We start from the raw sequence: 138853 nt of genomic DNA on the forward strand, positions 1-138853 counted from the left end.
CAACAGGTCTTCTGAATATCATGCTTCACCCCTTTGTGGTGATCATTGGTTTCCAAATTATACTAGCAATTGGTCTGGTTCTACTGATTTGCTGGATCCAGCGACTGATGCGGTGGCTGCAATGGACTGAAGATCAGTCCCAGTACCACAGAGTAAGGATTTGATGGGGACACTAGCTCAGCACAAGCGCCCCATCAACAGAGAGACTTGTCACCTATCAGCTTTGTGTTCTTGGGGAAATAGGGCACAGTACCCAGCCTGTCTAACTCATGAATGACCTTCCCCACTCCACCCCCCAGCCTCTGCTTAAACCAAAACCAATCAGAAGAAAGACTTACAAAAAGCAATGAAAAGGCAGTGGGAGACACACCTTAACCCAGGGGTGAGCAAACTTTTTGGCCCGAGGGCCACATCTGGGTGGGGAAATTGCATGCAGGGCCATGAATGTAGGGCTGGGGCAGGGGGTTTGGATGTGGAAGGGGGTGCGGTGTGCAGGAAGAGGCTGTGATGTGCAGGAAGGGTCTCAGGGCAAGGGGTTGGGGCTCAGGAGGAGTGCGGGGTATATGAGGGGGCTAAGGGCAGGGGGTTGGGGGCAGGGGGTTGGGGTGCAGGGATAGGGTGTAGAGTGCAGGACAGGGCTCAGGGCAGGGGGCTAGGGGATCAAGGCAGGGGGTTGGGGTTCAGAAATAAGGGTAAAGGGTGCAGCAGGGGGCTCAGGGCAGGGGTTTGGGCTGCAGGTTCCAGCCCAGCACTGCTTACCTTGAGTGGCTCCGGGGTGGCAGCAGTGTGCAGCGGGGCTAAGGCAGGCTCCCTGCCTGCCCTAGCCCCATGCCACTCCCAGAAGCAGCTGGAATCATGCCCCTGCGGCCCCTGGGGGTGGGGGTGCAGAGGGCTCCACGTGCTGCCTTCACCTGCGGGTACCTCCCCCAAAGCTCCCATTGGCCACAGTTCCCCATTCCCAGCCAATGGGAGGTGCAGGGGGCGATGCCTGCAGGCGAGGGCGGTGCGCTGAGCCCTCTGCTTCCCGGGGCTGCAGGGATGTGGTGCTGGCCACTTCTGGGAGCGGTGCGGGGCCAGGGCAGGCAGGCAGCCTACCTTAGCCTTGCGGCGCCACAGGGGTGGCAATCCCTGTAGTCCACAGGATTATTTTGCTATTATATCCTACTAATCCAGCCAGCAGTATCAATTAATATGTTTCTTTTCTTAAATTAATCCATTTTATTCTTATATTTTATCAGTATGAATTCCTTGGAATTTAGGATGTGTTGAGGCATGTGTTTCCTAATAATAAATTTTGCTGAAATGCTGAAATGGAAGAAGCCTACTGGCCTGTAAGATCCGGTAAGATCTGCTATATAGCAAAAAGTATAATCAGTTATAACTATGTCAGCATAAAATGTGGCAGCCTTTGGCACAGATAAGAATGGTCCCTGAACTTTGGGAAACCAAAGGGAAGAACTTTTATCCACATCACATCACAGGTTTATCTGACTTCTGCAACCGGTTGGTAACTGCAGAGTACACCACAAATTGGAGGTCATCAAGAGAGACGAGGTTGGCAGTTTTGGAATGAGATAATCCTTATTAATATATTTAGAAAGTAAATGTCATAATCCACTAATCTATAGAAGAAGGGTTACCCATACATTTATTAGGGTATAGAAATAAGATTTGGGTATAGTAGGTTGGGCCTGAATTACATAGGTCAGGATCCTATAAAATACCCAGTAAGAGTGATTCAATAGTCAGTCTTTAGGGTTAGCTTTAGGGATCAAGGCAGGGGGTTGGGGTTCAGAAGTAAGGGTAAGGGGTGCAGCAGGGGGCTCAGGGCAGGGGTTTGGGCTGCAGGTTCCGGCCCGGCACTGCTTACCTTGAGTGGCTCCGGGGTGGCAGCAGTGTGCAGCGGGGCTAAGGCAGGCTCCCTGCCTGCCCTAGCCCCATGCCACTCCCAGAAGCAGCTGGAATCATGCCCCTGCGGCCCCTGGGGGAGGGGGTGCAGAGGGCTCCAGGTGCTGCCTTCACCTGCGGGTACCTCCCCCAAAGCTCCCATTGGCCACAGTTCCCCATTCCCAGCCAATGGGAGGTGCAGGGGGCGATGCCTGCAGGCGAGGGCGGTGCGCTGAGCCCTCTGCTTCCCCTCCTCCCCCCCCCCCCCCCCGGGGCTGCAGGGATGTGGTGCTGGCCACTTCTGGGAGCGGTGCGGGGCCAGGGCAGGCAGGCAGCCTGCCTTAGCCTTGCGGCGCCACAGGGGTGGCAATCCCTGTAGTCCACAGGATTATTTTGCTATCTATTATATCCTACTAATCCAGCCAGCAGTATCAATTAATATGTTTCTTTTCTTAAATTAATCCATTTTATTCTTATATTTTATCAGTATGAATTCCTTGGAATTTAGGATGTGTTGAGGCATGTGTTTCCTAATAATAAATTTTGCTGAAATGCTGAAATGGAAGAAGCCTACTGGCCTGTAAGATCCGGTAAGATCTGCTATATAGCAAAAAGTATAATCAGTTATAACTATGTCAGCATAAAATGTGGCAGCCTTTGGCACAGATAAGAATGGTCCCTGAACTTTGGGGAACCAAAGGGAGGAACTTTTATCCACATCACATCACAGGTTTATCTGACTTCTGCAACCGGTTGGTAACTGCAGAGTATACCACAACTTGGAGGTCATCAAGAGAGCCGAGGTTGGCAGTTTTGGAATGAGATAATCCTTATTAATATATTTAGAAAGTAAATGTCATAATTCACTAACCTATAGAAGAAGGGTACCCATAAATTTCTTAGGGTACGGAAATAAGATTTGGGTATAGTAGGTTGGGCCTGAATTACATAGGTCAGGATCCTATAAAATACCCTGTAAGAGCGATTCAATAGTCAGTCTTTAGGGTTAGCTTTAGGGATAAATTTTACCCTTCTAAGTTCTAAGCTCTATCTATCTATTCTATCTTCTATCAGCTCAGCTTATGCAGTATAGTATAACTACTCAACATTCCTAATCATTGAGGAAGCCAGCACCATTGCGTAATTGGGCATGCCAGGAGTGAGGCTGGTCCTTCATCTCCTATTACCGGGTCCTCAGGAAGGGTGTGAGTATGTTAGGTTAAGGTACTTATAACAGAGATGGTACCACCAGGAGTTTTGGAATTCTTTTTCTGTTTTGCAGTTATAAGTTTCATTGCATTTCTTATTTTTATGTTAATTTCAATAAAGGTTTTATCAATTTGGTATTGTCCTCAGAGTACGTGTTCTTGCCAAACACCCCAAGAATCCTCTCCCGATATAGAACTCTCTGAGTTCTTAAACTCTGTAGTCTGAATTGGATAAGAACCTATAAATCTTCTGGTTCGATGCAATCAGTGGCGAGCCATAACAACTAACCCATCAAATTCAGGTCAACATCCCACAGGCCGGATCCAAAGCCCTGATGGGCTGGATCTGGCCCGCGTGCTGTAGTTTGCCCATCCCTGCCTTAACCCCTGGGACAAGGGTGACAGGATTAAGGAAACTCCCCTAGCCTCATTTGCATCGAAGATGGAACAAGGAGGCATCTTCATTAGCATACAGAATGGAGAATGGAGATTCCAAGACAAGAACCGCACGGAACTCTGGGACCAGAAAAGCGGGGAAGCACTGCATGATGGGGGAATCTCTGCTCCAGATGTTAATAAACCCATGCCTGCACACACCCAGCTCAGTAGTTATCAGACCAATTCTAGTAATAAATCCTTTATTGGTATCCAAAATAGTGAAGCTCCCAAATTGCATTGTGAGCTCCCTCCAAGGAACACCACCCATAGCCAGGAATGATCAGTTCCTATTGTCTACAAAACAACTTTGGTATACTCCCTTGAGCCATCAGTTTACACATAAACAAATCTAGTGTTCTCCCTTGAGCCATTATTCTTTCCCTACAAAACCCCCTGTCCATGCTCAAGTAAGGGTATGTCTACACTACGAAATTAGGTCGAATTTATAGAAATCAGTTTTTTAGAAATCGTTTTTATATATTCGAGTGTGTGTGTCCCCACCGAAAATGCTCTAAGTGCATTAAGTGCATTAACTCGGCGGAGTGCTTCCACAGTACTGAGGCAAGCGTCGACTTCCGGAGTGTTGCACTGTGGGTAGCTATCCCACAGTTCCTGCAGTCTCCGCTGCCCATTGGAATTCTGGGTTGAGATCCCAATGCCTGATGGGACTAAAACATTGTCGCGGGTGGTTCTGGGTACATATCATCAGGCCCCCGTTCCCTCCCTCCCTCCGTGAAAGCAGCAGCAGACAATCATTTCGCGCCTTTTTTCTTGAGTTACCTGTGCAGACGCCATACCACGGCAAGCATGGAGCCCGCTCAGCTCATTGTCACCGTATGTCTCCTGGGTGCTGGCAGACGTGGTACTGCATTGCTAAACAGCAGCAGCAACCCATTGCCTTGTGGCAGCAGACAGTACAGTAGGACTGGTAGCCATCATCGTCATGTCCGAGGTGCTCCTGGTCACGTCGGCCAGGAGCGCCTGGGCAGACATGGGTGCAGGGACTACATTAGAAGTGACTTGACCAGGTCATTCTCTTTAGTCTTGCAGTCAGTCCTATTGAACCATCTTATGGTAAGCAGGCAGGCGATATGGATTGCGAGCAGTCCTATTGTACCATCTTCTGCCGGGCAGGCAAGAGATGAGGATGGCTAGCAGTCCTATTGTACCATCTTCTGCCAAGCAGCCATGAGATGTGGATGGCTTGCAGTCCTTCTGCACAGTCTGCCGCCAGCCAAAGATGTAAAAGATAGATGGAGTGGATCAAAACAAGAAATAGACCAGATTTGTTTTGTACTCATTTGCTTCCCCCCGCCCCCCATCTAGGGGACTCATTCCTCTAGGTCACACTGCAGTCACTCACAGAGAAGGTGCAGCGAGGTAAATCTAGCCATGAATCAATCAGAGGCCAGACCAACCTGCTTGTTCCAATAAGAACAATTACTTAGGTACACCAATGCTTATTGGAACCCTCCGTGAAGTCCTGCCTGAAATACTCCTTGATATAAAGCCACCCCCTTTGTTGATTTTAATTCCCTGTAAGCCAACCCTGTAAGCCATGTCATCAGTCACCCCTCCCTCAGTCAGAGCAACGGCAGACAATCGTTCCGAGCCTTTTTTCTGTGCGGACGCCATATCAAGGCAATCATGGAGGCCACTCAGCTCAGTTTGGCAATTAGGAGCACAATAAACACCACACGCATTATCCAGCAGTATATGCAGCACCAGAACCTGGCAGAGCGATACCGGGCGAGGAGGCAACGTCAGCGCGGTCACGTGAGTGATCAGGACATGGACACAGATTTCTCTCAAACCATGGGCCCTGCCAATGCATGCATCATGGTGCTAATGGGGCAAGTTCATGGGGTGGAACGCCGACTCTGGGCTCGGGAAACAAGCACAGACTGGTGGGACCACATAGTGTTGCAGGTCTGGGACGATTCCCAGTGGCTGTGAAACTTTCGCATGCATAAGGGCACTTTCATGGAACTTTGTGACTTGCTTTCCCCTGCCCTGAAGCACATGAATACCAAGATAAGAGCAGCCCTCACAGTTGAGAAGCGAGTGGCAATAGCCCTGTGGAAGCTTGCAACGCCAGACAGCTACCAGTCAGTCGGGAATCAATTTGGAGTGGGCAAATCTACTGTGGGGGCTGCTGTGATGCAAGTAGCCAACGCAATCAAAGATCTGCTGATATCAAGGGTAGTGACCCTGGGAAATGTGCAGGTCATAGTGGATGGCTTTGCTGCAATGGGATTCCCTAACTGTGGTGCGGCCATAGATAGAACCCATATCCCTATCTTGGCACCAGAGCACCAAGCCGGCGAGTACATAAACCGCAAGGGGTACTTTTCAACAGTGCTGCAAGCTCTGGTGGATCACAAGGGACATTTCACCAACATCAACGTGGGATGGCCGGGAAAGGTACATGACGCTTGCATCTTCAAGTACTCTGGTCTGTTTCAAAAGCTGCAGGAAGGGACTTTATTCCCAGACCAGAAAATAACCGTTGGGGATGTTGAAATGCCTATAGTTATCTTTGGGGACCCAGCCTACCCCTTAATGCCATGGCTCATGAAGCCATACACAGGCAGCCTGGACAGTAGTCAGGAGCTGTTCAACTACAGGCTGAGCAAGTGCAGAATGTGCATTTGGACGTTTAAAGGTGCGCTGACGCAGTTTACTGACTCACTTAGACCTCAGCGAAACCAATATTCCCAGTGTTATTACTGCTTGCTGTGCGCTCCACAATATCTGTGAGAGTAAGGGGAAGATGTTTATGGAGGGGTGGGAGGTTGAGGCAAATCGCCTGGCCGCTGGTTACGCGCAGCCAGACACAGTTAGAAGAGCACAGGAGGGCACAGTACGCATCAGAGAAGCTTTGAAAACCAGTTTCATGACTGGACAGGCTACGGTGTGAAAGTTCTGTTTGTTTCTCCTTAATGAAACCACCCGCCCCTTGGTTCACTCTACTTCCCTGTAAGCTAACCACCCTCCCCTCCTCCCTTCAATCACCGCTTGCAGAGGCAATAAAGTCATTGTTGCTTCACATTCATGCATTCTTTATTCATTCATCACATAAATAGGGGGATGACTACCAAGGTAGCCCAGGAGGGGTGGTGGAGGAGGGAAGGACAAGGCCACACAGCACTTTAAAATTTTACAACTTTAAAATTTATTGAATGCCAGCCTTCTGGTTTTTGGGCACTCCTCTGTGGTGGAGTGGCTGGTTGGCCGGAGGCCCCACAACGGCGTTCTTGGGCGTCTGGGTGAGGAGGCTATGGAACTTGGGGAGGAGGGTGGTTGGTTACACAGGGGCTGTAGCGGCAGTCTGTGCTCCAGCTGCCTTTGCTGCAGCTCAACCATACACTGGAGCATATTGGTTTGATCCTCCAGCAGCCTCAGCATTGAATCCTGCCTCCTCTAATCACGCTGCCACCACCTTTCAGCTTCAGCCCTCTCTTCAGCCCGCCACTTACTCTCTTCAGCCCGCCACCTCTCCTCCCGGTCATTTTGTGCTTTCCTGCACTCTGACATTGTCTGTCTCCATGCAGTTATCTGTGCTCTGTCAGTGTGGGAGGACAGCATGAGCTCAGAGAACATTTCATCATGAGTGCGTTTTTTTTTTCTTTCTAATCTTCACTAGCCTCTGGGAAGGAGAAGATCCTGTGATCATTGAAACACATGCAGCTGGTGGAGAAAAAAAAAGGGACAGCGGTATTTAAAAAGACACATTTTATAAAACAATGGCTACACTCTTTCAGGGTAAACCTTGCTGTTAACATTACATACATAGCACATGTGCTTTCGTTACAAGGTCGCATTTTGCCTCCCCCCACCGCATGGCTACCCCCTCAAACCTTCCCTCTCCCCATGACTAACAGCGGGGAACATTTCTGTTCAGCCACAGGCAAACAGCCCAGCAGGAACGGGCACCTCTGAGTGTCCCTTGAAGAAAAGCACCCTATTTCAACCAGGTGACCATGAATGATATCTCACTCTCCTGAGGATAACACAGAGAGATAAAGAACGGATGTTGTTTGAACGCCAGCAAACATACACTGCAATGCTTTGTTCTACAGTGATTCCCGAGTACGTGCTACTGGCCTGGAGTGGTAAAGTGTCCTAGCATGGAGGATGCAATAAGGCTGCCCTCCCCAGAAACCTTTTGCAAAGGCTCTGGGAGTACATCCAGGAGAGCCGCGAATGCCAGGGCAAATTAATCCTTTCACATGCTTGCTTTTAAACCATGTATAGTATTTTAAAAGGTACACTCACCGGAGGTCCCTTCTCCGCCTGCCGGGTCCAGGAGGCAGCCTTGGGTGGGTTCTGGGGGTACTGGCTCCAGGTCCAGGGTGTGAAACAGTTCCTGGCTGTTGGGAAAACCGGTTTCTCCGCTTGCTTGCTGTGAGCTATCTACAACCTCATCATCATCATCATCTTCTTCGTCCCCAAAACCTGCTTCCGTGTTGCCTCCATCTCCATTGAAGGAGTCAAACAACACGGCTGGGGTAGTGGTGGCTGAACCTCCTAAAATGGCATGTAGCTCATCATAGAAGCGGCATGTTTGGGGCTCTGACCCGGAGCGGCCGTTCGCCTCTCTGGTTTTCTGGTAGGCTTGCCTCAGCTTCTTAAGTTTCACGCGGCACTGCTTCGGGTCCCTGTTATGGCCTCTGTCCTTCATGCCCTGGGAGATTTTGACAAAGGTTTTGGCATTTCGAAAACTGAAACAGAGTTCTGATAGCACGGATTCCTCTCCCCAAGCAGCGATCAGATCCTGTATCTCCCGTTCGGTCCATGCTGGAGCTCTTTTGCGATTCTGGGACTCCATCATGGTCACCTCTGCTGATGAGCTCTGGATGGTCACCTGCAGCTTGCCACGCTGGCCAAACAGGAAATGAGATTCAAAAGTTCGCGGTTCTTTTCCTGTCTACCTGGCCAGTGCATCTGAGTTGAGAGTGCTGTCCAGAGAGGTCACAATGGAGCACTCTGGGATAGCTCCCAGAGGCCAATACCATCGAATTGTGTCCACAGTACCCCAAATTCAACCCGGCAAGGCCACTTTAAGCGCTAATCCACTTGTCAGGGGTGGAGTAAGGAAATCGATTTTAAGAGCCCTTTAAGTTGAAATAAAGGGCTTCATCGTGTGGATGGGTGCAGGTTTACATCGATTTAACGCTGCTAAATTCAACCTAAAGTCCTAGTGTAAACCAGGGCTTAGTGTTCTGATGCCTGGATCCAAAATCTGCATAATTTCCACTGGGACTTGATCTTCTCCTGACTGATCATGCTCTGCCTGTCTCCAGCACTCTGGACTCTCAGCTACCACCACCACCTGGGACCCCCGATTGGTTCAAGCTTCACGGAGTGGTGAGAACCCAGCTCTCTCTCTAGGTATAGCCTTCTGGCCCTGACTTACGTGATCAGTTATAGTTTTCTAAACCTGACTTTTATAATCAAATTTAAGTTAGATTTAATATTATAACTCTTTTGTTTGTTTGGCTCCCCTATGGTTACTACCTGGCAATAAATAACTGTCATGATTAAGCTGGTTGCTTCTCCCTCTCTCTCTCTCTCTCTCTTCCCTCCCCTCGCTTCCCCCCCATGGGTGTTTTTTGGCTTCCCCATTCACTCTGCAGCAACCCGCCTTGTATCTAAGCTAAAGATCCCTGTGGGGTTTGCTCATCAAGTGGGTTACTACCAGAACAATTGTAAGGTGAAAGTGGGGATAGGGACATGCTGAACCTGGGACATACGAGGGTGGCGATTGAAAGTGCTGCTCGACCCAGCCTGCTCAGGTTGTTGGATCATATTAAAGAAGTTCTGTATTAAAATCACAAATGAGTTTGATTCCCCAGAGTTTAAATTCCAGGGTATTACTAATTAAGAGGTCTCTTGGTTTTTGGTACTGTTTCTCTCCCTCTATGTGTGAAACTTGCAAGCTGCTAATTGTGTTAGTACATTCTAAGACAGAGTCTATTCTCAAAGCAATTCAGAGAGAGAGACTCAAAGCAATACTCTAACAACAGAAACAGCACCCAGAGACTCCCCACCCTTTTGTTGTATTAACAATTGTGATTAAAATAGAGATAGAGGATGGATGTGGATGGATGCTTGGTGTGGATAATAACTGAATGATCAGGGAGGTGCCAGCCTAAGAATCCAGTGTCCATCGGCTGAAGAAGGCGTCAAGTGGAAATAACCAGAGGACCCCCCCGGAGGGCAGACTGGAATCCACCCAACAGCCTCAAGAATGGGAGAACCAAAGAACAAGATAACATCTTGGAGCCGTCAGGAATGTGCTATCTGCTGATTGATTCAGCAACAGCATGATGAAGCAATTCCCATAGACTGGCATAGGAAGAAATTCCTATAAAAATAGACTCTAAAAAGTGAGAACTTTGGGGTCTGATTCTGCAAACCAACTTCCAGGAGCATCAGACGAGCATCTGACAAGGCCCTGCTCCCTCCTCATGTCCAGGCCACCTGGCCAGTGGCTTGGCATGAGCAACTCTAAGGCTGGTAACTATGATAACAACCTTGCAGAACCTGTGTGTGTGTGTGTGTGTGTGTGTGTTTGTATGAATGAATGTGTGAATAAATATGAGATTGAATGGAATGTTATAACTATAACTAACTGCTTACTATGATTCTTTCTGTATTCACAGTAAATGTGGTATTTTGCCTTTTTCCCTTTAATAAGATCCTGCTGGTTTTTATTTTATTGGTATAACATTTTGGTGGAGAAATGCGAAAGGGGGAATATTGGTAAAAAACCTCAGTTATTGTAAATATTGGTGTGCACACCGCCAGCTCTAGTGAGCTAGGCATTTCTATTAGGTTAACCAGACCTGCTGGCCCCTGAGAAGTTAGCAAGGGACCTGCTGGCCTCAGAGAAGGTAGCAGGAAAAACAGATTAAACCAGACCTGCTGGCCTCCGAGAAGGTAGCAGGGGACCTGCTGGCCTCCGAGAAGGTAGCAGGGGACCTGCTGGCCTCCGAGAAGGTAGCAGGGAAAACAGATTAAACTAGACCTGCTGGCCTCCAGGAAGGTAGCAGGGGACCTGCTGGCCTCCGAGAAGGTAGCAGGGAAGAACAGGTTAACCGGACCTGCTGGCCTCCGAGAAGGTAGCAGGGAGAAATAGGTTAACCAGACCTGCTGGCCTCCGAGAAGGTAGCAGGGAGAAATAGGTTAACTGGACCTGCTGGCCTCTGGGAAGGTAGCAGGGGACCTGCTGGCCTCCGGGAAGGTAGCAGGGGAAAAACGCATAGATTAAGCTATGATTTCAGAATCTAGGCTGTGTCACTTGCTAAGTAATACCAGCAGTGACAAAGAGTTTGAAATATCCATGTTAAGATGTTTAAAAGAAAACAGGGTAAGCCAGTACCAGAGGGAGGAATGGAGTCAGAAGGAACTCCAACCTCACCTTTTGTTAAAGAAATTACACCTTTTAAACAAATCCTTCAAAAATTTGGGCACAGTCCTTAGACTAAACAAGCCCTAGCTGATGTCTGCACTATTTCGGACCTAGAGGATAGATTGGCTCAGTATATCCTCTTATATAAACCTTCTAGTGCTGCCAAAAGAGATGCAGCAGCAATTTGGTTGTTGTGAGAGGCATGTAAGGATTCTTCCCTCCGCTTGTCTTCATGTAAAGAGGAAAAGGCACAAACGGAAAAGGGAGCAGACAATTGGAAGGTGCTGGCTACAAATACCCAAAGCCAGCTGAAAATAGTGAAAGAGGCACTCCAGAAATACAAAAAGAGTGAAAAAGTTAACTCTGCAGAGGCTGGAGGGAGGCAGGTAAAGGGGGAGAAGGTCCTATGTACGGCACCCTCAGGCATAATTACAAAGTGATTAAGTGATGAAGTGAGCTGTAGCTCACGAAAGCTCATGCTCAAATAAATTGGTTAGTCTCTAAGGTGCCACAAGTCCTCCTTTTCTTTTTTTAAAGAGAAAAGAGAGTAAAAAAAAAAAGTTAACTCTGCAGAGGCTGGAGGGAATTAAGCAGTTAAACTTTGTATTTCACCCAAACAACTTTTAACCGAAAATGTTAAAAAGGAAAAGTGTTAGAGAAAGAGCATTCTTGGTTTCTTTGCAGCCATTCTGAAAGAAAAATGGGCCCTTTTCCAAAGGAATGTCTGTAAATTAGCCAGGCAAAAATAAACTATCTGATTAAAATCATTTGACTGGACAATTTAGTCAAATTTGATAAAAGAACATAAGAGGGTTCTATTGGAACTTAACTGCCTCAAATGTATAAAGGGAATGCAAGATGTAAAAAACAGAGCAGTGTGGAAGGGATGTTAAGGAAAAGAAAACGTGTATGTATCTGTCTGTGTGTGTGTAAATATGTAAAGTTCTAAGGACCAGTTAGTTTTGTTTTTGTTTTAAATAATGCCACTAAAAATCCATTTGACTCTTTAATTCAAAGTTGCAAAACTGACAGACCTTTTTGCTAGACACAGGTAATTAGTGTTGTTTGGCTTTGGGATTTGGCATTTAACCCTTAAAAGGTAACTCAATGCTTTACAAAATTTAAAATGTTTTTAAGTTGTGGCTGCAGCAGGGCAGTCAAAATCAGGAGAATATAAAAAAAATTTTTTGGATTCTTTTTGTTTGTTTGTTTTTTGTTTGTTTGTTTTTGTAACAAAATAGCAGATGAGAGTTGTAGTAAAAAAAAAAATTAAAAAAAGACAGTGCCTCTCTGAAGCAACAGCAGGGGTGAGGTGCACAAAACAAAAAGACAGGTTTCAGAGGAACAGCCGTGTTAGTCTGTATTCGCAAAAAGAAAAGGAGTACTTGTGGCACCTTAGAGACTGTGCCACAAGTACTCCTTTTCTTAAAACAAAAAGAAGCAATGTTAGAAACACTGAGTGTTAAAATGGCTCTGAGTAATCAGACTGTCACTTTGATAAAGGTACATGAAAACTCTGTAAGCAAAAAAAGAAATAGTGACACCTTATGTAAAAATGGATCTGGATAATGTTATAGAAGTTAAACTATGGAAGGAATGTGCATTTGTCCCAGAACATGTGCAGGGTATATTGTAGAAGGGGCAAAAGAAATGCAAACATACCATTCTACTTCATTAAAATGCTATTAGGGCTCCAAAGGGAGCCACAATAGGTTGGGTTTTCTTTTTCAGATTGCTGTGTGTTTTGGAAGCAGAAGTTAAAAGTAATCAAAACTCTGGTGAAAGTTGATTGTGTCCCTTTTAAGATAGACTCTCTGAGCTGCTGATGGCTTTAAATCCAAAAGCAGGAAGTTTCTGTGAAAATGCAAATTACCTAAATGATGAAGGAAAGAACTAGCAGCACAAAGGAGCTGCAGATAAAGGACATACCTGGTCAGCAAACAAATTGTCTAAATAAAAGGCATGGGATAACAAGATAATTTTAATAAATTTAATGATAATAAGTATCCCTGTAACAACGTATAGTGTGTATGATTTTTGGAAAAATCCTTTAAGGTCGTATGGTAATGATGCTTCTCAGTTATTACCTGTAAATAAAACTTAAAGCTTAACACAGCAGGAAAAACATTATAAACTTGGTCTGCTGTATAAGAAGGAAAACTCAGGGATTTAATGACTAAACAGTGGGATAATTTCCCCATAACCCTTAAAAGATAAAAGCCATTGAAACCTGGCCTGCCTATAGAACAAAAACAGGAAAATGTGGGGGCAATTTCTCTGTTTTGCCTGCAATCAGCAAGGGTATTTGTAAAAGAAATATTTTAAGCAATAATCTGCCACCCCAAAAGGGGTAGAAACATGTTCTTTTTGTCTTTCAGAAAATCAGGAAAAGCTGATGCCAGCTGAAAAGCAACCCAATACCATGAATCTACTGTCACAATAGAAATTGTGTTCTGTGTTCTGTGTTCTATGTTTGTTTTGTCTTGTTGCTAGCACTGTTGTGTGTTTAAAAAAAAAATACTGAAGACCTGCAGGAACTTAAAAATAAATTAAGCTTTCTGTCCCAGCTACAGGACAGCCTGATACAAAAACAAGTACATGCCAATGTAGACTTGGTCCAAATTGGTCTGGGTAACCTAAAAGGCCGATGGAATCTTTAGTAATGGCTTAATACTACCACATGGCTTATCCATAAGAAAAAAAAAATATAAGAAATAGGAAACTACACAGCCATAGCTATGGGATGCACTGAAATGCAGATACTTGCACTAGCTACTTTGGAACACAAAATGTTCTGGGTCATATTGGGAAATATTAAGGGTTTGATGCATTTGTTAAAAAAGAAAGGGATCATTGTTTGACACTTATCAATATGAATGGATGCAATATGTTTCCAGTATTGTAAACCAGACTTGTTAATGGGAGAAATTGTTGTCAAAATTGCACACCAACAGTCCCTGGAGGCAAAGGTATTGAAGGTTAACCCACTCCCCATATTACACATGGGATCCTTTTGGCTACCCTGGACCTTGAGCCAGTGGGCTGGGGAGGGAGGGAAGCTATTGGACACTAGAGGTTGTACCGAATGGACTCCTCAAAAGTGGGTGTGCCTCACCTTGCCTGTTGCCCCAGAACCTTGTAGTAAAGATACATCACTAGGATCATGGCATGAATTGGAATCACAAACTCAAATTGCCTCACAGTACTTTCTCTTGAATAGGCTACATAGAAAGTGACACTGACGATTATAAATCTTAGTGTCAAAAGGGGGATTATGTTGGATCATATTAAAGAAGTTCTGTATTAAAATCACAAATGAGTTTGATTCCCCAGAGTTTAAATTCCAGGGTATTACTAATTAAGAGGTCTCTTGGTTTTTGGTATTGTTTCTCTCCCTCTATGCGTGAAACTTGCAAGCTGCTAATTGTGTTAGTACATTCTAAGACAGAGGTGCCACAAGTACTCCTTTTCTATTCTCAAAGCAATTCACAGAGAAAGAGACTCAAAGCAATACTCTAACAACAGAAACAGCACCCAGAGACTTTCATGCCCTTTTGTTGTATTAACAATTGTGATTAAAATAGAGATAGAGGATGGATGTGGATGGATGCTTGGTGTGGATAATAACTGAATGATCAGGGAGATGCCAGCCTAAGAATCCAGTGTCCATCTGCTGAAGAAGGCGTCAAGTGGAAATAACCAGAGGACCCCCCGGAGGGCAGACTGGAATCCACCCAACAGCCTCAAGAATGGGAGAACCAAAGAACAAGATAACATCTTGGAGCCGTCAGGAATGTGCTATCTGCTGATTGATTCAGCAACAGCATGAGGAAGCAATTCCCATAGACTGGCATAGGAAGAAATTCCTATAAAAATAGACTCTAAAAAGTGAGAACTTTGGGGTCTGATTCTGCAAACCAACTTCCAGGAGCATCAGATGAGCATCTGACAAGGCCCTGCTCCCTCCTCATGTCCAGGCCACCTGGCCAGTGGCTTGGCATGAGCAACTCTAAGGCTGGTAACTATGATAACAACCTTGCAGAACCTGTGTGTGTGTGTGTGTGTGTATGTTTGTATGAATGAATGTGTGAATAAATATGAGATTGAATGGAATGTTATAACTATAACTAACTGCTTACTATGATTCTTTCTGTATTCACAGTAAATGTGGTATTTTGCCTTTTTCCCTTTAATAAGATCCTGCTGTTTTTTATTTTATTGGTATAACAAGGTGTACTCTGTTCCAGTGCGGTGCCCATGGCGTATGAGGGTGACACCTTGGAGGTGCTGCAAGACCCCAGCCCTGGGGAACCTAGGTCCTGCAGGATAGCTCCATTGAGAGGGAACTTGCAGCAGGGAGAAGTAGAGCTCCGTATGAGAACACAAGTGACACAGGCAGTAGATTGACAGAATTACAGAACCCGCCCCAGAAGAGTAAGCCTAATAAATGAGCGTACCCCAAAGTAACGGGCAAATCTGGTAACAGTTGCTCCGAAAGCAGGCATCCCACACCCTGCCCACTTTGTGTTTGTTTCTCTGCAGCATCTCATCCTGCTCTCGTCACTGCAGGGCCCAGGTGCAGTGGCCAGGTGCTCTCACCCCGGAGGTGCCTGCAAACCCTGGGCACCTTGTGGTCATACATTACTGACCTCAGGTCTGGGGTGGGGGGTCTCTCTTGCCCCTCCCCAGTGGAGCAGTGTCTGGGGCTGGATTAGTGTCCCCAGCACTCTGGGTTTGTATCCAGGGGCTGGTCGCAGCAGTGGGCCTGGTTCCAGGACGGGGGCAGTTTGGGACGGGCCTTAGTCCCCACGGCAAGTGCTGAGCAGGAGCTGAGGCAGTTCTGGCATCTGCCCAGACAAGCTTTACCTTAGTGAGCAGAGTTTCCCCTCTGGCCGGGCCACTCGCTGCCCAAGGCCACCTCTGGCAGAGTGGGAGCATGCCTGCGCTGCTGATGTGCAACACGTTACCAACATGACATGCGTGTGCACCCCATGTGATGATGCATGCTGCAGACACAGCTGGCCGGAAGGGAGTCGCTCATTCCCCAGCCCAGCTCGCCCACTTCTGTTCTCAAGTCAGGCTCTGGCCATTGGAGCTCTGGCAGCACTGTCCTCTCCCCTCCGTGGGGCCAGCCATAGCCGGTAACGTGACCTCACATACGTGTGTGCATGCAGGACTCCAGTGCACTAGAGCAGAGGGTCTGGTTGCCGGGTTGCCCCATCACCCCTGTCCCTGTCCCCCGCCGGGAAGCAGGACCCCATGGGGACAGCAGATCACTAACCTCACCAGCAGGGGGGATTGCAATCTACATGTCACCTGCCAGCATGGGGCAGAGAGGGTGCGAGGGGGGCCAAGGTGGCAGTGCAGTTTCAGAGCAGAGAGGGCACCAGGGCGCTGGTGTCATGTCGGGGCAGAGAGGGTGCTTGTGGGGGGTCGGTGCAGTGTCAGGGCAAAGGGAGGCTGGGGGGACTGAAGGCAACAGCACAGTGTCAGGGCAGAGGGGAGGCAGTGCAATGTCAGGGTGGGGCGGGGGGGATGGTGCAGTGTCAGGGCAGAAGGACGCTGGGGGGACACAAGGCAGTAGTGCAGTGTCAGGGCAGGGGGGGAAGTGGTGCAGTGGGAGGCCGGGGGGACCCAGGGTGGCAGTTCAGTGTTAGGGCGGGGGGGGGGGGCTGAGGGGCAGGGGGGCAGTTCAGTGTTATAGCAGAGGGGGGAGATGAGGGGCCGCGGGGGGCAGTGCAGTGTCAGGGCAGAGGGGGGGCTGAGGGGCCGCGGGGAGCAGTGCAATGTCAGGGCAGAGGGGGGGCTGAGGGGCCGCAGGGGGCAGTGCAGTGTCAGGGCGGGGGTGGGGGGGGCAGGGGGTCAGGACAGCGGTGCAGTGTCAGGACAGAGATGCACAGTGGTAGTTGCTGAGCGCTGCGCTCCACTTTCTCCCTTTGTTGAGCCGGGAAGAGTGAGATCCCCCAGCACAAAGCTGGACTGAGCCAAGATAATGCCTGTGCCCAGGGCTCCGGCTGGCCTGTGTGCCCGTCACTCAGGGCAACATCCTTCTATCTGACTGGAAAGCACTGGCTGCCCTGTGCCCTGCCCTAGGAGTGCCCCTTGGCTGTGAGGAGACCCCTGGCAGAGCCTGGCTGCTGGGCAGGCCTGGGCCCCTGGCCAGAGGGGTGTGGGGCTGGTAAGAGGTATGGGGTGCCGTTCGCTGAGTGATGTGTGCCTATATAATCCAGGCAGGCCCTTGGGCTGCGCACCCAGGCAGTGACCCCCACCCTAGAGTACAGCCACATGGAGCACCGTTGACAAGTGAGTTTTACTAGAGTCCATCACAATTCATAAATGACAGGTAGGCGGGCGCTCTGGGCCCGGCTGGGCCTGCCCCTCACCACACAGCTGGGAAGAGCTGGCCGTCTGCGTGTTCGCTGCCAGCGGCATCTCCGTTCCAGAGGCAGAGCTGGGCTGCTCAGTTTCCGGGCTGCGCTGCTGGGATCGCTGGTGGCACTGAGGTTCCCCTGGGCTGTCTGCTGGGGGGCTGCTGGGCAGCCTGCGTCGGTGGCCGTCTGGGAGGAGTGGGAAGAAGGACTTGCCCGTTTCCGCAGGCCCGGACTCTGCTCCTTTGCTTCTGAGAATCCGAAGAGCCAGGCTAGCGGGTCAGCGCTGCCGGTGAGCCCCTGGAGGTTGTGCTGCTGGTTGAACTGGGCTGTGATGTCCTGCAGTGACGCTGCATTGCCCTGCACCTTCTCAGGGCTGGGGAGTGCGACCCCGCTCTGGGCCACTTTCCCCTGTGCCCTCTGGAGTTTGTGAGGCTTGTTCTGGCTGCCCTGGCAAGGACATGGGAGCCCGCTGGACAGCGAGGATGGCTGGGCCAGCTGGCTAATGGACTGGACATACTCATCCAGCCCAGCCAGGGGCTCCTCGGCCTGCGCGTGGCTCCCTCCCACAAACAGCATCTCTCCTGTCTCACTGATTGTAGGCAGGTGGGTCACGGAGATCAGCCGCCTGGATCTCATGCTGCAAAGACAGAGAGAGAGAATGAGGCACTGGGCTGGCCACTGTCAGAATACCCCAGCCCCACCCCTTCTGTCACATCTGTTAATCTTTCCTCACTTCCCCCAGTGTAAATGCAGAATCTTTCCACTTACTCCGGATTTACCCTGCTGCCCTGAGAGCAGGGTCAGACCCAGTGACTGTGCATACCATGATCTGAAAAGACTCTTACATCCAGGAGATCCAGAGATTCCCAAGGCCAGAAGGGACCCTTGCGATGATCTAGTCTGACCTCCTGTGGAACACATGCTGGAGACCTGCCCCCCAATAATTCCTAGAGCAGAGTTTGTATGTAGAGAAACGTCCAGTCCTGATTTAAAAATTTTCAGAGATAGAGAATCCCCAATGTAGCTGGCTTACCCAGCCGCGCCAATGAACAGACAGCCCCACAGCTGGTCTTGCGTGCGTCTGGATCCCAAAGTGCCAGCTGCCAGGTTGGCGCGCACCATCATGAAATGCTCTGGTAATCCCAGATCCAGGCAACACACTGTCCCATCTAGTGACTGGGACACAGATACTCAATGAACCTGCTGCAGCCATGGATAGTGGATCTGGGAATTTCAGCTCAGCCAGCAGAGGCTTCTGCTTTCAGACTCAGGATGCCACTTTCAATGAGCTACCCAGGAGGCTGCCACCCCCGTGGGGGCAGAGGAAACTAGCTGCGTGAAAAACAACTAAGGCAATAAATTCTCAGCCACAGTTGGAGCCAGATGCCTGTTCGCGCAGCCAGGTTTGTACAAACACACAGCACAGCCAGAAGAAGCTCAGCATCCAGGACAAGGCTGGAGCAGGTGAGCAAACAATTTGCTTTTCAGTCTGATGCACAGTAGTGAAGTTGTTTGAATGCAAAGCGCCCATTCACCCAGACTGACAGGGAAGGGTTAACTTGGGGCCTGCCTTCCCTGTCCAGCTAATCTGGTTCTTTTCCCCATTCCACAAAGGTGATACTCCTGCCACTCAGCCACCTTTACACAAAGCACAGGGAGCAAAGAATCCTTAGCCCTGTCAAACTGGGGGAGTCCTTCTGTAACCCAGCTGGAGCCCAAGACAGCTTTGCCTCCTCAGTTGCGGCTGACAAAGGCGGGGGCGGGACCCAAAGCAATCTAGGCTTTGGCAAAGCTGATGCCCTTTCAGACTGGACGGTCCGGATCCCTGACTGTCCAGGCCAGTTAGCACTGAAGTAGACGGGCTTGTTCCCATGCCGCAAAATGGTGTTGGTTTGCCTATAGATTTGCACCTGGAGCCAGACAGGCTAGGTGGCTATTGTCTTTTTGATTCAAACTCCACAATGCCTGGGTTTTCAATCCGGCCTGGCTCGACGCAGCTTGGCCTTTACTCCTCAGCCAGCTGAGCTGTTAGGATACAAAGCAGTACAGTACTGAACACTAATCCCTCATTTTGCTACCACTGAGAAACCGCATCGTGTTACCTTGTGCGTGTGAGAAGTTGCTGTTTTCCTACGAAATGAGATCACAGTCTTTTAGCTGTGGAATGAAGTCCTTGAAACTGCCTCTGTTTGCTGTGAGGGACTGAGAGCTTTCTTTCCAACCCTGTGTTTGCTCGCACCCCACTATATAGCCTGGAGTAGTGTTTTAAATCACGGCCAGGATGTTGCTCAACAGCCCTGCTCCCTGTGCTTGAATTTATACCTTCCTGCCAGGGGCTATAACTCACTGCCAGCAAGTGCCTAAAATAGAAGCCGCAGTGAACAAGGCGAACTCAGGAAGGCAGAGGGGCATGGTGTCCTCATAGGAAAAACACAGGCTAGCAGAAGGAGGGGCCTGGGTAACTTCTGTGACCTTTCAGCAAATGTTTATCTTTCAGATTAATGTCCCAGCAGATTCAATTATTGTTGATTGAAGGAGTCTTCACTTTGCGCTATTCTGTGGGGAGAGCTCCGGCAGTTTACTGCTCTTGGGCACAGCCAGTCCTGAGGCTTTGAGGTTTTTTAAGTGCGCTATGGAAAAACCCCAGCTCCCACTGGATATCTGTTTTTGCAGGGACCCAAGAGGTGACTAAAATAATCATGGCAGCATTGAAAGGACTCTGCCCCAGAGCATGTTGGGGGGTTGAAATCTGCCCAGTTGTTGGAAAAAGATCCCCAAATCTCTCAAGGTTTAAGGGAATGGGCCAATGAACAAAATGAAATCCTGACAGCTGGGAACGCAGGAATGACCTGCCGTTGTGCAGTGCTGTCACAGGACCAGGCTCCGTACACCAGTCAGCTCTGGGGCGGGCGAGGGGAGGTGAAGCTTCAGGGAAGGCGAATGGCATCAAGTTTCGGAGCCTTTCTGCAGTTTCAGAGTTACAAACACAAACAGGAAAATCTCCTTTTTAATGTAAAGGTGATGTCAAATCCCCAGCTGGCGTCAATCAGTCGTAGTCAAAAAGACAGATCCCCAGTTGGTGTGAATGGGCATCGCTCCTTTGGAGTCCATGGGCCGGATCCCCAGCTGGAGTAAATGGGCATCGCTCCATTGGAGTCAATTGTCTGGATCCCCACTAGTGTCAATGGGCAACGCTCCGATGGGGATGTCACAGGGCTGCATAGCCAGCCCAGCGCTCACAGCCCCACTGTCCCCGTGCTTCATCAACAATAAACCTGGCTGGGTGCCTTCATCCCTTCACGGATCTTGTGGTCATTGGGCAGTTTGTTCAAGGTCTGCCGTGCCAGCTGGCTGGGCTGGGCTGGGGCGACACACAGAGGGAACACACACATGCAGCCAAACATCTATCAACGTCTAACCACAATAGCCAAGCAGGGGCAGGTTCCCAGATGAGGCAGCCTTTCCCCAGAATAGGGCCACAGGAGGCAGCATGTGCCTGGCGCAGAGCCTGGCTCAGGGATCCATTCCAAGCTCTGTGACTGCCCTGCTGAGCAGCCTTGGGCCAGTCACTGGCAGTGCCATGCCTGCACTTCGCCCTCTATAGGAAGGGGCTAATGGAGCCTGAGGGATCAGAACTGGAGCTGCCAAAATCCTTGCCCAAGGAGAGTGCTGGAGCCCCGCCTGCTCCAGGCCCCCCTCCTCAGGCATGGGCCCAGCTCAGGCCTGCGAGGCAGTGGAGCAGCACAGGGGGGGGGGGGGCCCAGAGCAGCCTGGGGCTAGATGCATGTCTCCTTGGAGTGGCATCTCCAGCAGGGACGGGAGCCTGCCAGCTGCTCTCAGCTCAGTGCAGCACTGGGGCTGGCTGGCGCTGGATGCCATGGGGCCCATCCCACTTGGATCTGGGTGTGGCCGTGGGTGTGCTGCACCAGGAGCCGAGTGCAGAATTGTCAGAGGTAGCAAAGGAGGCTGCATCTGGCAGTGCAATCTGCGTAGCATTGAGCAGGTGGCCAGAGGAGTTCCTGATCCGCTGGGCCTGGTGAAGGCAGCTGGGGCTCCTGTGACCTGCTTGCACCAGGGCCGCGTGCACTCTGGGCCCTAGGGCATAGCCAGGTTGGGATGCAGACAGGGAACTGGGAGGCTCCTGGCTTCTCCCTACAGATCACTCCCTGTGTGCCGCCAGTCAGCCCGGCTATACGTGACTTTGGCTGCGTGGAGCTGTTCTCCGGGCGGACCTTGCCCCCGGTCATGCCGCTCCATCCCAGCCAAGCACATGAGGAGCTGCAGGTGGAGCGGTGGGGGGATCCCTTCCTCTGCGGAGCCACTGCCATGCTGCACAGCACGTAGGGAGGTGTGAGCAGCTGGCCGGCCCTCCCGCTTCCCCTCTGCGAGGCTATTCTTGTCTCCTCTGGCAGTACCCTAGGGAGAGGGCAAGCTGCTCATTGAGGGGTTGCTAAATATATCCTGGGGCCTGTGCCGGCCTGTCCTCCTGCAGATGGAGGGTGAGAATGAGAGAATCTGCCTCCCCTGCCCTAAGCCCTGGGAGGTGGAAGTGGCTGCTGGTGCATATGGGTGAATGCCATGGCCAGGGGAGCGGGGCATACTCGGGCACGGATGAGCAGGAACTGTGCTTCCAGAGTGCAGGCTGCCACTGCCTGAGCACCGATCCTGCCATGCTCATCGGGCACAGAGCATGGAGCCCAGGTCTGCTCTCATGCATGCAGGGCCCAGCTCTGTTCTCTCCCCACTGAACCCGCTTCTTCTCTAGCTCCCAACAGCGCCCACTCCACTGGCAATCCAGGGAGTTACCCGGGCTCCTGGCCACGTAACTGTGACCCAGCTCAGCCCTTGTGAGCCTGCGTCTCCAGGGCCCTGCGCTATGGGCAGCCCTGGGCACGAGCATAGCATGAAATGCTCCTGCCTCATGCCCGTCTACCCTGCTGTCAATGGTGTGCAAGGCATAGGGCAATGGAGACCTCCTGACTCTCCCTGGACGCATACAGCCCCTGGCAATTGCTGAGCAGGGTTGGGCCTTGGATGGGAGACTCCTACAGGAAAGGCCCCAACGCAGCAGGGAGACTCCACGAGGGTTAGTGCCCAGCACGCTGCTTGTGGGTGCTGTGCTGAGGGAGGGGCTGCGCTTCCCAAAGATAGGAGCTGGTGATGAGCACCTGTGGTCATCAAAGCTCTCCCGGCAGTCGGCAGGGGCATTACCCCCCATGCCCCAACTCCATTCCAACACAGCCCCTGACTGAAATTCCCACTGCAGTTTCAACTGGGTATGTTATTCTTCACTTCTTGCCCTAAGCTATGTTCCACCCCAGAGGTGGCTGCATCCCACTCCCTGCCTTGTGCATCTGTATAAGGGCTGCCTGGGCCACACAGGGAGTTCTTCAGGAATGGCTGTTCTGAATAGCTCCACCTGTCGATAGGCCCTTGGGTCCTGTGGGAGCAGGGCGCTCCCCTGGAGGGGGAGATAGCACATCCGAGGGTCAGGGCTGCAAAGAAGAGGCTTGTGGAGAAGGGAGGCCCCTGCAGCCGAGTTCTCGCTGAGTCAGTTGGGCAGCGGGGTGGGAACGTCATGGGGTGAACCCTTCTAACCCGCCCACTCACTGTTCTGTCGTCTGTTCCAGGTGTGGATCTGCAGCGTGAGGAGCTGAAAGGACCTGGGAGAGGTGGGACGATGAGGCCATGGACTGAGCCTGACATCAGTAAGCAATGCCCGAGGCTGGGGGTGAGGCTGGGGGCCCTGCCTGGCAGCTCCAGACAGTGCCCAGGGCCCGCTGGATGAGGGGGCTAGGCTAGCGCTGACCCAGAGACCCTGGCTGCATGGGCTGGCCCATATGCCTGCTTCTGTGTAACTCCTCTGAATGATCTGGAGAGAGGACAAGGCTCTCCACAGCCCCGCTCAGCCTGGGCAGTCCTGCAGTGCTGGGCAGGACGTGCTTGGCTGATCACACTCCTGCTGTCCCTGAGCACAGGACGGGTGTGGCTGCCCGTGGGAGGCAGCTAAGGCTGGGGCCCATTGTCACTTGGCTGCGTGCTAAGGAGCAGTCAGGGCCATGGGAGTTGCAGCTGGTGTGGACAGGGTGACGCACTGCCCAGCACCACGGGCTGCCTGTGAGCTGGTGCTGGCTGCCAAGGTAACAGTGGGTAGGGCCCAGAGCTGTGAGGAAGGAACTGCCCATCCCAGGTGGCAGCCCATAATCACAGGCCCCAACGGAACGTGGTCATGTCCCCCCTCTTCTGTGAGCAGCTCTGTAGTGCCCGGTGGGACAGTCGCCCATGTGAGGCCCCCTGCACGGAGACGTATGAACTGGGATGTGGGGCCAGCCGGGGCTGTTGATGGGAGCGTGTGTGGGGCTGGTGAGATGTCCCCGGCATGTGGAGGCTCCAAGGCTGTCTCTTGGCTCTGCCCCCTGCAGCGCGGTCTCGCTGAAACACAGCCCAGCCTGGCTAGCGCTAGCTCACGCTGATGCTGGCAGAAAGTGTGGACACGGCCCTCTGCCAGCCGACGAGCCCAGCCAATGAGCCCAATGGTGCACATTCAGGCCGCGTGGTGGTTAGATTATTCTTTGTCCAATTAACTGTGATGTGTAGCGTTGTTATTATGGGTGCCACGTGTGCCTTAATGGGTGGTTGTTTTTTAAGTAAATGTGAGTAGGGTCTTTCCATGATTGGAGGACCATTTAACTGTAACACTGTTATGTTGCCCACTAAAATCGTTCTGTTCACCCATACTTTAATCGTGAGCACCTCTAATGGTCCTGGTGTGAATGGTGTGTGAACCAGGTTCACAAAAAGGATTAAAATCCACATTTGGCTCCATAGGGGTTGTTACCTTAATCATGCAGTTACAATCCTCATTGGTTATATTAACCCAGGCTTGTATTGTAGTTTGTGCGAAAGGCCCATACGAGGTATTGTTACACATTGCTTTTTCAGTTAAACTATTGTAGCTCCCCCGTGCATGTGTTGTCCCTGAACCCCCAAAAGTGTATAAATATCCCCCAAAGCAACATCTTGCCCTTAGCAGGTTCCTGGCAGGACTCCCTTAGGATCAGGTCGTGTACGAGGAATCTTTACCGGGGTGCAACATGATTATTGGCAGGTATATACTTCTAGTTCATGTTTAATACCTGTAATAATTAAACAGATTAAGAAAACAATTTTATCTGTGACACATGAACCCATTTGAGTTTGCTGTTGGTTTGTTTTTTTTTTTTTTAATACGGTACACTAGTGGGCTAAGACAGTCAATGATGGAATAAAGACCTCTCCACTTAAAATCCAGGGCATGAGCCTTTTCCCCTCGCTTTAAATACATTACCTGGTCACCAACTTTCCATAGCTCAGAGTCAGTGGCTTTTTGCTTATACAGTTTGTATTCTTTTCCTCAATGGCTTGGTTTACCCGTATGGAGTGGAAATCTATCAACTTCATGAAAAAACTCGTAAGTCTCTAAGGTGCCACAAGTACTCCTTTTCTTCCTGTATTGTAAGGTAGTTTTGTTTTCTTGCAATTGTTTGAGCCACTGGAAGTAGTTATGCTGTGTCACAGTAGGTTATTCCTCAGAATCTCTAGTTAGGCATTCAGGATCAATTATTAACCACACTGGCTGCCAAAACAAAATTTGTTATGACTGTATTTTTCTTTCCAGCCTGTCACCACTGCAGAAAGCAGCCAGGATCAAGGGCAGCTTATCAGGCCAGTTTTTAACCGGTGTGGTCTACCACTTTTCTCAATGTCTCTTTAATGGTACGATTTTTTTTTTTCACCTGTCCTGAGGGTTGGGGTCAGTATGGGATATGAAACTTTTGTTTAATTCCCAGAGCATGCATTATTCTGGTAAAGATTTCCCCCACAAATGCACCCCCATTGTCTACATCTATAACCTTGGGGGTCCCCAAACCTGCAGACCAGTTCTATATCCTTTTCAGCAGCTGCTTTCCACTCATTTCTTTGCCAGTCATACATCCAATTCTGTATTCCTTTCACAGAAAATCACTATCAGCATAGATATACACAGGTCTGGGGGGAGCCTTCATACTGTTTTAAAACTTGGTATATAGTGTTAAGTTCAGCATGCTGAGTTGATCCGCAGGCCAAATGTCCCTGAATAACCTCCTTTTCTAGGTTAATAGCAGCATTTTAATCCATCTCTTCCCTTCAGTTACCATTGAACTCCCATTAGTAAACCAAATGTTTTTCCTGGCCTACAGTATCCAATTCCTCAAGAGGTGGTGCTTACACTAAAGCAATCCCCTGTTTCAGAGTGATTTCTGGGCACTCATGTTTATTTCCTTTTTCAATTAAAGCATGCGTCCGCATAACTGGTTTGGACACGGTTTCAGTAGTGACCTCTCTGTTAACTAGAATGAGGGTCCACTGAGTATTAGAAACCTTACCTTCCATCAGTTTGCCTGATAAAATGTATTTAAGGGGAGTGTGTGTCCTTTGAATAGTAATGTATGCTGTGCCTGTGAGTGGTTCAAAGGATTGTACTGCCCAGACAGCTGCTAGGCATTCGTGTTCACAGGGATTAAAATTTAATTCTGTGCCTTGCAGTTTCCTTGATTCATAGGCTACTGATACCTGTTTTCTTCCTTCATTATTTTGCAGTAGAGTAGCTGCTAGTACTGAGGTCATAAGCAGCCAGACAGATTACACTTTCCCGCTGAGTCAAGGCCATTTGTTAAGCTGGAGCTGTGACTGCTTTTTGCTTTAAAGTACTTAAGGTAGAATCCTGTGTTGGCCCCCATTCCCACTGAGTCTTTTTCTTTAACATTTTTCATAAAGGAAGCATAATCTCAGCATACTTGTAAATTTGTGGCCACAGGAAATTGAATCCACCCAACAAGACTTGTAAGGAGCGTACAGCTGTGGGGGCTGGCATTTCTAGCAGTGCCTTTTCGCTGATCTACTTGTCTGGCCTCTCTCCTGATTACTAGACCTGCGTACACTTAGCTGGGCTTGGAGGCTGGAAGTAGATTAAGATTTGCCAATTACAGATTTATTTATTTTAATAACCAAAGTTTTTACATACTGTTTTTTCCCTTGTTAATTTTATTTTGTGCTTAAAATTCGTGTTCATTTTTTCCCTAATGCAATATGCTTTTTAATATATATATATATATATATATATATATATATATATATATATATATATATAAACACACAAACAATACACAACAATGCTAGCAACAAGACAAACAAAATTTTTGTTGCGACAGTAGATCCATAGTATTCTGACAGGTTTCAGAGGAACAGCCGTGTTAGTCTGTATTCGCAAAAAGAAAAGGAGTACTTGTGGCACCTTAGAGACTAACCAATTTATTTGAGCATGAGCTTTCGTGAGCTACAGCTCACTTCATCGGATGCATACCGTGGAAACTGCAGCAGACTTTATATATACACAGAGAATATGAAACAATACCTCCTCCCACCCCACTGTCCTGCTGGTAATAGCTTATCTAAAGTGATCATCAGGTGGGCCATTTCCAGCACAAATCCAGGTTTTCTCACCCTCCACCCCCCCACACAAATTCACTCTCCTGCTGGTGCTAGCCCATCCAAAGTGACAACTCTTTACATAATCAAGTCGGGCTATTTCCTGCACAAATCCAGGTTCTCTCACATCCCCCCCACCCCCATACACACACAAATTCACTCTCCTGCTGGTAATAGTATTCTGAGTTGCTCCTCAGATGGTACCATTTTTTTCTGAAGTTCTGAAAGACAAGAAAAACATTTTTCTACCTCCTTGTGGTGGGGGGGATTATAGCTTAAAATGCTTTTTTTTTTTTTTAAACAAATTTCCTTGCTGATTGCAGGCAAAACAGAGGAATTACCCCCATACTTTTCCTGTGGTTTTGTTCTATCTGTAGACCATGTTTCAATGGCTTCTACCTTTTAAGGGAAAGGAGTACTTGTGGCACCTTAGAGACTAACCAATTTATTTGAGCATGAGCTTTCGTGAGCTACACGAAAGCTCATGCTCAAATAAATTGGTTAGTCTCTAAGGTGCCACAAGTACTCCTTTTCTTTTTGCGAATACAGACTAACACGGCTGTTCCTCTGAAACCTACCTTTTAAGGGGTTAGGGTGAATTATTCCACTGTGCAGTTATGAAGTGATATACCTCAGTTTTCCTTTTTATACAGCAGACCAGGTTTGTAATAGTTTTTCTGCTGTGCTAAGCTTTAAGTTTATTTACACGTAATAGCTGAGAAGCATTATTACTATATGCCTTTTTTTGGTGCTCAGAGTTTATGTATTTTTATTAAAGTGACAATGACAGTCTGATTACTTAGAGCCACCTTAAGGCTCAGTGTTTCTAATCTTGATTCTTTGTGCACCTTACCCCTGCTGTTGCTCCAGAGGGCACTCACTATCTTTTTCCCTTTTTTTTTTTAATTTTTACTGCAGCTCTTGGCTGTCCCTTATTACAATCATGACTTTGGTCCTTATTTAAAAACATATTAAAAACTTCATAAAGCATTCAGTGGAAAATACAGTGGGGAGATTTATATACACACAGAACATGAAACAATGGGCGTTACCATACACACTGTAAGGAGAGTGATCAGGTAAGGTGAGCTATTACCAGCAGGAGAGGGGGGGGGGGGGGGAGAGGGACCTTTTGTAGTGATAATCAAGGTGGGCCATTTCCAACACAAATCCAGAATACAGACTAACACGGCTGTTACTCTGAAACCAGCACAAATCCAGGTTTTCTGTCCCCCCACCCCACTCTCCTGCTGGTAATAGCTTATGTAATAAGATAAGGGTGTGCCTTGCACCTGGAGTGTGCCTTGCACCTGGAAAAGAATAGGAGGACTTGTGGCACCTTAGAGACTAACCAATTTATTTGAGCATAAGCTTTCGCTGTAGCTCACAAAAGCTTATGCTCAAATAAATTGGTTAGTCTCTAAGGTGCCACAAGTCCTCCTTTTCTTTTTGCGAATATAGACTAACACAGATGTTACTCTGAAACCTGGAAAAGAATGTGAACCAGTCACTCCTCGATCTGCACAAACTGGCAACTGACAAGAATGACCCTCATTTGTGTGACTTCATTGAAGATAAGGCACACCCTTATCTTATTAGATAAGCTATTACCAGCAGGAGAGTGGGGTGGGGGAGAGAAAACCTTTTGAAGTGATAAACATCCATTTTTTCATGGTCTGTGTGTATAAAGACAGGTTTCAGAGGAACAGCCGTGTTAGTCTGTATTCGCAAAAAGAAAAGGAGTACTTGTGGCACCTTAGAGACTAACCAATTTACAAGCTGTCAGCATAGTCTGTGTGGTATGTAGATTGTAATTGGTTATTAATTGGTTAATTGGTTAGTCTCTAAGGTGCCACAAGTACTCCTTTTCTTTGTGTGTATAAAAACATCCTTACTGCATTTTCCACTTTTATGCATCCAATGAAGTGAGCTGTAGCTCACAAAAGCTTATGCTCAAATAAACTGGTTAGTCTCTAAGGTGCCACAAGTACTCCTTTTCTTTTTGCGAATACAGACTAACACGGCTGCTACTCTGAAACGTGTGAGGAACAGTAAGGGGGGAGAGGGGAATAAACATGGGGAAATAGTTTTACTTTGTGTAATGACACATCAACTCCCAGTCTTTATTCAAGTCTAATGTAATGGTGTCCAATTTGCAAATTAATTCCAATTCAGCAGTCTTTGTTGGAGTCTGTTTTTGAAGTTTTTTTGTTGAAGAATTGCCACTTTTAGGTCTGTAATCGAGAGACCAGAGAGATTGAAGTGTTCTCCTACTGGTTTTTGAATGTTATAATTCTTGACATCCGATTTGTGTCCATTTATTCTTTTACGTAGAGACTGTCCAGTCTGGCCAATGTATAAAGCATTGTGGTACCTTAAGGGTTAAATGCTAAATACCAAAGCCAAACGCTAATTATTTGTGTCTGGCAAAAAGTGCCTGTCAGTTTTGCCACTTTGAATGAAAGATTCAAATGGATTTTTAGTGGCATTATTTAAAAACAAAACAAAACCAATTCATGTTAAACTACAAAATAGGGTTTTACAAACCAGGAGTGTTTGTTTAGGTTCTTAATTTTTTTTTAACATTCACTGCACGGCTTTAATTATTTTACACAGCTGTACATAGATTACATTCCCTTTTATACATTTGGGCTCAGTTAAATTCCAGTAGAAAACCCTAATGTTCTTTAAGAAATTTGATTAAATTGTTCATAGTCAACTGATTTAAATCAGATTGTTTCTTTGCCTCTAACATTTTTAGAACATTCAACTGTTTAATTCCCTCCAGCCTCTGCAGAGTTAACTTTTTTCCCCCTTAAATCACTTACTTATCTTGCAAAATGACACCTTCCTCAGCTCAGATGTCACCATTTCAAGTATTGTCCCAGAGATTTGAATTTGAACTGTGTTGTGTCTCCAGCATTCTTAACAGCCTCATTAACACTCACCGGTGTTGTCTTTGGTCAATGGAGACTCAGAGTTCAGAGGTGCTTTCCCATGAGTTCACCTCCCAGGTGGGGGGCAAGAAGGCACCTTGCTCGTTCCTCCAGCTGCTCACTGTTCACTCTGGCCACTGCTGTTCGTTGTGCCACTGTTCACTCCATCACTCTGTTACCCATGGCCCTGCGCCATCACCTTCTGCTGCCACCTGCCAATGTAACCTCTGCAAGTTGGTCTCTTGAGGTTCCACCCAGCTCTCAGTGATTTCAGCTGAGCTCTCAGTGCGGGAACCTCACTGCTCATGCAGATTGGGCTGTCTCTTCCACAGAAACACTGTCCCTCAGCACATCTAAGCACGAAGACCTGATTATCAGTGATTTCAGCTGTAGTGGTCACTTAACAAAACAAAAGACGATCTATGGAGCCTAATCAGCTCTGTCTTTAAACAGTGGAGAGGGGCAGGACAAATAATACTTGTCACTCAGGCAGACCATTAAGCAAAACACCTGTCCCCACCCTCTCTCTTGGTGCCCTCAATCAGCACAGGCTAAGTACAGTTCTACTACCCTTTACTCATAGCACTGGTCTACACTATGTGGTTAGGTCGAATGTAGCCGCGTTAGGTAGATTTTAAAATGAATGCGTCTACACGACCAACCCCGTTCCATCGACCTAAAGGGCTCTTAAAATTGACTTCTGTACTCCTCCATGGCAAGGAGAGTAGCACTAAAATTGACCTTGCTGGGTCAAATTTGGGATAGTGCAGACACAATTCAATGGTATTGGCCTCCGGGAGCTATCCCAGATTGCTCCAATGTGACCGCTCTGGACAGCACTTTCAATTCTGATGCACTAGCCAGGTACACAGGAAAAGCCCCGGAGAAATTTTGAATTTTGTTTCCTGTTTGGTCAGCGTGGCGAGCTCAGCAGCACAGATGACCATGCTGAATTGCAGAATCGCAAACGAGCTCCAGCATGGTCCCAAAGGGAGACACTGGATCTGATTGCTGTATGGGGAGAAGAATCTGTGCAGGCCGAACTCTGATCAAAAAGAAGAAATGCTAATATATATGCCAAAATCACACAGGGCATGGTGGAGAGAGGCTACAACAGGGACACACAGCAGTGCCGCATGAAAGTCAAGGAGCTCAGGCAAGCCTACCAAAAGATAAAGGAGGCAAATGGTCGCTCTGAGTCAGAGCCCCATACATGCTGCTTCTATAATCAGCTGCATGGCATTCTGGGGGGAGGACCCTGCCACTACCCCACCACTGTCCATGGACACCTGCAAGCGGGGAGTCTCACGCAACGGAGAGGAGGATTTTGTGGATGAGGAAGAGGAGGAGGAGGAGGAGAAGTATGAGTAGCAGGCAATCAGTGAATCCATTCTCCTCAGCAGCCAGGACGTTTTCATCACCCTGGAGCCAATACCCTCCCAAGGCGGGATCACCGACCCTGAAGCCAGAGAAGGCAGCTCTGGTGAGTGCACATTTGTAACTACAGTACAGGGTTTTAAAGCAATAGTGTTAATGTTTGATTTGCCCTGAAGAATTGGGATGCATTCGTGGCCAGTACAGCTACTGGAAATGTCTGTTAACATGTCTGGGAATGGAGCGGGAATCCTCCAGGGACATCTCCATGAAGATCTCCTGGAGGTACTATGAAAGTCTTTGCAGAAGGTTTCTGGTGAGGGTTGCCTTATTTCATCCTTTACCACGCCAAGCCAGTAGCAAGTAGTCTGGAATCATTGCAGCACAAAGCATGTCAGCGAATGGTCCTGGGTTTTGGTCACATTCAAGCAACATTCGGTCTGTATCTTTCTGTGTTACCCTCAAGAGAGTGATATCATTCATGGTCACCTGGTTGAAATAAGGGAATTTTTGTAAGGGAACAGTAAAAGGACCCCGTTCATGCTGGGTTGTTTGTGCTTGGCTAAAAGGGATCATCCCGGAGAATAGCCACGTGGCAGGGGGAGGGATGAAGGGATCATCCCAGAGAATAGCCACACGTTGGGGTAGGGGGAGGTGTGTGCTGCACATCCACTTGAAAACCACAGCCCCTCCTTTTAAATGTGAAACCCAACCGGCATTGCTTACTATGGGAAAGATGGCGCTGCAGTTTGAAACCATTCCCACATGTTATGAAAGCGTAAGAAGCCAACCCCATGTACCAAAAGGCTTACCATAATCCAACTAATGCCCTTATGGTTTTCTGGGTTCCTGGGGCGGGTGATGGGGTTGGAAGGGGAGGGTCTGCATGCTCCCGGGCAGGGGTCTGGGTGGACCACCTTAGCAATGCCAGGGCCCTTTGGGAAGAACAGACACTTGCCCTCTCCCTCTGAAGGATGGGCCCTTAGTGGAAGAGCAGCTCAGTCCTGGGCCCTGGCTGCTTTGCGCTGCTGGACTGCCCTGACAAGGCAGCTCTGGACTGCCCTGTCACAGGGGTGCCAGGGAGCACAGGGCTCAGCAAGGGGGCCTGTGATGGGTGGGGCAGCAGGTGGCAGGGCAGGACAAGGTCACAGAACGGCATAACTGAGAGCAGCCTTGAGGGTGAGGCTGCTCTCAGTTATGCTGGGCTAGTTTCGCCTTGCAGCGGGCCCAGGATCAGGGAGCAGAAGGGAGGCACGGAGTCAGCTGTAGAGTGATCCCGAGAGTCTAAGAGGAGGGGCTGGTGTCATGCAGGTGGAGGAGGCTGGCTCCCCTCAGACATGCATGGCCCCTGTGCTGACAGTTGGGCTCCCCCCGGGCCTTGCCCACCAGATGAGGCTGCTGGTGCAGGGAGCACATGCTGGCTGGAGACGTGCAAGGGTCCAACCTAGGGGGGCCTTGGCTGCCCCCCATCCCTGCTATCCCCCACAGGGCTGGGCCTCAGGCGGAGGCCACAGCTGCACAGGCGAGCAATCCCCAGGGACAGCAGCAGCGCTGGCCAGGTGCAGTCAGACGCGCTGGGCACCAGGCCATGGCTCTCCCCCGCCGTACTCCTGCTGCAGCCAGTGGAGGGTCCAGGCCGCTGGACCACTCCCCGCACAGAAACAGGCCTTGCCCATCACCGCTAGGTTCCCACGAGGAGCTGAGCTAGGCAGACGGATTACACATGACGTCTTCACCTGCTGCCAAGTCCCAGGAGGGGTTTAGTGGCTTCATGGGAGAGATCTTTGCTCTGGAGAGAACAAATGCAGAAGTCATGATTGTTCCATTGTGTCATGAACAGGCAGAGCCGGGATCCAACTGCCAAGGGAGGACAGGTCCCCTGACAAGAAAGCTGCAGCCTGTCCCCTTTAGTTACAGAGAAAAGCTGAGCTCTGTTTAAACGCACTAACAGGTCTGCCTGTGCTGCCCAGGGACACAAGTGCCAGCTCAGTCGCACACGTGGGGAACACGCACGCATGCTGATCCAGATAGACATACGCACATACACGGCAAGGGATAAGTGTGCAAACCACACCGAGGGAGCACACACTCACACGTACACAGAGAGTACATGCATATACACACACAGAGGGAGTACCCTTGTGTGTACACACAGACACAGGAGCACCGCACGCACGCACACACACAGAGTACCGCATGCACATGTACACACACACGAGCACTGCATGTGCGTGAGTGCTCACGCACACACACAGCGGAGTACCACACACACAGAATCATAGAATCATAGAATATCAGGGTTGGAAGGGACCCCAGAAGGTCATCTAGTCCAACCCCCTGCTCGAAGCAGGACCAATTCCCAGTTAAATCATCCCAGCCAGGGCTTTGTCAAGCCTGACCTTAAAAACCTCTAAGGAAGGAGATTCTACCACCTCCCTAGGTAACGCGTTCCAGTGTTTCACCACCCTCTTAGTGAAAAAGTTTTTCCTAATATCCAATCTAAACCTCCCCCACTGCAACTTGAGACCATTACTCCTCGTTCTGTCATCTGCTACCATTGAGAACAGTCTAGATCCATCCTCTTTGGAACCCCCTTTCAGGTAGTTGAAAGCAGCTATCAAATCCCCCCTCATTCTTCTCTTCTGCAGGCTAAACAATCCCAGCTCCCTCAGCCTCTCCTCATAAGTCATGTGTTCTAGACCCCTAATCATTTTTGTTGCCCTTCGCTGGACTCTCTCCAATTTATCCACATCCTTCTTGTAGTGTGGGGCCCAAAACTGGACACAGTACTCCAGATGAGGCCTCACCAATGTCGAATAGAGGGGGACGATCACGTCCCTCGATCTGCTCGCTATGCCCCTACTTATACATCCCAAAATGCCATTGGCCTCCTTGGCAACAAGGGCACACTGCTGACTCATAACAAGCTTCTCGTCCACAGAGGGAGTACACATGCATACAGACAGACACAGAGGGAGTACACCTGTACACACACACGCAGAGGATTACCGGGCACACACACACACATGCACACGCAGAAGAGTAAGCCCCACGCACACGCACACACACCCCCACAGAGTACTGCACAAATGCACACACACACACAGAGGAATACCACAAGAGTACACACACACACAGGAGTACCACACATGCGTGCGCACACACACACACACACAGAGGAGTACCGCACATGTACATGTGGGAACTAGGAGTGCGGGGGGTGCTACAGTACCCCCAGGTTTTACGGGGGACTCTGCTTCTGGCCCCCAATGCAGGGTCCTGGCTGTTGGCCCCGTACCTGGGGCTCCGCTCCCGGCCCCATGCCCGGGATCCCAGCTGCTGCCCCACGCCCCCGAGATCCCAGCTGCTGGCCCCGCCTCCACCCCCAGACTTGGCCCCCTTACCCCTGTCCAGGACCCGCCCTCCCCTAGACACGGCCCTTCTCCAGGGGGTTGGGGGTAGGGAGAGCGGACAGAGGTAAGAAGGCTGGCTTTCAGCACCCCCATTAGTAAAAGTGTTCCAGCACCACTGTTTGAAACGTAACCCTGCCCTCCCCCTGGCCCGGGGCTCCCAGCTGCTGCTGCAACAGCCCTAGCCCCGGGCCTTTAAAGTTAAAGGGGCCTGGGGATTTAAAGGCTCCGCCTCTTTCAGTAGAGGCCACGCCTCTTCCGGTTGAGGCCTTCCCCCTCCTCAGGACTCCCTAGTACTGTTAAATCCTTTAAGTTACTTTCACCCCTGCCTTAGCCATCTCTTTTCCAAGCTGAAAAGTCCCAGTCTCGTCATATGGAAGCCGTTCCATCCCCCTAATCATTTTTGTTGCCCTTTTCTGAACCTTTTCCCATTCCAATATATCTTTTTTGAGATGGGATGTCCACATCTGCACGCAGTATTCAAGGTGTGGGCGTACCATGGATTTATATAGAGGCAACATGATATTTTCTGTCCTATTACCTATCCCTTTCTTAATTAGTCCCAGCATTGTGTTTGCTTTTTTGACTGCTGCTGCACATTGAGCAGACGTTTTCAGAGAACTATCCACAATGACTCCAAGATCTCTTTCTTGAGTGGTAACAGCTAATTTAGACCCCATCATTTTATATGTATAGTTGGGATTATGTTTTTCAATGTGCATTACTTTGGATTTATCAACATTAAATTTCATCTGCCATTTTGTTGCCCAGTCGCCCAGTTTTGAGAGATCCTTTTGTAGCTCTTCACAGTCTGCCGGGTCTTAACTATCTTTAGTAATTTTGTATCATCTGCAAATTTTGCCACCTCACTGTTTACCCCTTTTTCCAGATCATTTATGAATATGTCGAATAGGACTGGTCCCAGAACAGACCCCTGAGAGACACCACTATTTACCGTTCTCCATTCTGCAAACTGACCATTTATACCTATCCATTGTTTCCTATCTTTTAACCAGTTACCAATCCATAAGATCACCTTCCCTCTTATCCCATGGTAGCTTACTTTGCGTAAGAGCCTCTGGTGAGGGACCTTGTGAAAGGTTTTACTGAAAATCTAAGTACATTATGTCCACTGGATCCCCTTGGTCCACATGCTTGTTGACCCCCTCAAAGAATTCTAGTAAATTGGTGAGGCATGATTTCCCTTTATTAACACCATGTTGACTCTTCCTCAACAAATTATGTTCATCTATACGTCTGACAATATTGTTTTTTATTATAGTTTCAACCAATTTGTCCGGTACTGAAGTCAGGCTTACAGGCCTGTAATTGCCGGGATCACCTCTGGACAGGGCCGGATAAACTTTTTGTGGGCCCAGCGCCAAACATATTTGTGGGCCTTCATGGGGCAAGGTGCAGGGGGGCGGGATGGTCAGTCTCCAGAGTGAGGGCAGGCTGTGGGCAATGAGGCATGGCACGGCAGGAGCTGCCCCGCTCTGCACAGCCCAGCAGGAGGGCACTGTTTATGAACCTGTAGCTGCCAGACGCACACTGGCCTGCCCAGCCCTGTGCTGCCAGCATCCCCCATCCCCTTCAGGGAGGGCCCGCACCACACTGGCCCCTTGCCCAGTGCCCCACCCTTATGCCCAGCGCCCCCTCGCCCAGAGACCTCCACCACAGATCTCTATGCCCAGCCCCCACCCCTTCCCGCTGGCCTCCCACCACAACTGCACAGCACCCTGCACACCACACCGCTCGCCCAGTGCCCCCCACCCATAGACCTGCCCACCACCTTCCTCACAGTCCCACCATCACAGCTGCACAGTACCCCATATTCCTGAGGGAATTCTGCACCAAAAATTAAAATTCTGCCCACGATATTTTAAAATTCTGCAAATTTTATTTGTCAATAAATAGATGTGGAGGCTCCAACATGGAAGTGGGGAGCACAGGCCACTGGCTGCATGGAGGTGGGAGATTACCCTGCAACCTCCCCCCACCCCACCCTGGGACAGGGATTCGGCAGTGAGGCTGCACCTGACCCTGACAGTGCAAGGGCCAGGCCTGCCCCAGAAACACCCTGGGGCCCTGCCCCCCGTGCCAGGCGCACCAGGTGTGGGTGAGCAGGCTCAGCCCGGCAGCAGGATCCAAGTGTGGAGGGACTTAGTGTGGGGGGATCCAGGTGGGGGTAAGAGAGTTCTCTGTGGGGCAGTCTGGGTGCGGGTGGCTCAGTGGGGGATCTGGATGCACAGAAGCTCATTGCGGGGTTCCAGGTGCAGGGGCAATGGGACTCTGTAGGGGATCCAGGTGAAGCTGTTTGGGACTCAGTGGCAGGGTCTAGGTGCAGGGGAGGTGGGGCTCATTTGGGTGGGGGTCCAGGTGCAGGTGGTTGGGGCTCAGTGGGGAGGGTATCTGGGGAGGCTCATTGGGGTGGTACAGATGCCGTGGAGGTGGGGCTGGTCAGGGTGAGGGTTCGATGGGCCTGCTTAACAGAGGAGCCCCAGCTTTTGCCAAGGGGATGCCGCATGCTGGGCTCCCGCTTCCCTCATTCTCTTCTCTTCCCCATCCCTTCCCTTCCCCACCATTCCATCTCACCCCCTTCCTTCCCCCCGCCTCTTCCCCCGCTTCCCTCATCCCTTTCTCTTCCCCATCCCACGCCCCTTCTCCACCGCTCCATCTCCTCCCCAGGCTGGGGCAGAACGGAGTGGGAAGAGATGGGGTGGGGCGGAGTAGGGGTGGGGGAAGCTTTTCTGGCACGCTCAGCCAGCTGGGGGATCAGGCTGGCCGGGGCCCCTTCTGACTCTGGGCCCAGTCCCGTAGTGCCAGTGGCACCATGGTAAACCCGGTACTGCCTCTGGAGCCCTTTTTAAAAATTGGCATCACATCAGCTATCCTCCAGTCATCTGACACACAAGCTGATTTAAACAATAGGTTACAGACTTCCGTTAGGTTTCAGAGTAGCAGCCGTGTTAGTCTGTATTCGCAAAAAGAAAAGGAGGACTTGTGGCACCTTAGAGACTAACCAATTTATTTAAGCATAAGCTTTCGTGAGCTACAGCTTATGCTCAAATAACTTGGTTCGTCTCTCAAATAAATTGGTTAGTCTCTAAGGTGCCACAGGTCCTCCTTTTCTTTTTGAGACTTCCGTTAGTGGCTCTGCAATTTCACATTTGAGTGTCTTCAGAACTCTTGGGTGACTGCGATCTGGCCCTAGTGACTTATTGCTCTTTAACTGCCTGCCCATTGCAGAGCCCGGGCTCACTCTGGGCAGGCACACACTCTGTGCTCTCCCTTAGACAGACATGACATGGCTTCGGTCTGAGCTAAAGTCTGGTCCCACTAAAGGGCTGTGGCTGCTGCTGTGTGTGGAATCACGCGCCCTGGGGAGCAGGCTGCGGGCGCTGGGTCTGACACCGCCAGGAAACCATGCGTGCCCCAGCTGAGTTCCCGCTGGTCGGTGCTGGGTGAGGGGAAAGGCTCTGCCCCCGCCCCGGGCTGCCCCTCTCTCAGTCCCACGCATCACATGGGACGGAGGATTGGGGCGGGGCAGGAGGCGGCGAAGGGCCGGGCCGGAGGCGGCGGGCGCTGCTGAGTTCCGCGGGATGGAGGCGGCTGGCGGGGCCCGACCCCGGGTGCTGGTGGTGGGCGCGGGGCTGGCGGGGCTCGGCGCTGCGCAGCGGCTCTCCAGCTCCCGAGCCTTCCCCCACCTGCGCCTGCTGGAGTCCACGGGCCGGGCCGGGGGCCGCGTCTGCTCCCAGCCATTCGGTACCCGCCGGGCCCCGCGGGGAGCTGGGCCCCGACCCACCCGGCGGCTGTGCCGGGGTGTGGCTTCCTGGGGCAGGGCACTGGCGAGCTGGGCCAGACGCGGGGACAGCAGGCTGGTGTGGCAGGCTCTGGGACAGCGCCCCTCTGCGTCCAGCTGCCTCTTGCTCTGCGGCCCAGCATGTGTCAGTGGGTGGGTGAGGGGATTCCCCCGGGGCTCTTTGACACAGAAACCTGGCTCTGCCTTTGAGTGGCCTGTGGGTGAACGATCCCCTCCTGGAAACGTGCACCCTGATCATGACTAGTGAGAACAACCACTCTGGGTGCTTCTTAACCCTCCCCCCTCCCTGTTAGAGACCAGGATGAGACCTCTTGTGGGGGCAGTGTCCCTGCGCCTGGCTGTGTGTGTGTGCGCCAGGCTCTGGGGCAGCATCTCTGGGGTACAGGGGTGGGGTTCTCTGCTGGGGGGGGGGAGTAGCAGGCTGGGTGTGTCTGTGCCAGGCTGGGGGGTGGCATCCCTGGGACAGGGAGTTGGGGAGCTGTGCCAGGCGGGGGGGCAGCAGGCTGGGTGAGTCTGTGCCAGGCTGGGGGGTGGCATCCCTGGGACAGGGAGTTGGGGAGCTGTGCCAGGCGGGGGGGCAGCAGGCGGGGGGGCAGCAGGCTGGGTGAGTCCGTGCCAGTGCTGTGTAATGTTTCCCCTGCCTCCTAGGGAGTGAAGTGGTGGAGATGGGCGCACACTGGATCCATGGACCCTCCAAGGAGAACCCTGTCTTCAAGCTGGCGTCCGACTACGGGCTGCTGGACGAGGAAGCCATGTCCGAAGAGAACCAGCAGATTGAGGTGGGGGGCCACCCCTTCCTGCCCACGGTTTTCTACTCCAACGCGGGACGAGTCCTGACCCCAGAGCTGGGGGAGGGGGTGAGGAACCTGTTCTCCACCCTGCTGGACCAGACGCGTGAGTTCCTGCACGTGCCGCAGGTCTCCGTGCCCAGTGTGGGCGAGTATCTGCGGAAGGAGATCGCCCAGCAGGTGAAGGAGTGGACGGACGATGACGAAACCAAGTGGCTGAAGCTGGCCGTCCTTAACACGTACTTCAAGCTGGAGTGCTGCGTGTGTGGGACCCACAGCATGGATCACGTGGCGCTGGGGCCCTTTGGGGAGTATGCCATGCTCCCCGGCCTGGACTGCACCTTCCCTGGGTGAGTAGGGCAAGCTGGGGCTGGTTGCGCTTTCTCAGTGCTTGCAGGGTTTGAGAGTGACCTGGCGCAGCGTCCGCCCATCATAAGTAGAGTCCCGTGGAGTGGGAAAATCCAGCTCCCCCTTCCAGGCTCTGCAAACAACCCAGCCTCTGCTTTTAAAAATGGCCCTTCAGAGCAAAGAACTGGCTCCTAGCCCGCAGTGCAGGGAGCCTGCACAGTCCCAGCTGGCCCCGCCTGAGCCTGGAGCTGGAAAGGTGAAGGTGGGCGGGGCTTTCTCCCATGGAAGGCAGTGGGAAAGGCTCTTGCAGGTGTTGCATTGGGCCCAGCATAACAGGAGCTGTGTCCCTTGTTTAGGAGGAGCTGAGAGCTCTTTTCCGAGCCCTTAAAATGGGGAATGCAGGCAGGGGAGTGTTTCCACAGTGCTGTGTTTGCAGACAGCTGGGAGCAAGGCCCTGACTGCTCAAGAAGCAGTGACCTTGTTGCAGTGTTGTTTGTGTCGTTGTCCCAGAGGGCAGCGCGGGGTGCGGTTTGCTGAGCCGAGGGCTTAGTGCCGCTCAGCAGGTACGGGTGACCTCTCGCTTGTCCAGGGTGGGCTCGTGTTATCCTGCATTGCCAGATGCTTAGCTTGTCCCCTATGTCTGTGCAAAGTGATAATAACGCTACCAGCTCACTGGGCGGCAGGGTGCAGAGCCCCAGGTGCCCGCAGCTCTTGTGGTGGTGCCGTTTTGGGGCACACTGCCCGTAAAAAGAGAGACCCCCACCCTCCACCTTCCTAGGAAGTTGAGTCTCCTGCTGGCGTGCGTGTGCCCATCTGTGTGTGTGTCTCCCTCACCCCTCTCCAGGTATTTCTCTGGTCTGCCCTGCACAGAGGGAGCCCAGCAGTCATACAGTTGCCCATGTGCTGGGGCACCCCAGTAGTCCAGGGCAACTCCAGCAGCAAGGGAGGCAGTGAGGGGGTGTCAGGCTCCCCAAGGGGAGCCAGGCCCGTGGCAGAGAGGGGGTGAATTAAAGCCCACTCTGCTGCCCCTCTCTCCTAAGCCTGGTCTGGGGCACTGGGGCTGCTCTGGGCCTTTCCCTGTGGGGAGGCAGCTGAATTTGCGTGTGGGTCTGTCTGAGCTTGGGGAGGAGGCCAGTGGCCCCCCAGCGAGGCCCAGGCTGATGCGCTGATGCTGGGCACTTCCTCTCCCGCAGCGGCTATGGAGGCCTGCCAGACTGCATGCTGACCTCGCTGCCCAAGGAGAGCGTGGTGTTCCACAAGCCAGTGACAGCAGTTCGCTGGGGTGGCTCCTACCGGGAGGAGAGCCAAGAGGGGCGGACGTTCCCAGTCCAGGTGGAGTGCGAGGACGGCGAGAGGTTCCTGGCAGATCACGTCATCGTCACAGTGCCTCTAGGTGAACCGCCTTGCGCCCCCCCCTTGCTCCCGAGCGCCTCACTCCCAGCTGTTCCCACCGTGGCCCCTCTCTGGTGAATCAGACACTGCCCCGTGGGCTGGCTTGGCCGGGCCCTGCCCTGCCAGGACTCGCTGGCCTGTCTGCTGCCCGCGGGAAGGGCAGCTCCCAGCTGTCTGACACCCCAGCTGTGGCATTGTCCGTCCTCCCAGACCGAGCCCCGGTGAAACCCTATTGTGGGGTGTTATGCCAGGGAGGAAGGAGCTCTGGTAATAACCCAGCCTCCCCTCCCCCACCAAGGGGTTCTGTGCAAGAGAAACCAAATTTCAGTGCATTGTAAAACAAGAGCACGAGACGGCTTTGATCAGTCCGACAGACCCCATTCCCCTCGCTCACCTGTCCCCTGGGATGCGCTTTGCTAGATCTCCTGGCCCCAGGGAGTCTTCAGGGCAGAGAAGACCCAAACCTCCAGTGTCAAAACCCAGGAGGAGAAAGACCCTTGGGTAGCATCTCTGTACCTCCTGAAGAAGCTGAGGGGCCCATGCCCAGCTGCGCAGAGAGTACAAGCTGGGCAGTGCGGCATTCCAGCACCCACGCCCGGAGGGGGTGGCAGGATAAATGGGGGCAGCCCTTGTGCACCCTGTGGGACTGAAGGAAAGGTCTTCCAGCTGGTCAGACTTGGGAGGCTTCCCATGGGGAGGGCTCGCCAGGAAGGGCACCCAGATCTCTGCCCTGATGCTGGGCGAACCCAATCAGTAATGCAGCAGCTGGTTCCTGCAGGGGGCGGACGTGGGAGCTCCACTGCATCCCCCAGTTCAGAGAACCAGTGTGCAGGGCCCCTGAGGACAGAGACGCGGCTGCACATCTCACCAAGGGCTCTGGAGACAGCCTCACCTTTGGAGGCCCCTTGATGGATTGTCCATCTTGGCCCAGTGGTTCCTACCATCCAGGCCTGCCCTTTCCCAGATGATCGCAGACACCAGCACTGAGTCGCAGTGGCCACAGCAAGGGCTTGTGCCCTGGACAATGAGGCGCCTGCAGATTCAGCGCCTGGGCACGTGTTGTGTCTGCTGCTTCAGCACCAGGGTGGATTTGATTTAAATCAAATTGATTTAAATCATGATTTAAATCACTAGTTAGGAAGACTCGGATTTAATCATGGATTTCTACATAAAAGTGCATTCTTGTTGGTTGTTACCAACCTGAAGATCCTGCATGTTCAGACATCTTCCTTTCATCATCTTCAGCGCAGATTCTCCTGAGAACGAACACTTCTCGTGATGTTTCATTGGGGCAACCAGGCCTTGCATTTCTTTGTTTGCATTTTGCACGCATGCCTGTTTTACCCACAGGTAGAGGAACTTCATTAAAATATTCCCAAACTGGGTCTCTTTTACGGCCTGCTGCCAGTATAGGTTTTCCCTTCTTGTGGGAGAATGGTATGGTAGATCTCAAATCAATGAAGGCTACACTCAGAAAGACCTCGAGACTTCTGGAATATACTGCTCAAACAGTTTCACTTTTGTTTCTGTTGCCTGTCCCTCCCTTCTCACATTTATCTCCAGACTTCATCTCCTTGTCCAGATCTATTCTGCCCCCAACAATCTTCTATTCATTGAACTTTTAGAAACTTTGCACTTTTAGAGAGAGGTAAGGGATTGACTCTGTGTACACAAATTTGCGGAGGAACAATAGGGTTGCGGTCTGTTATTTCTCACCTCTATTTATTTATTTAAAAATATTTTTGCTGTTAACAAGCATGTTATCTCTGGAGAGACAAATCCAGTTTGAGAACTGCAAAACTAAGCATCTCTGATGGTATCTTCTAGACTGAACCCTGAGTCCCATTGGGTAGATAGAAAGATTAACCTAAATAATCTATACAGAAGCCCCTGGAACCCCATAAGATTGGATCCCTAATCCATGAACTATTGAAACTCATTTACAAAATTTTTCTTAATCATTACATGAATATATTGTCTCATACTATAGAATTAGAATTTATAATCCTTATTCCATGACGAGATGTCTTTGAGCTATAATGTATCTTAATTAAAACTATTTTTAGATAGTTTTTTTCCTCAAAAAGCATTTTATCAAAAAAATCCAATTTAAATAAAATCCATTAAAAATTGATTTTTTCTAAAAAAAAATCACTGATTTTTATCCACCCTGTTCAGCACCCACCAAACATGTGGCTCTGGGCTTTGCCAGCCACGCCCACCCTCGCCAGCTCTGTCCTGCTGCAGCAGGAGCACTGAGAGCCCCGCAGGAGCAGCTGAGCAGCGCAGGGATGGAGTTCTCCCAGCCAACGGCCCAGGACCAGAACTGACCCCCAGGAGCAATTGGATGGGTGTGGAGCTTGGCCAGGTCCCTCTGCCCTGACCTGGTCTCCTTGCAGCAACCGTACGCTCAGGCTGTGGATGAGGCCGAGACCTTGGTGCCGAGACCTTGGTGCCGAGACCTTGGCATCCATGCCATGCTCAGTTATACAGAGGCCTGGGTGGTTAATGACGAAGGACCCCGGGCTATCGCAGCATGTATCCAGAGCAGAGAAGTGGCCATGGCCGCTTCAAACAATGCTTGTGGCTTTTATAAAGAGCCAAGACTTAGAGCGTGCTGGGATGGCTGGTAAGGCTGCCAGGAGCAGTGTATGGGTCAATCTGCTCTCTGTAGCAGAGACCAAGGAGAGGGGCCAGCTCCCCTTTTGCAGTCTGTCTCAGTGTGCCGGTGCCCAGGTGAGGTGGAGCCCATCCAACAAGGGGCTTGGAGGCAGCTCTGTGAAGGGCACCATGAGGGGCAGGATCGCTGGCTGTGGCTGCTGCAGCAGTGCCAGGGACAGCAGCAGATTAACTTTCTCAGACCAAGCCCAGGAATTGACCCCGCTGCCAAGCTGGGTGTGATCTGAGCGAGGACAGATGGCTGTCAACCAGGATGTGCCAGTTCACCACATACTAGGGGAACTGAAACCCCGGTGGGCTTGGGAAGGTCAGGGGGTGGAGCACATGCTGCTCAGCGAGGGAGAGAGACAATGAGATGTCAGCCGTGCTGAGTGGCCCTTGGCAAGGGTGTGGAGCAGCTGCGTGAGAGCTGAGGGGACCTGCCGAGGAAGAGCAAGGGTGGTGGCCATGTTTGCTGCTCTGGGAGGAGTGCAGGAGGCTGGGATGTTTGGGTCCTGCCCACCCTGGCAGGGCCTCCAGGCAGTGCCTGCTGGCTGGTTAAGGGGAAAGCCTTGGTACTCGGAGCTGTTTAAAAGTGCTGTTTGTCGCCCGTTTCAGCCCAGCACTATAGAAGGAAGCTCTCCACACCCCAGCTGAGTGTGTGAAGGGCTGAGAATGCCCCATCCACATCTCAGCTAGCCAAGGAGTGCTCCCCCAAACCGAACACCCCTGCTATCTCTGCAGCAAAGAACCCCTTCCCTTAAAACTCTTTCTGCTTCTACCTGTCCTACAGGAGCAAAACATGGCCCAAGCCCATTGTCTCCCCGCTGGCAGGGCCCCGGATTGATGGCTTCCTGCCCCGCCCCCAGCCAAGCAGGGGCAGGACTAACTGCAGTCAGTCTGGGGATTAAATCTAGCCTGTCTGGCGTGGTCCTGCTCTCTCCCCTGGGTCAGATCCCTTCTCCAGCATTCAGGAGGCAGCAAAAACTTTTTGTCATTGTTCGGTTCTTGAAAAGAAGTCATCCAGGAGACTTGCAATGTCCAGTTCAGAGGTAGAGTTCTTATGAATGTGCAGAAATGCCAAGTGATTTAGACATTCTTGGCCCATTGTTGTTCGCAAATAATTTTTCAGTCTGCACGGGAAACTGAATGATCGCTCAGCGGTGCAGGTTGTAGTCGGAATTGCGTAGCACAATTTCAGGAGAGTTGTAACTTTTGACATGTCACTCAAGCCTTCATTTTGTTTCAGAAATTGCTTCACTTTGCTCACCGAATTAAGCTGGCAATTTCTCGATCTGCAAATATCACTCAACATTTCTAAATGAAGGGAGAGCCTCTCCGTGTTAATGTCACCATGGAAAGCTTCACTTATTGGGACACTGTCCCATTTCAAGCCATTTACTGCATCAGTTATATGCTTCTCCAATTTTACTGGGAATGTAAAGCTTTCCATTGAAAACCCCTGTTCAATGACAGCTTTGCAAGCATAAATGATCCTGACATATATTTGATGAAAATACTGTTTGGGGTCACTGAAAGTGTGAGGAAGGCTTCCTTGGTCAAGCCATCTTGGTGGCTTGTGTTTTCTCAGGAATGTGGGATCATCTAAATAAAGATTTCTTGCCTTCTCTCCTGTTGTTTCCCAGAAGTGACTGTATGATGAGTTGGTGCTCATCCCACTTGCACCTCTTGCAACAGGCCAACTTTCTTCATAACGCTTGCCAATGACATGTTTAGGTTTTGAATTTTTGCATTAACGTTTTCTACAGAACCCATGCATTTCACAAGAACTGTTAGTGTGAGGTGCGTTGAAAAAGATAGAAGTTGCTTCAAGAATCCACTGCATTTTGAGCCAAATTCATCTGAAGAGTGACTAAATTCATCCAGGCAGTTGATCATGGCCTCGTAGTTGTTGAACAGTGATTTAACGCTGCTGATCATTAGTGTCCATCTTGTTGGGCACAATGGTCGTAAAGAAGGCTCCTCTTCTCTCTGAATGCTGCGATATGCTTTGGTGACTCCCTGAAGGCATTGATGAGATCTTTCACCATTGAAAACATATCACGACATTCTGGATGCAGGGCATCCGGCGTAGCAGGGTTAAGGGAATGTGCAGCACAATGCACAAATTCCGCTCTTGATCCTTCACTGTGGCTTGGACCCCAGTAAATTTGCCAGACACATTACTGGCTCCATGGTAACACTGCCCCCGGCAATTGGAAAAGGGCAAATCACACCTGAGAAGCATATCTTCCACAATTTTGAAAAGAGAAGCAGCATCCATTGCGTCGGTTTGGTAAAACCCAATAAACACCTCATAAATCTCCCAGTCTTCGCTAGAAAAGAACCTTAAAGAAGAACTTACTCGTTCTTTTCTTGACAACTCAGCAGTCTCATCCATTACAATGGCGTAAACTTAAAAGCCTTTATCTTTTGCACAGTTTCTCTTAGCACCATCATTGCCATCATTTTGCTTATTTCGTTAATAACCTCATGTGACAGTCACTTGTATTTTGTGTGACTAGGCCACTGTCCCAGTTCCTCTGAATCTGTGCTGCGAAGCAACAAGGGCTGCATCAAATTTGAACCACTCTCATTAGGTCCACGTAATGCTATGCCTTGTTGAGGTAGGTACTGAACACTGTAAACAAATTTGTAGTTTATTCCTAGCTGCTTGTGATTCTTTTCTGTAACTGCTGACATTAGTGCAGAAACATTTACCTGTGATTGCAGAGCAGCCTGCTTCATTACTGCTTCCTTGTGAGAGGAGGATTTTTTGTGTGCTGTAAAACCAATCTTGAAAATAAACGTTGGTTCAGCCTTCAGACACAATATTAAGATCTTCTTTTCAGAACCTTTTTTTCTCTGTCTCATTTTTTATTGTACTCCAAGCACGTAAATCTTGATAGCCAAGATTGCTGAAAACTCCTGTTCTTATCTTGTCGTTTTGCCATCACTTGATGAATGACCCTTTTTTTCTTTTTCTCTGGGTAACTTTTATTAAGAATTTATCCATTGTTGATCATTATTACTGGTCTTACAAATCGAGAATTTGTTGCAGGCATAAAATGAAGCTACACACGCCGGGGCCACAAGATTGCGAGGGCCAATTAAAAGTGGAAAGTCAGCAGCAGCACTCGCCTGCTTCAATATGTTATATTTTGTGGTACGCTTACACAACCACTTATATACTTTATTTTAAGGAGTATAAAATAATCAAGGATTGGGCTAAACACTATCATCCCCCAAGACCGCCGAAGTTGCCTGTTTTTTCCCTCAGGCAGCCAAACAGTATCCGGACGCCTTTCAAATGAAGCCGGATCAGGGCCTTATTGGTAAGAGATGCAACAGTGCGGAGTGGGTGAATTCACGACACAGACTTTCAACCTTCTGCTTAGACAATGACGAAAATGACACCAGTCTGCAACACAGTCCCGCGTCATTGTCATCTTTGTGTTTGCAGACTGTTTGAAGCCTGCACGTTGCAAAAGCACCTTGATAATTTAGCCTGCTTTCACGACGCAGGGTTGCGCTACCTTAAGAAATAAGGTTAAGCGTGCCCTTCAAGTTGATGCTCAGTGGACAACTGTGAACAGAGATATTGTTCACGTCAAAATGTATGTAAAATATAAGCCCAAACATTGTTGGAGCTGGGCCCACATTCTTGAATAGTGGTGGAGCGCAGGCACCATGGGCCCATATAACTCACCGCCTATGTTCGTAGGGTTCCTTAAAGAGCATCATGAGACCTTTATTGACCCTCCGCTGCCACCCCGGAAAGCAGACGCCATTAGAAAGCTGGGCTTCGGGACGAACAACAAGATCTTCCTGGAGTTTGAGCAGCCGTTCTGGCCACCGGACTGCCAGCTGATCAAGGTTGTCTGGGAGGACGAGTCTCCTCTGATAGAGGCTGGGACTGACCTGCAGGCCGGCTGGTTCAGAAAACTTCCCTGCTTCGTAGTCCTCCAGCCACCGGAACAGTATGTGGGGGCCTGGGTTGGGGCATGGTAACTGGCGTCTGGGGGTGCTCTGGGTTAGAACAGATGGTACATTTCAGCTTATAAGAATGCCACACACCAGCCCCACTCTTCCCTGTCAGCATTGTGGCCTTTTCTCACTGGAGCCATCCAGCAAAGTCTACCCACTCAGCCCCTTGAGAACTGTCAGTACCCAGCTAAGTGGGCAGGATGCCAGGGGCCAAATACTGGGCAATGAATGTTACTGACCGGGCCTTGTAGAATTGATTCATCCATTCCAGTTTATGTAAAACCCTTGGTTCTTGCCCTTGTAGCAGCACAGAGAATTTTCTGAGTGTGGCCCAAGTGTAGCTGTTGCAGTGTTGCTTTCCTGAGTCTGCTGACAGGCAGCTCCAGTGCTGCTCAGAGCTCTGCCAAGCAGCAGAGTGCATCTGTAACCCTAAGAGCCCCTAACGCCCACTGGCATAGGTTACACTGTCTCCCATCAGACCTTCCAACTCACTCCACCCACCCCTCCGTTATCACAGTATTAATTCAAAGGGTTCTGTCACCCCTAAAAGCGTGAAAGCAGCTCTCTTGCCACCCTGAGTGTGCCCTGCTCCCAACAGAGTTCTGGCTCACAGCCATCCTTAAGTGTGCCAGTCTCTCTTCACTCAGCATATTTCCCCTGCTCCCAGCAGAGTCCAGGCCCACAGCTATTTCTTACCTGTACCAGTGACTCACCGCTCCTGGGAGTTTTGGGCCACAGCACCTGCCAGCAGTGCCTCAGTTTCCCTGCTGGTTGAAGCGCTGGCCTGCAGCTTTTCCACCATTCCCAGCAGTCGTCTTTGCTCTCAGCGGAGTTGTGTCCCCCAGCTATTTACGTAGCTGTACCAGTGTCCCCCCCCATGCCTAGAAGATCCTCGCTCTGGAATGAAGCTGCTCACCTGTCTTTTCTTAGGTATGGGCACGTCCTCTGTGGCTTTATTGCTGGGAAGGAATCTGAGTACATGGAGACCCTCAGTGACGCTGAAGTTCTTACGGCCTTAACAGATGTAATCCGTAGACTAGCAGGTAACCCCCCTACTGGCCCACATGTGAACTCTTCGGTCCATTGGCCTGAGCTTTCAAAGGGACTAGTGATGTTGGGGCCTTGCTGCCTGGGGCCTCAGTTTGACTTGCCTTAAAGGGACCTGCTTTTCAGCAAGTGCTGGGCACCCTCCCTCTGGAAATCAGGCCTCTCCCTGGTGCCTCCAGCTGAGGCCCCCCAAAGCACTAGCCTCTTTTGAAAATGGAGGCCATGAACCAGAAGCCGAGCGCTCCACGCCACCAGAGCCCCACCGTAGGAAGCGAGCCACCCACCATGTGGAGGAAGAGGTTGCCTGGGGCGATGGCGGCCGTTGAGATTCCAGCTTTGCTGCGTTAGTTGAAGTGTGAGGCCCCGCGTTGGTTCGCAGAGCTGACTGCGGAGGTAGGTGCCTGTAGGGTGTGGAACAGTGAGCTGGGCTCTTCAGCCGTGTCCCGGTTTGTAAATGATGCGTAAGCAGCTGGCATTATCCCCCTCCTCATCTGCTAGCACACTCTGGGTGGGATCCCAAATTACCCATGGCCCCTTGTTGTTCACTCTGAAGCCCTGTTATAATCCTGAACTGGAGCTAATGTGACTCACCTGGTCTGGTTGCTAGGGTGAGTTGCAGATCAGCTCGGCATGTCTGTGCAGGGTCCTAGCACCTGATGCTCTATGAATGCAGCTTGTGCTCTGAGATACAGGCCCCCTTGCCGGGTGTTCAGCTGCTGTGTTTGTGGTTCAGGGAACCCTCACCTCGCCCCACCGAAGAAGGTGCTGCGATCTCAGTGGCACAGCGCTCCGTATACCAGAGGCTCCTACAGTTACGTGGCCGTCGGCAGTTCAGGAAACGACATTGACGCACTGGCTCAACCCCTTCCCGAGGATGCAGCTGACCCCTGGGTAATGGGTTTGTTTTCATACCTGAGTACGGTAGCAAAGGAGTGCAGTGTTCCTTCTGCATGGCCTGTGGGGTGAACAACCGCAGTTGCCGTGCGGGGCTGGAGATGGGAATTAGCTGTCTTTGTTTGATTGTGACCGTCCTTTCTGATGTTTTCCCCCACCGTCTCTTGCTGCTCCCTCTGTTCTGACTGGTCAGGGCCCAGCTGCTGCATTGTCTCCCTCTGCTGCGGTTTGGAGCATTTCTCCCTGGTTGGCTGGCATAGCATGGGGCATTGCAACAGGCTTTGCCGCCCTGGAGAAATCTCCCCCCTTGCACTAGTGCAGCCGGAGCTCTGGTAGGGCTAATGTGGGGATGGATGACACACCAGATGCTGGCATTTGTCAACTGTGAGCAGGGCTAGATGTGCTGATTGGGCAAAAATGCCCAATCCCTGCTGCAGCACAGCATGAGAATAGTGGCTGCAGCATTGGCGCATGTGCCAAGGAAAATGGGAAGGGCAGCTTGGCATTGAAATACCCAGGGAATCCACTGCTTAACAAAGCCCCATTCATCAAGAGCTAAACTAGGATGTGGGCTCTGGGCCTCCCCCAGCCATAATGAACCTACAGGGCATGGGTATATTGCAGCAAAGCCCATGTGGACGGTTCAACAAAATGCCATAGGCACCATGACCCTGGGCAGGTCACTGGGACATTTGCTGTACCCAGCGTGGGAAGTGCCATGGGAGGTGTGGTATATGTAGTGCTGTGCACGTACAAAGCTGTGGCTGCAGTGGGGATCACCCTGGTAGTCCCCCTCCCTGGTTCTGTGTGCGTGACACGTCCTGTGGGAAGCTGGATGATGATCCCTGAAAGGGGCACGCAGCCACCTTTCCGCGTGAGTCTAAGAACAGCGTGATTAACCTTGCGAGTGCTGTTCTGTGCTCACGCCTGCTTCTGCCCTTCCCATTGCAGCCGCTGCAGGTTCTCTTTGCCGGAGAAGCCACGCACCGGACTTTCTACTCCACCACGCATGGGGCCCTTTTGTCAGGCTGGCGGGAGGCCGACCGTCTGCTCAGCCTGTATGACACGTCTGAATCCCACCAGCACAAGCCTCAGCTCTGATGCCGCTCGCTTCTCCCTGCTGCCGGGATGCGGAGGTCTCTGGTTTCCAGCTCATTCCTCAACCTCCAATTCCTTCTGTCCCCTGCTGTTGCCAAGGGAAAGGGGTTAGTTTGTGTCTAGCTGGCGTGCCCGCTCTTTGTGGCTTGTCTCTCTGATCTCCCTGCGATCAGACTAAAGGCTGGGTGGCTGTAGGCTTGACCCCAGCGCTGGGAGCTGCAGCACCCCCACGGATGAGGGTGACTAGGGAACTGAAATGCCACCTAACTATGCAATGGTGTGCTGTCAGTAGAAACAAGTAAATCTCTATCGTTAGGGCTTTGCGGTTGCAGCTTGTCTTCTTTGTCTGCTCCTGAGAGGAACATGGTAGCCAGGATGCTCCTGAGACAGGTGGCGTAAATGTGTGACTCACATGCCAGGCCACAAACCCCGGTCGCTCCTGAAACAGGTGGTGTAAACGTGTGACCCAAGCCCCGAACACTCCTGAGACAGCCGCTGTAAAGTTGTGACCCACAAGCCAGGTCACAAACCCCGAACACTCCTGAGACAGGCGGTGTAAATGTGTGACGCACAAGCCCCGGTGAAAGCAATGGGCAGAGTTCCGTTCTCTCCAGTGAGCCTTGACTTTAGCTCTGACCACATGTGACATTCTCACCGCTAGGGTGGGAGTCAGCCCATGGAAAAGGCCTGGTGGCCCCGTATCCAGTATGGGCCTGTGCCCAAGGTGTGGGGAAGATAGAACTGGGTGTTGTGCCCCTCAGCCTGCTCCATGGACACCAGCAGCAAGTCCAGGTAATACAGTCTGAGGGAAACCTAGGGGCAGCCACCTCTCTTGGGCCATAGCATGAGTTCTCCATTGTCTAGGACAGGGGTGACCAACCTGAGCCTGAGAAGGAGCCAGAATTTACCAATGAACATTACCGAAGAGCCACAGTAATACATCAGCAGCCCCCCATCCACTACCCCGCTTTAGCCCCCAGCACCTCCCACCCACTGGCAGCCCCACCAATCAGCACCTCCCCCTCCCTCCCCACTCCTTCCGCCCACCACAATCAGCTGTTTCACAGTGTGCAGGAGGCTCTGGTGGGGAGGAGCGAGGGCATGGCGGTCTCAGGGAAAGGGGTGGAGTGGTGGTAGGACCCGGGACAGAGCAGGGGGTTGAGCATTGAGCACCCCACAGCACACTGGAAAGATAGCATCTGTAGCTCCAGCCTCAGAGTCGGCGTCTTTGCAAGGAGCCGCATATTAACCTCTGAAGAGCCGCATGCGGCTCCGCAGCCACAGGTTGGCCACCCCCGGTCTAGGAGTTCGTTCACCCTGTCCCTGTGACTGTGCAGACAGGAGGGAGAGGAGCACTGGGCTCTTGTTGCTGGTGCCCAAAGGCCTGGAACATGCTGCTCCTGTTCAAAGCAGAGCAGTTCCTGGGGCCGAGCATCCCCTCCCTTTGCCAGCAGGAGATACCCCACGAATCTTACACACGTCCTGGAGTGTGAAAGAATAATTTGGCCTGAGCTTATCTGCTCCCTGGAAAGGGTTAGTGCCAGGTTAAACTTCCTCCAAACTCAGCTGGGCTGTTATCCACTCAAGCTGCCCAGATTTAAGCCACGTACAAGGCAGAAGCCATGGAGATGAGCTGCGGGAGCCAGGACAACAGCAGCTGAGGCTGTGGTGTACTCAGGCAGTGCTGCAGGGGTGGGAACAGCAGGGCCAATGATGATGCTAAGGTTATGGCATGGAGTGAAGGGTGGAGTTAGTAGGGGCAGACATGCAGCTGTGGGTGGAGACTCTTCTCACCCAGGAGAGCTGGTGTCCAGTGGCTTCAGTTTCCTTATCAGAAGAGGCATGGAAAGGGCAGTTTCTGCTTGTAGCCATTGGGACCCCCACAGCAACGTGACTGTGCAACGGGGGACTAGGAACACAAACACACACACACACCCAGCACTCTGCTGAGCTAGAGGAGTCAGCCCAGCCCTTGGAAGAGACAGGTGGATTTAGCACCAAAGCCCAAGGAGTTGTTGACAAGAATGGCAACGTAGGAGGCATAGGTGGTGGGGGCAGAACTGAACTACAGGAGGGGGTAGGGGCTCATTTTCTATCCTCCCAGGCTGCTGGCCTGAAGATCCTAGAGCACTGAGAGATAGCAGGGAAAGGAGGAGATTGTAGGCGTGAGGAGCGGGGAAGAGAATCCATTGGGACAATCTAGGACAAAAGGAGGGAGGCCCGCCCTGGACACTTGGCAAAAGGAAGGAGGGAGGATCTGAAATCAGCATGGGGTGGTGGTAAGGAAAGGAGCAGACAGCCTTGATGTGGGGTACTGTCCTGTCTACAATGACACTGGGAACAATTCCATTTCACAGCCATCACCCTGCTCTTGAGCCAGAAACCCTAATGCCCTTCTGTTCCCCTCCCAAAGCACCATCTGCTGGTCACACTGAACTGCCAGCTGCTGTGCAACGTCCCAAGCAGGACAGACTCGTTGGAGGATTTGCTACAGGAAGCTGCCCAGGCAGTAAATCACTGCAGAGGAGTGTCCCATCTACCGTGCTATCAGGACCAAGGTTCAGCCTGCTACGAAGACAGCCTCTGCAGCCAGCAGCCAAGCTGCTGTGAAGTGAAACTGCACCTGTTGGGGCTGGAACACAACAGACCCAGTGGGGCTGTCGCCTGTAACTTAGAAATGAGCTCAAGCAATGCCCCCCACACTCAGAGATAAAGGAGGGGGGAATGAGGTGTCAACAGCACCCCTTAGCCTTCTCCCAGCAGCCTTGGCACCACACAGAGTTGCATGTTTCAGGCAAGTACTCTGAGCCCCAGCCCTTATTCTTAGAAAACTAATACATTGCCATTCTGTCAGTTGAATAAAGTGCCACCCTCCCCTCCTTCTGCCCAACGGGAAGATAGAGACTTCTTAGACCAGAGGTTCTCACCCTGCGGGTGCAGAATGTATTCTGGGGAGCACAAGAAGCTTTAGGGGAAAAAACCCACACTTTACACATTCAGAGCTGGGCAGTCACAGAGCGGTGGCTGCTATGCGGCACTCAGAGTTGGGGGCTGTAAACTAGTACGGACACAAAGAAGGGAGGTGTGACCAAATAAGTTTGAGAACCATTTACACCGCTAATTTCAGACCTATAGCACAAGTTCAGATCTGACATGCACTTAAACCCCCGTAGACCAAGTCTGGTTAGATCTGAACACATGAAGCCCAGTGCTGTTCCCCGCTAAGCGAGTGCAAACTCTAAGAAACCTACTGTAATGAAGTGGTGAGTCACATTTCGACCCTGTGGCAATTCCCTGTCATGTGAGAGTCTATGTATTTTTTCTGGCTGGAGGAATCTTACCACATACCTCTGTACGTTCCCCTGCGTACATGGCATTGGCCACATTGAAGGAGGTCTGCATGCTGGTTATTTCATTCTTTTCACACTTCTAGCAAAAGGACAAATGTTGCCTAAAGGCAATTATTTTACTCAGCATTTCAGGAAGTGAGCAGCAAAAATGATGATAGAGGCAGCCCCAACTTCTCCAACTAAGGCTATACAATGGTTTCTGTTTCACACCGCTTCCAGTCACTCAGGGGTCTGCAAACCTCATGCAGTTTGGGCTCCTGCTATTCACACTGCTTTCTGGCAGAAGACAGTATTAAAAAAGGTTTCAGCTGCCTTGAAGTATTAGAGCCGTGGGAGAGGGAATACAGTCACCATTATTAAAAATACCTGGCCTAATGTGTTCAACAACTCTGTAGCTCAACTGGGTAGGGTGGGGGGTTGGAAGGTGAATTTTGGTAAAGCAATATCTTCTGTGGGGGAGAAGCACCAATCCAGCAAAAAGTGGATTTGATTCTGAAAACTGTAAGCTATGCAGTCAGCACAGCGTGCTCTGTTAGCGTACAAAGCACAAGAAGGCAGGACACGTGTGCAGGGGGGAGAGAGGGGATATGGCCCCTTGGGAAGGAAAGTTTCTGTGGGTGAGGGGAGAGAGTAAAGCCCCATGGTTACGGCCAGGGTCGCTGTCCTGGTGATTTGGGGATATCAGCGTGAAGGCTGGTAGAACTGGGAGCTTAGTAGCAGGAGAGAAGAGCAGGAACTCAGCAGCTTTGACCCTGGCTCTTTATTCAAAGCATCAGATGCAGCAGTATGCAGGATGTCATCTTCAAGGGGGATAGTGACACAGGTGCTCCTGGGGACGACATGGAGCCCATCTGTATCCCTGGGTGCCTGGCACACCGGGGTCTGGGACTTGCCCTCCAGATGCCGTGGCGCTGGACAGCTCTAGTACCAGTTGGTGCATGCGATCTGGTATCGCACGTCATCCAGCAGCACGGGCGTTTCCTCAGCTGGCTTGGGGGATATTGTTTCAGACGGAGTGGGGGGAGCGGCCTTGGCAGGGGGGCTTGGGCCTGGCACAGGTGGTGATGCCATGGCAGGGGGCGCCACGGGGGGAGCGGCCCTGGGAGGGGGGCTTAGGCCTGGCCCAGGGGGCGCTACCCCGGCGAGGGGAGCTGCAGGGGCTGCTGTCCCAGCGGGGGGGGATGTCCCCGGCAGGCCAGGGGCCGAGTCCGTGCTCCTTGTGCCGCACCCGGGCTGCCTCTCACGCTGCGGCTCTGCCATCGCTGCCTGGGGAGAGAGACAGAGAGAGAGTGTGCCGCGGGAGCAGCGGTCCGGACCCTGCCTTGCCCCGCTACCACCCCCGGCGCCAGCCCACCCGCAGTACTGGCCCCGGTTCCAGCCCGCCCGGCCCTGGCCGCCGGAACCGGCTGCCCTCGCCCTGCCCACCGGAAACAGCCCGTCCCCCGGTACCAGCCCGCCCGGCCCCTCCAGGTCACGGAACTGCAGCGCCCGCGCCGCCGTCTCACCTTCGGCCGCTTCCGGCAACACACGCGCAGCCACCATTGCCCCGCCCCCCGACAAAGCCCCGCCCTAATAGCGTATGCGCGCCAACCCCCCCCCACACACATACAAAGCCCCGCCCCTAACATCTGCGTCACATAGCCGGGCCCCCAATGGGGTCACACCACAGCGCGGGCCCCCAGCGTTCGGGCAGGGGCGGGGCAAGATGCGCCTATGACGGGGCGCTGATCTGGTCGTGACGTCTTGGCTCCTCCCGTTACTCCCGGCCCGGCTGAGCGGTCTGGGGGCGGGCTCTGTGAGCGGCCGGAACCGGAAGCTGGCTGGAGGGGGGGGTTGCGGCCTGCGCGCTCCGGGTCGCTCCCAGTGGCGGCTGGTGGGTTCCGGCGGCGGGATGCGGCTGGCGGCGGGCGCGCTGCGGGCCTGGCGGGAGCGCTTCGATTTCGGCGGCCGGGACGTGGCCGCCTGGTTCCCCGGGCACATGGCCAAAGGTGCGGGGCTGGGCTCCGGCGCTCTGCCCCGGGGGGCCCCGGGCCGGCTCAGGGATTTGCCACAGGAACCGTGTCATCTGCCGGCTTATTGTGACGTGGGGCTCGCTTGTTCTCCCAGCGCCCGGCGGGGGGTGGGGGAGCCGCCTCTGTGCCCGCTGCGGAGCCTGCCGCGCCCCGCCTCCGCAGCGTACGCGGGAGCCCGTCCCAGCCCCGAGCAGCGGGTTTGAGTCGTGGGGGGGGGAGACCCGATGTGATCGGTCCGCGGGGGGGTCTCGTCGCTCTCCAGGGACTAAACGTGCCCGCGGGGCGGGGCGGGGCGGGGCTTGCCGGGCTGCGGGGGGACCAGACTTGCTGCATTTCAAAGGCGGTAGCCGTGTCCTTCCCGGCTCTCGCGATATTTGGGGTCCCGCTGGAAGTCCCGGCTCCTGCAGGCGCCTTATTATGGCCAGGCAGGCTCAGGCCAGGCCTGCGGGGCATCTGCCCGGGGCCTGGCCCGAGCTGCGGGCAGCACTGGCGGGGCTGAGCCAGTCCCTTCCCCTGGCGGCCAGGCTTGGTGGGCACAGCTGACCTGGCTCCACTTCGGCAGGCCTGCGGCGGATGAAGGAGAGGCTGCGCAAGGTGGACTGCCTTATCGAGGTGCACGATGCCCGAATATCCTTCAGTGGCTGGAGCAGGTGGCCTGGCTGCAGCCCTGCCCCCTGGGCAGCACCTTGTGTAGCCCCTGGGCTGCAATGTCCTCCCAAAGCCGGTCCCCATTGCACTGCACTGCAATGTCCTCACTTCGGTCCCCACTGTCTCCCTCCCTGAAATATTTGTTCAATATCTTCATTAATGACCTGGAGGATGGCATGGACTGCACCCTCAGCAAGTTTGCAGATGACACTAAACTGGGAGGAGTAGTAGATATGCTGGAAGGTAGGGATAGGGTACAGAGGGACCTAGACAGATTAGAGGATTGGGCCAAAAGAAATCTGATGCAGTTCAACAAGGACAAGTGCAGAGTCCTGCACTTAGGACGGGAGAATCCCGTGCACCCATGCTGGGACTGAACAGCTCGGCAGCAGTTCTGCAGAAAAGGACCTAGGGATTACAGTGGACAAGAAGCTGGATATGAGTCAACAGTGTGCCCTCGTTGCCAAGAAGGCTAATGGCATTTTGGGCTGTATAAGTAGGAGTATTGCCAGCAGATCAAGGGATGTGATCATTCCCCTCTATTCAGCATTGGTGAGGCCTCATCTGGAGTACTGTGTCCAGTTTTGGGCCCCACACAAGAAGGATGTGGAAAAATTGGAAAGAGTCCAGCGGAGAGCAACAAAAATGATTAGGGGGCTGGAGCACATGACTTATGAGGAGAGGCTGAGGGAACTGGGATTGTTTAGTCTGCAGAAGAGAAGAATGAGGGGGGATTTGATAGCTGCTTCTAACTACCTGAAAGGGAGGGGGTTCCAAAGAGGATGGATCTAGACTTCTCTGTCTTACCAGATGACAGAATGAGGCATAATGGTCTCAAGTTGCAGTGGGGGAGGTTTAGGTTGGATATTAGGAAAAACTTTTTCAGTAGGAGGGTGGCGAAGCACTGGAATGGGTTACCTAGGGAGGTGGTGGAATCTCCTTCCTGTGAGGTTTTTTAGGTCAGGCTTGACAAAGCCCTGGCTGGGATGATTTGGTTGGGGCTTGGTCCTGCTTCGAGCAGGGGTTTGGACTAGATGACCTCCTGAGGTCCCTTCCAACCCTGATAGTCTATGATTCTTGCAGTGGCACGGTGTGCTGACAGGGCTGCAGGAGCCTGCCTTGTGAGTTTGAGAGGTGAGAGTTTGTTTCCGATGGGGCAGAGTTCTGCAGGCTGGGCCCTTTCCCGTCACTGTGGGTATCTCAGTTGTTTGGCTTTCTTAACGGTGGCACATCCCATTCTCGGGCCGGAACCCAGCCTTCCAGGAAGCCCTGGGAATCAGACCTCATCTGCTTGTACTGAACAAAATGGACCTGGCTGATCTGACTCACAAAGCAGTAAGAACCGAGTTTAAAGTCTTTCTCCTCCCACTCTTCACAACCATCCTCCCGTTTAATTCACTGATGCAACTTCTTGTAATCTAAAGTAAATGTTTGGGCTGAGGCCAGGTCTACATTGCAATCGTACAGTGGTATAACTATGTGGCTCAGGCATGAAAAATCCACACCCTGAGCAACACAGTCATACAGACCTAACCCCCTTTGCACACAGCTCTATGTCGATAGGAGGGCTTCTCCCGTTGGTTTAGCTAGTGCGCCTCACAGCGGTGGGTTAGTTATGCCGGTGGGAGAAGCTCCCCTGTTTGCATAGTAGCGTCTTCACTAAAGCGCTGCAGCGTTTTAAGTATAGACCTGCCCTGATGGTACTAACCACATGGCACCTCCGAGCAGGGCAGCAGGTTTTCTGGAGTTATCATAGGCAATGCCCATCAGTTACAAGGAGCCTTGTGCAGTTGTATTTCCTGTTATCACAGGAGAATTGGGGTTTCTATTGAGAGCGTGGTCCGGTCAAGCTGCTGGCAGGGGAGGCCCTGGCACCAGTCCACGGGTCCATGGATCCGTTGTATAAATGCAGATGGAATCTATAGGCCAAATGTGTTAACAGAACCCAACGTTAAACAGTGTTAAACAAGGTTCAGAGTTTGGTATACAGAGGCCTCAGCTTAGTGCCATGGCAAATACACCATGAAACATTCTTTTAATAAAGATCCAGAAGAAAAGAAAAAATAGTTGAAGTGTTTGAAATTGGGAGGTATTAAGTATGGCTTTCAGTTCATCAACATCAACGTGTCAAACAGGCCACGTCTTTACAGGGCCTGAGCCAGCTGCAGCTCTTTACAGAGACCGTCCAGCTAGGGGCCCCCAGCCACACAGTGGGTGCAGTGTGGGAGATAGGTTCCCCATGGGCGTCTCCTTCACCCAGCTGGCAGTAATCCCCACTGGTGGTACCTGGCTGTTCAGTGACCTGTGTGGGGCATCCTTGCTGCTGGCTTGATCTGCCACTAGCTCCATGTTTGAACCATCCCTTTGCACACTGTCTTCTCGGCAGTCTAGCAGTGAGGCTAAGGCCAGAGAGCTGCCCTCCGGGCCAGGGTAGCAGCACCATGGGGCTGGGGTCCTTGTGTGGCAGAGGCAGTGGAATTGTCATTGTTGTCATATACCCCTTGTCCTCACTTGGCTGAACGATCCTGGATTCAGCCTGCAGTCTCCATTGTAGATAGCATGGCCATGTAACGCTCCCTGGTCCTCACCGCATCCCTGTGAGCTATGGTGTGTTGGCTGAGTGTTGTCATCCCCATTCTACTGATAGAGAAAGGGAGGCATAGAGCAGGGGGGGCACCCACAGGAGCCTGTCTGCTTTTCTGAGCTGGCCAGCATTCATGGTTTCCAGACAGGTAGTGGGGAGCTGAACAGATGTTTGTGTTTTAGCATTGTGTCTTCTCTGCAAATGGTAACTCAGAGCAGATGGCTACAGCACACTTCACCCCAGTTAGCTCCAGCCTGAGCAACCTCACCGTCATTTTGCCCTGTGTGACTGGGGGAAGTGGTCACCGTGGGCCACTGCATTCTCTAACATGGAAATCTCTCTCATTTCTTGCTAGAGAATTCTGACGCGCTTGGAGCAGGAAGGGCTCAAAAACATCCTCTTCACAAACTGCGTGAAAGATGAAAATGTCAAGAAGGTAACAGCCCCTGTCTCTTCTAACAGCAATTCCTTTCGGTGTGTGTCCGCTCTACAATGTGACTGCTTGGAGCTGAGGGCAAGCTGCGCTGCGCTCAGCTGTTCAGCGCCCCGGGCGCCTCAGTGAGATCAGGTCCCATTAGTGACTGCCCTACGTTTTTACTACAGGATTCCGCTTTAGCTGATGCCACCTCGGAATTGTTGGCTTCAGATCTAAGAGCCCAGCTTGAATCTCTCAGCCCAGGGGAGTTTGTGGTGCTGGCAATTAGAAAGAGCATCTCTTTACTCGTACATTGAGTGCACCTTCCCCTGGGCTTGCTGAGAGACCACTAGGCAGCACTGCCTGCTGGCATCAGTACAGCGTGCTTTTCTGAGCAGTGCCCTAGTGGTGGGCATGGCCGTTGCAGTACATGCAGAAGTAGGATCTGAGCACTCGTACCAGGGACATCGGGGTCAAGGTTTGATTCTTTTAAATGTTGTTAAAATGACACTAATGCTCATGCAGCCACATCTGTGGCCAAACGCTTCTCTCAGACCTGCAGGGGAGTCCTCAGCTCCCATATTCTGCCCTGCCAGTGGAAGATCTGTGCATGCAGAAGGAGCTCGGTATCAGTTGGCATCCACCCTTTGGAGGGCAGAGGAGAGTCTGCCTTTTATGTGGAACAAAACCACCCAAGTGTGAACATCCCCTGCTTTGCATGCATTAAAGCTGTGCATTAGTTGTTCTCTGAACACACCTGGAAGTGAAAGCTGGCTAGGAAGGGCTCACCCCACTGTGTCTCTGTCCATCCTGTTAGCACCTTCATTTGGAAGCAGTTGCCACTTAAATTTGTGTTAAAGTACAGGCTAGCTGCAGAGAAGTCCCTGGATTTCCCACTAGCTGGTGAGTTGCAGCAGGAGACATGCCTGTCCTGCCAGTGAATTCTGCCTGGCTTCTCATATCAGCACTGTGCTAGCTAGGGAGTCTAACGGCAGGTTACTACCCTCTCAGGACAAAGCCACCAGTGCTTTGCTTAACATCTGTCTTTGTATTGCCTTGCAGGTCATCCCTCTCATCACGGATCTGGTCAGCAGCAGCCAGCGCTACCAGAGAGCTGAGGTCAGCTAACAGGCCAGAGTGAGAATGGGGCAAGTGTGCGAGTGAGACCCCCACACTGCTGCCCAGTTCCCCACATGGGCAAAGGGCTTGTCCAGCTGAACACACCACCTGCATGCACATTAGACGTGTAGATGGCACCTGAAGAGGTCCTGGTTCTCAGTGCTGAGCGCCCTCCGTCCCCACGGGAGCCAGCGGGAGTTACAGTGCTCTGATGGCTGCAGGGCCCCCAGCATACACTCAGCTCCTGGGGCTCAGTCTTGCTCCTAGTTACGCGAGAGTCAGTGCTGAGCAGCTGACTCCAGTGGAGTGAATCTGGTTTTCCACGGTCTGAGTGGGAGAAGAGTCTGGCTTCTCTCTTCAGATGGAAACATTCCACTGGTGGCCTGGGCTTCCAGCTGGTCTCTCCGAGGCTGCGCTGAAGCCAGGAGTGTAATGAACTGTGCGAGCCTCCATTCCCTGGCATGTCTGGTTTATGACTTTCCTGGTTTCCATGCAGATCCAAATTAATCTGCCTTGACACTTCCATACTCGTGTTGTTAGCTCTGCCCTGCCTGGTGTGTGGAGGGGGCCGGCTGAACGGGACGGGGAGCCTGGTGTGGTGCCAGCTGGCAGATCTGGGGCCTGGCTGGGTGGGACGGGGAGCCTGGCGCGGTGCTGCCTGGCATTGCTGCCGAGGGAGGGGGCGTCTCATCCATCTCCGTTTCTGTTGTTCCAGAACGTGGAGTACTGCATCATGGTGATTGGGGTGCCCAATGTGGGGAAATCCTCCCTTATCAACTCCATGCGCAGGCTGCATCTCAGAAAGGGTACTTCCTTGTGTGCCTTTCCATTGCGCCCCTCGGTTCGGGGGGAGAACACCCCCTGCCTGTGGGTCACAAATCCCTGGAGGGCTGGGGGCTTTGAGGTGGCCTTAGGGCGGGTTCATCAGACCTCCTAGTGGTTCAACCCTCTCCTGCAGGGAACTGGCTCTCCCAGCTGCTGAACTGGCCCTGCAGGCTGCATCTTTTCCCTGGCTGTTCAGTGACCCAAGCTGAGCAGGGCTGGGCTCAGCCAGTGTTTAGCTGGGAGGCCCCGGAGGCAGCAGGGGGAGCTGGGCCCTTGTTCCCCTCTCTGCAGCTGCTCTGCCGTTGCTGTGAAGTTCGATGAGGGATGCAGAGGGGCTGGCAGAGCTCCCTTAGGAGCAGCAAGAGAGAAACCAGGGAGTTCTCTGGGGAACAGGTGCTGGCTGAACGGGGCCTCAGTCCCATGAGGCACACCAATCAGGGGGATGGCTGGGAGACCTCTTGGGTATGCACAGGGCCCACCCCTGCACCGTGAGGCCAGTGGCAAAGCTCCGTCACTGCCCTGGGAGCAGGCCAGGCCAGAGTGAGCCTTCCTTCTCCAGCTGACTGGGCCTCTCCTTTTCCTGAAGGGAAAGCGTCCCCCGTGGGTGGCGAGCCGGGGATCACCAAGGCCGTGCTTACCAGAATCCAGGTACTATCCTTGGGAGCTGTGCCCCTGAGCATGGCCGGCCGGGGCGCTGTACTGGCCATGGGCAGAGGTGTGTGCGCTTGCATTGTGTAGCTAGTGTGTGCACAGTGCGAGGGGCTGCGTGAGGCCAGTAGCCATTCAGTTGAAATGGTCAGAAGGTGGCCGGGTTAAGAGACCCCTGGGACAACACAACGTTGGTAGCTTTCAAAGTAACCGTGGGGCACTGCCTGGTTGTGTTCTCCGGGCAAGGCCTCCCGGTCGCTCCATAGTGCTAGAGTATGGGGCTGGGTCCCAGGGACTGCTTGGCCAGGTCCCCAGGGCTGTAATGAAGTGCATGCCAGGATCTGTAGTCTCTGCAAACTGCACTGCTGGTAAAGGTCACCTTTAAAGGAAGTGACCCTAGGTTCGGGCCCCCTCTTAACTGGCTCTAGAAGACCTGCTGGCATCAGGAGGGAGGCGATGTTTATGCAGACTGTCTGACGATTGGGGCCCTTCCTGCAGCCCCAGGGGTGTTGGGGGAGAGCACTCTAAGGATTCAGCATCCCACCCATTTGGATAAGGGCTGGGAGCTCCGAACCCACCTCCATTCATCCCCCCCAGCAGAGCCAAAGCGCCAGGACCCCACACCTGGTGCGGAACCCTCCTGGGCCTCTTTGCCTGCCAGGACAGGTCCTGGACAGTGCCAGCCCAGTGTGGTTCTTTGCGGGTGACCCGGGTAGGAGGGGGCTGGGCTCTGCCCTGCTTTGTGCTTTGCTTTGGCCCTTGGGCTGCTGGCAGGTTGCTGGAGGGACCCTCTGGGGCGGAGCTGGGGTGCCTGGTTATCATGGGCCATTTCCAGTGCCAGTGTTTGTGCTCCACAGAGTCTCTTCCCTGGGCTGGTGGAGCACAGAGTCGTCGTGCCGTTCCCAAGCCAGCTGGTGGGGGGAGTCGGCTTGGAAGTGCCAATGTCCCCTCCGTTCGTGCCGGTGCTGTTCAGAGTGCTGCTTTGGACTCTGCTCTCCGACCCGTATGGCCTCATAACACGCCTGCTTCCGCCTGTCTAGGTCTCCGAGAGGCCCCTTATGTACCTGCTGGACACGCCTGGAGTGCTGGCTCCGAGAATAGAGAGCGTGGAGACGGGCATGAAGCTGGCCCTGTGCGGTGAGAAGGGCTTTGGAGCTGCAGCTGCTTCTGGCCAGGGCCTGTCCTGACTCGGCTGGGGCTGAGAGAGGAATCCCCGGAACTCATGATCGCGGGCACGGTGTGGGGGAGGGAGGCACGCTCCACCCAGGCAGCAGGGAGCTGTGGAGGCAGCGCGGGCCCTCACTTGGGACATGTTGTTGTTGTTGTTGGGTGCTTGGGCCAGAGCCACTGCCTGTCCCCTACCCTGAGGAGCCCAGCTCGGGACAGGCTGCTGCTCCCAGCTGTCTGGAGGAGGGAGCATCACCCAGCGCATGTGCTCCAGCCCAGCTGTCTGCCCTGGCCCTCTCCCCCGCCTGGCCATACTGACTGTGAGCTGCAGCTGGTGAACATCCAGATCAGCTGCTGGGGCTCTCGCCCGGGGCTTGAGGGGGGCACTGTGGGCTCTAGAGCTCAGTAGGAATGGCCCATCTCCCCACCCTGGGGAGTTCTTACTAGGCCAGTGGCTGCCTCCATACTGTGCCTGGCGCTGTGGGCTGGAGCCTGGCTGTGCCCAGGGTGGCCCCGCGGGAGCAGCGCCTTGGAGGTGCCCTGTGCACACAGTCTCGGGTTGGCCAAGCCGGCCCCTGAGCCCTGGAGCCCTGTGGGAGAGGGGTCAAGGCACAGCTCCCAGGCCAGTGCAGAGGGGCTGTCTCTTGGCCTCTGCCCTGCATGGATGGCACTCAGGCTTTGCTCTGTCTCTTATAGGGGCCATCCGGGACCACCTGGTGGGCGAGGACATCATGGCCGACTACCTGCTGTACACTCTGAACAAGCAGCAGCAGTTCAGGTGAGCACTTCCTGAGCACCTGGCTGCTGTGGGGTCATGGGGTGGAGCTGGCTGGGCTCATGCATTGAGACCCTGGTTGTGGGGGCTGGCTCCTGCCCATGTCTCCCCAGTGCCACCTCTCAGCTCTTGCTTGGAGTCTGCTCTTGTGCACACCGTTGGCAGGGAAGCTCCTGCAGCGGGGGCACTCCTTGCCAGAGCGGGGGGTCTGTCCGCTCCTGATGTGAGCCTGGCTGGCGGTGCCCCCGCACTGAGCTGCCAGGAGGGGCTGTAGGAGATGGAGTGGTGCCCAGAACGTGTCATATGCAGAGTGTCACGCTGCATGACTTTGAGGGCCAACCTCAGGGCAGACTGCCAAAAGCAGGACGACACCCCAGGCTGGTAATATGGTCTCTAATTAGATTGCACCAACCCAGTAACAAGTGTGAACTGAAGAACTAGAACAACCTTACTGTGGAGTCACAGACAGTCCCCTTGGGCTCTCCGGTCTGTCTTGCCACCCAGGCAAGCTGGACTTCATGAAGGCTGGTTGCTCTACATCAAATATCACACAAGATTTGGGTTGCTGCTAGTCCCGTTTGTACCTCAGATCTCACGCCAAAGACAACACTTGTAGCCAAGCCTATGGTAAACTAACAAATGATGCATTAATTAGGAAAAGAAATGCTAGAGCTCTTAGAAGGTTAAAGCAGGCAACCGTATAGACACACATGATGTGTGCCTATGGTTTTTAAAGGTGACAGAGCTGTAGTGATCTGTCAGCACAGAATGTTTAACCCAGGTTGACCCTGCGGATCTCTGCTTCTGTTTTGTGGCTCCGGTCCTGGGAGAGTCAAATGAGATGCACGTTTTTCTCGTTCGCTATTTTTATTTCCTTTGTGGCCTCTTTATGGGTGTGGAAGGGACAATCAACAAAGTCTTTGTATTGTGATGTTCCACAATGGCTCATTTAGTTTTGATAGCCCTGCCTTCTGGGCAGGAGATATCCCTCCTGCAAGGCTCACCATTCCAGAGCGCAAACAGTTTACGGTTACAAAGCAAAAGCTTATTTATCTTAGATCATGTAATAAAGATATTACAAGTGTGATTGATATGAGCAGCAACTTTCAGACATTTCATAAAAGTCTAAGTTCAGTACCCACCTTAGCCGTACTGACGCACAGAGGAAACAGACCTTGTTTCCAGCAGTGAATTTGTCTGTGCTTGGCTGAGGCCTAAAGCCTTGGCAAGAGCTGGTACCTGTTGAACAAAATGCAGCTCTTGTCCCAGAATCAGCTGAAGCTCTGCTGTACTTTGCTGGTGCCTTCAGTGCTCTCTTCTGGCCGCTGGGAGGCCCAGCGCTCATGGTGTGAAAGGGACAGCCAGCCTCCTTGACAGCGGATCTGCAGGGACTTCTGGGTGGCTTTGCCAGTGAAGGCTCCTGCCTAGAAAGGGCAGGTATCAGCCCTGCTGCCCCACGCCAGAGCAGCAAGGTGTTCACTGCCTGAGGCCCGAGTAGCCAGCCAGCGCTGGCAGCCGCCCTTGTAGAGTGGCAGCTGGGGACACCGCACAGGTAGGAATGTGCAGAAATCCCTGCGGTCTCTAGGAGGTGGTGATAGAGCTGCTCGGGTGACTGATGGGGCCGAAAGGAGCCCGGAGGGACATGGGGCCTGTCTTCTATGCGGCTGGCTGGTCAGCCGGGGCATGGAGGGTGCTGGCCGTACCCCAGAGCAGGCACTGCATGCATTGCAGCCACACCATCCCTCTGCACGCTCCAGAGCACCCTGAGCGCTGTGGCCCCTGGGTGAGGTGCTCTGCACAAGGAAAGCTGCCCTTTGCCCTGACCTGGCTGGTGCTTCTGCCCCTGCCCTTTGGTGCTAACCCGCTCTCGCTGCCCTGGCACAGCTACGTGGAGCGCTATGGGCTGGGGGAGCCCAGTGATGACATCGAGAGCGTGCTCAAGCGGGTGGCACTGAACCTGGGCAAGAAGCACAAAGTGAAGGTGCTCACAGGGACAGGTGAGTGCCCCTGCAGGCCTGGGACCCCGTGGGGGGACGGGTGAGAGCCAGCTGGGGGTGGGGTGGGATGGACAGTTGTGTGCCCCCCCATGCTGGGCAGAGAGCCTGGCGGGAGGTGGCTGAGTGCTGTGCCCATGCCACCTGGAGATTCCAAGGGGGGAGGGGGGGACAAGGGAGCCCCCTAGCTGGGTGGGTGGGGGAGAGAAGGGGAATGCCCCACCCACTGCTGGCTGGAGGTGCTGGGGGAGTGCCCCAGCCTGAAGGTGCGCGGGGTGGGGTAGGAGGGCCCCAGCTGCTGCCGACTACAGATCCTCTGTTCAGCGTGATCGCCTCAAGAGGTGTGGCCAGGGCGTGGGACTGGCACGAGGATGGGCAGTGGGGGCTGGCAGGAGTTGCCCGTTGGGGCGATGGAGTCTGGTGACTGTGGGTGGGGAGAGGGAAGATCTCTGAGCCCTGGTGTGTTGTGGGGGAGCCTCTTGTGTCCTTTGCATGGAGCCAGGGCCGTGCAGTGCCCAGGGACCAGCCAGAGCTAGCTCCTTTCCCTCCCCTCCCTCTTGGCCTGCTTTTGGGGCAGTGTCTGTACAGTCTGGACCCCATCGAGGGGCTGGGCCATGAGCTACAGCCTTTGCCTTCTCTTGCAGGGGACGTGAACGTGATTGCGCCCGACTATCCTGCAGCCGCCTATGAGCTCCTGCGCACCTTCCGCAAGGGGGAGCTGGGCCAGGTGCTGTTGGACTGAGCCCTGCCCAGCCCCCACGCCTGGCTCGGGCTCAGCGGGAGGATGGACCCACCTGCCAGTGCAGGGCACTCGGAGACCTGCCAGTGGGTTCAGCCATTGCCTTGTCCCCTTAGTGCTGCCCACCGAGGGCTGAGAGTGCCTGGCCTCAGGGCGAGCCGCCATCCTCTTGGCCAGGTTGATCATGGCATGGGGGTGGCTCACAGGCAAAGCGGGATGTGGCCGTGCCCAGGCTGTTTCCCTCCTCCTGCCCCATGCACATGCAGCTCTGGGGTTGGTGTGACCAGGAGAGCAGCCCTCATGTGGGTCTGTGTTTGGCTTCCCAGCCAGGGCCCCTGTCATTGCTTGGGTGGGCTCTGTCTGCCCGTCATCCCCAGAGATGACGTGCTATGAACAGACCCTAGCCCATGGACTCCCCCATCCTCTGTCGGGGGCAGGGAGGTCTTGGGGCAGTTCAGGGCCCTGCCTTTCCCCGGCATAGGTTCATGTTCCTTTGGGCTGTTGCCCCCGTGGGCAGAGCCAGCCTCTGTGTTTCCTGGAAGAACAGATCACCAGGGACCCTTTAAAGAGACATGCTCCTGCTGTGTCCAGGCAAATCCTCGTCTGCTCTGTCACTGCCGCAGTACTGGCAGCCCACTGCTCTCCAGTGCCAGCAAGCCCCAGGTGCTGGGCCTGGTCCCTGAGGGCAGGTACAGCGTGTGGTGGCAGCTTAGTTTAAAATAAAAACTGGGGCACATGTAATGAAATCCAAGCCCTCTGCTGCTGGGATTTATTGGCCATTAAATTCAGTTCCACCTTGTCACCACATTGGTATTTATTAACACACCACTGCGTTGCTGGCATTCTCAGAGGCTGGCACTGGGGGCAAGCATGTGAGCTGGATGTTTGTGCTGCAGTGATCTGTGGGGGGAGCTAAGTGTTGTGATGTAAATTGTCTTCAGGTTTCAGATACAACCCGAGGGGCAGCAGCAGCACCCCTCTCTCAAAGCGAGGCGCTCAGGCTCTCTGCACACTCAGGCAGTGTCGCTGTGTCGGTCACACTCAGGGCAGCTCTCCCCTCAGAGCGAGGCGCTCAGGCTCTCTGCACACTCAGGCAGCTTTGCCGTATCAGTCATACTCAGGGCAGCTCCCCCCCCGCCCCCCCCTCGCAGAGCAATGGGCTCAGGCTATGTCTTACATTCAGGTCACACTTCCATGGTTCTTTTTGCAGGCCCCAGTGGGAGTGATGGAAGCCGAGATTGTGAACATGGTTCTGATGTAAGTGGTGGATCTTGCAATGGCAGGGCTCGTACCTCTCTGCAGACATAGGACAGCTGTTCTCTGGCAGAGGCAGAGAGTGAGTTCCCTGCAGAGCCCCTGAGGGCCCTGCTGTAGTGGGCAGTGGTCTGTCCAAGAGTAGTGTCATTTGCCCCTGTATTTGGGTGGGCAAAGCAAGGACTGAGGGGACAGTGCAGCACCTCTCATGCTGCCCCACAGGAGCTGGCTGCTTTCTCTGTGCAGTTGCCACTAGGCCCCTTGGGGAATGAAGTAGCTGGGCCCAGCTGAGCTGCCTCCATGTGGGGCTGAGTCTGCCAGGGCAGGGTATCACACAGGCGTCCTCCTTGCAGACCAGACTCTGCTTGATCACCGCGTCCGTCAACCTCCCTGAGGTAGGGATCCCTACCAGGAGAGAGCTCCTAAATCCAACAGCTACCCTAATTCCAAGGGCTGGAAGCAGTGACTGGACAAACTCCGGCTGGAAATAAGGGTACACGCTTTTAACAGTGAGGCCAATTAACGCCTGGAATAGCTGACCAGGCACTTGGGGGATTTTCCATCACATGAAGTCTTCCCACCAGCAGACTCTCCTCCTAGACTTTATTTCCATGTCACTGTGAATACACGTATAAAACCATTACAAACACGGAACATTAAAAACAGGTGAGTGCAAGTACACGTGGCCTCCTGCTTGCTGGGCGAGCTGGCATCAGGCCTGGGAAAGGGGCTGGGGCAGGGTTCTGCATGAGGAGGAGGGGGTGTCATAACTACCCTGTTCACATGCACATACAGCGAGCAGGGGCCTGTCTACACACACTGCCCAAAGCCCAGCCTGCCACACAGGGTGTGGAGGGATCCCCACCAGTCCTAGGGCACTGAGGAACAGCTCAATGCCAATCTACCACCTGCACCCTGCCTCTGGCTGCTGGTGGGTTAAGTGGGAGTGGGGGGGAGTTTGGTCCAAAATGTAGAGGGCATTTTTTTAATAAAAGCTCAGAACCCCTGTGAGCCCAAGTGCAGTGATTCCATGAACAGCCCCCTCCCTGTACTCTTCAGGGGCCAGAGCCTGCACGTCTGGGCCAGTGTCAGGCAGCAAACCCCACTGCTTGTGGGGAGGCCAAGCTGTTTGCTGGTGAGCCTGGTGGGTGGAAAGCATGGAGCCTCCTCCCCCAGCCTGTGTAGAGCAGGGGGATCTGCACCCCTCCAGGCCGGAGCCCCCTGGATGTTGGGAAGAGCACTCTCCCCCCACCGCCTGTGGAAAAGCTGCAAGGACTGAGACTATATTAACTCCTGGCTGTGTTGGGAAAGGCCCCCTGGCTGCTAGCTAAGGCTGGAGCCAGAGCAGGGCCGGTGACTGGAACTGGCTTCCAACCAATCTGGATCCCCACATGGATCTGCCTGTTTCCTGTCCTCTTTGCCCCCCAGTGGAACTGGGGGCAGTTTCCTCCCCTCCCATTTGCACTTCCCCCATCAGCTCCTCGGTCACCTGAGCCCAGTTTCTCCCTCGGCCAGTGCCCAGAGCTCCCTGGCAAACTTGCTGCTGGTACCAGAGGAGTTTCCTGCTGCAGCAGCTTCCCAAACCTACCAGTGGGACATCAGGCAGCACAGCCGCTGGCCAAGGCCCATGAGCCTCACCCCTAACCCGCCACCGTGGGACACGTGACTGCACTGAGGGCTCTGCCATTTATAGCGCAGAACAGGCTGGGAACCATGGTTGCTGCAGCAGCCAGTAGGGTTGAGCTCTGGCCTGTTGGAGACCTACCACCCAGGTCTGCCGGTGCCACCGGCTTTCCTGTGGGGACTGGCCCTCGAGGAGGAAATGGACACTTTACCAGTGGCTAGACAGCGTGGGAATACGGGACACAGGACTCCTGGTCCTGCTCCTGCTCTTGGAGGGGAGTGTCATCTCATGGTGAGGGACAGGTTAGCCAAAATGCCTATATTTGGCACAGTCACTCTGCCAGGCAGTGTGGCTGAGTTTGGGTTGGCCATGCCAGAGGGTGGGGTGTTAGTCCCACCTTGCTTGAAGTGACCTTGTGCAATCTTCCCATAGTAAGAGGAGGTAGGGTTAATACCTGACTGCCCCTTGGGCCTGGAGTGCAAGGTAGTGGGGGGGAGGGGGCTAGGAGCTGGGGAGTGCACGGCAGTGACTGCAGGCAGGAGAAAGGAGCACTGAGCTCATGGGCTCCCCCTCCCCCCGCCTGATTGCTCTGCCACCCGCCTTCTGGGCTTCCAACACTGTGGTGTTCTCAAGCTCGAGGGGCCTGCAAAATCAGGGCATTTAGAGCGGGAACTCGTTCTGGGGCCAGTTTCTGACCGATCAGCAGTTCAAACGCCAACGGACCGATTTTCCCGGAACGCCTCTAACATGCCAGTGCTGCGCTGTGATTAGGTGCGGAGGATTTGGGGCTGAGGCACTGTGGTCGTCACGCAAAACCAAGAGACTGACCTTCTGGTGTAGGTGCGAACCTGAGCCCACCCTTCCCCATGCTGGCCCTGTGCTGTAACGGGCACCCGCTCCACGGCCCTAGCCAAAGCAGCCGGAATGTTTCCTGGCTGGGACGTGGCGCGGCTGGGTCGGGAACGCAGCACGGCTCTGTGTGGCTGTGCAGCCCGGTCAGGGCAACCCTGCAGGCTGAGCGGCTCCCACGGCGGGGCGATGGCCGGTAGTGCTGTTCGGGCCTTCCCCCCGAGCAGCCTGGCTCGACGGGCCTCGTTTGGACAGAGTTCGCGGAAGCCAGTCCGTCCTGCGGGGGGGGGGGGGGGCGTTGCTGAGGTCCGTGGTGGTCAGACCCCCTCAGCCAATGTCCGGCAGTCTGGGGGAATCCTGTGAGGGGCGAGGAGACGGCAGCTGGGCAAGGAGGGTCCTTGGGTGTGAAGGAGCCAGGGCACTCGTCTCTGGTTTGGGAGCGGCTGGCTCTAATCGTTGCCTCCAGCTGTGGAATCAATGGGCACCATCCTCACCAGCCTGAGCCAGTGCCAGCGGCTGGGGTTCAAAGCAGGGGGAGGTTGGATCCCGCTTCACACCCATCTCCGGCCCCCCACATGCTCGGACAGGCTGGCCCAGAGTCCCAGATCCCCCCCTCCCCCCCAGGAGATCCTGCTCCACATTGGTACCGGCATAGGAGTGGAGCTGCTTCCCTCACCACGCAGCTTCACCCCAGCCGGCCTTCACCGCAGCCCCCAGGGGACACACAAGGCCGCTCCAGCCTCCCTTCCATGTCTCGGCAGGAGAGCGGGGCCCCGAGGCAGGGGGCTGGCAGCAGCTCCTTGGGGCTGGGACACATGGCCCTACTCCGGTTTGTGGGCCCAGGCTCTGCCCCTCATGCTCTGCCTTAGCCTGTGGGCCCAAGCCCCGCTCTTCGTGGCACAGGCTAGCAGGGCCGGTGCTTTGGGAAATGTCCATGTCGATCAGCATGAGTAGGGCCGTCACAAGCAGCAGCGATGGCAGTGCCTGGCAACCTCACGCCACCCACAGCTGCTGCTCTAGGTTCCCCTGCTGCACCACCTGCCCTCACCACAGCCAAGGGCAAAGCCGCAGCGGGATCAGGCCTGGGGCACTGCCCCAGCCGTCTCACTGGCAGCTGCTCCGGCTCCAGCCCGCTGGGCAGCGCAGGCTGCTCCGGCCCCGCAGCAGGCGGGAGAGCCGCTTGGCCTACAGGGGGCTGGGGCAGACGCAGCTGGACGGGGCTGGTGCTGCCGAGCCCCAGCAGGGTGGTGCTGCTCTGCAGGCTCCGACACGGGGAGGGTCGGTCGGGCGCCACAGGCCCTTACAGGGGAAGGAGCTGGAAGAAGCCAGTCGCCAGACAGAAGGAGATGGCAAGGTGCGCCATGTCCTGGGCCCCGGCAGCCGAGGTCCACGAGCGGTAGCTGTACACGCCGCTGCCCGTCCTGTTGCCTTCCTGGAACTCGGAGCCATCATCTGGACCAAGCTCCCCAGAGATCCTCATCCTCCTGTGGGCCGCTCCTGCTGCCGCGCCCGCTGCCGCGCCCGCCGCCGCCGCTGCCGCCACCCGCAGCCCTGCTCCCGAGGAGCCGTAGCGAGGGGCAGCCTTGGCCCGGCTGCGGGCCATGCCCCTGCCACGGGCCGCCCCCCGGGCCCCGCCCCGCCCGCCCTTGCAGGTGACGCTGTCGCAGAAGGCGGCGGCCAGCAGGAGGAGCGTCCAGCAGGTGGCGGTGCGTCTTTTCATCCCAGCGCTACCCCCAGCACCTGGAACAAGAGGGACCAAAAGGCACGTCAGCGCCAGGCTCCGGACGGGGCCATCAGCACGAGTGGTGCCGTCCCCCGGGGCGGGGAGGGCCAGGTGTGGTGCCAGCGGTCAGGCTGGGCTGCAGGGGACCCATGCCCCTGCCTCGGCCCCTGACTGGAGCTGGGTGCTAATGGCAGAGCCCCGCCTCTACTGGTGCGGCCGGGCCAAATCTGAGCGCAGCTGCGCCCCTGTGCACCGGGTCTCAGTGCCACTCAAATTTGGAGCGGCCGGGCAGGTAACCCAGGGCCCTGCCTTAGCAACAGTCTGGCCATGCCCGGCGTGCTGCCCTGAGTGTTACCCTCCCAGCAGGGATCGGCTGCTGGGCTCTGCCTGGGGCTGGCTGACGTGGGGGGCCCACGGGGACTGGATCCCAGCAAGCACAGGAACGGCTGCCCCTGAAAGCCAGCCCGGCCAGCCCCAAACTGAACTCTGATTCTGAAATCCCTCCCCCTGCCCCGCTGCTCCTCCTGGCCATGATCTACTGCCTCCCACCACCAAGGGGGATGTGGGCAGGCTCTGGGGAATGAGTGGGGTACAGGGGCTGGAGTGGGGTTCGGGGCCTCAGGGAATGTGGAGGGTGCCGGGGACTGGAGTGGGATTGGGGGGCTCAGGGAATGTGGGGGTGCAAGGGGCTGGAGTGGAGTTGGGGGGCTCAGTAACATGGGGGGCTGAGGGCTGCAGGGGTTTGGAGGGCAGGAGAAAACAGTAACCATCACACACTGTTTCACTCAGCCCGGCCAGTCCATCTCCCTGTACCAGAGGGCCCATTTCCCATGTTCCCCTCCTAGGCACAGCACCCTCAGGGGCTGGGCTGGGGGAGCAGCAGGCAGGGCCTTGCCCTTTGGCTTTGCGAGAGCTCAGGTTTGCCGTGTGTGGCTGGGCTGCGTGCCCTGCTGGCATTGCAGGACGTGGCGAGGCCCTGACAGGGATCCAGTGCAGAAGAGGCCAGGGCCTGGCTGGGAAGCCAGCCGTGGGTACATGGTGCCCAATCCTCAGGCTGGCAGCAGAGAAGCATGAAGGCAGCGATTTGTCAGACCCTCTGCTGCCGAAGGAGCCGATCCAGAGAGATGGGCACCACCTTGTGCCCTGAGCGCCTATGGCGCAGTCCTGCCAGGCACAGGGCTCCCTCTGTAGTAGCTAATGGGTACGCTCCCACCTGGCCCTTCACATGGGCACTCAGAGCTGCTGGCCCTGCCAGCGGGTTGGCCCCAGGACTCTAGACACAAATCAGTGGTTGTACAAGGCCAGGAATGAAAGGAGGACACCATCAGCTCTTAGCACCCCAAACCCCTGGGAGCCACACTGCTGAAGAATACGAGGCAGCTGGGCTTGGGTGCCATGGGGGCCCCCGGGTACAGCTGGGCTGGGAGCTGCAAGGCAGGGAATGGATGCCCAGGCCTGTAGCCCTGCATATGTGGGCCAAGCTGCACCGCGGCCCTTCATGGAGCCCCCCAGCAGAGACAGTTTGGAGCTGGCTGCCGAACATTGGCAATGGAGTGAGGGGTGGGGGAGGGGGGAACTGTGCCAAGGAGAAGCCCCTTGAGGATGAGGGGAAAGGGTTGCCTGCCAGGAAGGGGGAGTCAGGCTCAGAAGGGGTGCCTGGCTTCTGGAAGGGGTGAGAGATGGAATAGCAGCATCCCCCACCGCCAGGCTGGGAGTCAGCAATGCCCCGCAGCTGCTGCTCCCCCCTCCCCTGTATCCATGCCAGGCAGCAGAGCTGTGCCCATGCTGATCCCAGCCGCGCCCTCCGCTGAGCGTCAGGCTGCACACAGCACAGGCATTAGCATGCTCGTTTCTAAGCGACGAGAAATAGATTCAGCTCCAGCAGAGCAGCAAACCCCTCCCTCATAGCCAAGGCCTTGGCTTCCCTTGGCACCAGCCCCCCAGGCCGGGCAGGTGAGAGGCCAGGATGCCCATCCAGGCTTCCTGAGGGCTGCAAAACCCCCACCCCATCAGCCAGAGACCCCAGCGCCTCTGTGCAGCTGCTCCGAGGGGGAAATCTGCTCTGTGGCCCTGAGCACCTCAACTCCTGCCTTGTCCCCGCTGGCTCCAGGCGGCCAGCCTGCACAGCCCGCATGGGACCAGTTCTCTGCCAGATGGTCCCGTTAACGCTGCACGCACCACGCTAGTCTTGGCACTACAGAGCCCCCTTCCCTGCTGGTCTCCCCAGGCCAGCAAGCTGTGGGCATCCCTGTAAGCTCTGCAGCCAGGGCAGAGTCCTCTGCTGGGGCGGGACTGTTCCTGCAGTGCCCCATGCTGGACGCAGCAGCACCTGGCTGGGGCAGGTTGTTCCTCTTGGTTTGGTTTTGCCCGGATGAGAAGAGTCAGTCCCAGTAAGTGGTTACAGTAGCCTCCTAGCCTGAGCCATGCAGGGCCAGCATGCCCACGTCCGCCCCCACACCCCGAGCACGCAGGAGCCCCCTACACCAAGGGGATCCCATCAGCAGTGAGAGCAGTAATGGCTCAGGTTGACTTCAAATAGCCCCCCTCGCCCCAGGATGGGCCAGGGTCTTGCTGGTGACCCCACAGCTCACCCAGCTGCCTCCAAACATGCCAAGCTGCCACTGTTTATAGGCAGGGAGCCAGGAATAGGGGCGGGGAGGGGGCAGGGTTGTGAGGCGGGGTGGGGACAGGGGGTTGAGTGAGGAGCTGGGAGCAAGGGCAGGGTTGTGGGGAGGGGGCTCGGGGGCAGGGTTGTGGGGCAGGGAAGGGACTCGGGGGCAGGCTAGTGGGGCGGGCAGGAGGCTGGGAGCAGGGAGAGGACGGGGCAGAGGCAGGGTTGAGGTGGGGAGGGGATGGGGGCAGGGAGGCCCTGGGAGGCAGGGACAGGGTTGTGGGGCTGGCGCTCTGCAGAGGGGATGGGCCCGGGCCCGGACACCTCACCTCCCGCTGGCCGCAGGGGGTCAGGTCGCCCCAGAGCCACCTGAGCGGAGTCAATCTGCACTCGCTGCCCGCTCCCCCAGCACAGGTAGCCCAGGGCATGGCCCCACCGCACCCGCAGCCACCAGCATCGCGGCAGGGCCAGCCCCGCTCCCCCACCGCATGACCAAGAGGGATACGGACCCCGCCATCCTCTGCAAACACACACACACACACACCCTGCCATGCTTGGCACACACCCCCACACCACCTTCCTCTGCACAAACACTCACACACACACTCCACCGTCCTCTGCATACCCACACACCCTGCCATCCTCTGCACACACCCACACAGACACACACTGCTTCCTCTGCACACACACCCCACCATTCTCTGCCCACACACCCCATACACTGCACCATCCTCTGCCCACACACACACACACTCCACCATCCTCTATGCGCACATCCACATGCATGCCACCATCCTCTGCACCCACACCCCCACACCCTGCCATCCTCTGCACACACACCACTATCCTCTGCGTGCACACACACCCCCACACACCACCGTCCTCCGTGCATGTGCCATTCTCTGTGCACACCCAAAAACACCCACACACACTGCACCATCCTCTGCACACACACACAAACTGCCATCCTCTGCACACACACCCCACACAGACACACCCCCACCATCCTCTAGACACACACACACGCTCCCCACCATCCTCTGTGCGCACACACACATCACCATCCTCTGCGCACACACATAGAGAACCCACCATCCTCTGCACACACATACCATCCTCTACACACACACAACCTGCCATCCTCTCTCTCGCACACATACCATCCTCTCTGCACAAACATACAAGCACACACATACAACCATCTGCACACACACACCCCACCATCCTGTCTCACACACACACACAGAACCCGCCATCCTCTGCACACACGCACACACACCGCCATCCTCTCTCACACACACACACACACACATCACCATCCTCTGCACGCACACAGAGAACCCGCCATCCTCTGCACACCCCGGTGCCCACCCCCACCTTCCTCTGCGCGCACACACACACCCCATCCTCTCCGCACAAACGTACAAACACAGTACCCACACACACACACACATACCATCCTCTCCGCACAAACGTACAAACACAGTACACACACACACACACACACACACCATCCTCTCCGCACAAACGTACAAACACAGTACACACACCCACACCCACACACACCATCCTCTGCGCGCGCGCACACACACACAAAGACAGACAGACAGACGGGCACACACACACACACACACAGCTATTGTCCCACGCTGCCTACCGGGCAGGGAGAGGCCAGCCCCGCGGCCGAGGCTCCAGATCCCCCTGGGCTCCGCGCTGCCGATGGGCGCTGCGGGCACGAGGGACCCCCCTGTCCTGGGCTCGGCTCCCGGGTCCCCGGTGCAGAGGCGGCGGCGCTGGCAGCTCCGGTCTCTCCTGCTCCGCCCAGGACTTCTCCCCGCCCAGCGCTACGGGCGGAGCAGGGCGGAGGGAGAGCCGTGTGGTTGGCTGTGGGCGGGGGTTGTGGTGTTCAACGGTGCTGTGTTGGGGGGGGGGGGGTTGCAGTGTGGCACCGGTGCTCTGTTTACGGGGATGCGGTGTGGCATGAGCGCTCTATGTGGGAGGGGTCGTGGTGTGGCACGGGTGCTCTGTGGGGTGGGTTGTGGTGTGGCACGGGTGCTCTGTGGGGTGGGTTGTGGTGTGGCACGGGTGGTCGGGGGACTGTGGTGTGGCACGAAGGCTCTGTGGGGGGGGTTGCGGTGTGGCACGGGTGCTCTATGTGGGGGGGGCTGCAGTGTGGCACGGGTGCTCTGGGGATGTTTGACACGGGTGCTCTGGGGGGAATTGTGGTGTGGCACGGGTGCTTTGTGTGTTGGGTTGCGGTGTGGCACAGTTGCTCTGTGGGGAGGGGTTGCGGTGTGGCACGGGTGCTCTATGTGGGGGGGTTGCGGTGTGGCACGGGTGCTCTATGTGGGGGGGTTGCGGTGTGGTACGGGTGCTCTATGTGGGGTGGGTTGCGGTGTGGCACGGGTGCTCTATGTGGGGGGGGTTGCGGTGTGGTACGGGTGCTCTATGTGGGGTGGGTTGCGGTGTGGCACGGGTGCTCTGTGGGGTGGGTTGTGGTGTGGCACGGGTGCTCTGTGGGGTGGGTTGTGGTGTGGCACAGGTGGTCGGGGGACTGTGGTGTGGCACGAAGGCTCTGTGTGGGGGGTTGCGGTGTGGCACGGGTGCTCTATGTGGGGGGGGCTGCGGTGTGGCACGGGTGCTCTATGTGGGGGGGGCTGCGGTGTGGCATGGGTGCTCTGGGGATGTTTGACACGGGTGCTCTGGGGGGAATTGTGGTGTGGCACGGGTGCTTTGTGTGTTGGGTTGCTGTGTGGCACAGTTGCTCTGTGGGGAGGGGTTGCGGTGCGGCACGGGTGCTCTATGTGGGGGGGCTGCGGTGTGGCACGGGTGCTCTATGTGGGGGGGCTCCGGAGTGGCACGGGTGCTCTGTGTGGGGGGGCTGCGGTGTGGCACGGGTGCTCTATGTGGGGGGGTTGCGGTGTGGCACGGGTGCTCTATGTGGGGGGGGTTGCGGTGTGGCACAGGTGCTCTGTGGGGTGGGTTGTGGTGTGGCACAGGTGGTCGGGGGACTGTGGTGTGGCACGAAGGCTCTGTGTGGCACGTTGCGGTGTGGCACGGGTGCTCTATGTGGGGGGGGCTGCGGTGTGGCACGGGTGCTCTGGGGATGTTTGACACGGGTGCTCTGGGGGGAATTGTGGTGTGGCACGGGTGCTTTGTGTGTTGGGTTGCGGTGTGGCACAGTTGCTCTGTGGGGAGGGGTTGCGGTGTGGCATGGGTGCTCTATGTGGGGGGGCTGCGGTGTGGCACGGGTGCTCTATGTGGGGGGGCTGCGGAGTGGCACGGGTGCTCTATGTGGGGGGGTTGCGGTGTGGCACGGGTGCTCTATGTGGGGGGGTTGCGGTGTGGTACGGGTGCTCTATGTGGGGTGGGTTGCGGTGTGGCACGGGTGCTCTGTGGGGTGGGTTGTGGTGTGGCACGGGTGCTCTGTGGGGTGGGTTGTGGTGTGGCACAGGTGGTCGGGGGACTGTGGTGTGGCACGAAGGCTCTGTGTGGGGGGTTGTGGTGTGGCACGGGTGCTCTATGTGGGGGGGCTGCGGTGTGGCACGGGTGCTCTATGTGGGGGGGGCTGCGGTGTGGCATGGGTGCTCTGGGGATGTTTGACACGGGTGCTCTGGGGGGAATTGTGGTGTGGCACGGGTGCTTTGTGTGTTGGGTTGCTGTGTGGCACAGTTGCTCTGTGGGGAGGGGTTGCGGTGTGGCACGGGTGCTCTATGTGGGGGGGCTGCGGTGTGGCACGGGTGCTCTATGTGGGGGGGCTGCGGAGTGGCACGGGTGCTCTGTCTGGGGGGGCTGCGGTGTGGCACGGGTGCTCTATGTGGGGGGGTTGCGGTGTGGCACGGGTGCTCTATGTGGGGGGGGTTGCGGTGTGGCACGGGTGCTCTGTGGGGTGGGTTGTGGTGTGGCACGGGTGCTCTGTGGGGTGGGTTGTGGTGTGGCACAGGTGGTCGGGGGACTGTGGTGTGGCACGAAGGCTCTGTGTGGCACGTTGCGGTGTGGCACGGGTGCTCTATGTGGGGGGGGCTGCGGTGTGGCACGGGTGCTCTGGGAATGTTTGACACGGGTGCTCTGGGGGGAATTGTGGTGTGGCACGGGTGCTTTGTGTGTTGGGTTGCGGTGTGGCACAGTTGCTCTGTGGGGAGGGGTTGCGGTGTGGCACGGGTGCTCTATGTGGGGGGGCTGCGGTGTGGCACGGGTGCTCTGTGTGGGGGGGCTGCGGTGTGGCACGGGTGCTCTGTGCAGCGGGGATTGTGGTGTGGCACAGGTGATCTGTGTGGGGCGGTTGCAGTGCGGCATGGTTGCTCTGTGTGGGGGGTTGCGGTGTGGCACAGTTGCTCTATATGGGGGTTGTAGTGTGGCATGGGTGCTGTGTGTGTGTGTGTTGGTGCGGTGGGCTCTTATTTTTAGTGACACCCTCATCGTTCCCACGGGATCTTTTTGCCAAGTCCCCACCCACCCCTCCCCCTCTCAGTGCCGCAGACAATGATGAAGATTGGCATCTATATCTGGGGCACGGCTGGATTATACCGCACTATGTGATGGCGGGACTCAGTGTATTTTCAGGGCAATGTATGTGAAGCGGTTGGGATTAGAGGGGGCAGAGAGCTGGGGGGCCCTTTTGGGGGGGAGGAACGGATGGGGGGAGGTGCAGGGGTGAGTGGGGATAGGGCCAGGGAGGGGACATGCAGGCAGGTTGGCAGGGGATTGGTGGGGAGACAGGGCATGCTTCTTTGTCTTCCTCCTGCTACTGCTGGGAGTCCCCCTCCCCCACTATGTTGATGGGGGGCTAGAGGGGGGCTCAGGAATGGTGCAAAGGGGGTTGCAGCTGGGACCTAGCATGTCCTGTGTGCCCAGGCTGGGCTCTTGTGTCTGCTCTGAGACTGGGGCTTGCAGCAGCAAAGCTATCTTAGAGGGACAGCCAGCACACCATGCTGGGCACAGAGAGACCCAGAGCACGATCTCTTGGGCCTGCGGGGAGGAATTTGCTCTCTTTATTCTTGTGTGCATGGGTGCTTGTGTGTGTGGGTGCACCCATGCATGTGCACAAATGTGTGTGGGTGCTTGCGTGCAGGGGTGGGTGGGTACATCTATGTGTGTGTGCAGGTGTGGGAGGGTACCCGTATGTAGGTGTGGGGGGAGTGCATGTGTGCACATATATGCATGCCTGTGTTTGGGGACACATATGCCGGGCTGTGCATATGTCTGCACAGAGGGGGTGGAGATGTTATTTATAGAATCACAGAAGAGATGGAACATTCCTCCACCCAGCCGCAGGGGTTAGCACAGATTGTTCCAGTGACAGATGCATTCTCCAGCGCTTTGTCCACCCCCGAGGAATGGGCTTCCACCACTCCTGTTGTCTCTCATCCGCTCACTCCTAGGAATTATCTCCAGCTGTTTGCAGAGGGCTTGGTTATGCGGCTGCCTTGCCTTTGTTTTCTAGGTACTGCAGGGTTATGCCTGTAAGGACTCTGCTGCCTGTAATGCTGCGGGCAGCATCTCATGAGCGTGAGTACCAACCTCAGGGCAGACTGTTAGGAAGTAGGGCACACCCCCAAACTGGTTGTGAGTTCTATACTTAGATTTCACCAACCAGCTATCAAACGTAAACTGCTCAAACGCTATAACAGCCTAACCATGGAATCACAGACAGTCCCCTCACTGCTCCGATTTGTCTTGCCAACCAGATGAGCCTGCCTTTGATAGATGGTCCCTTACATGAAGAATCACAGCAATATTCAGGTTACTTCCAGTCCCAAGGGACCAGCCATTTACCCCAGGTCAATTGCACCTTAGATCTCACACAAAAGGCAACGCTTGTAGCCAATCCCATGAGTCACTCCTGTGCTAGGTTCCAGCCAATCCACAAGCCAGGAACTGTGATTTCCGGGGCAGGTATATAAGCCCCACAGAAGCAACAGCAATTCAGTCTGCTCAGTGAGAGTTCAGGGCTTGGAACTCTCTCCTGCCTGATGGTGGCAAGACTCCCCAGGCCTCAGCTTGCCCTAGCCTTGCTCTTGTTGCTGCCCTGCTCCCAGTCTTCCAGCCTCACTCTGACCATCATGGACTCCTAATTCCAGCTCTGACCGCTAGGCCTGGCCATCTCCATCCCAGTTTCTGACACACATCTCTGTACAAGGCAGGCTACTGGCCCAACATTTGTAGGCTTGTGGGCATCTGATCTTTGCACATGAGCATTTGATTAGCTGAAGGATTGATTCAGGAGCACATGGTACTTCACACATGTAACTCTAGTGCACTCGTGGCCAAGATGGAGTCCGCTCTGCCGGCAGTTCCGGCCAAGAAAAGACGCCCACGGGAATGCAGCAGAGAAACTCCCTTCCACCCCGTCCAGGGCACCAGTTCCAAGCCCCCTGGAGTAAACACACACACACACACACACCGCCTGGAATAGTACAATGAATATAGGAAAGGGAAATATTTACAGAGGAATGAATGGATAAAAATGGGGGGAAAGATAGGCGGAGTGGTAAAACAGCATTACACCCAAGAAGAGGACCCGCCCGTGCAGTGCTACCACAATACAGAGCGGTAGTCACTGAGCAGAGCATCTACACTCAGAGTTCAGGAATCCTGGGCAGAGTTCCAGTTTGGCAGAGTCTTGGCTGCTCCTGGTTGTCTTTGGCATCAGTAAACTTTCCCCAGCAAACCCCTCTGGTGCCCTCTTCTGCCGCTCCCTGCAAACCCACACAGAGCGACAACTTCTTTGTGTACCTAGCTACAGCCTCCCTCCTTACTGTAACGCAAAGGCACAAGCCCCAGTACTCACGGCCCCAACAGCAATACTGGGTGTGACTCTGGAGCTGTGCTGCTGTACTGCTTCAGTGTAGACTCCATCTATGCCAACAGGAGGCATTCTCCAATGACTGTAATTAATCCACCTCACCAAGAACCCGCCAGCTAGGTTGACAGAAGAATTCTTCCACGGACCTAACACTGTCTGCACCTGGGGTTAGGTAGGCTTAATTACACCCCTCAAGGGGTGTAGCTGGGTCAACCTATCTTTTTTAGTGTAGACCTCAGAAATGCCAAACACCAGGAATAAGATATGGGATGTTCATCAAATTCTTCAGATGCTTGTTCCGCAGACAAGATTTGCATGTGGAAGAGCTTCCCATTTTGCTGGTTGGCTCCAGGGAACCCCACAGGTTGACAAACAAAGAGTAGCATTTTGCTTTCTGCTGTAGAGTGGACCATTGACCAGTTGTGTCCTGTGAATAAAGTAAGTGCCAGAGAGAGGGAGTCAAGAACTCTACATCAAATAAACTAGTTAAGGAATGGGAGGTAGTGTTTAAGGAATAGCTTCCCATGAGACCCAGAAACCTTCCAGAGGTCACACTTCCTGATACCTCAGCAAATCCAAACAAACTAGCTTTTACTTCAAATTCAGATCTATATATTGGTCCACTGTTGGGATCAGCTAGACCCCCTCTCTATATGTGATTGACCTGTCTTGTTCCTTCAGCAGAATGTCTCTTGTTCTGCTGCAAGCATTGAAAGATGAGCAATTAATGGTACTATATAATCAAAGAATGTACAGGCTATGTCCTTTTAATTTAGAAACGGTATGAAAGAGGTCTCCTTTTCAAATGACTGTTGTATTATAGAAGTGATAAGAATTGCTATGGCACCAGAAGGAGAAAGAATATTGAAAGAGATAAGCACTTAATCAGTGTGTAACTCTGGAATATTAAAAGAAATGGGTAAGTAGGGGGAAATTCCATCTAATAGTAGGGGTTAATAGAGAAAGATAATCCTTAAAATGAAGAAAACAAAAAACCTTGCAAGAAAAGGTGAGATGTGTGCTATCCAACAGTGCCATCTACCTGATACTGATGGAAGCATCAGAGAAACTGAGCTGAAATCTAAGAACTCTGACAGCAAGGGTCCAATAGAAAAAAAGAGAGTCACCACTCAACCCTGTAAACACCCCGAGTATAAAAACTGAAGTCATGGGGTGGGAGCTCCCAGGTGATCCAACCCACAAATAATCTGCAGAACCTAAAAGTGGTACTGGACACTTGGCTTAGTAGGGAGGGACCACCAGTGCTACAATTGGGTTAAGACTAGAGCATCTGATCCTTCACTCCCTGGAAGCATGAGAACCTTTTAAGATACTGCATTCCTGGTGAGCTAATAAACAACTAAGTGTTGTGATGGCTGCTTCAAGACTTCTCTGGCCCCTGCTGGAGTCCTTGTAGAAAGCTGACATAAAAACGCAAAGGAAGAGCATTGCCTGGAATAGAAGGGGAGGGGGTCTAGACCTCCCAGCACTGCCTAGGGACATCACTGATTGGGAGGCAGGACTCCTGGGTTCCATTGCTGGTTTTCCTATCGACCTGTTGTACTTTGGGCAAGTTGCTCCCCCTCTCTATCTGTGGAACCAACAAAACGTGGTCCTCCAGCAGTTAGAAGGGCCGGGAGGGGACAGTACCCATTCAGGACCCATCAGGTGAGATAAGAAGGCCTGCCCATGGCCGGCCACCCACCCCCTCTCCTGAGCCGACCTACACCCCTGATCCTCCCCTGAATTTACCCACAGCCCATCATCCCTGCTCTCCTGAACCCACCCACAGCCCCTGCTTCTCCCCGGTCTCTGAACCCACCCAGGGGCAGGGGGCGGAGCTATGCGACGAAGGTCTTGGGGGCGGGGCTGTGCTTATGAAGGCGCTGGGGGCGGGGGCGGGGCTATGCGATATAGGCGCTGGGGGCGGGGTCCGGCTCCCGTGGCTCAGCTCCGCCATGGCTCTCTTGGTCCGCGCGCTGCTCTGTCCGGCCCGGGCCCCAGCCCGCCTGCTGCTGCGAGCCCCGGCTCGGCTCTGCTCGGCGGGTGAGCGGCGGCTGGTGTCCCGGGGCCGGGGGTACAGTGGGGGCCGGTTGTGGGCTGGGGTGTCCCGGGACTGAGGTGTCCCGGGGTATAGTGGGGGGCTGGGGTGCAGGGGCTAGGGTGTCCCCGGGTATAGTGGGGGGCTGGGGTGTCCCGGGGTATAGTGGGGGGCTGGGGTGCAGGGGCTAGGGTGTCCCGGGGTATAGTGGGGGGCTGGGGTGTCCCGGGGTATAGTGGGGGGCTGGGGCTGCGGGACAGGGGTGATTCAGTTCCCTGCAGGGTGCTCGGCACACCCGCTGTGGAGCCTGCTGCCCCTGCCCGGCTGGCTCCTCGGGCGATCGCTCCCCTCTCTGGCTAGTATTGCTGGGCCTTGATGTGCTTTGTCTGTGTGTGCTCCCCCACCTTCTCAGGAGAGGGTTCTGCCCCATGGAGCTGGCTCCCTGCACTGCCCCGTCCCTCTCTGTCCGCCTGATCCTGCGGCCTGGGGATTCTGTAGGGCAGTGGGGAGGGCTGTGCCATGCTTTGAGATTGCTGTCTGGAAGTTCATGCAGGGGCCTAAGGCCCAGCCAGCATGACCAGCTCTGGAGGAGGAGTTGTTGTTGCCCAAAAGCAGAGGGCAAAGTTCTCCTGAGTTGAGCTCTGCCTATCCAAACAAATACGGTTCCCCCAGCAGCTCCTGTCTCACTCTCTTGCTGCTTGCTGCCCACCCCTGGAGTTGCCGCCCAGGAGCTCAGGGCTGCATTGCACTGTGGGCAGCAGTAATGCCAGAGCTGTGCCCGGTGCCCTGTCTCCCGTTCAAGCTGGCTGGGGAGCCGTCAGTCCTGGTGACTTCCAAGGCACTCTTTGCACCCACCCTGCTTTGTGGGCATGGGGCACTCATGACAGCACCTCGCAGCGGTCAGTGCCTCAGCCTGGTTCTAGGGGCTTGCCTGAGGACTGGCCAGGGGCCACCTGGTCATACCCTCTTCCCTTGCCCTGTGCAGACAGTTCCTGCGGCTGACGTGGATGTGTCAAGAGCCATGCCAGCAGGGCTCAGGGTGACGGGAGCCCGTCTGCGAGACCTCCACATTCAGTTCTTTCTCAGTTAATTCGGGGCTTGTGAAAGGGGCCGGATGTGCTGCCCTGGAGAAGGAAAACCTGTATCCAAGGTCAGGTTTAGAGTGGGCAGCAGCGCAAGCCTTCCCCATGCTGCCCCACAGTGTGCCTCAGGCCTGCTGAGAGGCAAGGTCAGTCTCCAGGCGTGCTGGTAAGGGGACATTGGGATGCTGCTGGTGCTAGGAGCTGGGTTGCCACTCGTGTGGGAAATTGAATGGCCGTTGGGAGCTACCCCCAGCTGGCTTCCTACTAGCCATTATTTTGTACCAGGTTCTTTTCTGACACCAGCCTTGTAAAATTTACCAGTGGGCCTAGGCCCAAATCTCTTCACCCATCATTGCTATGGTGAGGATGATGGAAAAATAAGGGTCTGTTTTAATTGCAGACCAAAAGACTGACCTCTCACAGGCTGGGTTCTGCCAGGCTGCTCTGACATAGTCGTGGGAATGTTAATTTCAGTTTTGCAGCACTAACTCTAGCTCAGTGTGGTCAGAGCCTTTTACAGATTCCTCCTGCTTGGTACTGTTGGTTCTCTGGGCATTAGTTGAATGCTCCGGAGAACAATTCGTGTTGCTTTTTTTAACACCTCTGAATGACACAAGTTTTATCTTTCACTTGCCAGTGTAGACAAAGCCTTAATGTCATATGTGAAATTATTCACTCTTCAGGAGGAGAAGTGAGGCTTCAGGAGAGATTTACACACAGCACAGGGAGTGGCTTGGCAGATTGGAATAAGGGCAGGGGGTGAGAAATGGAACTAAAATAGTTGTGGGAGGAACACACTGTGCATCCAAGTTGGCATTACTGACCAGGGGAGAGGGCTGATGCAATAGGAGCTGATACACAGGGCCTTGCATAAAAATATTGCTCGCATGGTCTCAATGAACTTTTTTTTTTTAATGTTAAGAAAAGAAATTAGAGCCAAATTCACTTGATTGCAGGTCTGCTGAGGAGTGTTAGTGAGTGGGTTAGAGTGAAGAGACTTGCTATATTTAGCTTGTGTATATATATCTGGCAATTCTAGGTATTGTAGCTGCTGGATAATCTATTCACACAGCCTCTAGTATGCCTGGGTTGCTTTTCTTCACGTGTGTGTGTGGAAAGTCCTGTGGATTGGTTGCCCCAAGGAGGAGGGAGAAAAATTATTGTTCTTAACCTCGGAGGATAGGACAAGAAGCAATGGGCTTTAAATTGCAGCAAGGGAGGTTTAGGCTGGACATTAGGAAAAACTTCCTAACTGTCAGGGTGGTTAAGCACTGGAATAAATTGCCTAGAGAGGTTGTGGAATCTCCATCATTGGGGATTTTTAAGAGCAGGTTAGACAAACACCTGTCAGGGCTGGTCTAGATCAGTGGTTCTCAAAGCAGATCCGCTGCTTGTTCAGGGAAAGCCCCTGGCGGGCCAGACCGGTTTGTTGACCTGCCGTGTCCGCAGGTTTGGCCGATCGTGGCTCCCACAGGCCGCGGTTCGCTGCTCCAGGCCAATGGGGGCTGCGATCGGCCGAACCTGCGGATGCGGCAGGTCAACAAACCGGTCCGGCACGCCAGGGGCTTTCCCTGAACAAGCGGCGGACCGTCTTTGAAAACCACTGGTCTAGATAATACTTAGCGCTGTGGCTCCTTCCAGTCCTATGATTCTATGAATGAGTGTCTGAAGTGTGGGTGCATGTTTGATTGCCTCCCATACCTTTCATACAGGAAATGATTAATATGTGTTTTGGTTTTTTTTGTGTGTAACATTCTTTCAAATCCGACCAATGAAGCAGGATTCAGGCATTGTGCTTTCTCAGTGGAAGGTTCGTGCTAAGCACCATATTGGAGTTGATGCTCCTGGTGTATTTGAGGGGAGCTGTAGCCTGAGCTGGGTTGGAAGCTGGATCTGGTTATCCTAGAATATGAGGGTTGGAAGAGACCTCAGGAGGTCATCTAGTCCAACCCTCTGCTCAAAGCAGAACCAATCCCCAACTAAATCATTCTTTATTAAATTATGCTTTCCTTTAAACTTGGGGGTGGAATCCTTGTGATTTCTCCATGTATTCTTCTCCCCTTTTTTGGTTACTCAAAGTAGATGCTAGCCATCCTAATGCTTTTGGGCAATAAAACTTATTTAGCCTAATGACAGGTTTCAGAGTAACAGCCGTGTTAGTCTGTATTCGCAAAAAGAAAAGGAGTACTTGTGGCACCTTAGAGACTAACCAATTTATTTGAGCATGAGCTTTCATGAGCTACAGCTCACTTCATCGGATGCATACCGTGGAAACTGCAGCAGACTTTATATACACACAGAGAATATGAAACAATACCTCCTCCCACCCCACTGTCCTGCTGGTAATAGCTTATCTAAAGTGATCATCAGGTTGGGCCATTTCCAGCACAAATCCAGGTTTTCTCACCCTCCACCCCCCCACACAAATTCACTCTCCTGCTGGTGATAGCCCATCCAAAGTGACAACTCTTTACACAATGTGCATGATAATCAAGTTGGGCCATTTCCTGCACAAATCCAGGTTCTCTCACCCCCCTCCCAAAAACCACACACACAAACTCACTATCCTGCTGGTAATAGCTCATCCAAAGTGACCACTCTCCCTACAATGTGCATGATAATCAAGGTGGGCCATTTCCAGCACAAATCCAGGTTTTCTCACACACACCCCCACCCCCATACACACACAAACTCACTTACCAGCAGGAGAGTGAGTTTGTGTGTGTATGGGGGTGGAGGGGTGTGAGAAAACCTGGATTTGTGCTGGAAATGGCCCAACTTGATTATCATGCACATTGTGTAAAGAGTTGTCACTTTGGATGGGCTATCACCAGCAGGAGAGTGAATTTGTGTGTGTATGGGGGTGGGGGGGTGTGAGAGAACCTGGATTTGTGCTGGAAATGGCCCAACCTGATGATCACTTTAGATAAGCTATTACCAGCAGGACAGTGGGGTGGGAGGAGGTATTGTTTCATATTCTCTGTGTGTATATAAAGTCTGCTGCAGTTTCCACGGTATGCGTCCGATTAAGTGAGCTGTAGCTCACGAAAGCTCATGCTCAAATAAATTGGTTAGTCTCTAAGGTGCCACAAGTACTCCTTTTATTTAGCCTAACTAAACCTTCCTTGGGACCTGGTGTGTAAACAGGATGTTTGTTCCTTTAAGCATCTGCCTGCTAATGTCCTCACTTAAGGTTCATTTGGCTGCTGTGGAGGTGAGTGTGACCTCACCAGTGGAGGGTTATGTCATCAGGTGTGGAGTAAGTGACCAGAACAATTGCGGCTCCTGATCAGAAAAGCACATGGGTAATTATTTCCCCTCCATTCTGCCATTTGTAATGTGGGATGATGATCCTGATCTTCCTTTGACAAATGCTTTGAGAGCAGTGTATGAATTACACTTTGCACCAGTTAGGTGCAATACAGAAATACACACAGGAGAGACGTATATGTAGAATGCTTTGATTCTGCTTACACAAGAGGAGATCTGCTGCTCTTGTATGAGACTTTCATACTGGTGGTGCATATATAGATCAGTTTACTCGATCAGTCCACTTCCATGCAGTTAATTCAATGGTTTCAGGAATTTGACTTCAGAGGGCACCAACTTCAAGGTCAACTTGAAAATCAACCTTGCTGTTGTGCCATCTGTTGTTAAAGCTGTACGTAAGGCCCCTGTCCTCCCATATGATGCCAGACTCCTGAACAGAGCCCCTTGTCGGCACAACATTCCCGTAACTGAAGGATTGATCGAGGAAAAACTATTTTCCTCTTCAGTTGTGCATCATGCATGTGACAGCACCTTGCAAAGTCAGTTTCACGGGTCTCCTGGCTAGTCGGAGAGGGGGAGACAGCTAATTGGAAAAAGATCCTTATAGAACTCAGCAGAGGAGTGGGAAACCTCTTGGATGCTTTAAAAATGGAATTTAAGAATAAAATCCGGATTTATGGTGCCCCTGCACAGAGCATCAGAAAATGGCTTTTCTTACAATTCCAATGTACAGTGCCCCTTTAATCAATGCCTGCAGCCAGGCTGATTGGTGGGTCTGTCATTGGTGGTGCTGCCAAAGGGGTCACCGTGGCTAATATGATGTGAAGCAGGGTTTGGATAGAAAAATAGGTCCTGTAAGGCCAGCTATAGTGAGGACAAAGCTTGAACCCCATCATTGTCCAGGTTCACACAAGCCTGGGGAGGCAACTTTTGTGAGTTAAAAGCCTATGATATGGGCCTTGATTTCCATGCCTGGCTTCCTGTCATCCATATTTAGGCTCCTATGTAAAAGTAGCCTGACTTGCAACGTTATTGAGCACCTGCAGCTCGCACTGACTCCAGCAGTTCTGAGATCCAGGCCACTTCATTATGAGCCTACATATGGATTTTCAGGTACCCCAATTTGAAAATTTGATGGTTTCCCCCAATAATCCAAGGAGGCCAAAGAATGGGGCATCATTTCCCAGGCAGATCTGTCTCTTGCTAGATGCTGCAGCAAAGCCCCTAAACCAGTGCTTGGGACAGGGTTGCTATGGCAAAAAGTGCCACAAAATCCCCATTCTGAGGACATGGCAGGCTCAGGTTAAGAGGAGCAGATAGTCTGGGAGGAGCCCGTCGTACCTGCATACACACACAGGAATAAATATAACTAGAACAATTGAAGGGATTTCAATTAGAATTATAGAATATCAGGGTTGGAAGCGACCTCAGGAGGGCATCTAGTCCAACCCCCTGCTCAAAGCAGGACCGATCCCCAATTAAATCATCCCAGCCAGGGCTTTGTCAAGCTTGACCTTAAAAACTTCTAAGGAAGGAGATTCCACCACCTCCCTAGGTAACGCATTCCAGTGTTTCACCACCCTCCTAGTGAAAAAGTTTTTCCTAATATCCAACCTAAATCTCCCCCACTGCAACTTGAGACCATTACTCCTCATTCTGTCATCTGGTACCACTGAGAACAGTCTAGATCCATCCTCTTTGGAACCCCCTTTCAGGTAGTTGAAAGCAGCTATCAAATCCCCCCTCATTCTTCTTTTCTGCAGACTAAGCAATCCCAGTTCCCTCAGCCTCTACTCATAAGTCATGTGTTCCAGGCCCCTAATCATTTTTGTTGCCCTCCGCTGGACTCTTTCCAATTTTTCCACATCCTTCTTGTAGTGTGGGGCCCAAAACTGGACACAGTACTCCAGATGAGGCCTCACCAGTGTCGAATAGAGGGGAACGATCACGTCCCTCGATCTGCTGGCAATGCCCCTACGTATACATCCCAAAATGCCATTGGCCTCCTTGGCAACAAGGGCACACTGTTGACTCATATTCAGCTTCTTGTCCACTGTCACCCCTAGGTCCTTTTCCGCAGAACTGCTGCCTAGCCATTCGTTCCCTAGTCTGTAGCGGTGCATTGGATTCTTCTGTCCTAAGTGCAGAACTCTGCACTTGTCCTTGTTGAACCTCATCAGATTTCTTTTGGCCCATTCTTTTGGAATGCATTTTATTGGAGGCTCCTGGTTGTGGAGGCTGCACCTTTTAACCCAGAAGTGCCTTGGATTATTGCTGCTTTTCTGCAGGCTGTCCTTGTTGGTGTACTGCTGCCATCTTCTGTAGTGTACTGCTACCATTGAGGTAGGTCCTGGAGGGCTTGGTAATGCCCACTACCAATGGAAGGGGATTGGGTTTACACCATCAGCTTCTGCAGAATTTACACTTTCATTTGTCACTTTTCGCTGGACTAGGATCCGGGACTCCTGGGTTCGGTGCAAAGTTCTGCCATTGACTTTTGGTGTGATCTTAGGGTAGTTCTTACCCCGCAAGGCCCATCTATAAAATGGGATAATGGTACAACCTGCCTTTGTAAAGTGCTTCTATCCTCTGCTGACAATTGCTAAGCAAGAGCTAGGTGTGAATTATTTTAAAGTAGGTTGCTGGCCTTAATGATTATGAACAAAACCTTCCAAATGGGATACCAGATGCAGCCCTATTTGCCTGAGATTGCAAACTCCCCAGTGCCTCTGCTGCTGCCCAGAACTTTCGGGAGCAGCAGTATAGTGAAATTATCAAGGTTGGTTTGAACCAGCCCCAGCTGTGAAATAGACAAGACTCTGTCAGTGTCACTACTCCCTGGGGAAGCTCTAAAGGGAGACCAGCCTAGATAATCCATGGGGAGGGGGCCAACGCTGAAGGCTGAGAGAAGGGACAGAATAATAAAGGTCATCTCTCCCAACCCTCCCTACAACACATCGCTAAGAGGCTCTAGGGGAGGGTACAGTAAGGGAGAGAGTCCTGCAGCAGTCAGGTGGAGACGCACAGAATGCTTCTCCAGTCCAGCAGGTAGGGAGGGCTTTAAAGAGCTGTCAGCCAGAGGCTGAAATGAAATGTGGAGCCACCCAAGGTACAGGGTAGGAGTTCCAGCAGCCTGGGTGTGGGATAGCTGAGCTGCTCATTGGGCATTGCCCTGAAGGGCAGGCCCCTACAGTCTGCCCAGCTCTCACAGCCTCTGGCCAGGCTGTGCAGTCCCCAACTAGCAGGGGCAAGCCCTGTGCATTGTAGGAAACGCCAGGGAAAGCAGCAGGCGGGTGCTGACTGTGTGCTCGTAACCACAGGAAGCCAGCCCTGTCCTGAGTCGTTCTCCGTGCAGGACACTAGCCAGCAGAGCAGACTTGTGAAGCCCAGAGTCAGCAAGCCACAGAACTGCTCCACGCTGGTGCAGAGGCCTGGTAACTGGGGGCCCTGGCAGAAGTGCGACGGCTTTGGCAGAAGAGGGGCGGGTGCTTGCCCTTGCAGGATAGGAGGGCGATCCCAGTCCGCCAGAAAGCAGGTCCATCCCGTGCAGTGCCACCCACTGCTGTAACAATGTGCCGGTGTCCCTTCCTGGCAGGCACTCAGTTCCAGTACCTCGTGGTGGAGAAGAAGGGGGTGAAGCAGAATGTAGGAGTGATCCAGCTGAACCGCCCCAAGGCCTTGAATGCCCTCTGCGATGGCCTCATGAACGAGATGAACCAGGCCCTGGACTCCTTCGAGAAGGACCCACATGTGGGAGCCATTGTCATCACTGGCAGCGAGAAAGCCTTTGCAGGTATGCAGAGAGGGCACCCTGGGGCTCTCTGGGGCGGCTCACTCGGCACGTCCCATAGCAAGGTGAGTGGGCTGGAAGATGTTTGCCTTAGCCACCCACTTGCCATTGGCAGGTGGTGGGCTTGCAGGGGCTGCAAAGGCCTCGGGGTGACTGCTTCGATTTTAAATGTTTTGTCTCCTGGTGAAGAGGATGTGTGAGAACTACAGGAAAACTCTGAGCCCAACTGGGAGCTGCCTTCTGGATGCCCTCCCTTGTGGATGGCGATGCTAGGGAGCTCTGCTGTTCCTTACAGGAGCACTTTCAGAGGAAAACAGGGCTTGAGTTTAGGAAGGGGAATCGCTGACTCCTGTCGTGGGTCTGGTTTTGGATGGAAGAGCCTCATCCCCACTTCTCTTGGAAAGGGGAGAACCCAGCTGTGTGTGAGAGATTCAAGGCATTAAGCCGCTGATAATTCTGGGGATCCCGAGTGGTTGGCTGCTCCCCCAGAATGTTCAGAGACTTGTGAGCATTAGAGATGGGAAAGGCCCCCCTCGTACCCAGGGGTTAGTGAAGGATGCTTCCCAGGGCTGGCCTGCAATCCAGAGCTAGGTGGGCTTAACTATATGGCTCAGGGCTGTGGAAAATTGTCATCCCCTGTGTGATGTAATGAAGCTGACCTTCATCCCAGTGTAGACGCTGCCAGGTCGATGGGAGAATTCTTTCTTTGACCCAGCTGCTGCCTCGCAGAGGTGGATTTACTACAGTGATGGAAGAACCCCTTCTGCTACTGCAGGAAGCGTCTACGCTTCATCACTGCAGAGGCGCAGTCGCAGCGTTTCTAGGGTAGACGTACCCTCCGTGTTTGTCCAGTTGGATTTTAAATGTCCAAACACTAGAGGTTCCAGCCCTTCCCCTGGGTGAAAAAACAAATCGCACCTGGATCATGGCGAGGGTCTGGCTTTGCCACTGAGAACCCAGTGTGAAGCCCCAAGGATGGGGGATTATTTTTAAGGCCAGATGCTTTATAACCATGTCTTTCTGGCATGCAATGTGACAGGTGCTTTTGTTAAAGAGACACTCAGCTTAAGCATCACGCCTCTCTCTGAGCATATGTTACCTACTGCTCTTCCTACAAGTAAGCCCTAAGATCCCTGTGTGGAAAGAGAGTAGAGAAAATAGTATTTCTCTCTCTTTCAGTGGGGGAGCTCTGAGTGTAGAGTCAGTTTCCCGGGTTCCCCAGCGCAGTCTGAGCCCTTTCCCGCATCTATCAGTTTTTCACACAGTAACAGGAGGCAAGAAAACTTTTACAAAATAGGACGATTTCTGGGATTTTTTTTTTTTTTTTTTTTGGCAAATCACAAATCTTATCAGGGCAACTTGGAGACAGGGGTTGGACCTGAAATATTTTCAATAGGCCCCTGTAAGTTTTAGACAAACCAATCTAGTGCTGATCGCTTACTGATCAAAGGATGTTAGCGAGAAGGTGGGGGAGGCAATATCTTGTATTGGACTAGCCTCTGTTGGTGGGACAGAGAAGCTGTCAAGCTTACACAGAGCTCTTCTTCCATTGTGCTGCATAACATCTAATATCCTGGGACCAACAGGGCTACAACACCACGTGGCCCAAGGATGGTCATTTCCCAGTTCAACCTGTCTACACAATATTCTCTCTCTCAGCTGGAGCAGATATAAAGGAGATGCAGAACAGAACCTTCCAGGAATGTTACGGGGGCAATTTCCTTGCACACTGGAACAGAGTCTCTCTGGTCCGGAAGCCGGTCATAGCAGCTGTGAATGGATATGCGGTGAGTTTGGGTTTTCCGTTCCTTAATCTACCCCACAGTCTAAAATGTTTCTTGGTAAATATTGTACTGTGGTTAACTTCTGTGTCGTTGTCTCAGCCAGCTCCGGGCAGACCCAGATGCCAGTCTTAACTGGGAATTGTGGTAGTCTTAATATACTTTTTATGGAGAGGGCTGATGGGAAATTTTTCTGAGTCAAAGCAGCAGGATAAGGGAAGTGCATCCAAACACCACCTCCTTCCCTGCAGCTCTGGCTGTGGAGTTTTTTGCTCCTGCTTTGCCCAGGAAGCAGCTCTGCCTTCCTCCCTTGAGGAATGTCCCATCCCTCACCCCCTAGTCTCTTCTGGAAGAGAGGAGTGGAATGCTTTGTACTAAGCTGTTTCTCTTCGGGCTCCTCAAGTGAGTTCTATAGCCCTGTGCTGGTTAGGGCATCAGATGGGAACTTGGACGAAGGGGATTCAAGTCCTGGCTCAGCCATACGCTCCTTGGGTGACTGTGGGCAAGTGACTTTAGTTCCCCCTCTCCTGCGTTGGATGAATACAGCGCAGACTGTGAGGCCTCTGATCCCATGGGACCTAGCTCGACTGCAAGAAACCCTTGTGTGCCAGGTGGCGCTATGCCAGTTCTAACCCGTGCCCCTCTCTCCCCTGAAGCTGGGCGGTGGTTGTGAGCTGGCCATGATGTGCGATATCATCTTTGCTGGCGAGAAGGCGCAGTTTGGGCAACCCGAAATCTTGCTGGGAACCATTCCAGGTAACCCATGTTGAGCACACTCCTGCCTGCGAGCGTCTAGGGTGGCCAAGCTCCTTCCCAGCTCTGGCACTGGCTGGTGGCATTAGGGAAATGAATGCTTTTAAAAGGACGTATTGAAAGGTACTGTGAGAGTCCCAGTGACACGTGGTACACGAAGCATTGAAACCGACCCTTTCTGGTTACTCAGATAAAGACATGAGTGCAATAAGTTCAGACCAAGGCATCTCTTATGGGCTTGGTTAGTTCGGAATCCCGAACTACCAGGCTTTCAAATGTTGACAGCCCTCTTGTGGTGTGCAGAGACAAATATCACTGTCTGACAACTTCCTGCTTCACAGTGAAAGCCCGCTCAGATCTCTGGCATGTGTCTTCCTCCCGCTTTTTTTTTTTTTTTTAAATGACCACACCAATCTCTGGTCCCATTCCTCCTTCACTGTTCCTGCTGCCTTTCAATGCTCTGGGCTTGGCTGGTATCGTTTTTTTCATGTATGTATCTAACATCAGGAATCTGTAGGTCTTCCACCTGCTAGATGTGTTGTCAGGATACTTTCTTGTCCATTAGACACACGCCCCATTCCTCCAAGGTCAGGTGGTGCTGTTGTTGGGTCATCTGGAGCCTTGCGTTCAGTAATTAGCCTGATTTACCCTCTGATTTTTGATTGGTAGCTATTGATAGACCCGCGTCCGAGCACAGGGCAGCTGTCAATCATGTGGTCACTTTAAAGACCCATAAAAGGAATGGGATCCCTGAGCTCGCCCCGATCTCAGATCCCAGATGCTCAAGAAATGTACTTGTAGCGGGGTCCAGAACACTCCCTTTGCCTAGATCTATGTCGAGAATAGTTCAAGTGGTTACATACAGAGTGAATGGCAGTCAAGGGTGCCCCATAATTCCACAGGGTGGGGGTATGGGATATGGTGACATCCTTAAGCTCTAGGACAAAGCTAGAGCCCTGTGATAAAACAACAGCCAGCAGGTAGAAATGCACCTGTCTCTTACTGCGTGTTACATAAGGATCCAACAGCTTGTCTCCCTGCCCACCCTTCCTCTTCTCCTTGCCGTGCTGCCGCCCCCGTGTGCACAGACCTGACCCGTTGCAGGTGTGTGATCGGGGTGCGTTTATTTAGGAAATTCCTCTTGACTGACCCTTGCAAGCTCATTGCAGCCTTTCTAATTAACCACAGGAGCTGGCGGGACTCAGAGACTCACGAGAGCAGTGGGCAAGTCCCTGGCGATGGAAATGGTCCTCACCGGAGACAGGATCTCTGCTCAGGAAGCCAAAGAAGCAGGTATGGGCACAAGTGTATACGGCTTCCCACCAGGCCCCTCCTGCGGCACTAGGTGGGAAGGGAGGGGAGAGTGCTGAGGACAGGGCCGGTATCTGTACCCATGCTGTGGGTGAGAGGGCAATCCGTGAGAGCTGCTCACGCATCATTTCTGGTCCTTGATGAGCTGACTGAAGCTGGCAAGTCACTTCATTCCCTTCTCCAGAACTCATGGCTCCTGGGGAGGACTCCCCATCTGTGGATCAATGGACGACTGAGATCCTCCTGGCTCCATGCCTTGGGCATGTGTCAGGTAACTAAATGAGTCAGGGCAGAGAGTGCATTCTCTGCTGCCAGGCACAACGGGGCCTCAGAGCCCTGCCGGAGTACAAATCCATCACTGTCCCTTAAAGCCGGCTGTTCCCTGCTGCATGCGTGGCCCAGTCGTCCCTGTAGCACGGAGCAGGAGGTGGCTTCCCCAGGCTGCAGACCAGCCAGCATGCGAAGTTGTTCCCTAGGAACATACCTGGTTGGAGGCTGCTAGGGGCACGTGGCTCTTCTGTCTTATGACTCACTCTTCCACACTGATCCCGTCTCTGTCAGGCGTTTGCCCAGCCGCTCTCCCTGGCGCTCCTAGTGCAGAGGGTCTGCTGCCTCGCGTTATTTCTCTTTTCAGTGTCCTGGGATAGACCATTCAGAGAGAAGGGGACGTTCCTGAGTAGGATTTCCTCCCCCAGGCATTCTCCCTTCACTATTACTCCCCAAATCCTGGCTGATCGTGATAAATCAGCTCAGGGGCTCTTCAGACCAACCCAGCAGGCGAGGGGTCCAGCCAGGAAGGCAGCTCTTTGCACACCATGGCCTTATGGAGGGTGTCCAGATCCCCAGCGGGAAGGGCTGCACTCAGCAGCTGATGCTGGGTGGAGGGGACCAAATTGCTGTCAACTGGAACAGCAGTTTGGTGTGCAATTGGCTGTGTAGACAGCAGCCCTCTGCCTCGTAGCTAGAATAGAAAGGGTAACAACCCTCCCCCATTCCATCTCCCGGGCGGAGTTTGGCCTTTGTCCCTGTAGCTGGGCACACGCTTATTGTCCGCTCTGGATCCTACAGTTTCATGTGGACTCGCTGCCAGGAGGTAAAACGGGGATTGGGAGCGAGGTGCCTCCCGCTGCTCAGTCTGAAGCACAGAGGGAGCTCGGCATGGGGTGGCTTTTGGCTGGTGGTATCCCATGGCCTCCGCAGGCTTCACTCGGGCATTTCTCTCCTGCAGGGGAAGCTCCAAAGTGGGGTGACAGTGGGAGCTTTCTGTGGGCTCTGCAGTGGCATCCCGCGGCTCCATGCTGGTGTCTCCCTCAGCTGTGCTCGGTTTAGAAGGAAGAGGGGTTTGCTAATGGGAATCACAGCCTGGGCTCTGGCCCCATCAGCAATAAAGAGCTGACTTGGGGCCAAGACTCCAGCTGCCTTTCACACAGCCCTGCAAAGCCCACACACCTGAGGGCGAGACGGCTGCGTGGCCAGGCCGAAGCTGCTGGGTTCGAATGCTGCTCCGTGCTCTGCTTCCAGCCCCTCCGCACTCTGGTGCTGGGCACTACGAACTGTCCGGCTCAAGTGGTGGCAGCCGCAGCTCTGAGTACACATGGGAGTGGGTGTAGGGGATGGAAGGGGATGCTCGTGCACAGTCGCGCCTCGGGCCATGCCCACGATGTACTCCAGTTAGGCTTTGTGCCATGTGCAGAGCTTGCTAACTGACCCGAGGTTCACGCGCTGGGTCTGCTGACGGCAGCTGCTCTGCGTTACCGGTGTCAAACATTGGACCCCGGGCAAGACTGTCCGACGAGCACCACTGCTCAGAAGCTGGGAGTTGTGAACATGTTCTCGGATGGTGGTGTGTGGGGAGGACACGGGAATGCTGAGCGCCAAGTGCTGACAGTCCAGTAACGTGCCCCCTCCTCCCTAGGCCTGGTCAGCAAAATCTACCCGGTGGAGAAGCTGCTGGAAGAAGCCATCAGTTGTGGGGAGAAGATTGCAGGGAATTCTAAGCTCGTAACAGCAATGGCCAAGGAAGCTGTCAATGCAGGTGCAGGCAGTGCTGAGAGATGGCTGAACATGGGGGTGGGTTCACTGGGCTGAAGTGACCCCACCAGGACCCAATGGGAGGCTGAGGTGCTCTGGGTCCATGGCCGTAGAGGCCAGCCTTGCTGAGGAATGGTGTCCCGGAATAGGCACTTGCATGAAAAAAGTAATATCACGGTTTCAATGGCAACTACACCTTTTAGCCCCCTGCCATGGCCCACTCCAGGAACGCCCCTCGGGTCGGAGGTCTCTAGCCGTCACCTGTCCCCTGCCCCTCCTATTCCTTGCCTGTGGCACACGGCAGTCTAGCCTCCTGCGGGCTGTAATGCTTCGGTCTCGTTTTGGTTGCTGGGTTTGCATGTGGGGAATGTGTGGGGTTGGTGGCTTGTGATAGACAGGAGGCCAGACGAGATGATCTGGGGGACCCTTCTGGCCTTCAGCTCTGTGACCCCAGTTCTGCAGGCTCACGTCTGGCCAATCTCAGTATAATGATCTCTGAAGATAAGCCTGGGTTCGTCAGCTCTGCTGGTTGGGCCTAAAACCTTGCAACTGTGGCCAGAGTGTGGCTGCTGCAGTGATGTGCGTGCAGTCAGACTGGTGCGCTAGCCCAGACAGGGTGACAGCCTGGGGTTAACGGGGACTATGGGCAGGCCAGCGTTTACCCTTTCACTGCCGATGCTTTTCGCGCAAACATCTAGCGGGCATGCTCATCTCGCCGTCCCAGCTGGCCCACCCACCTGCCAAAGCCCCGGCCAGACAGTGCAGTCCTGGGTTCATACAAACAGGTGGGGATGGCGGGGAATCGAATGTGCTGTGGCTCCGCGTGAGCGAGGGGTTCTTTGAAACCTCACTGGTTTCATGTCAGCCGGCTTTGGGTGCAGTCTGGGGAGAGCCCCCTGCCCGGCCACCCAGGAGCTGGTAAAGGAACGTGGAAGGAGGGGACGAGAGGTCTGGAATGTGCATGATTCTGGCCTTCCCCCGGTGAGGCTGCGGTGGGGCAGTACAAACCCTCTCGCCCTCCTTGGAGGGCTCTCCTCTCAGGGAGCAGGCTAGATGAGATTGTTAAACGCCCAGCCACGCCCTCCGTGTTCACCCGCGTCTGCCACTGGCTCCTCTTTTTCAGCCTTTGAGATGACGCTGACTGAGGGGAATAAAATGGAGAAGAGGCTCTTCCATGCCACCTTTGCTACGGTGAGTACAGGCGCTGCCCCGTGGACCGCTTGTCTGTAGAGCGACTGTTGTACAAACCGTGCCCCTGAGCCCCCCTCTCTCTCTCTCTCAGGATGACCGGAAGGAAGGGATGGCAGCCTTCGTGGAGAAGAGAAAGGCAAACTTCACAGACCACTGAATGCCAGCGTGCCTCGTCCTCTCGAAGCTGCTGAGCTGGAGCCTCTGCCTTGATCCCCTTGCAGGGTGGGACTAACAAATAACCGTCGCAGCAGGTTGCGCCCGGCAGTAACCAGTGCAGGTGGCAAATCCTGTGCCATTGCCCTGGGAGGAAAGGCCCTTTGATTCACAAACGCTACATTACACGGGGTGTTGGGGAAGGAGCTGCCGTAGGCTAGCCTAACAGTTTGGGCCCTTCCATGTAATCAGGTGACGGAGAATAGGGAACACGTCTGATCTGAATCTCAAATGACCCAATGCTTTTGTTCACGATAAGAAAATCGGAAATGGAGATTGTCGTGTGATCTTTACTCGAGGGCTCCCCTGGCTGTGTTGGCGGCACTGCCCTCGCCCGGGGAGGGTTGCTTCGGATTTCATGTGCCAAACGCTTTGGTGCTCCAGCTCTGAGAGCTGGAGACAAAGGAGGGCTCTGGGGTTTGGGTTGGTCACTAAGCAAAACGCCACTGCCCCAGCCATGCTGCTCTCCTCTCCCCATGGCAGGGACTCGGTGCTCCAGCCTCGGAGGTGGCCTTGGTAAAATGAGCGTAACAAACAATAGGAAACCTCCAACTCAGGGGACATTCTCTGTCCTCAGACTCCTTCCTGCTCTGAGTCGGCCCAGCTGAGCAGGAAACTGGCTCCCACCTCTCCCCTGGCTGGGCATGCGGGTCTCTGACAGGGGGCTCTGGAGCCAGCTCAGTCCCTCTGCCTGCCAGCTTCTTGGTGCAGTGCTCTCCTACGGGCTGGGGGGCAGTGGCCTTTGGAAGCCCCTGTGCTGAAGTGGGTCTGATTCCTAGTGCTGAGTGACCACGAGCTGGTGCCTGGCTTCGAGCTGTCGGCCCCCGGCTCACAGACGGGATGGAAGGACCGGTGGCCCGGCTCGCAGAGACGCGCTGAGGTGTTCTTACTCTTACAACGTAGGAGTGGCCAGGTTGGATCAGAGCAGGAGGCCGTCTCATCCCATGGCCTGTCACTGACAGGAGAAGGTGTCAAGCAAAGAGACCCACTCGTGGGAATAACCCTAGGGGTGTCGCTTCCTGACCCATCGTGACTGGTTGGCTTGTGTCCTGGAGCACAGGGCTGACCACCAGGATGGCTGCACTGGACGTGCTAAGGATATGTCTACACAGCAGCTGGGGTGCGTGAGCCACTCAAGTACACTCTAACCCCACCCCACTGCCTGTGCCATCACGGCCCCACTGCTGTTTGTCATGCGCTAGCTGGAGGATTGCTAGCACGTCTGCCTGCCTGCGCTGGCATCGATGCCTCCCCTCTGTGCAGGCATACCCTTAGTGGCAGTGCAGGAGGCTCCACCCCTGCACAGATCATGAGCTCAGCCAACAGAGGGTAAATGGAGAGGGGAAGCCACCTGGCCATTGAATATCTCCATTTACCTGCCAGTGGCTAAACTCGTTATTGAGCTAGTTGTGAGCTAAGGGGTGACAAGGAGGGGCAGAGTTAAGGATATTTGAATGAGCTTAATGTAGAATTCCTTGGCTCTTTGAAAAGCTAGAGTGCAATGTTATCACCTAACCCTTTCAGTTACTCTCTCTGCCTGAACAATTTAACCAAGTTTTTTTTCCAGTGGGAGTTTCCTTAGTTTTTGTTATACAGTGGAGGACAAATCCTGGTGCCGTTGCTGCAGGGAATTATTGATCCTGTCCCAGGTGGGTACATTGCAGCTTATTGGTGTACGTTGGTCTCCAGCTCACTCTAACTGCCCCATCAGCTGGCTTACGGGCGTTCAGCTCAGCCCCTTTGGCAGTAGCCTGTTAGGAGTTTGTCACACCAGCAAGCTCTGCTAGGGACTCCACCACATCCCTGGGGATTATGTGGTGACGAGGCTCCATCCATATCCTGACCCCAACAAGAGCAATGACTTCTAAGCCCCACCAGACTCCTGCTGTAGCTATCCGATCATGGCTGCCCTAGCAGGTCTCCTGCCCTTGTTACCACTGGGTAGCGCTGCACTGTGCTAGCTTGGGCAGGCATGAGTGTTTTACCACTGTGTGCTCTAACAGCGGTGCGTGAACTGGAGGGAGTGCCCTCCTGGGGGACACGAGGTTCTCTGGGTGGGGTAGGGGGTGAGAAGAAACTGGGATCTCGCAGGACCCACTTCTGTAATAGCAGGAGCGGGATAAAAATAGAGTGGGCACTGCAGAGTGGATTAAAAAGAATAGTCCTCCCACACCACAAACAACATGAATGCCCCGGCCAGCAGCTGTCACTCTCTGGCCGCCCAGCTCTGAAGGCAGTGCCGCTGCCAGCAGCAGCACAGAAGTAAGGGATGACTTCCGATTGCAAATAATGGTGGGGGTCACGACAAATTCCATGAGCGGCAATGGGGACGCCACTGGAAAAGTTTGCGCACCACTGCTCTAACACCAGGGTTAGATGCCCTCATGGGAAGAATAGTGGAGCCCTGTGCACACCGCAGCTTTTGGCAGCAGTGCTACAGTGGTGGCGATCACCGCTATGAGTTTGCTAGTGTAGACACAGTCAGTGATGCCAGATCAGCTGTGCTCATTTGACAAGGGTTTTCTGACTCCAGCCCAAGAGGAGCAACCTGGGATCTGAGAGAAAGTGCTGCCTTCCATCTTCTTTGTGATTTCATGCTGCTTTATACCCTGTCTGAAGGAGTCCTGGGAGGGCTTGAAAAGGGCTTCTCGGGTTGTTTTGCTTTTGGCATTCATGTCTTGTTGATCATGGAAGACTCTGTGGACAATAGCAGACCTGGTAGGCTTATGACATCAGAGGCACCTGTGCAATATTGTAGTGTGAGCTAATATGCTATTCCAGTTCTGATACCACCCTCGTGTTAGCCGACGGCCAAGGATGTTTGGTGAGGTGCCAGCTATGCCCGTTTATACCATCCATGACTTTAACTGCTAGGACGCACTGTCCCTTCACGGCGGGCAGCCCGGGCTAGGCTGACGGATGCCCCAAGGTCCTAACCACCTGTGACTTTAACTGCTAGAGCTCAGAGCTCCTTCGCAGCGGGCAGTCAATACTGACTGACAGGTGCCCCAATGGCAGCACTAAGAGCCTCTCCACACCCGTGACTTTAACTGCTAGAGCTCAGAGCTCCTTCGCAGCGGGCAGCCAGGATTGACTGACAGGTGCCCCAAGAGTTTGCCCCGTGGAGGCGGCACAACTCAACGCTAGGCTCTTAGTACTCTCACCTAATGGCCAGGCTTTAGAGCCAAAATGACTGAGGTTCTTTAATTGTGTTGGCTGCTTTACAGTAAACCAGAGAAAACAAGTCAGGCTTATGCATAAATGGTTACCAAAATTTATTAAGCTAGATTCTAATCATGTGGTTACAAAATTGCTAGTGCCTACTTATTTAAATGTAGAGATGTTACACACACAAACAAGTTACAAAACTGAAGCCACAATCCCAAAGAAAGAAAACAAAGTATAGAGCTCTATTTCAAAATATGTGTACACTAAAGATAGGAGATCAGGTGTGGGTGCTTCTTACCCTCCTTGCATCTCTCGATTCCAGCGGTGCCAAGCCAGGATCGGTCACTCAATTCCACGGAAAGACGAATAAGGGACAAGGCGTAGGGACCCTCTTAGCTGCAGAAGCCTTGGGAGGCTGTCACTTATCTGACCAGCAGATAGATAGTGAAAAGTACTCAAAAATCATGGTGCTGTAGGTCCCCTACTTATACCTCTGTACTCCTTTATTCTCTTTCTCCTTTCTTATGCCAAATTGAGGCTGGTCTGTCAGGGTGACGCCAGCTTTCGCAAGAGTAGTTTACACTTGCAAGGGAGAGAAACAATAAGTTTCGACTACTGGACATTTCTTTTATTAGGGTAAATATTTTCCCACCTAGGATGTTGGTGTGTGTGCATCACGCTATTTAGTAGGGGCTAAGAGCCATGTCTGTCACAGGGCCTCTGCCTGCTGTGAGCTTAATCCTCGTATCTGTTCCCAGAGGCACATTGTAGCAGCACACCTGTGCTTTCACAGCTTCAAAGGCTGTGCTGGAATATATGTTAAGTGCCCTGTTCCGCTTCCTCCTGTGTTTCCAGCAATGCTGGTCTGAGGGGGGGGGCTGGCTGTCTGGCTACACCTCGTTACCAGAGTGTCTTAAGCAACATGACTACTGGCATTTGTTACCTGTGATTTTCCCCATAGGGAGAAAATCACATGAAATTTTAAGGACTGTTTTTCTTATTTAAGGTGGGTCAAAAAAACATGCTGAGGACTATCAGGGCAGTTCTGTGGGCTGCCACTAGGTGGGGAACAGAGCTCTCTATTGGGATTCCATTGGTCCTGGCCCCTTATAACTGGGTAAGAAACAAGTGAGGCTTCCAGCTTTGTGTTAACTAAAGTAAATGAGCAAAAGCATAAAATTGCTGACATGCAAACAAATCAGATTAACGAAGCAGGTGAGTCTCAAATAATCGAGCTAGTCTAATTATCAAGTTGATGAAACTATATACAGTAAACCACCAATCCTTTATAAGCGCTATGTAATGGGCTGTCTCCCTCCACTACTAAAACTGGGGAAAAGAACAAACCGCAAAGACTTCCGGGGGGGAGGCTGTTGCAACTCTTGCATGTTGTAGGACTCCGGTGGCGAGACGGCAGGGTGCAGGGAGCAAGGCCTCTTTATCCGGCAGGGTGGTGTTGCATGGCTGGAGACCAGCATAGCCAGACGCAAGTGAGCGCCAGAGGCTGACAGCTAGACAGCGGTGGCTGCTGCTTTCCCTTCGGTTTGTGGGGATGGTGGCCTGGCCCTCGGGAGTGGTTTGTTGCCTCGGAGTAGGGCACTCCCCTTCTGGCATGACCTAACAAGGGTTGATTAGGTCACCTTAATGCAAACAGTGCATCTTCCCCCTTGAAGTAATTTTAGGCTCAGAAAATCCCTGAATCTGCAGCTGAACCCCACAGGGTTTGGGGCATTTCAGGTTTGGGGTCAGTTCACAAGCATGGTCACAACCACCCTCTGACAGTCCCATCTCAAAGTGCAAAGCTAGCAAAGAGTTGAAATCCTAGAAAAATATCTGGCCCCTGCTTAGCACTGCACATATCACTGGGACAGACAACGTCGGGGAGAAAGGTTAGACTTCAGCTCTGGCAGAGTAGAGAGACTCTTCCTCTTCAAACTGCAGTTTGGGGGTTTGGTTTTCATGCACTGGCTACTCTCTCAGCAGCTGGCATATGGAGCATCAGGTGGCATGTTTGAGGATGGTCCTCAGCCCTGGCCCCTGAGAAAGCTCTGTCTCCTGCACAGACAGGCTCCGCCTTTCAAGTACTCTGCTCCCGATGGCAGTGTTCATCCCAGAGCTAGAGGCTCTTGCAGATCTGCTGGGCCCAGGCCAGTGAGTGCCTTGAACATAAGGACAAGCCCTTGAGGCTAAGCTTGCATGATGTAGGATTCTAAAAGGCAAGACCAACCCCTTGACTTCCCCGCAGAGGCCCCCAGCCAGCCTGCACAGCTTGGGAACAACTCCAGAGTGTTGCAAGGTAAAGATCCATATGAGGAGCAGCTGCCCTGTTTAGCTAGTCCCACGGAGTCACCCTAAGCAGAAGGCATCACAGGAATCTAACCTCAAGAGCCTGGGGGTGGAGCTTTCACAGCGAGTTCTTTCCTCCTATCTGTATCTCAAGCATTTGAGTTAAAAAAAACAAACTTAAGATCTCATTCCCCTTTCGGAGGATCAGGTCTCACTTGTGTGGAATTGGAGCTGTCATAAACCCCACTAGCTCTCCAGGCCCCGGCAGAGCTGGCCAGCGAGCAGTACAAAAACAAATCTGGGGGAATGGACCTCCGCAGCAGGCCGCTGGGAATCAGCTGAGCGCAGTGTGAGGGAAAGTGCATCGTTCCCTCCCAAGGCCTGTAGGCTGGGGTCTGTGCCGGCTCCCCACACCCCTGCCCTTTTAGTATCCCAGGAGCACCAGCTGGGAGCAGGATCCCCTGTGTGAGACACTGTTCAGCCAGCTGTGAAACAGGGTCCCAGTCCCAAAGAGCTTGCAGACTCCTAGGCAAGGCAGATCCAGGGACTGCTGCTGTCCCCCATGCACACCTGGGAACTGAGGCCCAAGCAGAGACAGTGACTTGGCCAAGGTCGTCTGGAGAGGTGGTGGCAGAGCGGGGGCCTAGAGCTCCGCTCTCTCATGTGCCAGGCCAGCGCTCTGCTCCCCAGCCCACCCTCTTGTGTGTGCAGGCTTCCCCCTGACGATTCAGGGTCCGACGCCCACCCTGGAGCCATCAGAGCGGTTCCAAAGCCGTCTTCCCGTGCACAGCCACCGGTCCTGTCTATTCCCCAGGCCCGAGATTCCTAGCTGCTCCAGTGGAACACGGGTGAAATCCTGCCCTGCTGCCATCCTCACAGGCCCCCTCAGGCAGGAGCTGGCACCTTGCGTGTCCAGGTTGGTATGCTGGGCCTGCACTCAGCCTGCTCCTGCCTGGCCTCTGGCTGCTGGTGCTTTTCCCCTTTGTGCACCACTCTCCTATCAGAGCACCCCTGCCCTCTTCCAGCAGCGCGGATTGCCTTTGCTGCCTTGCAGTCACCTCCTGCAGTTACTGTGTGTGAAGGGGATCTAGGAAGGGCCAAACTCAACTCCACTGACTCGGTGGGGTTTTGCGGGAGTGGAATTGGGCCACTTGGGTTGACCTGATGTTCTCCGTAGTGTTGGCAGCTTTTGTGATTTCGTGGCAAGCCTCATGCTCATTGGTGTTTTTCTCAAGCTCCCGGATGCTTGTGATGAGTTGGGACTCTTGGTGGGCATTGAAAACACACAGCTGCTAGTAGCAGAGAAAAGCTTGAAATTGATTTGAGTGCGTGAGCTGCAGGCCACTGAGCCGGCAGCCAAATACAACTGACCCCACCTGTATTTTTACAGAACCTCCTGCTTTTCAAACCAGCCTCATGAGGTTTTGAGGCCTGGCTGTTGAATTTTGAGCACCAGCATTTGATACTGGCGTCAGTGTGGGAAGCAAGCTGGCTGGGGACACAGACTTCCTCCCCCCGCCGCCCTTCCTTCTTGCTAATTAGCATTGAGTCTAATTAGCTAAAAACCACTTGGGCATTAACACTAGTCCTGTCCCAGCCGCCTGTCCTGCCTTCCCTGCTGATGGATGCCACTGTGTGGGGCGTGTTGGGTTTCGCTGCCAGGTGGGTGCCTTTCAGCAGCTGCAATCCGCAGCTCACGTTACCCTCTGCCAAGGGGTTTGATGTGCTAACCCAGGAGGGTCCATTGTTCCCTGTCAATGGCCGACAGGAGGTGAGCCAGCTTCTCTGTTGCTTTTCATGAGCTGAAATTGCTGCCCGGGAGTGCTGGCAGGCGCTGTGCTCAGGCAGAGCAGTATCTCCTTTCGGGCTGGGGGGAGCAGCAGCCTTTGGGGACAGTGGTTCTGCTTAGCTTCCATAGAGTGTGGAGCCCCAGTGCTGTGACTAGAGGGGCCTGAGTCCAGTGCACCCTGATTGATCCATTCTTGGCCCCTTAGAGGCAGGGGCCTCATTTCAGCAGAACGAGTGGTGAGGAGGCAGTTGTCCCAGTGACTGCAATGGCCCCATGGGGACAGAGGTAGCCAGGTGCTGGTATGGGCAACCCTCAGGTTGCTCTGATCCCTGCCAGGGCTTGAAACAGGAGGAGGAGGTGCAGGTGGCATGAAGCCCTGGCACAGGATGAAATGGGCCCAAGGGAGCAGCTGTTCTAGCTGCTATGCCCTGAGACCCATGAAAGGGGTGTGCATGAGAACGACCAGGCTGGAAATGGTGGGGGGGAAGCTCAGGGCTGGGACTAGGGGTTCCTGGGTTCTGCTCCTGCCTATAGCCTGTAGGGTGATCATGGGCAAGTCACGTTCCTGCTCCGTGCCTCAGTTTCCTCTGGGTGTAAAGCAGGGAGAACAGCCCTTCTCTCCTCCGCAGGGCTGGGCCTGAGCCTCAGGGAGTGGTTTCATCCTAATGTTCTCTGTCATGGCTGTGGGAAAAGGAAGCTGGTTTCCGTCCCTCCCCAAGGTGGGCAGCTTGGGCCTGCACGCTGACGGGCCTTCCAAGCCCACTGAGTTTCACCATGCTTTCACTCGCCCTCAGGAGCCCTGCGGTGCTGCAGGGAATGCAGCTGACGTTCGCTGTGCGGGTCTGGCTGGACCCAGCCTCCCAGCAGCAGTTAGTGTGATGTATTGTGGGGGAGGCTAGGAACCAGAGACCAGGCCCCACTAGGTTAGGTGCTGCCCAATCTCCAAGCAGGGAGGCAGTCCCTGCAGGACTCCCGAGCTCTGGGCTGGCTGCACTAGGCAAAGCGGGGATGGATGCCTGTCCAAGGCCCTCAGTCCACTCTCAGCTGTGCCCTGGGCATTCACCAGTTCTAGCTAGCAGTGGGGCTTGCAGTGCCTGCTTGGGGTGCTAGCTGAGACCTGGATGAACTGCTGCCCTTTGCAATGCTTTGGGTCTGGTTAATATTGTTGGGAAAGCAAATGTGTCACAGCGGCTCTGGTCACTGAACCAGCCCTGCTGCCTCCAGCCCTGAGAGCTCACCCCCCCATGGGGCTGCCCCATGCCCTAGTGGGCTCAGTCTGTTTCTCGCTGGTGCACTGCTAGGTAGCCTGGTTTGTGTCCTGGGTGTGGTTTGGGGGGCAGCAGGCAGGGGGGTTTGGTGCATTTAATAATGTACCAGGACGGGCCCTTGCCAGCAGCCCTCCTGAGCCCCAGCGGGGGGGGTGCCGGCTGTTTGGTGGTCCTGGTGGAGCCCGCACTGCCATGCGGTGTCTCTGTGCGGTGCAGCAGGGAAGTCCACATGCTGCCTGGTTCTGGCAGGGAACAGGAGGAGGAGAACGCCATGACCCAGACGCAGCATGGCTGGAGAGGGTCATTCCCACTGGAGGCCACGGCACAGGCCAGCTGCCTCCAAACAGAAAATTCAGTGGGCTGTGGCGCTGCCAGTCCTGGGCTCCTGTACCCAGGGCATCATGTTAGGGCTAGCATGCAAGGTCAGGAGTGGTTCAGAGAGGCCAGTGAGACCTGAGCCTGAATTGCCCCAATGACCAAGAGACCCATGTGGGGTCTGCAGGTAGAGAGCCCCTGGCGATTCCTGAGCATTCCTTCGGGCCAGGCACTGGATGGGCCTAGGAAGGCCTGACAGAGAGAAGGGTCATTGCCTTCATTTTACAGAGCGGGCAGCGAGGCCAAGGCCTAGATGGGAATTGAACCTATCTTAACTGGAGTCCCAACTCAGCGCTTTAGCCCCAGAGCCACCCTCCTCATGTTTGTGAGGGCAGAGCAGCCCCTGCAAGCTACAGGAAGCGGCCCTGCCCCAGGCCAGGGGATTTGCCTTCCCAAGCTGAGCCAGGGAAGATGGTTCATTTTGTTGCTCCTGCCCTGTGTACTAGACCCCCTTCCAGCAGTGCTCTCCTGCACCAGAGCCCCGAGGCCTCAGAGCCACTAGCAGGGGGTGCACCCCTGGGGATCCCCGTGTGCAGCCCCCAAGCCCCAGACTGTAGGGTTCTCCCCCACCCCACAACTTGCATCTGTCCAAGCTGGGTCCTGCTCCCTCTGCACGCGCGCGGGGCTGTCACTAGGTGGCGCCCAAGGTTTAGACATGGTTGTTGTATGGCTGTTTGGGCTGCGCAACCTGAGTGCTGTGCGGGCTGCTGCCCCATGCTGGGCTTGTGCCCCCTGCTCCAGTCACCAGCCCCAGTGACAAGCAAATAAACCCAGCCCCCTCCACTGGCCTCCCTTGTGTGCTACGCTGGGCCTTCCACAGCGTGGTGCCCTTCACACACCACTGGGTTCACAGAGTGGATTAGGATGGCCTTGGGGGGAGATGGCACTGGCCCCGTCAAAGCTGCCTGTGGTCCTATGGCTGCTCCTGTCCCTCTATCTGCATCTGGAAAGCAATGGGGCTGAAGAGGGGGGTGAGGGTGGGGCAGAGGGATTGACTCTGGGTCCCCAGGGGTTAAACACTGGTAATAGTGGGCTCAGGAGGTAGATTGGGAAGGACTGTACTCCCCAGCTTTGACCAGGGCTTGGGCCTTTGCTTGCCTTCCCAGGAGGTGAGGTAAGGCTGGAGCCTGAGGGCGGGTGCATGGAACGTGCCCAGACTGTGGCTGGGAGGGGGCAGCGGGGCTATAACAGCAATAACCAATGCCCAGCTCCTCTCTAGCCATTTTCCATCCCAGCTCTCCCCATGTTTCAGCCAGGAGGGCAGGGGCGTAGTTCCCTGGCACAGGCAGGGAGGAGACTTGCCCAGGGTCCCCCAGCTGGGCAAGGGATAGAAGGGGAATGGCAGAGCAGCGATCCCCCTGTGTGCTCTAGGGAGCTCTAGGGCCCTTCAACCCCCCCCCCAAGTGTGGCATGTGTCTGGCACTGCGTGGGCATTCTCTGTGCTTCCCCCTTGCAGATTCTCCTCCCTCCTCAGCACAGACGGCAGGTATAGCTACCTTGAGCACATGCAGTCCATGGGACCATAGGTTAGCCTCCATGCAAACACCCCTTGGCACAAGTCTCGGCTGAGTGGCAGAGTCCAGGTTGCCGCCCTGAGCCCTGATCTGCATGGCGATCACTGGACTAGAGCTGTAGGCGGTGGGTATGTCACTATAGGCAGTAAAGACGTAGCCCCAGGGCCCTAACCAATGCACCCCCAAAGCACTGCCTACACTGTGAACAAGGTCTGTCTTCCTAATCCCCCTCCCCTACCAGGAGTACCCCAGGTCACCGGCTCCCTCCCCCCCTGCCAGAGCGAGCCCAGAGGATGGACCCTGGCCCTGCCAGGGCAAGGCTGGCACAGATGCAGCCTTGGGGGCACTGGTGCAGATAAGTGTAGGGAAATGGAGCCAAACGGGCCTGTGCTTGCCCAGTGTTCCTCAGCTCCAGCCCCTGCATTGCTGACTGCAAATCTCACTGCCGTAAAAGTGACACGCGGACTGGTGTGGGGGTTCCCTAGTGAGGGGAGGGGTGGGGGGCTCTGCTCCCAGCTGCTCTGCAGGGGGTACCTAGCCAGAGCCCAGGGTTCCTATTGAAACATTTCTGGTCCATTCAGCATGAATAAGGACTGGGCATAAATATATGTGCTTCCCATTATCCCCCATGGCAGAGCAATTAGGGGGCACTGGCTGGCATGGACCTGGCACTTCCCCTGTGGTGCAGGGATGGAATGGCTGCCAGGGGGTGCCACTAGCTGCTGTGCAGTGAGTTTGGCGGGCCTCAGTCCAGTCCCTGGGGGGAAGCTGCCTACAGCTCAGCAGAACCCCCTGCCCCCCTCCACCCTTTGTCCGGGCTGCCTTGCTGCTGGGGCGGGGAAGGGTAGGGCAAGACTGAGGCATGCACTGGTGATGGGTATGCTTGGTGGCAGGCTGGCCTGTCCTATGAGTAAACCCTCCCAAATGGTCTGTCTGGGCCCTCTGCTGCGCCCATGGCCCTGTGCTGGGTGCCATAGGAGCAGAGGGTGCTCAGTGCTGGCATGGGGATGGGACCTTTGCCTGTTCCTATAGCCCTGGGCACGGGAAGCCAGTGCATCCATCAAGCAAGAGCCGGAGGTGGCGGGGGGAGCAGCCCTGCTCCACTCTGCCTCTCCTGGCGTTGCCTGCAACAGCTCATCCTTTGAACCCCCCGCCACCCCCAGCACAGTTGGACCCATGTGGTGCCCATTAACCCCCCCCCCCTCGGGCTGTGAGCCAGTGCTCTTCTAATCGCCTTTGTCCTCTCTGCATTCACAGCCTAATAGATCACGTGAGGCTGAATTCCCGTCCTGGTGCAGCTATTGAAATACATATCAGATGGGGCAGGCTGCCTGGGCTAGCCGGACCAGCCTCTTGCTTCCAGCTGGAGCCTGTGGTTACATCCCCACACCCTGGGCTGGGGCTGGCATTCCTCTCTGCTGCCCCCGACTGCTCCCAAGTCAGGTTTGTACCATGGAGTCAAACCATGAGGCCAAACCTGGGGTTAAGGGCCCTAATTTAGACGGTGTAAGGGAGAGCCCCAGAGGCCTGATTGCCTGTGCCCAGAAGCATGGGCATTGGTTACTCCAATGAGAACCAGATGCGCCCAGAGCAGAGTTCTCCACTCTATGCCCGCTTTGCAGCTGTGGGCATGGCGACCCTTGTGGATTACCCCCTACTGCAGCCCTTGGGAGCTGGTGATGTGGGGAGCTGCCCCAGTGCCAACCCACAGGCAACTGGTGGAGCTGAGCCTTGCAGCTTCCCTTGTCTGCAGTGGGGCAGCTGCTTCCACTCCAGATGCTGTGCCCAGTGTGCAGAGATGGGGCACCGTGATAGGCCAGGCGCTGTCCCCAGCGTAGACCAGACCTAAAAGAACTGGAGCCTCAAGTCCCCTCTGGGCCGGGACAGCTTTGTCTGCAGGGTCAGGCTCCAAATGATTAAAGGCAGAGACAGGGATTTGAAAATGACCCACCTGTTCCGACTTCCCTGATAAACACCAGAGAGAAACCGGCCAGCTTTTCCAGCCGGGGGTGAGGGGAGGAAGCTTGCACAAAAATTGGCCCGATGTAGACACACCAGTGTAATCATACTGGTACAGTCCCTGGTGTGGGCCCGGTTATACTGGTATGAAAGTGCTTATGCTAGGCTCGCTTCTCCCATGCGGGAAGGAGAATAAGCTCTGTTGTATAAGGCAGTGGTCTCCAAAGTTTTTGGATCACGCACCCCCACGGTGCCACCGAAGAAAGGAGAGGGGAAGACTTACCTCAGGTGTGCCACCGAAGAAAGAAGGAGGGAAGACCTGCCGCAGGCATTCCGCTGGAGGGGAAGACCTGCTGCAGGTATTCAGAGCTGCCACCCAAGAAAAGAAAAGGGCGGAGTGCTGTCTGGTGGCCACGCACCCTCTGGGATCCTCTGGCGCATCCCCTGGGTGCGCCCACCCCACTTTGGAGACCACTGGTATAAGGCACCTTTCTATTGGGATCATTGAAACTATGCTAGGGGGTGCTGGTGGAATTTTAGCAGGACCCTCCCAGCCCCCCTACTTACACCGTACAAACGCAACCGGTAGGCCAGGGATTGTCTCAGCCTGGAGAGTGCGGCGGGTGCCTGGGTTTTGCTTTGTGCACAGTGTCGATGCCAGTCGCCTTGGAGTGAAGTGGGCAAAGGGCCAGGAACAAGCTGGAGCCCAGCAGTCCGGGGGCAGAATCACACGCTTTTCTGCCTCTCCAGGGGCAGCAGATGAAAATCCATTGTGAGGGAAGATTGCCAGCCATTACATAAGTAGGGCCTGGCAGACAGTGACCTGGGGGGAGGGATAGCTCAGTGGTTTGAGCATTGGCCTGCTAAACCCAGGGTTGTGAGTCCAACCCTTGAGGGGGCCATTTAGGGATCGGGGGCAAAAATTGGGGCTCGGTCCTGCTTTGAGCAGGGGCTTGGACTAGATGACCTCCTGAGGTCCCTTCCAACTCTGGTATTCTATTTGATTTGATTCTATGACCTGGACGGCACACAGGAGCACAGGGTTCTGTTCCCACCTCTACCAGTGGCCTGCTGGGTGACCTTGGGCATGTCACTGCCCCTCAATGCCTCAGTTTCCCCATCTGTAAAATGGGGTTGATGCTGCTGACCTGCTGGGAGAGGCCTGGATGAAAAGTTGAGGACGATAGTGAGGGTTTAAATCACGCTGCTGAGTGTCAGGCAGGAGGGCCTCAATCCTGCAAACACATGAGCCTGACTTCAGTCCTGCCGCCTTCCCCCACATATTGTGTCCATCAGGGTCACGGCTCTCATGGTCTGAGAGCCTGGGTGCGGGAAGAGCTCGGGGGCTTCCCTTTGAAGTCTGCCTGTACCGTGTGTGTGTTTCCAACATCCACCCAGCACCGGCTTCAGAATGAAGAGCCTCCGGCTTGTTCAGCAAGGGGAAGGGGAGATGTTTTCAAAGGCACATCAGCCAAAAAAAGAGAAAGGGGCTTCTCAGGCAGCGGCTGCTGTGTGCCCTTGTGTGTGTGTGGGGGGAGGATATACGGGGGGGCCCCTTCCTAAAATAGAATGCTGACAAGAGAGCGGAGGGGCGTTGGTGTCTGGCACTCGGGCTGAATATTAACCGGCTGGGAAGTGGCAGGGAAAGGGGATGCATTGTCCTTGCAAAATCCAAGGCAAAAATATCCAAGGCTGGAGGCAGCCTTCTGGGCAATGCAGACCCAGTTATCCCTGGCCACAGTGGCTTGTGCCCAGCACCCCTGAACCTGCCTCCAGGACCCTCCTCAGCCCTGAGGGGCCAGCCCGGCCCCCAGCACATGCTCTTTCTCGTTGTAAAAGCACCATATTTAGTGCCTGTGATCAGAGAGGGCAGCAGCCGATGCAGGGAAATCAACTGCCAGTGTCTGAAATTCAGCTAGAGAGAAAAATCAGGAGTTCTGGCAAGGAGCGTGGGCACAGCTGGTGGGGGAAAGACCAGGGCGGGATTTGGCAGCAAGAGACAGCCAAGCCCTGGCCCACCCTCTTCCCCAGGCCACAGCTGGCTCGAGGCAGTGGAACAAGGTCCGTCCGGGACACTCCCGGCTGGCTCTGTGTGAGGGCCCACCAGAGGCCATGCCAGTGAGGGAGGCAGTGGGGTTACAATCGTTACTGATTATGGTTCATTACTAATAATTATTAACCATGGCTGATTCCTGGGTATTAGCCCTTTTTTGTGTTGTTAATCACTAATATACTCTGCCCCCCAGCGTCCTGCCCCTGGATGCTCTGTGGACGGGGGCTCAGCCTGGGTTGTTCTCCCTGCCTGCAGTGAAGTGGTGGCAGCTGTCTGGGTTCACCTCGCAGCTCAGGCCAGGTGGGCAAAGCCGCTGCCACGGGTGTGAGGCTCCCGAAGCAGCCTGGCCCCTGCCAGGGGCCAATCCAAGCTCCATTAGCAGGAACTCAGGTAGAGGTAACAAAAGATGGAGATGAGGGCAGCCTCACGCCCCTGTGCCAGGCTGGCTTGCAGCCCAGGATCACAGCCAGGGTAAAGGGACCTCTGCAGACCAGAGCCTGGGGCCCAAGCCCTGGGCACTGCAGGGAAGCCAGCTGGGATAGGGCTTGGACTAGCAGGTGCTCTGTGCATTTGGTAGGCTGGGCCAGCTGGCAGTGCCAATGCCCCCTCGTTCCCTGAGTTACTGCCCCTCCCCATCTATGGGATCTGCCCACTGGGGGTCACAGTCACCCCAGTCCCATTGACGTCAGAGCCTGGGGACCATAATCCTGCCCCCAGCAAGTCCTGGCTGAGCTGCCCCATCTGCCTCGCAGCGAGCAGCTGGCATGGCAGGATTGTCAGGGTAGCCCCTGGCTGGGTCTCCCCGAAACACCCTGAGGAAAAGGGCACCTGGTGCTCTGCTGCCACCTGGCGGGCCAGGCAAGCTGTGTCTGTTGCCAGCCCTGCCCATGCCAGGCCCGCCCGCCCTGCTCTGCACAGCGCCGGCACCATGGCGGATTTGATTAGCGCGCAGCCCCGTTCTCACCCCCCTCCCCGCCTCCGCTGGCCCGGAGACGAATCGATTTGTATTGGCATTCAGGGCCGCCCCCGAGGGAGCTCTCTTCTCAGCGCCTGGGACAAAAGGCCCATGAAAAGGGGCGGGGCGCTCCCGGCACAAAGCCCCTCACAAGAGAGCCGGAGCCCTGGCGGCTCCGCTTTGATGGCTCCCCTCCCCAGCCAAAGGTCAAACTAATAAATGTAGGGCCCTTGGCAGCGCTCGGGGCACACAAAGGAGGGGGAGCGCTGCAGTGGGGCCGGGCGGCCCCTCGGAGCGTGATAAACGCCTCTGGCAAAGGGCAAGCAGCATGGGGCCTGCGCCAAGAAAGGGCCTTTGAGCAGCGCAGTGCAGACAGCCCCTCCGCTCCCTGGCCTCTCCCGGCCCGGCAGCTGCTTCCCAGGCAGGGAACGCGAGCGGGAGCCCTTCCAGCCCCGGGGCTGCCAGCTAAGGTGCCCGCTGCATGGGCAGCAGCTGCACGCTGGGCTTGGCTGGCTGGGTGGCATGTTGGCATGGGAGTCTTTGGCCTTGCATTGTACTGGCACACCCGTGTAACCAATAAACCTGCTGCCCTCCCAGCACTGCCAGTGTCCCCCTCCCCTCCCAGTGTGCCCTGTACATCCTCCTCCCCCCGGGCTAGGGTTCCTGGGTTTGACACCCAGGGGGCCGTCCTGCTCCACTTCAGTCAGAGCCCAACTCCCCTTGGCTCCACAGAGCCAGGACTTCACTGCAGTCACAGGGCTGCGGCTGCTGTGAAGCAGTTCTAGCACGTGATGCTACCCCATTGCCCTCGATCCCACAGCCCCAGTTACACACTGCTCCCAGCCTGGCCCCCAGCCCCTCACCACCTTTACACACTGCCCCACCCCACCCCTATTCACAGACACTGTCCCCCCTGCCCCACCCCCATTCAAATACACAGCCTCCCAGCCTCACCCCACTAGTACACACTGCCCCCCGCCTGGCCCCCAGCCCCTCACCACCTTTACACACTGCCCCCCACTGTTACACACTGCCCCACCCCACTCCTATTCACAGACACTGCCCCCCTGCCCCACCCCCATTCAAATACACAGCCTCCCAGCCTCACCCCACTATTACACACTGCCCCCCGCCTGGCCCCCAGCCCCTCACCACCTTTACACACTGCCCCCCACTGTTACACACTGCCCCACCCCACTCCTATTCACAGACACTGCCCCCCTGCCCCACCCCCATTCAAATACACAGCCTCCCAGCCCACCCCGCTGCTACATAGTGCCCCCAGCCCTACCCCTATTCGTAGACACTGTTGCTGCCCCAGGGCACAGGTCCCTTCTCCATGCCAGAGCAGGGTTCAGCAGGGTTGTGGTATGGGAAAGGCCCCTCTTTGCGGTGGCTTGATGGGGCAGTTTGGGCCGCTGGAGCAGGAACAGTGCCAACCCTGCCCCCTTGATTAATGGCCGAACATGGACGTGTTGGTCCGGCCCATCCCCCGTGGAGCAGCACAGGGGCCTTTCACACAACAAATGAGGCGAGTAATTGCCGAGCTGTTCCCAGCAGAGATATGTGGGGCGCCTCCCCTTGGAGAGCCGGCCTGGGCTCAGGCCCCGGCAGCTGCACACCAGCCACTGGCTCACATGCTACTGGGACCCCCAGCGGGACTCAGAGTTTGGTCCCAGAGCCAGGGACCAGGGGGCTGCAGGATCTAACCCTAACCCATCCGCCTTGTGCAGGGTGATTGTCCCGGGGTGGGAGAGGCAGGGGGTCCTGAGGAGCAGGGCTGAGATGGTTGCTTCACTGTGGGGATGAATGCCGAGCCTCAGGGCTTGTCTACACCAACAGCACTGCAGCAGGGCTGTATGCTGATGGGAGAGCTTCTCCCGCCAGCATAGGTACGCCCCCTCCCCGAGAGGCGGTGGCCATGTCCACGGGAGAAGCACTGTCTGCCCTGGGGGCTAGGTCGGTATAACTGCATTGCTCACAGGGTGTGTGTGTGTGTGTGTGTGTGGATTGTCTACATTCCTGAGTGGTGTAGCCCTACTGCCGTAAGTTCCTAGTGCAGACCAAGCCTCAATGAAAGGAAAGAGAGGGACTTAGCTAGAAACTCTCAAGCCAGGCCAAGACCACAGCCAGCCTCCCCGCAGAGCACGACATAGTGACCTGCAGGGCCCGCAAGGACTGGCTTTGGGGAAAAGGGGGATGAGCAAAGCAAAGCAAATCTGTGGCTGCAATGGTGTATTTGGAGTGTAGACTGAGGAGACTGTAGCAGTGACATCAGGGCACATACAGGGCTGGGGTCAGGCGCTCGTGGACCTGCGGCGAGCATCCTGCAGGCTGGACAGGCTCTGAGGCAGCAGCAGTGCTACTGGGCGAGGCCACAAGGGGGCACTGTTGTCTTTTGAGAACTTCAGAGAGCAGCCCAGCGCTTGTTTCAACCCCAGCCCTGAGCAAGCAGTCACAAGGCCGCTTCCCTTGATCTAGTCTGGCCTGCCTGACAGCGGGTTATCTATGCAGGAGAGACTTAGACAGCCCACAGCCACTGCCTGAGCAGCAGGGGGCTTTCCTCAGCCCCGCATCTGAGTCTGAGTCCTGGGACAATTCTTGCTTGCTTGCTTTCTCCCTCCAGACGCTCTGTCCTCCTAGGCTGTGAAGCTGCAAAAGAACAATTCAAGTTCTTCTGCACAGTGGCTGCAGCAGTGAGCCATACTGGGATGTCACAAATGGATTGCTTTCATTTGGGTGAGGGGGAAAATGTCCTTTGCTCTTGTTTCCTCTAGCCTGGCTTGAACTTGCTTCTAGATTGGCCAGGCCAGATGCTCTTGAATGTAAAGCAGCCCAGGTGAAAGCAGCCTTGCCTATCCTTATCTGGGACAGAAAGTCACTCAACTAAAAGAGGTGGAACTAGACTAATTTGTTGTTCCAAGATGTGTACAAAAGAGGAGCCGATATTTCTATGCTGTAAGGATGTCTGTCTGCCTAGCTGTCTGTCTATCTAGTCGCCATGTGTCAAAGTAAATTCATGTTATAGTGAAAACTCAATTCTGGCAGCCCAAAAGCACTGAGCCCTAGGGGGCTGCAATCTGAGCTTTGCTGGCCAGGGGAGGTGGCAGGGCTCTGATCCTTAGATATCCTCCGGGCAGCCCTGTGCCACCTATATGCTTCCCCGGGGCAACGTGGAGCAACTCAAGGTTGCTCTAACTTATGCCAGCCGCATTGGCCCTGGTATGCATGCCCCATCCATTGGGCATGCCTGTGACCTGCCCCCTGCTCAGGAGCAGGGGGAGAGATCTTAGAGCTGTCCTAGCTGGGGCTTTTCTCCTCGTGCTGCTCTGGTGGTGCCATGGGGCCAGAGCGTGGGCCAGCATCTGGCACCCAGTCTGAGGAGACAGAGAGACAGCAGGGGGAAGGGCACTTGGCAGCAATGGAGGGAGGGGAGCTGGCACCTGCTTCTCCTTGCCAGCAGTGTGATCTTCTAGACCCTCCTCTGCAGTCTAATCTGCTCGAGGTTTGTCTGGGCTCTTTGGGAGCCATCTCAGGCCCTGGCTAGCCAAAGGCTCCAGCCTCACCTCCCAGGCTGCCTTCCTTTCCCAGCTCCTGTTCTGTGCACGTGGGCTGGGCTTGCACGTTTCGGGGCTGTGTGTGTTCAACGCTGGTGTCTCTGCATGTGTGAGTCCATGTGCCTGGCCAGCTATCTCTACAAAGCCTTCGAGGGTGAAAGTGCAGCTGGCTCTGGGGAGCTGTGGCCGTTCAACAGGCGAGGAGCTGCCCGGGTGGTTCAGGGTAGGGGCCACGTCTAGGGTAGGGTCCATGAAGTGCAGGAAGGAGAGAGGAGCCCGCCTGGAGCTCAAGGCCAGCTCGGGGCAATGGCTCTGAACATCAGGCAGTGACTGGCCCGTTGAGAGGCCTGAAGCACACACACACCCATCCTCCTGCCCCCCCGCCCCCGCCAGGTTGCAGAGGCCACGTAGCACCACAATGGCACTTTTCAATACCATGTTTCCCTCTGGAAACCCCTCCTGTAACCTTCTAGGGCCCCCCCTCCTCAGCCTGTGGCATTGCTGGGCTCCTTCGGGATTTCCTTAGCACAGCAGGAGGTGCCAGGGGAGCACCCAGGCAGGGGGAGAATTTTAGAGAGGGAAGTTGCAACTGATTTCTGGTCAGAAAACTACCCCCAGCACAGAGAACAGGGCATTCAGCAGCCAACTGTGTGTGAGACCTTTTTGGTACATCACTTCCATTCCCAGTGCCTCCAATCGCCACCTGTGTGAAGTGAGAATAGCCCCTTTCTCCTCTTCCCTGTTAAGTTCATCAGGGAGCTCCCTGGGGCAGGGACTGGCTCCAATTACTTTCAGGGACAGCACCTGGCTCGCTGGAGTCCACATCCCCTTGGGGTTCCGTAAACTGTACGAGTCACAACAGATTTGCGGATTACTGCTTGTATTACTGCAGTGCCTCACCAGGCGTAGACCAGACAGTGAACAAAACGGCGGTCCTTGCACCAAAAAGCTGACAATATTTATTAAAATCTATTAATTATTATTATAGAATTGGCTGGGGCATGTTTTGGCAGCTGCTCATTTACAATTGCCGTTCTACAGGCCCCTTCCCTAGCTCCAGAATTTGTAGACTGGGAATTCTCTCAACCGGGTGTAAAACTGTCAGATGTGCGAAAGGGCCAGATTTTCAAAGGCCCCATAAAATGCAGCAAGGCAGCTGGTGGGATTTTCAAATGGGAGTTAGGCACCTAGACACGTCTGAGAACCCTACCAGGCACCTATAAGCATCTTTAGGCACCTACATGGAAAATTCTGGAACACAGGAGCCCAAGTCTCATTGAAGGTCAATTGAACTGAGACTTCTAAGTGCCTAATTCACATCTGAAGATGGCCCCTAGGCCCTTTTGAAAGTGGTACTCTGGGTTGTTGCTCAAGGGTGAATTTTTTCTGTCAAGTTTTTGCAAAAATAATACAAAAGGTGACGGAGGGAAATAAAACACATGCCTTTGCCCTTGAGAAATAATGACTGGCTTCGTGCATCCATCCGTCTCCCATGGCGGCTCCCGATCACTGATCAGTCACTGCCTGATGTTCAGAGCCATTGCCCCGAGCTGGCCTTGAGCTCCAGGCGGGCTCCTCTCTCCTTCCTGCACTTCATGGACCCTACCCTAGATGTGGCCCCTACCCTACAAAGTCCAGTCCTCTGCTATCTCAGTCAGACCCTCATCTCATCCTGTTCACAAACTTATCCGGCTCCATCTTCAAACGGGTTTGGTTTCTTGCTCCCACTGCTCCTGTTGGGAGGCTGTTCCAGAACTTCACCCTCTGATGCTTAGAAACCTTCTTCTCATTTCCAGCCACAATTTGTTCATGGCTAGTTTCTCCCTATTTGTTCTTGTGCCCACACTGTCCTTTAGCTTCAGTAGCTCATCCCCCTCCCTGGTGTTTACCCCGATGGATTTGTTGAGATCAGTCAGAGCCCCTCTCAGCCTGCATTTTGCTAGGCTCAACAAACCTAGTTTGGAGTTCTTCTCTGCACCTGTTCCAGTTTGGATTTGTCTGTCTTGAACATGGCTGACCCAAACTGTACACAGGATTCCAGATGAGGCCTCCCCAGTGCCTTGTACAGTGGCATTAATACTTCCCTCTTTCTGCTGGAAGTGCCTTGCCTGATACGTCCTGGGATTGCACTTGCCTTTTTCACAGATCCTTATAGTCATCTTATGATCGACCTTCACACCCAGGTCTATCTCCTCCTCTGTCCACCTCAAACCCCTCATCCCTGGCCCCACCCCTGAGCCCACTTCCCCAGCCAGAGCCCGCACCCCCTCCCATACTCTGAACCCCTCAGCCCCAGCCCGGAGCCCCCTCCTGCACTCCAAACCCCTCATCCCTGGGGTGGTTCCTGGCCAATGGGAGTTCGGAGCTGGTGCTCAGGGTGGGGGCAGCGTGCAGAGCCCCCTCCCCACCTAGGAGCTGGACCTGCTGGCTGCTTCCAGGGTGCAGCGTGAAGCCAAGACAGGTAGGGACTAGCCTGCCTTAGCCCCGCAGCACTGCCAACTGGACTTTTGATGGCCCGGTCAGCGGTACCGTCCGCAGCTGTCAGGGTCCCTTTTCAACCCGGCGTTCTGGTCGAAAACTGCACGCCTGGCAACCCTAGGCCCCACCCTTTCTCCACCTCTTCCTGCCCCTGCTCCATCCCCTCCCCTCAGCGCCTCCCTCCTGCTGCTGAACAGCTTCTTGGCAGGTGGCTGCTGAACACCCACTGTTTTTTTTCCGGGAGTCGGTGCCTATGGCCGCTAGGACTGTGTATCTCACCCAACCTGCTAGGACCACTTGTCCCCAACCCCTCTGCTTTTCAAACAGCTTTGACATCGCTACCCCCTGCTTCGTGAGTGAGGTTAGAATTAGGGTGATGCCCTCAATTAAGGGATCACTGAGCACAGTTCTGCTGCCCATTACTCATACAATAGGGATCACAACATTTCATTGCCCCAGCATCCAAGACTAAAGCGAATCTTAACTCAAACCAGCTGAAATTGATCACATTGGCAGAGCAGGCTGCTCTGTTGATCACTTCGGCAAAGTGTCTGTGGATTATGGTCTGCCACTGACGTCCTGAAACCGAAAACCCCGGTATGCAACTAACATGAGACACATGTCACTTCCCTTCCTGCTCCTCTGTCCATTGCTTCCCACCGCTAGCTCCCAGAACCCCGATGCAGTGCCAGGCGTCAGATCCCCGCTGCAGTGCCAGTCCCGGATCTGCAGAGTCGTCACCTTAGAAATGGGGAACCGGCACACTTAGTTCAGTAACACTGTCCTGTCTGGTGCCATTCTGGAGGGTGGTCTCCGGCCTGAAGGGCCACTGCTTTTTCTGAATACATTGGCATTTAAAAAAAAACAAACTTCTGAATCTACATGAATCTCTCACAATGTCCCTGGTAAAATCCTGTAGGTTCGGCTAGATGCAGATCTCTCTGCCCTTGTGCAGCTCAGTCGACAGCAGGCTAACCCTAGGCAGAGGGTGCTAGAATGGGAAATGCTTCCCTGGTGCCTATAAAGCTGACAGGGGCAGAAGTTAATTTCAGAGTGGACAAGCAATTTGTCTGTAGCCCTGCAGTGCGTGAACAAATAGCTGTGACGTCCCCTTCTCACCACATAAATTTCATAGATTAAGACAAACTCGATATCTATTTATTGATGATATTACGAGTTGGGTTGATAGTGGTGATGCAAGATATATAGACTTCTGTAGGGCATTTGACTTGGTAACACAACATTTTGATTAAAAAACTAGAATGATATAACATTATCCTGGCACACAGTAAATGGATTAAAAGCTAGCTAATTGATAGGTCTCAAAATGTAATTATAAACAGGGAATCATCATTGAGCAGGGATGTGTCTATGCACTGCATGAAACCTGCTCCCCAGAGAAGGGGCTGGGTCAAGCCTCCTCCTTGGCTGGCAGGGGAGCCCTCGCCACTGTGGGATGAAGTGCTGGACTCAGCTCTCCCTGCTGTTAGCCATGGAGAGGGTCCCTGAAGGACTTTCCTTGCAGCAGGTGTGTAGCTGGGATCCCTGCACCCTCCTCCTGAGCCTCTCTGCAGTGCCATCCAGATGGGCGCAGTACAGAGCCCTATTCATAGATACTAGATTCATAGATACTAAGGTCAGAAGGGACCATTATGATCATCTAGTCCGACCTCCTGCACAACACAGGACACAGAATCTCACCCACCCACTCCTGCGAAAAACCTCTCACCTATGTCTGAGCTACTGAAGTCCTCAAATCGTGGTTTAAAGACTTCAAGGAGCAGAGAATCCTCCAGCAAGTGACCCGTGCCCCATGCTACAGAGGAAGGCGAAAAACCTCCAGGGCCTCTTCCAATCTGCCCTGGAGGAAAATTCCTTCCCGACCCCAAATATGGCTATCAGCTAAACCCTGAGCATATGGGCAAGATTCACCAGCCAGATACTACAGAAAATTCTTTCCTGGGGAACTCAGATCCCACCCCATCTAACATCCCATCACAGGCCTATTTACCATGAATATTTAAAGATCAATTAATTACCAAAATCATGTTATCCCATCATACCATCTCCTCCATAAACTTATTGAGTTTAATCTTAAAGCCAGATAGATCTTTTGCCCCCACTGCTTCCCTTGGAAGGCTATTCTAAAACTTCACTCCTCTGATGGTTAGAAACCTTCGTCTAATTTGGTCTTCATCTAATTTCGAGTCTAAACTTCCCAATGACCAGTTTATATCCATTTGTTCTTGTGGCCACATTGGTACTGAGCTTAAATAATTCCTCTCCCTCTCCTGTATTTATCCCTCTGATATATTTATAGAGAGCAATCATATCTCCCCTCAACCTTCTTTTAGTTAGGCTAAACAAGCCACGCTCCTTGAGTCTCCTTTCATAAGACAAGACTCCATGATAGAGCTTTTCCCCTTGATCACCTTGCACATCTGTTTTAGTCCCATCCAAACTGATCTGGAGCCCTCCTCACACCGGGAATGATTTCCTCCCAGCAGACTGGGCAGAGCCCTGCTTAATGGACTCAGATCTGGCATCCATTGCAGCTGGGGCATCTACTCGCTGCTGGAGAAGGATGGGTGTCTCCTGCCCAATGGACCATTCCCGTCTCTCACCCTCGTCCAGCCTCAGCTCCCACAATTGCCTCCTCTGATTCAGGGAGCAGCCAAGTCAGGATCCCTTCTCCTTGCTTCCACCTCAGACAAGCCTTATGGAAATTCGGGCTTTTGTCCTGAAACCCAGCTTTGTAGGCCAATCCCCAGAGTCATCCACCTTGGGGGCCTGTCCTTCCTGGCTCTGAGATTCGAGACCCAGGCTACATTATCTGTTTCCCAAGGTGACCTGAGGCTATGGCATCTTTTCCGTTGAGCAGAGCCTGATATCAGATTTCTCCTTGCACATGTCTGGGTGGGTCAGTTTTGGGCTGCAGAGATTCCACAAGGGCCAGCTGATTCCAAGCTCACTTGTTCCTCCTTGGGGGGGGCGCCAGATAAGAGGGTGGCAGGAGCATCAGGACGATGTGACTGAAGGAATCATGCGCCCATGGTGTTTCAGGGTGGGCCCACAGAGGAGAATATTGTGACTGCAGGAGGGGGGAACATCAACAGGCGGGAGGGTGGGAGAGAAACAGCTGCATCCGGTGGCTTGGAAGAGTGTACACGTGCAATGTTTTTGGATGTGGTGGGGTTGTGTGTTTACATGTGAGTGTGTCTATGTTAGGATGACAAGGTGGGGGAGGTAATATTTTTTATTGGCCCAACTTCTGTTGATGAGAGAGATGAGCTTTCAAGTGTTCTGTGTTAGTGTGTTTATCTTCTGTCTGTCTGTCTGTATCTGTGTTTGTCTATGTGTGGGTGTGTCTAAGGGTGTGGGATGCGAGTGTCTGTGTGTGCAGGTGCCTGTATGAGTGTGTGTGTTTAGCTGTGTGTGTCTGTGTGCAGAGTTTCTGAATGTGCGTGTTTGTCTGGGTGTGTTGGTCTGGGTGTGTGCTGCGAGCGTGCGGTGTGTTTGTCTGGGTGTGTTTAGCGGTGTGTGTCTTTGTGCGGAGTTTTTGAACATGCATGTGTGCGGTGTGGGTGTGTGCTGTGAGTGTGCGGTGGGTTGGCTATGTGCGGAGAGACAGATCTATTTAGTACATCCGGTGTTAAACTACAGCGGGCTCAGAGGCCCCCGAGCTGGGCTCCCAGGCAGGTTCCTTGCTGTCCCTGCACGGCTGACGCTGGCTGGCTGTTTCATGGGATACAATTCATCTGCAAATCTCTTCACTAGCGCCCCATATGCTGATAACATGCTGCTCATTCCTGCCCTTACCACAGCCCCCGGTAATTAGCCTTGTTACTAAGGCATCATTCCCTGTAATCCCCACATGCAGCACGGCTGTCTCCGGTCCATGGCGCCAGGCTGAGGCCCTGAACACACACAGAAGCTGCTTGGGTTGACTGCAGTGGTTTCCCCATGCAGTGGGGCCTGGTCTAGCCTTTCCTGCTGACACACCCTGTTACTGCCAGTGCACCAGCGTCTCCAGGGAGTTCCTTGATGTGCCCAGGGCAGACTGTGCCCCTGGGAATGGAAGGCATGGAGGGAGATCAGAAATGGACAAAGATGGAGGGGCAGGAGGGCTGGGGTTTGACGTCCCTTTCAAGAAGGGGATATGCTGGCTATTGCTGGTGAGAGACACATGCACTCCAGCCACGCAGACACAGAGCAAAGTGAAGATGCGGAGCACTGCGCTGGGCACCACGACTCAGCAGCAGCAGGAGGCATGTCAGCGGCAGGAGGCATTCTTTGCTCCCTTGCAAGGAGAGAGGGTGTTTACGTCTGGCTCCCTGGAATGAGGATCTGTCATACAGGGCATTGGCAAGGAACAGCACTGGATCACCTGGCTCCAGTCTCATAAAGTGGGTTGGGCCAGTACCCCTGCCCCCTGGCAGGGCAGTATCCCCTGGCTGCAGGACTGCCAGCAGGAGAGCCGTCCACCAAGGCCCTGCTCTGACATTCTGCAGTTTATTTTGGAGGACTTAGTCTTTGGTGGTCTCCCCCGGGACCTTGAGTGTGTCTCAAACTGAGCACCCACTCATGGAGGCGCTCCCAATTAGCAGCCACTTTTGATAGTGCAGAAAAGTGAGGCTCCTGCTCCCCATCTGTGCCATGGGGAGTCGAGGGTTTGTCCTTGCCTGTGTGCTCAGTGTCAGAGCTGGGTGTCAAGCTCTCTGGAGTGGCTCATGACCGTGAGTGCCAGCCTCAGGGCAGACTGTTAGGAAGCAGAGCACACCCCCTGACTGGCTGTTAGTTCTGTATGTAGAGTTCACCAACCAAGAATCAAATGTGAACTCCTCAGACACTATACCAGCCTTAACAAGCAGTCACAGACAGTCCCCTTGGGTATACAGGTGAGCCTATATTTGTGATAGGTGGTCCCTTACACCAAAGATCACAGCAATATTCAAGTTACACCTAGTACCAAAGGACGAGCCACTTACCCCAGGTCAAGTGCACCCTACATCTTTCACCAAAGACAACGCTTGTAGCCAATCTTATAATAAACTAGATAAAGGTTTATTAACTAGGAACAAGAAATTAGAGTTATGTGCAAGGAGAAAGCAGGTAAACTTACACACACAAATGAGTTACAGTCTCAGGTTTCAAAAAGTAATGGAAGCTGCTGTAATGTGCAAACTCTATGTCTCCTTTAGGGCTAACCCAAGCTGAACAGCTGGGGATCTCTTGCTTGTGCTTAGATATCTTGCCCTCTCCCTGAAGTCCAAGTGGCGTAAGGATAACAATTTCTTCTTCTCCTCAAGGATTTTTATGCCCTTCCCCCAGTATTCAAGCTGTGATTGGATGAGCGTTTGTGCACATCCCCTCTTTAGGGGTGTGGGGAAAACAATCAACAAAGTCTTTTGTCCTCTGATGTTCCCCAGTGGTTTGTCTGGTGTCTATGGGCAGGAGATGACACCTCTTATGGTAATCTAATATTTCACACTTGGTACTGCTTCTCTCCTGGCTGTGTACAGTTTTAGAGCAAACACGTTTATATTACCTTATAACATGGGTTACAACGACCCACTAGCATTTCATAAAGTCCAAACACTAAACACAGCTCTGTAAATCTAATACCTATTTGAACACTACTAACACACCAGTGAATCAGACTGGTTTCCAACTGTGCATTTGTCAGCAGTCAGTGAGACCTAGGGGCCTTGGCATGAGCTGGCACATGGTCTACCAGCATCACACTGGGCAAACATCTTCTGTCCAAACCATTTTTCTATGGAAAATTGGGTAGTTCAACTCAGTGACCTGATTCCTGACAGGTCCTTACTTTCTGGGCAAAATTTCCTTTTTTATCAAAACCCTAAATGCCTGAAAATGAAAAAAAAGTCACTTTGGCTATTCTGTGTGCCTCTGTCCCCCCATCCCACCCTCCACAAAGGAGCCACCATCTTTCCTGAGGGCAGCGTAGCTTCAGGACCACTGCGGAACAACGAGAGCTGGTGGCCATCTTTACTGGGGGCAGCTTCACCTTCCCCTGCAAAGGCTGTCAGGAAAGGACAGCCATGTTGGCAGAGGGCAACCTGTGGTTCCAGTCCCATTGATGGTGGGGGGTGATGGCAGCCGTTCTGGCCTGGGGGACAAACCTTTGAGTTTGCAGACAGAAACTGGGAGAGGATGAAGAGGCTGAAATAAGCACCTGCTGTGAAGGGACTCATGTTGAACCTGGGAGAGGCGGCCCGGCAACAGCAGCGTAACTAGCAGGAGAAGCTGGCTCCATCCACCAAGTATTGTCTGGTCAAACTCTGTCCCCATCCCCCTGTAGCTGAGCACTCCTGCTCTGTGAGGAGTTTGCCCCCAGGGAGCCAGGGATGGGGGATGAGGCAATGAGAGACTAAGGCCCAGGGCCTGAAAGGAATGCAGGCACCTAACTCCACAGCAATCCAGAAGCTCAGTGGGAGTGAGGCTCCTAAATCCTTTTGAGGATCCAGGGCTAAGAGACTTGCTCCAGGGGGCCTATTTGGAGAGAAGGGACTTGAACCCAGGCTCCCCAGTCCCAGGCCAGCACCCGAACCATCCTTCCTCCCCAATCTCCCCAAATTCCACTGTCTGTTTTAATGGATCAGCTGTTGCTGGCAAAAACCAAGCCCTGTCTGCATTAGGGACTCATCTAGCGGGCCGGGACTTCATGCTCTGCCTCCTGCCCCTCTCAGCTCAGGGTAACCTCCACTGCCTGGTCTTGCAGGTCGGCTTGGCAGTACAGACAGAAAGACAAAATGCTCATGTCCTGTTCTCCCCAAAGCATCTGGCCCTCCCCCTGCAATGTGATAGCTCACTCATGACACATCATGTTTTATAAAGTTGCGTTTGAGCAGCCTATTAGTAACCAAACTCTCTATGGCGGCGCAGAGCCCCGGTGCAGGGGGGCCACGAACCGCAAAGCCAGACTGAAGACTTGTCAATTCAAGAAGAGCCGGCATCAAAGGCTGGGAGCCGTCTCTGGGAAAATGTGCCAAAACATGGTTTGAATCACTCCGAACTAGCCAGGGTAGTGCCGCTTCCAGCCAGCCCACGGGAAGCAGCTGCATTTATTTCATATTCAGCTTATCTCTTTGCACTGGAGATTAAGATGACTTTAATGGACTGGCGTTTCAGAATGGATTTATTGAGGACATGTTGATAGAAACCAGAGGTCTGTGTCCCCGGGGCTTGAGTTACTCGGGAACAGTCTAGGGCTGCTGGAGGGCTGGGTGATGGGAAAGCTTTTGTCAGTCACTGTCTTTCCACGGGCTTTGCAGGCAGCACAATTACCAAAGACTGCCCGTGCCGCATGTTGGCTGTGGTTCAGGCCAGGTGCCCAGCTCAGCCAGGCCTCACTCTGACAGCACACCACGTCCCACGCCCAGAGACCAGGGGGAGAGGGGAGCAGCTGGTGAGTCGGCTGTCTGAGGGAAGAGCTGGCAGTGGACGCTGCCTGGGCCACAGAGCTGGGGGAATGTTCAATGCAGGTGCTGGGCCCTGCAGCTAGCAGGCTAAGGGAGCCTGGAGGCCAGCTGGTATTGAGATCCTTTTTCTGCCCTCAGTTACCCACAAGCCACCTCTCCGATGTCTGTGGGCCCAGCCCTCACCAGGTCAAATCCCAGGGGCACCGGCACAGGCGGAACCAGGGGGCCATGCCTCCCCCCCCCGCCCCCGCGACCTTTTACCAGCCATAAGGGTGAATGACGGGGGAGGAGACAGAGAGGAGCGAGTTGGGGGCAAGGTCTTGGAGAGAAGAGGCGATGTGGGAGTGGGGCCTTTGGGAAAGAGGCAGTGTGGAGGCGGGGCCTTGGGGAGGCAACACGGCATAGGGGTAGGGGCCACGATTTGGGTTCCTCTGGCTCCCCCCATCTTTAGGGCGCTTCCACCGCTCCTGCCAGTGACTCCTGGCAGCTCATTTCACCCTGGGGGGAATGTAAATTGGTGTAGAATCAGCCCAGTGCCGAGTGCGAGGACAGGGTGGGAGGAGCTTGTCTGGGTTCAAAGAAGGGTTGGTTTGGGGGAGAGGATGGGCTATGGGGTCTCATGGGTTATGGAGTCATCATGGCAACAAGCCACATGGGAGGTTTTTAGGGTTACTGGGCCATCTCTTTGTCAGAAATTCCCGTAGTTTTTGTTGAATTGGACACACTGAACAAGCAGCTTGAAATTGTTCTCTTGTAACTTCAGTGAGAGTGCTTGTAATAAGTGCAACCGCTACATCCTCATCCTCCAGTGGACCATCTGGTGAAGGCAAAGGCAGGCAAGAGAGGCAATCAGCGACCACATTTTGGTTTCCAGGCTTATATTCCAGTTCATAATTGAAAGAGAGTCGTCTTGCAGACCATCGAGCAATACGGTATCCTGCTCTTCCCAGTCCTTTCATGGTGAGCAACATTGTCAAAGGTCTGTGGTCTGTGCGCAGCTTGAACGTGCGGCCCCACAGGTAAGTTCTCCATTTTTCAGTAGCCCAGTCACAAGCAAGTGCTTCTTTTTTCTCTCAGCATTACTTAGTGTCCTTGAAGCAAATGCAACAGTCCTATCTGTGTTGTCCTCATGCAGTTGTGTGAGAACAGCCCCAAGTCCATAATCAGAAGCATCAGTAGTTACAATTGTGGGCAATGCAGGACTGAATAGTGCAAGTACTGGACTATGTACAATTAAGTCTTTCACTGTTTCGAAACTAGCTTGTGCATCTGTTGTCCACACTAAGGTTGAACTTCTCCATAGTAATTCCCGTAACGGTTCAATGACAGAAGCATAATTGGGAATGAATTTTGCATACCAGGAGGTAAGACCCAAGAAGGAACGTAAGGTTTGCAAATCTGTTGGAGGAGGAGCATTTGAAATTGCCAGGATATGATCTGGATCAGGTTTTAGTCCAGCCTGTGAAATTGTATGCCCCAGAAAGGAGAGTTCACTTTGTCTAAATTTGCATTTGGACCTACTGAGCTGGAGGCCTGCTGTGCTGATGCAGTTTCGTACAGACTGCCGGATATTGTCATGCTCCTCAGAAGTATTTCCAAACACAATAATATCATCCAGACAGCACTGAACTCCCTGTTGATTCTTCAGAATCAATGACATCATTTTTTGAAAGGCACTTGGGGCAGATGTGAGACCGTATGGAACAGGTTTAAAACAAAATAGTCCCTCATGTGTAATAAATGCTGCAAGATCTCTGCTATCTTCATGCAACATGACCTGGTGGTATGCGCTCTGCAAATCAAGAGTAGAAAACATCTTTGCTCCACGGAGTTCTGGAAATACTTCATCTATGTGAGGAAGAGGATGGCTGTCAATCACAATAGCTTTATTTGGCTCCCTTAAGTCCACACAAAGGTGAATGCCTACACCCTTCTTCTGTGTCACTACTATAGGTGAAACCCATTCCGAGGAGTCAATCTCTTCAATAATGTCCTTTTGAACAAGTTTTCTAAGTTCCTCTGAAATAGCTTCCCTGACTGAAAATGGTAAGCGCCGTAACTTCTGTCATACAGGCATCACATTATTCCACATTTTAACTTTATGCAGAAACCCGTAAGCACAGCCAAGTTTCTCCTCAACCTGGTGTTGGGTCCCAGGTGAATCTGGTGTGTGTACCGCAAGGGTGCTTTGCTGAGGAAGATCAATTCGTCCATTAACTACCCTGAGATTTAAAGCAGCCAATAAATCTCTGCCAAGGATAGGAGTGCTTTTGTGGACAATGTAGAACTCTGCAGTTACACAGCAATCACCAAAAGTAACTATTACTGGCAGGCAGCCATGTACTGGGATATGGTTTTTCAAATAGCACACCAAGTGAAGTTTGTGTTCAGTAAGAGGCACATCTTTAAAGTAATGCAGCTAGATGGAATCAGGTAGTATAGATACTGCTGAGCCAGTGTCCAGTATTAGCTGAATAGAGTGTGGTTTGCCTGAGGGTATGGCAGAAACGTTTACAGTGCACTTTATCTGTTCTGGAATATGTGCAGTAGTGATTTTGTCCAAGCTCAGCACAGTAACATCTGGTATTGTAACTGCATGCACCTGTTGATTGAACTGGCTACTGCGACATACTTTAGCAAAATGTCCAATCTTTTTGCAATGATTGCACTGAGCTACTTTTGCCAGACATCCGGTGTAGCTTGCAAGGTGTTATGGGAATACACAGTGAAAACATGCTTTTACTGTATTTTGAATTTACTGATTCGGTGGTTTTTCATTAGTTTTCCTCTTGCAATTGTGTGTCTGCAGTGGTAGTGAACTTTTCTGCAAAGGAGTCACAGCCTGGACTGTGCCTCCTCTATCCATGCTCATTATTTTGGTTTCAGCTGCAGCTGACTCAATCTGAGTAGCAATGGTTATTGCTTTTTCTACTGTAAGTTGTGGTTCTAGAAGTAAGCGTTCTCTTACATGAAGCATGGTTGTTTTCTCAATGAGCTGGTCTCTAATCATCTCATCTGCCATATTCCTAAAGTCACAAATTACAATCAGACTCCTCAGGGAAGCAATATACTGCATTATAGTTTCCCCTGGTTTCTGCTCATGCTGGCGAAATCTGTAGCGATTAGCTACTACATTCACTTTTGGCACACAAAAATTCTTTAATGCAGTGAGTGCAGTCTCATATTTATCATCTGCAAGGGGAAAAGTGTAAAATATACGCTGCCCTTCTGCTCCAAGGCAGTGGATTAGCAAAGCACGCTTTCTTACTTCAGAAATCTCTGTAGCACTGATTGCAAGCAGATAAGTCCAAAACATATGGATCCAGGTAGTAAAAGCAATTGGAGGCTCACCTGGGCTTTGCAGAAAGGGTGCAGGTGGGTTCAGAGGCAGAAGATCTATCCTCGTCGCCAAAAGTAGTATCAACCAGGCAAGGTACTAACAAGCTTCAATAGGACTTTATTTTCAAAGTGGAAACCTCTTTACCAAGCTGCTGCTGCACCCTCTGTAGGTTTCTCCCAGCCTCTCAACTCCTCCCCCCTCCTTCTTGTTTCCTGTCCTTTCAGACTCCCAACAGCCAGTGCTCCCAATTCTAATAATTACAAGCAACATCTAAATGCCACACATCTCCATAGTTTACCACACCCTTTTACTCAGCTGATCCATGTGTTGGCACCCAGCCCTCCCGTCCGCCAGCATGACTGTGCAGGACACTGGTCCTGTGCTATCTTGAATGATAGCTGACACCCATTGCCACTCAGGCCAAACTTTTTAGTATAATCAGCTTCTCCAACAGTAAAACTATGTTCTTTAGCATATTTGTCACGTTGCTGCTTTTGGCTTCTGTTATTTTTCCTGTATTTTCTCATTAAGTATGGCTGGATAAGGGCTAACTTTGACCTTTTCCTTCCATTAACATCTCTGCTGGGAACAGACCCGTGGTTGACTGCAGTGTTATCTGACCATTAAACAGGTAATGAGACACTTTCATATCTATCGTACCTCCAGCTATTCTTTTAATATCTTCTTTAAGTGACTGAATTGCTTATTCAGCTAACCCATTTGATGATGGATGGTAAGGTGCCGTTGTAATGCGTTGAATGCTGTTTTGCGTCATAAATTTTTGCAATTTCCATGCTAGTAAATGAACTTCCATTATCTGATACAAGCTTTTTGTGTAAACTACGGATACCAAAAGTGGTCCTTAGTTTTTCTGTGGTGACTTCACTAGTGGATGTATTTATGGGGTAGATGTCTACCCATTTGGAATGTGCATCCACTAGTACAAAAAATATTTTTCCCAGGAATGGTCCAGCATAATCCCTATGTACTCTCCTCAGTGGCTTCTCTGATCACTGCCAAAGATGATATGGAGCCACAATCCTTGTGACTCTCTTGACATATAGAACAGGATGTACCTCACTCTCAATATCAATATCCCTCTTTGCCCAGCACATGTAACTCTGGACTAATCCTTTCATTTTAGCAATACCTGGGTATATTTGATGTAGTTCATCCTTTATTATGTCACGTCCTTGCTTTGGAACAATGACCCGTGCTCCTCATAATACACACCTGTCTTGCACACTAAGTTCACCGTGTCATTTATAATAAGGTGTGAGATCCTGAGGCACTTTGGTCTGAGACCATTCCCTAAGCACCACTTTTGTGAATACGGGATCTACACCAGTCCATGATTTTACCTGTAACACTGTCACTGAAGGTGTGTCGAGACAGTCCATTAGTAACGCTGTCTCTTCACTTTTGTCTTTTTCCTTTGTCTCCACTAAAGGCAAATGGCTTAAAGCAGCTGCATTTCCCAGCTTCTTCCCAGCTTTGTTTACAATAGCATATTCATAGGCTCTTAATGTCACTACCCATCTTTGGATTCTGGGCGATGTCATTTGTGCCACAGTCTTTATCTCAGGAATCAATGAGATCAGGGGGTTGGGTTCAGTGTAAATTGTAAACAGACACCCGTACATATATTTGTGAAACTTTTCCACCCCAAAATAACAGCTGATCCTTCTCTCTCTAACTGTGAATCCATATGTTCAGCAGAAGACAGAGTCTGGAATACAAAGCCATCTGGTTTCTCTGGTCCATCCTCCTTCCGGTGAGCTAAAATCACTCCAGGAGATGCATCACAAGTCAAAATCTGTTCTTTGTCAGCTTGATAATGGATCAGGACTTCTGAGGTCTGCAGAAATTATTAGAATCCTGAAACACTTGTTCCTGAGCTGATTTCCAATAGCATTTAATCTCATTTTAAAGTAACATATACAGAGGTGTGATGGGGTGGACTAGGCCCAGAGGCCCCCTGCTGAATGCCTCAGGGTCCCGCCACACCTGTCCTAGAAAAGGAGCAGTGGAAGAGTCCTCCAAGCAGACTAGAGTAGCTCCAGGGAGCAGCCAATCAGGGCCTAGGAGGGCCATATAAAAAGGAGCTGTGGAGCCAGTCAGTTTTTTGCTGGAGCCAGAGGAGTGTAGACGGTGCTACTGGCTGGCCAAAAGGAACTGCAACACCATGGACAGCTCAGTGTGGGCAGGGACTGGGGGAGTGAGGAAGAGCTCCTGGCTGACTGCTGGGCCTGAACATAGAAGAGCCCTGAGGTCAGGATGAAGCTTTGGTGAAGACTGGGGCTGTGTTGAAGTGGCCCAGAGAACTGAAAGCAGTTTAGTTAAAGAGATGCAGTGACATGTGACTGCTATTCTTAGGGTCACTGGGCTGGGACCTGGAGTAGTGGGTGGGGAAGTGGCCTACAATTGGAGAGTGATAAGCCTCCAGAAGGGGTTCAGAACTACTTAATGGCTGAGCTGGGGCCAGAAAAGACCAGAGAGGGTGAAACCATTGCCTCCCAAGAGGAAGCCTTTGGGGTATGGCTTGATACCAGGGCTGGGACTGGTTTAAAGACTGCAGACACACATGACTAGAAGGGTCACCTGCAAGAGGTGGGTGCCAGAAGGTTACAGGAGGCATTAGAAGTTTTGATAAGTTTGGCAAAAACTTCCTGTAGTAGTTCAGTAAGCCTTCAGCTCTGAAATATTTGTAGGTGCTGGGGCATCCCAAATTGCTTTCACTTAATCTCTGACTGGGTGTAGCCCCTGGGCATCCACTTTATAACCCACAAATATCACTTCATGTGCCAGGAGGGAACACTTACCCCTTTTTAGGCACACACCTGCTTCCTTTAGCCTACTGAGCACATCTGCTAGATGTTGTAAGTGTTCTGTGTCTGTGGTAGCTGTGATTAGTATATCATCCAGATATACCGCCACATGTGAAACTCCCTGGTCAATCTATCCATGGTTCTTTAGAAACCAGCAGGGGCTGAGGACACATCAAAAGGTAACCAATTATATTTCAACAGTCCTTTGTGAGGATTTACACAGACGTACTGCTTGGACTCTTCTTCCAGGGTGATCTGTTGGTAGGCACAGCTCATATCTAATTTTGTGAACAATTGCCCTCCTGCTCAAACTGCAAACAGATCCTCAGTTTTTGGAACTGGTTATTGTTCTAACTTGAGACTCTAAGTACAGTTAACTTACAGTCCCAGGATAGGCATATGGAGCCATGTGGCTTCAACACTGGTACTACTGGCACAGTCCATTCAACAAACAGCACAGTTTCAATAATGCCAGTTGCCTGTAATCTTTTTCACTCAAATTCAACTTTTTGTTTCATGGCAAAGGGCACAGACCTGGGCTTGAAATTACAAGGTGTGACATTTGGGTTTATGTAGATTTTAGAAGTAGTGCCTTTTAAAGTGCCCAGTTCATCTTTAAATACTTCCTATAGGTATTTAAAACAGTTTCCAGAGCTAGATCATCTTCGGATTTCAAGTGATGCACTTTCTCTCTCCAGTTCAGTCAGCCAACCATCCTTTACTAAGCAAGTTAGGGCTAATGCCTGCGACCACGAGCAAAGGTAGATACCTTTCTTGGTTCTGGTGGCTCAGCTTCACCTTGGTGGCTCCCAGCATCTTTACTACTTCTCTAGTGTAGATATTTAATTTTATCCTACATGTCTGCAATGATAGTGGTTCACTGTCTTTCCACAATGTCTCATATGCTTTTTGGTTCACAATAGTCATACTGCATCCCGTGTCGAGTTCCAATTCTACATTTTTTTTCATTTACAATCAACCCAATATGAATGCTTTAGGAATATTTGCTTCCATTTTTTCCATTTGCTTCCATTCCATTTGCTATAGGTAGTATAAGCTACTTCCTCTTCTTTTTCACTACTTTCCTCCTTCGGTATATGGAAGGTACCATGGCTATGAGGCTGTTTTTTATTGTGGTTTTGGGATTCCGCTTTCTTGGGTTGTTTCGACACACTCTTCGAATGTGCTCAGTCAATCTGCAAATGTGACATGTTTCATGTTTAAATCTGAAAGCCATTAGGGTGTGTTTGCCTCCACAATGACAACACTCTCTGCTAGCTGATTGGATCTGTTTCCCAGGCTGCCTTGCAATTTTGTACATAGTACCATGCCTTTCCTGCATGCTATTTCCAGCTCCCCCAGCTCTTGTAGCTTGGGTTTGTAAATCCTGTACATTTTTTATTTGCAGACTCCATAGACTGGGCCAATTTCAGAGCTGTTTCAAATGCTAACTGTGGTTCAGACTGCAATCTCCTTTGCATTTCATCATTAATGCTGCAAATTAATTTGTCTCTTACCATTTGTGTCAGAGTCGCACCATAATTACAACCTTGAGCGCGCTTCTTCGGTTCTGCCACGTATTCTCCTACTGTCTCCCTGGATTTCCTCCAATGATAGTTAAACTAAAATTGTTCTACTAAATTGCTGGGGGTTGGGCTGAAGCAGATATACGAGCTCATCAAAAGTTTTAGCTCCAGGCTTTTCAGGAGCTAACAGATTTCTCATTAAACTAAGTCTCGGCCTCTACGCTGCCGGATATAATAGCTCTCGTCTTACCTGTAATATCATTAGCAGTGAAAAAACAAGATAATATTTTTCAGTTTTCATCCCACACTGTCACTGTCTTCACTACATCTCACACACACACAGAGTCTTTACTGTAATAAATCATTGCCAGAATTTCTTGTGAAGCAAGTGATTGGTTCAAGCAGCTGACTTTGAGACCCTGATCCTTTGTATAGCCATGGCAGTCAGAACTGCTATGAATATGTCAATGCAAAGCCCCATCCCAACTCCCCCCTGCATTGCATGGGGCGTTTGGGTGAGAAATGGCTCTGTCCAGCATTGACTCGTTATGGGTTGTTTGTCGCCAACATTGTCCCAGCCCTGGATCTGGTGCTTGGCCATGGTCTCAGAGGCTCTTACTGGGTATTCGTTCAGCTGGATCTAGGCAGACCAATTGTAAACCCAGATGGACCGAACCCCGTGTGTGTATGTGTGTGTATGTGTTTCTCTCCATTAACACGTGCAGTGGGTTTAGAAGCACAGAATCCCAGGAAGCCAAAGGCACTAACCCAACCCTCATGCCCCTACACAAGGGCTTGTAGAAAATCTTAGGGGCCCCAAACTGCTATCAGCCCTGTGGCAGCCCATTATGGGGCCTGGCCCCCTCACTCGGGGGTGAGTGAGCAGGAAAGCAGGATCAGAGGGCAAAGGAAGAAACTTTCCCCCAAAGCATCAGTTGGACCAGGCCCATTCTGTTTGGACTCAACCCTGAGGAGCCCTGGGGTGAAGGGGATCTGTTCATCCCAAACCCACCCTGCCGAACCCCTTGGTGCCAGCAGGACCCACACGCCATAACCCAGCAGGACGGGGCCATTGGGCCAGTAAGAGCCAGCACTGAAAAGAGTCCCATTGGTTCTTGATGGCCCTTTGGCTCACGGGGTATCATGTGACTTGACTAGAGGTCCCAGTGCCCTGAGGAGAGGGCTAGAGGGTGTGGGAGAGTTAGAATCATAGAATATCAGGGTTGGAAGAGACCTCAGGAGGTCATCTAGTCCAACCCCCTGCTCAAAGCAGGACCAATCCCCAACTAAATCATCCCAGCCAGGGCTTTGTCAAGCCGGGCCTTAAAAACCTGTAAGGATGGAGATTCCACAACCTCCCTAGGTAACCCACAGCAAGGGGGGGAGGGTGAATGTGAGGGGTGCACTGTGTAAAGGGGCACACAGTGTGGGGGAAGAGGTGGATGTAGGGCACACAGAATGGAGGGAAGGAGTCTGTGTGGGGTGCACAGTGGGGAGGAGGGATGAGTGTGGGATGGTGCGGGGCTCTGTGTGGGGTGCACAGTGGGGAGGAGGGATGGGTGGGGGATGGAGTGGGACTCGGTGTGGGGTGCACGGTGTGTGGGAGCGCTGGGTGTGGAATGCCCAGTGTGGGTGGGAAGCATGGGTGGGGGTGGGGTGGAATGTGTCCCTGTGGTTTGCAGGGCAATGATTCTTTCAGGGACACATGGGGTGCATCTGCGTTGCAACGGCGGGAACCTCCCAGCCTGGGCACACAGGTTCTTGCTAGCTGGGCCTAAGCCAGTGCACCAAAAATAGCCATGTGGCCCTTGTGGCTCTGGTGTAGACCTGGGCTAGTTACCTGAGCTCAGACCCAGGGGACAGGGTGGGCTTGAGAGCCCAAGCAGCTGCCTGAGCCACAAAGTCCAAGCTGCTATTTTTAGCTGCTAGCTCAAGCCTCTGTAACCAGGCTCACTCCCCCTGCAGCGTAGACATGGCCACGGTTCCCTGTGCCTGCCTTCCTTCCTGGATTCCCCTCTGGCTGAAGCGTATGGAGCTGGGCTGGCTCTAGCAGCTGTGCCTGCATTCACACGAATGCCCTTCCTTTTCCCACCACTCCCTGCCCTGTGAGTGGGTGCACCAGTGGGTGATGAGGTCCCATGCTGCGGAGACAGTGGACCCCTTTGCCCCACCCTCCAGCTGGAGGAGGCTTATTTATTAAGCACGAGCTAAGGCCTTCCAGCTGAGCTTGGTGTCACTAAGGTTATGTCTATGCTGCAATTAGACCCACTCGGCTGGTGCATGCCAGCTGCCTCAGGCTGCGGGGCTGTTTCATTGCAGTGCAGCTGTTTGGGCTCAGGCTGCAGCCCGGGTTTAGGGACCCCCCACCACACAGGGTCCCAGCAGCCTATGAGCCCAAGTCAGCTGGTACAGGCCAGCCCTGGTGTCTAATTGTAGTGTAGACATGTCCCGGAATCCCCAAATCTGGGGGAGGCAGAGAGGGGGGCATTCTGCTCCCAGGGGCTGCCAGCTTGCTGGGAGTGCACACTGATTCCAGGACTGCTGCAGTTCCAAGCTTTCAGCTGCCCCGAATCAGCATGTAGACACAGTTCGGCACAAACGAATAACAGCAACAAGCTGCTCTCCAGAAGCAGCTCCCTGCCTAGGGCAGTGCTACAGCAAAGGCCTCTCCTAGCCCCATGCTGGGGTCACAGCTGGATCACTGGGGGTGCCTGAAACTTCACAGCCATGACACTCAGGGAAGGGCAGATTTCATAATGATGCTTGTCCTGCCAAGAGACCTCAGCCAGCCGACCATCTTCCCGCACCACCCGCCGGTCCTAGCAACTGCCACCAACTGTGATAGCTCAGAGTAGAGCCTGACACAGCCTGAAGCCAGAGCCCTCTTATTAGCCAAGACACAGGGTCTGATAGGACAGGCAGGAGGAGAGGGGCTGGTACATGCCCTCATCCTGGGAAGGAAAGAGCCAAGCGAACATATAGCCAAGGAGACTGGGTAGAGGGGACGCTCAGCACAATCCCCTCTTCCTTTATTACTGGTGGATAGACAGGATCAAATCTCCTCCCCTAGCCATGGTAGAGATGGTCTCTGTCTTCTTCTGGGCCACTGATGGCTTCAGCATAC

General features: G+C 53.5%; 6 protein-coding genes and 2 long non-coding RNA genes across 11 annotated transcripts in view; 3 read left to right on the top strand and 5 right to left on the bottom strand.

Moving 5' to 3' along the window:
• Positions 1-6616: 6616 nt before the first annotated feature.
• LOC125640503 (uncharacterized) lies at positions 6617-16575 on the bottom strand. Its single transcript, XR_012669328.1, has 3 exons — positions 10491-16575; positions 7812-10460; positions 6617-7223 (listed from the first exon to the last, which is right to left on the bottom strand). It is a non-coding gene; the product is annotated as an uncharacterized LOC125640503 (long non-coding RNA).
• Positions 16576-17241: 666 nt separating this feature from the next.
• DEPP1 (DEPP autophagy regulator 1) lies at positions 17242-19660 on the bottom strand. Its single transcript, XM_048859111.2, has 2 exons — positions 19424-19660; positions 17242-17958 (listed from the first exon to the last, which is right to left on the bottom strand). Exon 2 carries the CDS (start codon positions 17955-17957, stop codon positions 17274-17276), a length of 684 nt encoding a protein of 227 aa, XP_048715068.1. The 5' UTR covers position 17958; positions 19424-19660; the 3' UTR covers positions 17242-17273.
• A 3727-nt stretch (positions 19661-23387) lies between these two features.
• PAOX (polyamine oxidase) lies at positions 23388-50904 on the top strand. 4 transcript variants are annotated; one of them, XM_075130740.1, is made up of 9 exons: positions 23388-23461; positions 24979-25076; positions 30682-31247; positions 39020-39509; positions 40701-40900; positions 47282-47537; positions 48475-48587; positions 49325-49482; positions 50437-50904. In XM_075130740.1, exons 4-9 carry the CDS (start codon positions 39037-39039, stop codon positions 50584-50586), a joined length of 1350 nt encoding a protein of 449 aa, XP_074986841.1. In that variant the 5' UTR covers positions 23388-23461; positions 24979-25076; positions 30682-31247; positions 39020-39036; the 3' UTR covers positions 50587-50904. The 4 variants fall into 4 exon arrangements, with proteins under 4 accessions (XP_074986841.1, XP_074986842.1, XP_074986840.1 ...); XM_075130741.1 differs by having other exon boundaries at positions 31168-31247; XM_075130739.1 differs by lacking the exons at positions 23388-23461; positions 30682-31247 and adding an exon at positions 24401-24429.
• A 3774-nt stretch (positions 50905-54678) lies between these two features.
• On the bottom strand, positions 54679-55504 carry LOC125640524 (uncharacterized). Its single transcript, XR_007357799.2, has 2 exons — positions 55439-55504; positions 54679-55199 (listed from the first exon to the last, which is right to left on the bottom strand). It is a non-coding gene; the product is annotated as an uncharacterized LOC125640524 (long non-coding RNA).
• A 284-nt stretch (positions 55505-55788) lies between these two features.
• On the top strand, positions 55789-67661 carry MTG1 (mitochondrial ribosome associated GTPase 1). The gene is made up of 11 exons (XM_048859106.2): positions 55789-55921; positions 56508-56572; positions 57824-57928; positions 59533-59613; positions 60655-60711; positions 61427-61517; positions 62123-62184; positions 63225-63321; positions 64048-64129; positions 66011-66123; positions 66765-67661. Exons 1-11 carry the CDS (start codon positions 55825-55827, stop codon positions 66860-66862), a joined length of 948 nt encoding a protein of 315 aa, XP_048715063.1. The 5' UTR covers positions 55789-55824; the 3' UTR covers positions 66863-67661.
• A 1041-nt stretch (positions 67662-68702) lies between these two features.
• Positions 68703-76775, bottom strand: SPRN (shadow of prion protein). The gene is made up of 2 exons (XM_048859113.2): positions 76578-76775; positions 68703-72326 (listed from the first exon to the last, which is right to left on the bottom strand). Exon 2 carries the CDS (start codon positions 72304-72306, stop codon positions 71887-71889), a length of 420 nt encoding a protein of 139 aa, XP_048715070.1. The 5' UTR covers positions 72307-72326; positions 76578-76775; the 3' UTR covers positions 68703-71886.
• A 6856-nt stretch (positions 76776-83631) lies between these two features.
• Positions 83632-99462, top strand: ECHS1 (enoyl-CoA hydratase, short chain 1). The gene is made up of 8 exons (XM_048859107.2): positions 83632-83771; positions 91714-91911; positions 93568-93695; positions 94346-94445; positions 95631-95735; positions 97669-97788; positions 98908-98975; positions 99067-99462. The coding sequence occupies exons 1-8, from the start codon at positions 83684-83686 to the stop codon at positions 99130-99132; spliced, it is 873 nt and encodes a 290-aa protein (XP_048715064.1). The 5' UTR covers positions 83632-83683; the 3' UTR covers positions 99133-99462.
• Positions 99463-138708: 39246 nt separating this feature from the next.
• The window catches only part of PRAP1 (proline rich acidic protein 1), a 13425-nt gene continuing 13280 nt past the window's right edge, over positions 138709-138853 (bottom strand). Inside the window, exon 5 of the mRNA XM_048859112.2 lies at positions 138709-138853. This exon is cut by the window's right edge and continues 136 nt beyond it. Within this exon, the coding sequence (XP_048715069.1) occupies positions 138796-138853 (58 nt within the window). The 3' untranslated portion in view covers positions 138709-138795.

Source organism: Caretta caretta, chromosome 7 (genome assembly GCF_965140235.1).
Source record: "Caretta caretta isolate rCarCar2 chromosome 7, rCarCar1.hap1, whole genome shotgun sequence".
Classification (NCBI taxonomy): domain Eukaryota; kingdom Metazoa; phylum Chordata; order Testudines; family Cheloniidae; genus Caretta; species Caretta caretta.

Bases quoted from the DNA above. Each gene is read 5' to 3' on its own strand.
- SPRN (XM_048859113.2), bottom strand. From the start codon at position 72,306: ATGAAAAGACGCACCGCCACCTGCTGGACGCTCCTCCTGCTGGCCGCC.
- DEPP1 (XM_048859111.2), bottom strand. From the start codon at position 17,957: ATGAGATCCAGGCGGCTGATCTCCGTGACCCACCTGCCTACAATCAGT.
- MTG1 (XM_048859106.2), top strand. From the start codon at position 55,825: ATGCGGCTGGCGGCGGGCGCGCTGCGGGCCTGGCGGGAGCGCTTCGAT. The intron at 63,322-64,047 runs GTGAGAAGGGCT...TGTCTCTTATAG, and splicing joins CATGAAGCTGGCCCTGTGCG to GGGCCATCCGGGACCACCTG. The intron at 64,130-66,010 runs GTGAGCACTTCC...GCCCTGGCACAG, and splicing joins AACAAGCAGCAGCAGTTCAG to CTACGTGGAGCGCTATGGGC.
- PAOX (XM_048859102.2), top strand. From the start codon at position 38,151: ATGGAGGCGGCTGGCGGGGCCCGACCCCGGGTGCTGGTGGTGGGCGCG. The intron at 40,901-47,281 runs GTGAACCGCCTT...CTATGTTCGTAG, and splicing joins CATCGTCACAGTGCCTCTAG to GGTTCCTTAAAGAGCATCAT. The intron at 47,538-48,474 runs GTATGTGGGGGC...GTCTTTTCTTAG, and splicing joins GTCCTCCAGCCACCGGAACA to GTATGGGCACGTCCTCTGTG.
- ECHS1 (XM_048859107.2), top strand. From the start codon at position 83,684: ATGGCTCTCTTGGTCCGCGCGCTGCTCTGTCCGGCCCGGGCCCCAGCC. The intron at 93,696-94,345 runs GTGAGTTTGGGT...TCTCCCCTGAAG, and splicing joins CAGCTGTGAATGGATATGCG to CTGGGCGGTGGTTGTGAGCT. The intron at 97,789-98,907 runs GTGCAGGCAGTG...CCTCTTTTTCAG, and splicing joins CAAGGAAGCTGTCAATGCAG to CCTTTGAGATGACGCTGACT.